Source organism: Ictalurus furcatus, chromosome 22 (assembly GCF_023375685.1).
Source record: "Ictalurus furcatus strain D&B chromosome 22, Billie_1.0, whole genome shotgun sequence".
NCBI classification, from domain to species: Eukaryota; Metazoa; Chordata; class Actinopteri; order Siluriformes; family Ictaluridae; genus Ictalurus; species Ictalurus furcatus.
The window spans coordinates 16616907-16732478 of NC_071276.1; the positions used below are offsets into that span (position 1 = coordinate 16616907).

The 115572-nt window shown below is 40.3% G+C and overlaps 4 protein-coding genes and 1 long non-coding RNA gene across 8 annotated transcripts in view; 4 read left to right on the forward strand and 1 right to left on the reverse strand.

The window, feature by feature from the left end:
- Positions 1 to 434: 434 nt before the first annotated feature.
- Positions 435 to 19082, forward strand: top3b (DNA topoisomerase III beta). The gene is made up of 17 exons (XM_053653658.1): positions 435 to 1158; positions 7083 to 7214; positions 7498 to 7604; positions 10058 to 10132; positions 10210 to 10406; positions 10866 to 11022; positions 11151 to 11264; positions 11348 to 11438; positions 12644 to 12798; positions 13009 to 13114; positions 13263 to 13409; positions 13861 to 14034; positions 14905 to 15033; positions 15379 to 15528; positions 16308 to 16408; positions 17597 to 17798; positions 18516 to 19082. The coding sequence occupies exons 1-17, from the start codon at positions 1089 to 1091 to the stop codon at positions 18992 to 18994; spliced, it is 2586 nt and encodes an 861-aa protein (XP_053509633.1). The 5' UTR covers positions 435 to 1088; the 3' UTR covers positions 18995 to 19082.
- A 1834-nt stretch (positions 19083 to 20916) lies between these two features.
- Positions 20917 to 40568, forward strand: ppm1f (protein phosphatase, Mg2+/Mn2+ dependent, 1F). The gene is made up of 8 exons (XM_053653666.1): positions 20917 to 21642; positions 24671 to 24934; positions 28027 to 28157; positions 28438 to 28640; positions 29817 to 30005; positions 32117 to 32260; positions 34411 to 34504; positions 34845 to 40568. Exons 2-8 carry the CDS (start codon positions 24765 to 24767, stop codon positions 35147 to 35149), a joined length of 1236 nt encoding a protein of 411 aa, XP_053509641.1. The 5' UTR covers positions 20917 to 21642; positions 24671 to 24764; the 3' UTR covers positions 35150 to 40568.
- A 1412-nt stretch (positions 40569 to 41980) lies between these two features.
- On the forward strand, positions 41981 to 66261 carry mapk1 (mitogen-activated protein kinase 1). Its single transcript, XM_053653667.1, has 8 exons — positions 41981 to 42410; positions 56629 to 56811; positions 58333 to 58522; positions 58617 to 58733; positions 59342 to 59456; positions 63090 to 63221; positions 63327 to 63436; positions 63526 to 66261. Exons 1-8 carry the CDS (start codon positions 42244 to 42246, stop codon positions 63640 to 63642), a joined length of 1131 nt encoding a protein of 376 aa, XP_053509642.1. The 5' UTR covers positions 41981 to 42243; the 3' UTR covers positions 63643 to 66261.
- Positions 66262 to 69127: 2866 nt separating this feature from the next.
- Positions 69128 to 91946, forward strand: ypel1 (yippee-like 1). 3 transcript variants are annotated; one of them, XM_053653673.1, is made up of 5 exons: positions 69128 to 69690; positions 74956 to 75243; positions 86837 to 86880; positions 87602 to 87710; positions 90833 to 91946. In XM_053653673.1, the coding sequence occupies exons 2-5, from the start codon at positions 75127 to 75129 to the stop codon at positions 90920 to 90922; spliced, it is 360 nt and encodes a 119-aa protein (XP_053509648.1). In that variant the 5' UTR covers positions 69128 to 69690; positions 74956 to 75126; the 3' UTR covers positions 90923 to 91946. The 3 variants fall into 3 exon arrangements, with proteins under 3 accessions (XP_053509648.1, XP_053509647.1, XP_053509646.1); XM_053653671.1 differs by lacking the exon at positions 69128 to 69690 and adding an exon at positions 69705 to 71607; XM_053653672.1 differs by lacking the exons at positions 69128 to 69690; positions 86837 to 86880; positions 87602 to 87710; positions 90833 to 91946 and adding exons at positions 69703 to 71607; positions 84444 to 85275.
- Positions 91947 to 94645: 2699 nt separating this feature from the next.
- LOC128625413 (uncharacterized) overlaps positions 94646 to 115572 on the reverse strand; it is a 28711-nt gene continuing 7784 nt past the window's right edge. Inside the window, exons 1-3 of one of the 2 annotated variants that reach the window (XR_008388937.1) lie at positions 101197 to 104036; positions 98999 to 99171; positions 94646 to 95796 (exon numbers count right to left, since the gene is read on the reverse strand). This is a non-coding gene — a long non-coding RNA (uncharacterized LOC128625413). Of the gene's footprint in view, positions 95797 to 98998; positions 99172 to 101196; positions 104037 to 115572 lie in introns of those variants that run through there. The other variant, XR_008388938.1, reaches the window with a different exon arrangement.

Sequence of the window (115572 nt, forward strand, 5' to 3'; positions counted from 1 at the left end):
GCATGATACCCTGCGTTGAATGGGCATCCCACCCAGGGTGAATTCCCCCACCTTGCACCCAGAGTTCCTGTGATAGATTCCAGGATGTTGAATGAATAAATGGAAAAATAGCCTAGTACTCTGTTCATATCAGCTTCATTCTGTCATCATTAAAGTAACAAGGAGCTAAGGTCAAGCTCCGATATGGAAAACGACATGGAACAAAACATGTAATCTATGCATCAGTCTGATGAACAGGAGTCATACCGATGGACGATCCTCAAGGTAACTTCAGAAGGCCACCAGCTTCCCCTGTTTTCTCTACATCCTCTTGAGATATCCGAAACCATATATTAAAGTGCACACACATATATATGTAAATATATTATACTTATAAATACTGTTATTTTTAAACACTTTTTTTAAGCACAAAGATTTTACTGAGTTGAACTTGTTGTGCAATGAATAGGATTAAAAATTATTGACACCTTCAAGACTGAATTTGAGGTTGATATTTTACAGTTCTTCTTCTTCTTCTTTCCACAAAGCTGTATGATGCATAGCACGAGAGCTTTGTTTACAGAGCAAAATATCTCTGTAGCCCTAAACTACACAGATATCTGTGAATTTGTAGGGGAGAAAAGAAGAAAAAAGAAACTAAGTGTAAAATCATGTTTAGATTACACCAGATCAGCTGTAGTTATACCAGGGACCAGTTATAGACAGATGTGCCTGAAAACTTCTCAATTAAACACCAATGTAATACAAACAACTATGATTATCGAATATTATGTGCTTCAAAGCAGAAATGTTTATGCGTGGATTTTGAAAGGTGGGGGAAAAGGTATCTGCATGTATAATGACTTTGAATACGTCACGTAGTTGAAAGAACTTTTATTTTGTCGAATTGTGACCCGGAAGTAAATAGTATGCTCACAGACGGTTAAAAAATGCTGCTCGATTTTTAATATAATTTACACTAAAAAGGTTCAAGATATATTTTCTGTGTCGTAAACTGAGGTTTGTTTATTTCTTTTCGAGGCAGAATTAATCGCGGTTGAATGTATTTGGGTGAGAAATTCAGCTCTTAGCTGTTAACTAGTGCAGAGATGAAGACAGTACTGATGGTGGCTGAAAAGCCCTCTCTGGCTCAGTCCATCGCCAAAATCCTCTCTAAAGGTGAGTGAGAACATCTAAAAAGAAATAAACAAACAACAACAACAAATGTTAAATGAACTATTTTACCGATTATTTAATTCTTTACATTTCCTGCTACCATGAAGTAAGTATTAATAGTTATATACAGGGCTGGCTGGTGTAAATGTTCTATCAGGGCTAAGCCCTACTTCTCTAGGAAAGAAAATAATACAAACCTTAAAATAAGGTTCATCTTTTGACATATATCAGATTATATGCTGTTAAAAATGTATTATTATTATTATTATTATTATTAATATTTTGTACTTTTGCAGAACCAAGAACAACAGCACCACAAGTGGTCATAATTAAAAATACACAGAATATCATGAAGTAAAAGCTGAGGCTGATTTCTTTCTAGCCCAGACTGTAGATTCATACGGATCAGTGTTGCTGACTCTTTTCAAGGGAAATTTACAGAAGCCCTAAGAGCCCATGCATTATTATTATTATTATTATATTTTTTTCCTGTTTTCTCATGATATCCACATAAGAAAAGTTGTTTTCTTGTGATCTTGACTTAATTACCTCGTGATCTCGACAAAAAGACGTCATTTGATCATGGGGAAAATCTTGTGCCTTGCGAATGGGACTGGTGTTAATGTCAATCACAGTAACACTAGCCAATCATACGCTCTATATCTGTGAGCTCATTTATGTGGAAGAGGGTAGATGGCGCTTTCCTCTGTGTGTTACTCTGCCTTGTGATGCAGCTTTTTTGAAAAAGATGAGGCTCACTGGTTTCTCAGAGGAGGCACATGTTGACACTGCCTGCCCTTGGAGCCTTCATCCTCCCTTGTAATTGTTGTAGAGATGGAAGGTGGGTGGGAATTAGTTAAGACCAAATTAGGAAGAAATGGGAAAAAGCATGAAATACTGGCTTTATAACATTGAACTTTATAACATACAGTTACAATCAAAATGATTAAACCCCCACTGCAAATCAGGTTTATTGACTTTCAGCTGTTTGCAATGGACAAATCAAACAAAAGCAATTGAAATAGTTCAACACAACAAATGCTTCAAGTGGTGTCCTCAAATTCATCTGAAAATGCAACTTATAATTTTAAAACTTCTTCAGTTTCAAAATTATTCAACCCCCTGAATTGAATCCCTTGCAACAGCACAAATGTGCAAAACAGGTGTTGTCTCAAACACACCTGATACAATTAATCAAGGGCTTCATTAGTTGCACCAGGTGTGTTTGAGCTGGAACACATGAAAAAGCTGAACAAGCTAGGGGGAGAAAATGTATGAAATACCTGGACGGGGCAGGAAAAGGAAGGTATCAATGGCTGCAGACAGATTTCTGAGAAGGGAGGTTGTGAAAATCCCTCAAGTGACTGCAAAAGACCTGCAGCAAGACCTGGTGGGAACAGGCACTGAGGTTTCAGTGAGCACGGTAAGGCGTGTACTAAACACAGAAGGTTTCTATGTTAGAACTCCAAGACATTCACCACTACTGACCCAAAAGCACAAGAAAAGTCGGCTCAAAATCATATAAATAAGCCACAGAAGTTTTGGGATTCTGTTCTGTGGAGCGATGAAGCAAAACTGGAACTTTTCAGCACAATAGATCAGCGGTATGTCTGGAGGAAGAGGAATGAAGAAAGAACACTCTGTCCACAGTCGAGCATGGCGGAGGCTCGGTGATGCTCTGGGGCTGCTTTGCATCCTCAGGCACTGGAAACCTGCAGCGTGTGGAAGGCAAGATGGATTAATTGAAGTATCAGGAAATCCTAGGAGAAAACATCAAGCCGTCTGTGAGAAAGGTGAAGCTTGGGCATCATTGGACCTTCCAACAGGACAATGATCCCAAGCATACCTCAAATTCCACCAAGGCTTGGTTGCAGAAGAAGTCCTGGAAGATTCTACAGGGCCATCACAGTCACCTGACTTGAACCCCATAGAAGATCTCTGGTGGGATTTGAAGAATGCGGTTGCAGCACGCAAACCCAAGAATATTACTGAACTAGAGGCCATTGCTCATGAGGAATGGGATAAGATTCCTCAGGAACGGTGCCAGAAGCAAGTAGTAAAGATGTTTGCCATGAAGGGGTTGAATAATTTTGAAACTGGAGAAGTCATAGTAAGTTGCATTTTCAGTTGAATTTGTGGAAACCACTTGAAGCATTCGTTGTGTTGAACTATTTCAATTGCTTTTGTTTGATTTGTTCATTGCAAACAGCTGAAAGTCTGTACATTTTGACAAAAAATTTTTGTAAATTTTGATTGCAACTGTATGTCTAATGACATATCGACTGTCTTCTTCTGCTTTTCTTTTTCTTTATTTTTTTTTAAGTTTATCATGAAATTCGCAGGAGTTACTCTAGCATCTTTGGCATAACATAAAAACCAATATCAAACCTTTCTTTAAAAAAAAAAAAAGTGCTTTTGAGGTAATTTGATTACACATAATGTAGAAGCTATAAAAGAAAATTAGACCAACAGTTCATTTGAATTTTTTATGCTTTATTATCCATTAACTTTGACAAGTTTTCAGGATATCACTGACACTACATGAGCATTATTGATGGTGCATTTAAAATAAATAAGACAACTTCTGTTTCTGCACACAAACAGAGTTTAACCAGTAATTTGCTTTATAATAATTACAGGCGATGTTTAGATCCGTCGCGCTGCTGCACATATACAGGCGATGTTAACAGACTCGAACTCCATGGAGTGGTGCATGCATCCCGGGTTTCTCCTGAGCACGGGTATTTTGATGGAGATTGGGATGCTCTCCACGCTGAGGTTGCTGTCCACGCCGTTACACGTGTGTTTCGAAAGGCACACGGCTTCGTGAATGACCTGCGGCACGCGCTCCAGATCGATTCTCTCGCTGCAGATAAGAGAACGGCAGAACGTCAAGCTGATTAGTTGGAAAAGTCAGTGGGTTACTTGAGGGTTGCATGGGCACGTGTGACAAAATTATATCATATCATATATTAATAGACACCTGCAGGACCTGCGCAAGGTGTGGGGTTCAGTACAGCAAAAAAATGGAGGTTTTTAAAATGAGGCTTGTGGCAAAATCATGAAAATTTGCAAGAAACTACAAAGACAATCTGACGAGAAGATTATGCCCTTCTTGCTCTTCTTTCAAATCCTGAATTTTAATTCCTTAAGCAACAGATTGCTGAACACAGATTGCAGGCACTTGTCTGTCATCATTAAAACAAGATTCAATACTAAACTCATAAACTAGCCTTAAATCAGAATCCTCTAACCTGCCAAATTTAAAATGTAGATCTCCTGCAAGTCCCTTAGCACTGCATTGACCATCAAAGGGGAATTAAAGGGGAAACGACTTGCATGATAATCTATAGTTAATATTAGGTCTTCCGTGGCGTTCAGGATTTCTTTTGTTATGAAATTCTGCATTCATTTCGTTAGTTTAAAGCTACTTTCTTTCATCTATTTACACTTTGGCAACCAACTTTTCTCTCACCATTGTGACTGCGCTTGCGATGTCCCTCCCCCTGTAACATCAGAGAGGGACACAACCACTAACTATTCACAAGAATAACTTAAATACCAGAATCACTAATCACATCAGGAATGTTTTAATCAGTATATAATGTGCTTCAGGGTGGAGTTTTCCTCTAACCAAACATGAACCGATCAGCAGAACTCACACGTATGTCCATGCTGCCAGGCTGCGTTCGTTGATGCGACTGGGCAGGTTGGTAACTTGAGTGTAGTAATCCGTCAGACTGGGTATGCAGGCGGGAGATATTGCCTCATCCACTACACAGCCCACGGTGGGGCTGCACAGACTCTGTGGCAACATCAGCAGAGTCAGAGTGAGGAGACTCAAGAGCTGCGAGAGAGAGAGAGAGGAATACTACTACTACTACTAATAATAATAATAATAACAAATTGCATAGCACATTTTAACCCTTTCATACATAAATTATTTATAAGCATATCCAGGTTTACATGTTTTGAATGAGTAAAATGGGTAAAAAAAAAAAAAAAGGGATAACATTACAACTGGAAAAAAAATACTTAAAAAAAACTTAACAATAATATATATATATATATATATATATATATATATATATATATATATATATATATATATATATATATATTTAAGTGTTTAATAAATGAAAGATTAAGAGGTCAAAATTCAATATTTATGATGAGGCATAATAAAGAACTAATATATAATAATAATAAAATTAAAAAAGTATTTTATCACAAAAACAACAACCCCAGATCCATTAATCTGGAGTTCAAAACACAGATTGAGCATTTTTAATGTTTGGTTTGCCTGTGAATGTGTCTGTCCCAGTGAGAGAAGGTGTGACATTCTCTTCTGTAATGTTGAAACATTTTACTGAATCGTATGAATTGTACTACGTCGTATTGTATCCTATCACCTCTTTCATACGTTGAATTATTGATTGTCTCGTACGTCGTTTATACCCCCGATTATGCATAAAATGGAATATGCCCTCCATGTTGTAGCTTTCCTGTTGTGCAGAAAGTAGAGAGGGTCCATCCCAAACTTTAAACGTCCATTCTAGAGGAAAGCAGAGTTCACTGAGACACTCACCTGTTGCATGATGTTCAGTAGTGGAGACGTGGGGAAGTTGCTGGCGAGCGCTGAGGTGCAGTCAGTCTTCAAAATGAGAAGCTGCGGGTTGAAGCTGATGCTGTTTCCTTCCTATTTATGTCGTCTGTCCTGAATAGGGCCCACCTGAGGACCTGAGGTAACCCATGGTTTAAGAAGAAGAAAAAAAAAAGGGAGCACATCTTATCCCTCATTATGGTCCCTAATATGCAAATGAGAAGCTCGGCCTTGAGTGAGAGACGACAGCAGAACATTTAACCAGCAGCCACTAGTCAGCGTCATCCACGTCTTTGAGTTTAGATTGATGGAGTGAGTGAGTGAATGAGTGATGGGGGAAGGGGATGGTGGCGGTTAAATATTGTATGAATGGCTAGAGAGGACGTACAATCTGTTTTTTTCTCCCCGTCCCTCTGCTCTTTTACTCTTTCACCCATTTGTTCACTAGTTCGCTACGACTCAGGATGGTGGGAAATGGAAGCATGTCCGGCTCTATGTGTGGTCTTTTCGCTGTGCTAAGTATATTATTTAAACAGAATTTGAGGCTGTTTCAGGGCAGGTGTCTTGAGATGACCCCAAGCCTCCTGCTTACCTTAAAATATACTGATATTTTCTCTATATAGCAATTGTCCACATGTAGGAATTAGTAAAATTTTAATAGTAATAGTGTAAGAAAGGATCAAACATTATAATTTAAAAAAAAATTTTTTTTTAATCTTCTACTGTTTTTTTTTTCTTTCTTTCTTTTTTTTTGGGTGGGGGTGAAATCCTAGAATATATATATATATTTTTAACCAAATATAGCAATATATAGTATTTAACAAAACATACACTGTTAAATTTTTTTAAAAAGCAGAAAAAAAATGAAGTTTTTAATACCAAGTTGTTTAATTGAGTCTGAACAAAAATATTTTTTTCTTTCAATTCCTTTTTTTTTTTAATGTAGAAAGTTAGTAAAGATATACTGGATGCATTTTGCATTGATAATGACAACGTAGACTAGATCGCAACAGTAATCAGAATAATGAATAGGTTAAAGTGATGTTCTGAAGTAATTTGGAGGTGCTTTACAGCTTGTATTTTTTTAATAAAATATATATATTTTTGACTGAAATTGAATTGGGGTCATCTCAGGTGTTTTGAGATGACCCTAAGCCTCCCGTTTTCCTTAAGATATACCGAAAAACGATTTATAATTTGAAAATTTTAAATTAAAATGTTGAAATATAAACACTGATTTGAGAGTGATTTGAAAATAATGTTCATTTTTTTCCTTTTTATTGTAGAATCGCTGTATATTTGTAACGCTCTCTGTGTTTAACAGGCGGCTGTTCTAGCCGTAAAGGTCTGAACGGAGCATGCTCGGTGCACGAGTACACGGGATTCTTCATGGGCCAGGGCGCGCGCTTTAAGATGACGTCAGTTTGCGGTCACGTCATGAGTCTGGATTTCACAGGCAAGCCATAATTTTATATCCTTAATTTTTTTAAAAAAAAAAAAACCTTTTTCAACCCAATTCTCCAAATAGTTTAGAGTATATCGTGGGTTCGCAACAATTTCTATAAATTTGTTTTGTCATTATAGATAAGTGTTTACACAGTGCAGTTTAGATAAAATAACTAGACTCGAGGTTCACTAGTACTGTTTATGGCTATTAAAAATGATATTTAATGTAGTTTTGTTCTACTTCTTTTGTCGTTATCTACTGAAATTCTTTATGTGTGCGTTCTTTATAATAGGGAAATACAATAACTGGGATAAAGTGGATCCTGCCGAGCTCTTCAGTAAAGCACCGACCGAGAAGAAAGAAGCCAACCCTAAACTCAACATGGTCAAATTTCTACAGGTACCTTTTCCTTTTCTTCCCGTATAAAAGCGTAATATGAAATCCAAATAAATAAATTTAATTACAAATGTAGTATTTAATCTTTAACATTATAAAAAAAAGGTTTTACAGATGATCACTTTTTTCCTGCTTTTCAGTGTGTATCTATACCGTGCCCTCCACTAATATTTTGTGTTGATTTTGATGTATGTTTTGGATCATTGTCCTGCTGGAAGATCCAACCACGGCCCATTTGAAGCTTTCTGGCAGAGGCAGTCAGGTTTTCATTTAATATCTGTTAATATTTGATAGAGTCCAGGATACCATGTATCATAACAAAATGTCCAGGTCCTCTGGCTGAAAAACAGTACTAAAACATTGAAGAGCCACCACCACATTTAACCGTGGACATGAGGTACTTTTCCATATGGCCACCTCTCTGTGTGCACCAAAACCACCTCTGGTGTTTATTGAAGACGCAAACTGAAGACGCTCGAGTTTGTTTTTGGATGAGAGTAGATGCTTTTTTCTTGAAACCCTTCCAAACAACTTGTGGTGATGTAGGTGACTTCGGATTGTAGTTTTGGAGACTTTCTGACCCCAAGACACAACTAACTTCTGCAATTCTCCAGCTGTGATCCTTGGAGATTTTTTGGCCACTCGAACCATCCTCTTCACAGTGCGTTGAGACGATATAGACACACGTCCTCTTCCAGGTTGATTCATAACATTTCCAGTTGACTGGAACTTCTTCATTATTGCCCTGATGGTGGAAATGGGCATTTTCAATGCTTGTGTATTTTCTTATAGCCACTCCCCATTTTTTGAAGCTCAACAACCTTTTGTCGCACATCCCAGCTATATTCCTTGGTCTAACCCATTGTTATGAATGACTAAGGCAATTTGGCCTATGTGTTACCTCATATTTATACCCCTGTGAAACAGGAAGTCATGGTTGAACAATTTCCTGTTCCTAGTCACCTAGGTGTACTACAAATATTTTTTTTAAATTTCACTGGGAATATACTTCCAATCTATTTTTCTCATATGAATTCATAGGGGTGCCAATAATTGTTGCACACCTATATTTAACAAAGATTTTTAAATATGAAATATGACTAAATATTATGATTTTTAAAAAGACAGTATATTAATTTAAAATAAATCCTTGATCGTTGTTTTTTATTTAAACGTTACTGTATTGCTGGCAGTTTGTGAGCAAACCAGTACATGGTGTCCCAAAAGTCTCCATGCATAGAGGGCTATGTGTGCCTGCACCACTTCAGTTATGCCTTCATCAGTGGATGTTTGTTAATAAATTCAGCAGCCATGTTTTTTGTTAAAGTCTATCACAACCTTATGGAGACTTTTGGGACACCCTGTAATATTTTGGTAAATATCATGTATCATCGTAAATACCTTTAAGAATCATGATGATATATTTTTGTCATATCGTCCACCCCTAGGCTTTAACCATCAGTCCAGTACCAGGTTCCAGTTGTAGAGTTTTTGGTACCTGGTCAGTATGGGTACTCGCAGGAATCAGCGTTACTTTAGGGGTGTGGCTAAAGGCACTGCTGAAAAATGTTCTTCAGTGACTGGTGTGATGTTTTGTGCCGTGAAAAGCAACGCTGCACGGTTTCATCTTTCCACCTGAGTAAATGTTCATTTCATTGTAACAGCACAAATAAACATGTATGTTTTTATATGATTCAAAAAAGTGTGAAACTTTACAGGGTTTTATGATGGTAGTTTCATTTTGCGATCATGTTTATTTAATCAGACAAAGGTATAGTAAATATGTGTAAGGTTTTCAATGAAGTCCGTTTAACGTTTCATAATCTTTGGTTACTGTAGTAGCATAATCATATGCTATGACCTTCACACTTACCTGATCAAAACACTTATGGAGAGACACTTGAAGAGACAGACTGTGCCTCAGATAGCGTCCGTGGAAATCGCTGGCTATATATCAGAATCACACACGGTGATGATAAAATGGTCACTTTCACTTTCAGCATTGCAATTGGTGGAAAATGAACTATGGCTTTTGGTTCAGGTTTGGACCAGTTCTTATTCTGGCCTGTTTTTAAAAAGATATATAAAATAATGTGGGGGCATGGCAGCTTAGTGGTTAGCACGTTTGCCTCGTACCTCCAGGGTTGGGAGTTCAAATCCTACCTCCGCCCTGTGTGCTCAGAGTTTGCATGTTCTCCCCGTACTTTGAGGGTTTCCACTTGGTACTCTGGTTTCCTCCCCCAGTCCAAAGACATGCTCTGTAATCTGATTGGCATTTCCGAATTGTCTGTAGTGTGTGATTGTGCCTTGCAATGGATTGGCACCCCGTCCAGGTTGTCCCCTACCTTGTGCCCTGAGTTCCCTTGGATAGGCTCGATTCTCCCAGCGACCCTGTGTAGGATAAGCGGTACAGAAAATGGATGGATGGATCATTTAATTCCTTTAATCTTTTATAGGTTGAAGCCAAAGGTTGTGACATTGTTGTCTTGTGGCTGGATTGTGATAAAGAAGGAGAGAACATCTGTTTTGAGGTAAGTCTCAGTCCAGTATAATTGATGAGAATCTCACTCTACACATTGTTAATTTTGTGTGTGTGTGTGTGATTTAGGTCTTGGATGCCATACAGCCGGTGATGAATACGCCCTACAGTAACGAGCGCACTGTGTACCGGGCCAAGTTCAGCTCCATCACAGATACAGACATCTGTAATGCCATGAACCAGCTGGGAGAACCCAATAAGAACGAGGCTCTGTCTGTGGACGCTCGGCAGGAACTGGACCTTCGGATCGGCTGTGCTTTCACACGGTAAACAGTCGTACGCCGCCGTGCTAAAAGGAGTAGAATCTGACTTTGGGTTTTAACGCTTAGTCAGTTATATATGATTTATATGTACACGCTGTATGCATATATTTTTGGGGATTAACAGCATAATGGTTGTTGGCATATAATCTATCTAAAATGTTACCTTGATATGTTGTATACTTTTAATGCCAGGATGTGTACAGAGTAGCCAACATATGCAGATTAAGGTCTTATGAGCCAATAGAAACCAAGTAAGTGGGCTCTTTGATCAGTAAAAAAAAAAAAAGAGGCGCTGGTTATTTCTTACTGTTGCTTGGCGTATATTTGAAAAAGGTAAAAAAAAAACCAGCCATCGATTCCACTGACATTCGTTATTGAAAAGTTTTCTGCTTTTTTTGATCGCAATATCACTTGTTGTTCATTCAGTCCTCGTTCTTAATCCAGTCTCATTCCTTCATTCAGATTCCAAACCAAGTACTTTCAGGGAAAATACGGGAATCTGGACTCCTCTCTGATCTCGTTCGGCCCATGCCAGACCCCAACGCTGGGCTTCTGTGTGGAGCGACATGACAAGATCCAGTCCTTCAAACCTGAGACATACTGGGTTATCCAGGCCAAGGTCAGCGTCCAGATCATAGTCACCAGTAACAAGGACACGCAGTGTTAATGTTGCAGAGACGGGTGATTCCGTTCAACCATGTGCTTTTCGCATTACTCATGAGTTGTTTTGTTTGTTTTTAAACGCAGGTGTTTAAAGGGAAGGAAAGTCCGATCACTCTGGATTGGGATCGCGTGCGGGTGTTTGACCGAGAAATTGGACAGATGTTTGTCAATATGGCAAAGTCGGCTAGAGAAACCCTGGTGTGTCCTCAGTCTCCTCACTCCCTCTGAATGTCAATGCAATAGAATGTCCTATACATTAAGACAACCCTCTCGTTTCTCAGGTTGAGTCGGTCACTAAGAAAGAGAAAGCCAAGCAGAGACCTCTGGCCTTGAACACAGTGGAGATGTTAAGAGTGGCTAGCTCTGCTTTGGGTAAGAAGCCTTTTACAATAAGACCACTTTCCATCGCAAAGTTATTTAGTTATTCTGCAGTGTGTAACTTTTTTTTCGTAAAACTGAAATGGGTAACAACGGTGGCTTAGTGGTTAGTACAGTTGCCTTGCACTTCCGGGGTTGGGAGTCCTGCCTCTGCTGTGTGTGCGTGGAGTTTGGATGGTCTCCCCGTGCTTCGAGGGTTTCCTCCAGGTACTCCAGTTTCCTCCCCAGTCCAAACACATGCACTGTAGCCTGATTTGGCATTTCCAAATTGTCCGTATTGTGTGAATGTGTGTGATTGTGCCTTGCGGTGGGTTGGCACCCCGTCCAGGGTGTCCCCCACTTTGTGCCCTGAGTTCCCTGGGATAGTTCCCTGAGTCTCCCCACGTCCCTGTGTAGGATAGGCAGTATGGAAAATGGTTGGATGGATGGATGGATGGATGTTGTTCTTGTGGTACCATGAGTTGTCATGGATACATCATACATCATCATGGCACAACCTTGGATGCACGTTAGTGGTTAGACATTTACGCAGTTTACATATACCTGCTTTGTGTTTGTACGTTTTATGAATTAATGTATATAGGAACGGGGGGAAAAACATCATTATGGTATCCATGTAAGCAAATATTGTGTTTATTTTTGTATATTATGGTTCAGTGAGGTTTGTTTGATGTCTGTTGTTGCTTACATTACCCAGCTATCTTTGAACGACTCGCATTCGTTAAAACGTAAATAACCAAAATACTGTACATGCAAGCACACAGAACACAAACCGCTGATCAACTGGTCAGCCAAAATTAGCTAGCTAATTTGCTACAACAACTGCAATCATTATAGGTTATTTATTAGTGAACAGCTTAAATGTGTTATTTGTTCAAAAATATTTTGCGTATACCAGGCGCTGTAGCTCTTTTTCTCTTTTGTGACCTAAAATTGTGGCTGAACATTATGTTTATGAGATGGCACATGATGCACGCCTTCAGAAACTCTCAACAAATCCACCCCCAAGCAGCTCTAACTGGGAAGTTTTAATTACAGTGTTTCTAGAGTGACATGGGAGCATCATGGACATTAAAGAGTTATATATTTGGGGCTTCAGCACCATTTCAAGCATGTTTCAAGTGTGTTTGTGTGTGTTTGTGTGTGTTTGTGTGTGTTTGTGTGTGTTTGTGTGTGTGTGTGTGTGTGTGTGTGTGTAGGGATGGGTCCTCAGCACACCATGCAGATTGCCGAGCGCTTGTACACACAGGGATACATCAGCTACCCTCGCACTGAGACCACCCACTACCCTGAGAACTTTGACCTCAAGGGGACGCTAAGGCAGCAGGCCAGCTGCTCTTACTGGGCCGAGACGGTGAGGCTTATCAGGGACGTCCTAAAATGTCCAGAAAGAAATTTCTCTCGTGCTTAACTTGCTGTCAGAAGTCAAAGATAAAAGAGTAATCAAAATGTCATAACTACTGTCTGCTATGAAAAGAATGGCTGCGTGACCTGGATATAAAGCAGAGTTTCACATTAAGCTGCAGCGTTGTTCACTTTGTCAACAACATGCATGTGAAAACAGGTGAGAGCGCTAATCACTGACGGCATTAACCGACCCAGGAAAGGTGTAGATGCAGGAGATCATCCTCCCATCACCCCGATGAGGGCTGCCACTGAGAGCGAGCTCGGTACCAATCCACACATACAATATACAAGCAACCACGTTCTAGCAGATAGAGCAGATTTATTTGTGTACATATTGTGTGTCATTCAGAAATGTTATTAGCCTGAATGAACTCTTGTACTAGTGTTGAATTTTCCATGCTCTCCACGCAGGAAGTGATGGGTGGCGTTTGTACGAGTACATCACACGTCACTTCATAGCCACGGTCAGTCACGACTGCAAGTACCTGCAGACCACTATCGCTTTCCAAATCGGCACTGAGGGATTCTCCTGCACCGGCAAAGCTCTTCTTTCTGCAGGTTCGTGTACCCATGAGTTAGTTAGTGATATTTGTGAACCATTTCTGGCATGGCTCGTTTGCTATAGTGTGATGTTTTGCATTGGATAGACAAAGGTGATTTAGCTAACAAGTGGAAATCTGTCATCCAAAATCTTTGCCTCAGACCAAGTCCAGTTCAGTAGTGATGTCACCTAGACATGCTGATGTGGTTTAGGACACTGTGTGGCTCTATAAACATGAATAAAATTTTACTCTGGTGCTCAACGTTGGAGCATTATAGGGGCGGCCATATTTAGCGCAGTTTGGTATCGTTCCACACCTAGGCCAAAAGGTTGAACAAAGAATTGTACCAGCAACTAATTTACTAATTATTTTATCTCTTATTCGACTCGATACTGATTATAATGACATTTTTAACAATAATAAAATCCTACACGCTGTAGGTTTAACATGCTATAGCTCTCCTCCAGGTTTTACAGAGGTGATGCCGTGGCAGGGTATCGCTCTTGAGGAGGCTTTACCATCATGCGAGAAAGGAGATGCATTTACAGTCGATGAGATTAAACTGCTGGAGAAGCAGACGAGCCCACCCGACTACCTCACCGAGGCTGAGCTCATCACACTCATGGAGAAACACGGCATCGGTGAGAGACCAAGGGAGAGATTCAATTGAGATTCAATTTCACTGTTTATTTATACCCAAGACCTGCTGCTGGAATTATAAAGACTGTCCTCTGATCATCCCAGAACTCTTACAGTCTTACTTTTGAAGTCTCACTGCCAAGTATTGAAATATATTGACCAGCTTCTTTAATAGGAACACCTGTACACCTGCGCATTCATTAAAAAGAAAAAAGAAAAAGTAGCAGTTCTGTGGGTGGATGTTTTTTTGGTTTTCGCACCATCCTGTGTAAACTCTAGAGAACGTTGTATGTGAAAATCCCGGGAGATCAGCAGTTTCTGAAATGCTCAAACCAGCTCCTACAACCATGCCAAATCACTGAGATCACATTATTTCATCTTTCTGATGTTTGATGTGAATATTAACTGAAGCTCTCGACTTGTATATGATTTTATGTACTGGGGGTGTGGTGGCTTAACGGTTAAGGCTCTGGGTTACTGATCGGAAGGTCAGGGGTTCAAGTCTCAGCACTGCCAAGCTGCCACTGTTGGGCCCTTGAGCAAGGCCCTTAACCCTCTCTGCTTCAGGGGCACTGTATCATGTCTGACCCTGCGTTCTGACCCCAACCTCCTAATATACTGGAGTATGCGAAGAAAAGAATTTCACTGTGCTGTAATGTAAATGTGACCAATAAAGACTCATTATAATTATCTTATTGTGCTGTTGCTACATGATCGACTGATAATTATGTGAATGAGTAGATGTACAGAAATGGATGTACAGGTTCCTGATAAAGTGGCGATGGTAGCTAGTCCTTTGTGCCAGACTACACCATTTGGATCAGCATATTGACTTATTGTTTTTCCTTGAATTATTATTGTTCCTTCTTCAGGTACTGATGCTAGTATCCCCGTTCACATCAATAACATCTGTCAGAGGAATTATGTAACCGTGGAGAACGGACGCAAACTCAAACCCACCAATCTGGGAATTGTCCTGGTGCATGGCTACTACAAGATAGGTGAGTGAGGAACGAGTTGATGGAATGACGATGCTTCCTGGTTCAATAGCTGTCATTTTGTGTCTACATGTGTTTATATTTCTGTGTTGGGGTGGGCTGGCTTAGTGGTTGGTATGCTTGCGTGTTGTTTGAAAAAACAAAATGCTTAAAAAATGTCTAGAAATATGTTTAATATCATAATAGGAAATACTAGATACATTTGAATACATTCAACTTTCACTTGCTAAGATGTATTTATTTGCAGTGTGATTAAGTAAACTTAAATTATAATTAATTCTGTGATATCTCAAGGCTTTTCTCTCTGATCGGGGTGTGTGTGCATGTGTGTGTGTGTGTGTGTGTTAGATGCGGAGTTGGTATTGCCCACTATCCGCAGTGCCTTGGAGAAGCAACTGAATCTTATTGCTCTGGGCAAAGCGAACTTCCACCAGGTACTGCAGCACACACTGGACATCTTTAAGAGGAAGTTCCACTACTTTGTCGATTTCATCGCTGGTAAGTGACTTAAACTGGCTTTCTGTCTCAAAATGGGTTTGGTATTACAGAATAGGTTGCTAGATAAAACAGTGCTGCTTTGGTTGTCAAACACGGTGGCAAGTTTGAGTTCATGTTAGTGTCATATTAGACTTTTTTGGGGGTTTTGGCATAGGGCCACTTAACATGGCTTCACGCTGCTGTTCCAAAAAACTACTATATAAGTAAGTTTAAAATTCAACAGGTTTTTTGCTCTATTGTTAACTATATCTTGAGGACCGACAACATCAGAGCCACACTCGTCCAGAAAGCTTGATTGATATCTGCAGTGCTATATTAATATAGCACCGCAGTGCTATTCATAGTTTTAGTAGGCAAGTAAGTGAATTTTATTTATAAAGCACATTTAAAACAATGTCCATTGTCCAAAGTGCTTTACAACATATATATATATATATATAGAAGGGGTTGTATTGAAATTTTATTTAGCTTTAAAGGACAGAGAAAGTGAGGAGGAATTCTTTCAGGAGGAATTGCTTTGGGATTTAATTGGGAGTGCGATTAAAAACTGGCCTTTACAATGCTAAGCTTTCTTTACCATTTCGTTGTTTTTTTCCACCACCCTGACTAGTCAACATGGCGACTAGTGAATGTATTACTCAACTTGTCTAATATTCACGTGCCATCTCTACTGCTGTTATACAGCCTGCATATGCCAGTAATAGCAGCAGCCATATGTAGTATCTGGACACGTCATGTCATCTCTACAATTAATTGTCGATCCTCTCGGTGTTGTGCAGGTATGGATGAGTTGATGGAGGTGTCCTTCTCGCCGATCGCTGCTACAGGGAAGCCGTTCTCACGCTGTGGGAAGTGCCATCGCTTCATGAAGTATATTCAGGTCTGTACAGAACCACTAATCACCTTTTTTTTTTTTTTTTTTTTTTTTTTTTTTTTTTTTTAATGAGGTCTGGATTCAGAACCGTTATACCGGACAGTTGACAATCCAGAGAGTTTGCTTGAATGACATGAAAATGCATTTGTCCTTAGCCATGACTCTATACAGGCGGAATTAGTGGCCTGTAGTTTATTAACTTCTTCACTAAAGTAAGTAAAGCGTTCAATCAGAATGATGTGATAACGTTACAGAAATTCATGCTTCCATTGACGATGCTCTGAACGACCTTCAGCAGTGGAAGTGAATGATGCATATGCATGTGCCCAACTGTTTGGACGTCTCTAACTGCAGTCCCTCTGGAATAAACACACACACACACGCACAATACAGCTCTATTTTTATTTCTGAACTCATGATTTAATCATAAATGCTACTCAGTCTAATGTTCTCTTTTAATGTATTAAAGAGATGTTTAGTGATTTAATTTGCCTGATAAGTGGTACACTGACTGAGTGACGTTGGACATAATCATTGAGCGTTGATGTCAGTGGCATGTTTTTCAAACTTTTTAAACTTGCTGACCTTATTAATTCAGCTATTTAGTTTTACTTCCAGTTGAATCCTGTTGAACATTGAGTTCTGAAGTATGAAGTTTTAAATAAAATACATTGAATGACCAACATGGAATGTTTTGGAACATGGAATTTTTAAAAAATCAACTGGGGGTAAGCGACCACGTACTAGCATGAACATGTACTAACGTACAGTAGGAAAGTACTTTTTTAAAATAGTGTTAGTGCAATATATAAATGCAATATAATAATGCAGCAGACCCTGGATATCAGTTTAGTACATTCACTCAATTTTATTTGTATAGCGCTTTTTTCAGTGGATATTGTCTCAAAGCAACTTTAAAGAACCGTATAAACACAAGATACAGATTGTAAGTGTGTGAATATATCCGAGTGTGGTTCGCTTGTCCGAGTCCGATTTGCTTATCCGAGCGTGGTCCGCTTATCTGAGTCTGGTTCGCTTATCCGAGTCTGGTTCGCTTATCCGAGTCTGGTTATTGACCTGAGCAGTTTGCTAATTAAGTAAAAAAAAAAGCATTAATTAGTTAATGGTTTTCAGTTTTCGAACCTGTATATCCTGAATTCTGGCTTCACCCCATGTGCTGTGTGTTTCTCTCAGGCCAAGCCGAGCCGTCTGCACTGTTCACACTGTGATGAGACGTACAGTCTGCCCCAGAATGGAGCCATCAAACTCTACAAGGAGCTCAGGTGTCCTCTGGATGAGTTTGAGCTGGTGCTGTGGACATCGGGCTCCCGCGGGAAAAGCTACCCGCTGTGTCCCTACTGCTTCAGCAACCCTCCTTTCAGAGACATGAAGAAAGGTAAGACGAGCATCTTGAAACATGATGCTAACTCCGGGACATACCTTTTAAAGTAGTCAGTGATTTCATATGTTTTGATGTAGAGCTGTTACAGCATAATACAAAGTGGGGTTCACTGTTGTGCAAACAGTTCACTTCTATCTGAAAAAAGTGGTGGCTTTAAAGAGTGGAAGGCCATGTCCTTTATGAGGACTGACAGGCACAGAGGCTGCTTTTTCTTTAATGAGACAGACAGGCAAATAAGACATGCCTCCTTTGCCGTGTCTGACAGTCACAGAGGCCACGCCTCCAATAACGATGACAGACACAGAGACCATACCTCCTTCACTGGGACTGACAGACACAGAGGCCACGCCTCCTTCAAAAGCGATGACAGACAGAAAGGCCTCACCTCCTTCACTGGGAGTGACCGACACAGAGATCACGCCTCCTTTACTGGGACTAACACACTGAGACCACGCCTCCTTCAATAATGATGACAGGCAGAATGGCCACACCTCCTTGACTTGGACTGACAGACTGAGAGGCCACACCTCCTTCAATAACAATGACAAGCAGAAAGGCTACACCTCCTTCACTGACAGACTGACAGACATATTTGGAAGAGGAGAATTTTGTCAGATATTATTTTATGTGTCATGTGATTTTAACAAGAAATGGCAACATACTCTGTCCCTTTTTCCGTTTTATCACCTTCTCTCTCTCCCTGCCCTGCAGGTATGGGCTGTAACGAGTGCACCCACCCTTCCTGTCCACACTCTCTCAACTCGCTCGGCATTGGTCAGTGTGTGGAGTGTGAGACAGGCGTGCTTGTCTTCGACCCCAACTCCGGCCCTAAGTGGCGCATGGCCTGCAACAAGTGCACTGTGGTGGTACATTTCTTCGAGCAGGCCCATAAGGTGCAGGTTTCTCAGGAGAGCTGCGAGTCATGCGAGGCTTCTCTGGTTATGGTAGACTTCCATAAAGCGCACTCGCCTCTAGCCGACGGAGAGACGCAACACGCCGGCTGTGTTTTCTGTGATCCCATTTTCCAGGATCTGGTGGAGCTCAAGCATGCAGCCATGCGACATCCTATGCACAGAGGAGGTGGAGCTCGGAGGGGGAGGGGGCGGGGCAGAGGGAGGAGGCCTGGAGGACGGGGCAATCCTAAAAAACCGAAAGACAAAATGGCTGCCCTGGCTGCATATTTTGTATAAAAATATACGTTTAGAGTATTACAGGATAGTGTGGAAGTTATTCTGAGGATTTTGACTATTACATCAATAAAATTTTAGTTATACTTGGTTTGTTTTGTCTCTTGTTTATTCCTCATGTAGCTTCTGCTGATAAAGTTTAGTAAAGACTCAATCACTGAAAGGTTTCTAAAATGTTACAGATTCAAGAATTTAAGGGAATACGCTATGGTTTTTCAGCCTAATGTCTATCCAGCGCTCCTGTAGCATATAAGTGATTACCACAGATACTGTCTATACGTTTCCCTGTACTGAGAAAAAAATACTCCAACAAACAGAAACTGGATCATCTTTTCTCAGCAAAGAGAAACATGTTGAAATTCTTGTTTGTGCTTCTCACACATCCTGGTCTATTGTTTAAAAGAGATTATCAGTATGATACCTGACATTGTGATTAAGCCACTTTTAGTTTGCTTTATTCCCTAAAGTGAACAGCTGGTGGCAGTAATGGGCTGTTAGTCTAATGTAACTGTTTATCTGTATAATTACACAAAAATATCATTCTGTTGATCTCAGAGGAAACCATCTTTATCTTCGGCTTGCTGATGATGCTTCCTAATGTCTCGAACATTCAAACAATAAGCAGTGCCCAGTCACAGTGTGCAGAAAAGTAATGACTCCAGGATGCAACAGAAGTAAACACCCTATTACAGTATATCTGTGGCTCAGATCAGAACCGAGTTCATTAGAAAAGCTACATTAGGATGGGATGGAATTTACTCTTTGCTAGTCATGGTTAAAAGATAACCTAAGATAACTGGACAGTTTCAGTTCTAAAATCTGATTGGCTGATGATTGTAGAAATCCTCAAAATACCCACACTTGTGACCACATCACAGCTGAGTTGTGCATTAATGCAGCAGGTTTTAAACCAATAAAACCGTTATACTGCCACTGAACTGTCCTTAGAATACCTTAATCAATCAAGAAACCATTACAGCAATTCTAATGGTTTCCACTACAAACCATCAGTTTACCATTAAAACCATTACCGTATAAATATCAATTTTTGGTCCTAAATGGTATCCACTAGACATAACATGGCACCAATAAAAGGCAACAAATTACCAGTAGAGACCAACAGGGACCATTACAGTTTTCATTCAAACCAGTACAATTCCCATTAAAACCATTACAAATTCTATTAGGGTTTCTATTATTATTATTATTATTTCTTTTTTTACAGCAGGATTGTCCATTATGTTGCTTAGCAACTAAATCTTACTGTTACCAGACTATAGAAGAACTGTTAGTGTGGAATATTAATAATAAATATATTTATTTATTCAACACTAGATTTCATCATAATTTCATCGCCATTTTTATAAAAGCCTTTATCAAGGGTTTGTGTTACAGTGATTTGTATCAGGGTAAGGCTTTGTGTCGTGCTTAAAAACGTCCTTGCTGATGATATACAGATTGAAATGTCTCAGCAGCACGATATGAAGTATATCATAAAGTGTGGGATGTGCTTGGTCTTTGTTTACTTTGTAATATAGTGATAACGTGGCCAAAAATGAAATGAACACAGTTACCCCTCTTACCTCAAATATGGTCAATCGAGACCTGTTGTTTGCTTTAGTCACTTTTTTATTGCACGGCTAATGTATGTAGCTAATAAGTAAGGGAAAATTATAGCTACCAGTTTACATGCTCACCTCAGATTGTAAAACTGATTGAGAAAGAAATAACCAAAAATGGAGTCATAAATGTACTTGTAAAGAGCTTGTACATCTTTCTCTGATGTTCTGCGTTGCATTCAATGCTGAAAAAAACCCAATAGAAACCCTCATAGAATTTGTAATTGGTTTAATGCTTATAATGGGAATTGTATTGGTTTTAATGGAAACTGTACTGGTCCCTGTGGGTCTCTACTAATAATAGTATAATAGTAATGTTGGTCTTTACTAACATTAGTCATTTGCTACCTTATCTTGGTGGCATATGTCTAGTGGATACCATTAAGGACCAATAATGGTAATGGTTTTAATGGTTAATAGCTGATGGTTTGTAATGGTATCTGAAGTGGAAACCATTCGAATTTCTTTGATGTTTCTGTTGTTTTTTTCTCAGCAGGGTTTGAAGCTGTTGTGAGGGAAAACTTCACTGTTATGATGCTCGGACACTGGAGACTTCTTCCATAAATGATAAATAAACGTCTCTTTCACCATATAAATGATTATACGTCTGTTAAATAACGTTTAATTTTTTAAATTTGTTTACATGTAAACATGGTAGACGAATACAAATCCCTGTACCTGTAGACGTTTTTTTTTTGTTTGCAGCTGCTGTTATAGAAAATTAAGCAACACCTTCTGATTAATCAGATTCAAGAATTCAACAATATAATCTTTATTTATTATAAGGGAGTAATGACGCAAAGCAACCACTAGGGGCAGATTTCCTGATGATGCCTCCACAACAAAAACAGATCTCACAACCAAATCAGACCTTCACACTCATGGATGGGCTGTTACTCGGTCAATGCGGATTGTATACGTTGTGTTTTCTGCTCATTTCCGGTCTCCGACTTCCTGCAGAGTCGCATTTGAGCTGAAATCTTTTATATTCGAGAGAAGGGAGTGTCGGAGAAGGACTGAGGGGTTTCTCAGGTATGTATCACGTTTGTGCACATGTACAACAAGCTGTGCTTTTCTGTGCATTCATCAGACACGCTGTGGAACCGGAAATGAAAGTTTGCAGGATGTTGATAAAAGGCCTGCTCGTGCACTGGTACACTGTTGCAGCTCTGAATATACAACTGTAACCAAACAGCTGAAAAACGCAGAGCATTTCCAATGCGTTAACACTTAAAATAAGAGGGAAAAGAGGTTAATCATCAGCTTGGTGTTTGTTCTGTAGAAACGACTTGCAAAATAGAGATAAGTGCAGAGATTTACAACAGAGACGCAGTGCAGAAGATGACACACAGCAGGGCGGTGCAATGTATCGTTTATCAATTAGCATCGCGATAATATTGATCTCTGTGACACCGATATTGCAGACGACTGTACACATTCAGTACGTTTCCATGGACAACAATATTTTGATATTAACCGAGTAAGACGATACTCTGATTAAGAAACTAGCATGTATACAGCGATTTCTGATTACTTTAATCCGACCAAAGTCATACTCGAAGTAAACACAAATCGAATTAAGACGTGTGGAGTATGCCTGTTTTAGTCCCATTATCGACGTGTATTATAGACACCTTAATCACACTCTTAACGTCGTGTAGGAGTTTACAGGACACGTACACACACGGCAGTGCTCCACCGTTTTACGGCAAACAAGAGAGCACGGCTGCGTCCCAAACCGCGTACTTACGGATGCAGCCCATGGCATCAAGCAGTCGTCTATTAACACGTATAGCACGACAAATAATTAACTCCACTTGAAATTTTCGTAAAATGAAAAATATAAACACGCAAAACTGTATACGGTTCCATAACGAAGACGAACTGTACGTCGATATGTGAAATTCTATAGGGAACGTCGGACAGCGTGGCGTGGGGACGTAACGACGTCTGCTGTTAATCGATCTATGATCTATAACACGTAAAACAGGAACATAAAAGGAATATCCTAAAAGTGACTCATGTAAACACCTTAATCAGAATACTGTCTTATTCAGAATAAGGTCAGTAATTAGATTACTGCTGTCCATGTAAACGTAGTCAATAATATGTATATTGACGCAAGTTGTTCCTTTTCTAAATCACATGTATATATTGTTTTGCGTTTATTTCGGCACTGCAGTCACGTGCAAAATCTTTAGCAAACTAGATCTGTATCTGACGTTATTAATTAGGCATCAAGCCACAGTGAGTTTGTGAACTGCATTTAGAAGATGCATGGTTTTTTTTTGTTTTGTTTTTTTGCGTTTACCAATTAGGAAATAGAACTGGGAGAATGAATAAATTATTTGTTGCTGGATTATTTTACTGCCAAAGTATTATATACGTAGATGTACGGTGCTAAATACTAAACACCAGTTTTGTCCTTTTGAAGACGTGTGTAGAATATGCAAGCATTAACTACCTCATGCAACAGGAAAGCTGTTCAATCATGGAGTCTGTGCTGCAAATTGAATTGATTTGATTTATTGATGTATTTATTTGGGTGGCTTAGCGGTTAGCACGTTTGACTCACACCTCTAAAGTTGGTGGTTCGAATCCCGCTTCCACCCTGTGTGTGCAGAGTTTGCATTCTTCGGGGGTTTCCTCAGGGTACTCCGGTTTCCTCCTCCAGTCCGAAGACATGCGGTGGCATTTCCAAATTGTCCGTACTTTGTGAATGTGTGCGCTTGTACCCTGCGATGGATCGGCACTCCATCCACGGTGCCCCCCCCTTCCCCCTGCCTCCTTCCCCGAAGTCCCTGCGATAAGTTCTCCAGGCTCCACTGTGACCCCGTGTAGGATAAGCGGTATGGAAGATGGATGGATGTATTTATTTATTTTTGGATGTCAGTCTACATTTGTAGCCTCCCTTGGTGTTGATTTGTTTCTATTGTTTACATTCATGTGTATGCGTGTATAATGTCCTTACCTTGTTGAGCTTTGCATTGTTAAAATAAATTTTAAAAAATACCTTCTTCTGATCATGTATAATTTTAAATGGTCTGCACTTATATAGCGCTTTTATCCAAAGCGCTTTAAACTGTTTCATTCACACACACACTCATGGTAGCAGAGCTGCTATGCAAGGCGCTAACTTGCCATCGGGAGCAACTTGGGGTTCGGTGTCTTGCCCAAGGACACTTCGGTACGTGGAGTCACGTGGGCTGGGAATCGAACCGCCAACACTACGATTAGTGGACAACCCGCTCTACCACCTGAACCACAGCCGCCCATTTTAAGTGATTTTAAGTGATAAAACCCAAGAGTTAACTGGGGGGTGTGGCTTATTTAACACAAGTGCTCACTAAACACATTTGCTTGTGTTCATGCAGTCAAAGAGAGAAAAACAAGCCCCTCTTTCTCTGTGAATTAAAATAGAGCGTTTGAAGAAGGACAGCATTGTATGCAATTTTGCAACCAGACTACGTCAGGGTCCAGTAACCTCTAGTCCGGCGATTATCAATGATTGACTCTACACTTGAACCAGCACATCTTGTTTAGCAGATCCTCTGTAGAAACTAGCTACGGGGCTAGAGACATTAATCGTAGATTTTTCATTTAATTTATTCTCTCAAACGTTCGTGACAAAAACAGAACGTTAAAAGATGACTGGACAGAGAGGTATGCATTTATCCTCCTCATGTCAAATCCGGAACAGATGTGTCTAATCTGTTCAGAGTTCAAGGCTTTGCCTATTGAAACACTAGCTGTTTGGATTTTGAGCTTTAAATGATGCATGTATAGGTTGCAAGGTATTGCAGAGCATTGGTGCAATCGCTGTAAGCGTGTGAGGCATTCATAATGGCATTGTCTCTGTATCACACAGCTCTGACTCACACGCTTCAGCTTTGCCTGCATTCCAGCGGTCGAGTGTGCTCATCAAAACACGGACTCGCAGGATTAAACCTGTTCAAACAAAACACTGTAGTGAGACGGCAGTGAGAGAATGTGGAAAATGTGGACTGTGTTTGTGTGTGGTTGATTTTTTTTTTTTTTTTTTTTTTTTTTCTTTTTTTAGGTGCGAACAGGAACAAGGCAGATTGCAGAAGTGTCCACTGTGAGAGAGACGGACCTGTCATCAGTTTGATCAGACTCACAAGATCGCGGTGGGGATGAACGAGCAGGACGGAGCTCAGAGTTTTCTGAAAAGTTTTGTGGAGGAGTTTGCGAACCCGCTGGGCCAAGATGACCCGCTTCCTCTCAATCCACTCAGCCGCACTGTGACCCTGGAGGAGGTGAAGGGTGAAAGCCTGGACCTGGGGCTCCGGCTGCTGTCTTCCAGGTGAGTTACATGGTGTGTGTGTGTGTGTGCGTGTGTGTGTGCGTGTGTGGCAACGTACAGCAAATGTTGATGTGAACTTTCAAATCCATTTGTAGCAGTTTGCCATTCTTGCACTTTTGTCTATGACAGAAATTTCACTTTCAGCTGGAGTGAAGTTTATATATAACTGTTTTCATTTCTGAAGCAGGTTGTGTTATGTTCTGTATTCATCACCATGTCATTAGGAAAAGCAATAGCATCAGCTGTCCATTTGTGTCCTGTGTGTGTTCGGCGTGGTACGTTATGTTTTTCTTTTTTCTAAGGCATGCGGTGTGGTGAACATGTTTCTTTTACTGTGTGTGTGTGTGTGTGTGTGGAGTCACACCTGCCCCTCTCAAACCAGAAGTGTTCACACATTCCTGTAATTCCTCTACACTTTCCTTAACTCTTGCTTTTTTTTTTTTTATTATTGATAGCAGCTGTACAAGTTAGCACACTTGGTGCTCTCTCTCTCTGTTCTTGCACATGTCTCTCGCCCATCTAAAGCAAAACTCGTACAAATGTAGTTTCCTATCTATTCTCTCTCTGTCAACCTCTCTCTTTCTCCCTGTTGTTCTCTCTGTCTCTCGATCTGTCACTCTCTCATTCTATCAGTCTCTCTCTCTCTCGATCTGTCGTTCTCTCTCTCTCGATCTGTCGTTCTCTCTCTCTCGATCTGTCGCTCTCTCTCTCTCGATCTGTCGCTCTCTCTCTCTCTCGATCTGTCGCGCTCGCTCTCTCGCGATCTGTCGCGCTCGCTCTCTCTCGATCTGTCTCGCTCGCTCTCTCTCGATCTGTCTCGCTCGCTCTCTCTCGATCTGTCTCGCTCGCTCTCTCGATCTGTCTCGCTCGCTCTCTCGATCTGTCTCGCTCGCTCTCTCGATCTGTCTCTCGATCTGTCTCGCTCGCTCTCTCGATCTGTCTCGCTCGCTCGCTCTCTCGATCTGTCTCGCTCTCTCTCTCTGTTGATCTGTCGTGCTCTCGCTCTCTGTCGATCTGTCGTGCTCTGTCTCTCTCGATCTGTCGTGCTCTCTTGATCTGTCACTCTCACTCTCTCTCTCTCTCTCTCTCTCTCTCTCTCTCTCTCTCTCTCTCTCTCTCTAGTCAATTCAAAGTACTTTATTGGCATGATTGTTTACATACAATATTGCCTAAGCATCAATATAGGTAAGAAAGGAGAAGTAAAAAACAATAATAATAGAATAATAATAAAATAAAGATGATAATAGGAATAAGAATAATAAAAATAAAAAATAGTAATCTGTCACTCTCTCTCGCTTTTGTCTCTGTCTCATTTATCTCATTTATTATTATTTTTTAACTATTTTGTCCTCTATCTCTGTCTCTCTTTCTGACTTTCTTTGTCTGTCTCTTGCTCTCCCCTGCACTCTCACGGTCTCTTCCCCTCTCTCTTTCTATCTATATCTCTTTCTCAGTCTGTTTGTGTGTGTGTGTGTGTGTGTGTGTGTGTGTGTGTGTGTGTGTTTGTGTGTGTGTGTGTGTGTGTGTGTTTCTTTCTTTCCCATTCTCTCTTTGTTTCTCTCTCTCTCTCTCTCTCTTTCTGTCTTTGTCTCTCTGTCTGTCTGTCTGTGTGTGTGTGTGTGTTTATTTCCCACTCTTTCTGTTTCTGGTACATTCCTCATGGCAGACTTCCTGTTCACGAAAGAACCATTGTTCTACCCACTTCCTTTCGATCAGAGATCATTTCCTGTTAGCATAGCACTGGGTCGTGTTCAGACTGTTGCACCGACCACACTTATCTGATTCAACTTCGAATGGACTGGATCAACTTGTTCATTATTCTGTGACAAAATAAAGTGAAACAGAATGCCGTGTTTTTAGGAAGCAGTGCTCTTGATGCTCCAGTGCGCTGATCAGCTTCTCAGTGAAGTACAAATATGGGCCTTATATGAAGCAAAAAGAGGATCTAGGCCAACTACAGGATTCTCTTTTTAGCTGGATAATGTGGATGGTAAAATTTTAAAGGTGCAGTTTGTAATTTCTTAAGTGTTTCTACATTGATGATGATGATGATAATAATTTCAGACAGTGATTTGCATAGTTGCAATGCAACGAATATGGTTTCTTAAGCTGTGTTCACACCAGTGTCTTAATTACGAGATTCCGACTTGTGAAAAGTGTTCACGTCCTCGTAGAACTCGTAATTACAACTTGTAATCTAGGAATTTTCGGAGCGCTCTGACTTGTACCACCTGACCGCTGCAACATCTGAAAAGAAACAAAAGACATACGCAGCGTATTTATTTTACAGTCGTCAACAACGACGCATAATTCCGAGTCCGAGGACATGAACAGCTCCGAGTAGAACCTCCGGGTTGTCATCTAGTAATTACGGTAATTCCGACATGACGTGAACGCAACATTCACACGCTTCAGGTATCTGTTTACATTTTTATGAACCACAAACTAGCTCCGCCCCCACCCACTTATAAGGTATAAGTAGTTTGAATAGGGGATGAGGAAAAGAAGGCGGGATCTCAATGGCATATATCACGTTTGAATGCTGGGATTCACTGGGAATTGCTTGGGGAAAAGGTGTGAAGGTGAACTCAAGTCAAAATCCTGGGATGACCTGTATAATTCCCAGGAGATTAGCAGGAGTGCTCGTTAATTGAGAGACCCCGATATGTTATGAGGAAAGACGATGATGCATTTTTGACATTGTTTGATTAAAACGTTTGCACTGTATAATGATAACAGCAGGAAAAGTCAAGGAAGGAGTGAAATCTGGAAAATTAGAGCGATTCAGAAATGAGAAAAGGACAAAATTGTTCATCAGATTCATAAACAAACCCGAGCGATTAAAATGTAAATACTCTAAATGAATTGTAGCTATGTTGGATTCTGTTGTAGGTCATATTCTATACAGTAAGATACCATCCAAACACCGCAAGTTTGAGTGACATAAAAGCTGAATATTAGCATTACTCTGATAATCTCCCGGGTTATGAAAGAAATCTCTGGATGTTTTCAGTAACATTGCAGTTCGCATTACGATTCCACGACGCACCTTTCAAATAGTCTGCTTTTCCTGTGCCTGTGTTTGCATGCAGGAAGGCCCCTGGCTGGCTGAGCGCGTCGATGTGCCATGCTGCGGTCACTGAGCTTCTGAAAGATGACCTTTCACCTTTCCATTGCCCTAAGGACCCTGAACAGCAGCAGGAGGCTGAAGCAGAAGTAGTTTGTGAGTGGCAATGCATTTTGGCTTTCAAACACGTTTTTACGTATCTATCTCAACCCTTTTTGCAGCTTTAGGGTTTTTTTTTAAGAACGTGTTGTCAGTGTAAAAGTGTACTGGAGTGGACAATGCAACATGGCTGCCCTCTAGTGTTCCTATAGAGTACTACAGCCTGGCAGTTTTATTCTTTAGATGTTCTCTATAGAGACTATTCGTTCTCTTGTTTCGTAAAATCTAATTCTAAAAAAAAAAGAACTCTAAAGTCAATCCAGTTTTCTCTCCACAGTGCTGCAGTCTGAGCCTGTTCAGCGTCTGTTTATCAACAAGCTGCAAGAAGTGGGTGTGGCCTGGCAGAAACAGCTGCCCAATCGGACGCCTCGGTCTTCACGGTCTCGCCTCTGTTCTGTCCACGCCATTCGGAACACGCGCAGAAAGATGGAGGATCGTCACGTGTTACTTCCTGAGTTTAACCAACTATTTGGGTTACAGGTCAGGGGTTAGGCTCAGACTTCTTATCACACTGTGCTAGGTCTTATCACCTCGGTCTGGTTTACTAGAGGCGAGTCCACTCCTGTGTGAAGTACTGATGTGCCACATCTGAAGGATTGCAGATGTTTTTGTGAGGCAGGAGCGAGACATCTGAATCTGACATCGGAATTTAATAGGATCATAAAAGATTTGATGAATATGGCAAGAACAAACTCCTTCGCTTTGAGGAAAACGTGTAGAAATGTGGGGGAAACGTTTGCATGGGTGGAGTCATTTTACTTTGTTACTGTACTGTACTTATTAAACGTTAGCTTACCAGCAAGCAAAACATTTTTAGGATTGTTTTGAGTTAGCAAAATATTTTCCTCATACCACTAATCGCATAGCGAACTAGCTAGTCATGCAGGGTCGGGATGATGAACGTGCAGTCAGATCTTTACATCAGTTAAAAATACTGACTTTTTACTCTTGAATACTTGATTTGGACACTGTTTGCTTTCACTCAAGTCGATTTATAGCTCCGTATGATTTTGACACAGTTCCCGTACGTTTACTGAAGTACAGTTTCTCTGTGCTTTTCCCTTCCCTGGCTGTTTGTTGTACAGAATGTGATACCTGTAAAGGTTTCTTTCTGAAAACGTTGTCTGGGACTGGTAGGATGGATGATGTCATCGAAAGCCGCAGGGATGGAACGCAGCTTCAGTTGTGAAACTTCTCCGTTTTAAGAACAGTGAAAGGTTAAGTAATGTGATAACTAAACTAGTCATGGAGCAGTCAAGCTAGGAATGAAACTATATTAGCCGTGGTAAGACTGATCACCTAGCAGTGGTGGTTTAGAGCAGTAGTGGGTTGGTGGTTAAGGCTCTGGGTTACTGATCAGAAGGTCAGGGGTTCAAGCCCCAGCAAGCCCCAACTGTTGGGCTCTCTGCTCCAGGAGCGCTGTATCATGGCTGACCCTGCACTCTGACCCCAACCTCCTAACATGCTGGGGTATGCGAAGAAAAGAATTTCACTGTGCTCTAATGTAAATGTGAACAATAAAGACCTATTAACTATATTACAAATTCGAAATATAGCGAGTAACACGGCATATAGCTGCCTGGTAGAAATGATACGACGTCTATCCTTGATCTACTCCGAGAATGCTGCTGATGAACGTTTTCTTCTTTCCTACAGGACGGTGTGGAGCGTGAGTACTATGCTGTGTTTGATGGTCACGGAGGAGTCGACGCAGCCACCTACAGTTCGACTCACCTGCACGTCATCCTCAGCCAACAAGAGGTGCTGAAGAGTGACCCCAGCACAGCCTTTAAGAAGTCCTTCATACAAACGGACGACATGTTCAGGATCAAGGCCAGGAGAGAGGTACGAGCGAGTGAAGGAGAGGAAACGGAACTGTATTTCATGATAACACCCTGTATTACGTTAGGGTGTAGCTCCTATATAGGTATAAAGACTATTTATGTGTCTTAAGTAAAGAGTAAACCACTGGGGGCGTGCTGTTATTGGAAAATAATCAATGATGTGGTATTGTGGTGTGGGCCAATGCAAAGTGGAGTCACTCTTACCACCCTGAAGAGATTTATTTTCCAATAACAACACGTCCCAAAGTGTTTTATACTTCTTATGACAGCATTTTGTCAACAGTGAGATTCCTTTATTTCTTAAGAAAATGCCAGGTTATACTTTTTATCCATTTCTAGTTACACTTAACGTTGCAGGACACCTGTGAAACAAGTGTTCCTGTCATCACTTACGTTTTAGCAGTTATTCAGTTTAATTCCAGTTTATTTATGTAGCACTTTTTACAGTGGACATTGTCATAAAGCGGTTTTACAGAAATCTGGATATAAATTTGGCGGCAGGGAAAGACTCGCTGAGCCGACAAGCGGGAGAAATCCTGAGACGAACCAGACTCTGATCCATCCATCGGACAGTGCGATTATAAATCAGTTCAGTCATAGTGAGTCGTTTTTCATCGCCTTCTCTTGAAGTAAAAACACAAAGCGCGACATCCTGAAGACTTTCCTGTAGCGGAACATGGGATGCGGTAGCTCAGCGGTAAAGACGTTGGACTTTTGATCGCAAGATCTTGAGTTCAAATCCCAGCACTGCCAACCTGCCGCTTTTGGGCCCCTGAGCAAGGCCCTTAACCCTTTTGTCTGAATTGTACGACACGCAATTGTATAAGTCGTTCTGGATAAGGGCGTCCGCCAAATACCATAAACGTAATTGAAAACGCTTTACTATTACAAAGCCCTGACACTGGAGACTCCTTCCATGAATGTTAAATAAACATCTTGACTTAAATAGAATTTTTTTCCATCCCTTGATAACTGAATGAGCAAGTTTTGAATATTTTGTTGTTGTGCTGTTACCTGGTTGGCTAAAATCATAATTACAACTATATTGCTCTATATTAAAGATTATTATTGTTATTTATCCGAGATATGTAGGCGATTTAGGAACAAAATAGTTTGAAAACAGCCTTTCACTTTCACTTTGCACCTGAGAAACCTGAATTCCTTTAAATGTACACATTTCTGAATCGTAGGAAGTGAGTTATTAGTCACATTTACTGTGTGGGTCTTTGAAAGGTTGAACACAAATAGGCTTAATAAAGTAATAAGTATACCACCTGAGTAGCCAATGAAACATGATTATAATTCCCCAGAGTTAATAAAAACCAAAACAGCAGCTTAGATACAACAACCCCGATCGTATTGAGTTAACAGAGCGATCATGATTAAAATACTGTTAGTAGTGTTATTAATATACTATATAATTAATGGGACATTGAGTTTAAATATTAGTTATGACAATATTGTATATGGTGGAAAAGATGGTGGTACAGCATGGGTTAAGATTCTGTTCCAGTGACCAGAAAGTTGTGAATTGAAATCCTGGGACTAAAATAGAGCTAGGTTTTATATTCTGCCAAAGGAATAAGTATAAATGCAACATAAAAAGTGCTCAGAGCAGAACCATCAAGCGTTATAGGAACCCGGCCAAGCCTTAAGAAGAGGTTTCGTCCTCAGGTGTTATTCCAGTGGAAAGTTTCGATAACATTTGTTTAATTTCTGAGAAAATCTCCTACACATATTCACACAGTATGGATAGATGTTTGGTAAGAAGCTTTTGGGTAGTTTGTGGTGTGTGTGTGCGTGTGTGTGTGCGTGTGTGCGTGCAGGTAGAGATATTAGTCAGCATGGTTGCACCGCTGTAATGTGGGCGCACTGAGAGGCAGAGAAAGTTGCATGAAAGGCTTCGAGTTTAGTCACTGGATGGAGAAAGCTGTGTTTTGGTTTTTTTTTTTGTTGTTTTTTCTGCTCAGTGTTGTTTCTGAGAACAGATCAAATGCTTGGTGCAGCGAGCTGGGTTGCATCATTTCTGATTTGATTGCAGTCTATGAATTTGCGATTGTGTAACGTGTGTGTGTGTGTGTGTGTGTGTGTGTGTGTGTGGTGCATGTGCAGCGCATGCGGAGTGGCAGTACGGGCGTGACCGTGTTGCTGGCTGCTGATTGGCTGACTGTGTCCTGGCTGGGCGACTCGCAGGCCATGCTGGTGAGGAAGGGCGAGCCCGTCATCCTCATGGACCCCCACAAACCTGAGAGAGAGGTACGACACACAAATCATGGACGGCCAGTCATACAGTGGATATAAAACGTTTACACGCCCCTGTTAAAATGGCAGGTTTTTGCGATGAAAAAATGAAACCAGGATAAATCGGGGTGGGGGGGGGCGAAGGATAAAAAATGTACAATAACCTGGTTGCATAAGTGTCCACAACCCTAAAATAATACTTAGTTGAAGCACTTTTCAATTTTATCACAGCATTCAGTCTTTTTGAGTAAGAGTCAATCATTCTTCCTTGTAAAAGCCTTCTAAATCTATCAGATTGGCTGGGCATCTCCTGTGCACGGCCCTCTTCAGGTCACCCCACAGATTTTTGATTGGATTTAAGTCTGGAGTCTAGCTGGGCCATTCCAAAACCATGAACTTGTTTTGGTGAAGCCATTCCCTTGTTGATCTGGAGGTTTGCTTCGGGTCGTTGTCGTGCTGAAAAGTGAAATTCCTCTTCACCTTAATTGACATCACACTTTTTTCTTCGTTCTGATATTTGATGTGAAAATGAACTGAAGCTCTCGACGTGTATCTGCATGATTTTATGCATTGTCCTGCTGCCACGTGATTGGCTGATTGGATAACTGCATAAATGAGCAAGTGTATAGGTGTTCCTATTAAAGTGGACAGTGAGGGTTTATCCACACTAAAACGCAAAAATGATTCGAAAACGCTCACATGAGCACGGCGATTAATATTCCATACGCTGCTATGTCAAACACCTCAAGATACTGAGCAGCAGAGAAGGGGAGAGGAGAAGAAACACCAGCATGACCAAAATGCAGAGGAAAAACCATACTTTTTTTTTTTAATGTTTAAAAAAATCCATCTACGTATGGACGGGTCCTTTGCTTCCATGTTCGATAAACTGCCACCTTACACAATACAATCTTTACAGGAAGATAGCCAAAGTGAAATTACAAAAGAAATCAAAACATTTACACACTTTTCTTTTCATTGATGTATATATAAGTTGAAGTGTCTTAAAGTATGTTGCATGAATGAACACGACCTATTTAGGAGATAATCGCCTATGGCATGAAAATTATTGCAAATTTTGGGGTAAATGATGACTTTACTTTCTTAATATAAAAAATGCTACATGAATTGAACCTAATCGTAGGCTAGAGGCTCTTACTGTGTGGCTCAAACTTTCTGTAATCAGGAAAACACACTTCCAAGTACATTAATCAGCTAATCAAACAGTTTATGTAATGCATTCTAACGGCACTAAACGTGTTTATACATCGGCTGTGTTACGTCTGACGTCCCTTTCGGTGGAAAAAGGGGCACGTAGTTATTGTAACCTTGCTAAAGAAATACAAAAGTGGACCAAAAACCTGTCTTCCATATGCAACGTCTGAAAATATGAATAAATGGGATTAAAAAAAATGTATAAAAAACTTAAAGGGCACAGCAATGAAAAGCTAACTGGATTGAAGTCAATTCCCACTATATTAGTGGTATATAAGACTGTAGTTAGTTGCATTCTGGACATTTGCCTTTTCCCTCTTCTATTTCTCATGAACAAAACGTCCCAAACGGATATTTTATCCCACCAAAGTAGACGAAAAAGAAAAAAATGTTTGTGTTTTTTTTTTTGTTTGTTTTCTTTAAGTGTACTTTTGCTCAATCTTGCTGAAGGGAATGTTCCAGAAATGGAGATTACTGCTCTTTTAATTTTGAAGTTAATCCTTAAGAGACCGTTAAGTGCACGAAATGGACGAAGATTTATTTTTCTTGGATTTGTTAAGAGGAGGCTAAAATGGGTGCTGAAAGGATCGGTTTTCTTCACCTTAAGTGATTTCATGTGTTTAGCCTTCTTTTAGCCGAATCTGTGGGAGAACAATCTTACCAAGTCATCCAATTCATGCACTTTTTACACGGCCTTTTAACTATGCTTTAACTTTTTTATCTTGGCTAAAATATTATTCCTTTTAATAGCACCTGTAATCGGCGTGTGAAAGCGGAGCGTTTTCACAGAAAAAGTGCGATCTTTTAGACGCTCCAGGTTTTCTCGTTATTATTTTGGATAAGCTTTAGTTAGTGTAGAATGTAAAGACGTTAGTATACATTTACTTCTCCTAGCTGGTTATGATTTCTGCATGCTCCTGGTGGTCTCTGATGCTCCCCTGTCTGTGCAGGACGAGAAGAAGAGAATAGAGGATCTGGGTGGCTGCATTGCTTTCATGGGCTGCTGGCGTGTTAACGGGACATATGCCGTTTCCCGGGCGATAGGTGAGTTACCACGATAACGACGTCAGTTTTTTTTGTTTTTTTTTAATGTCTGAGTGATCTGACTGGAATTGAGAGAATTACCTCATTTTTAGGTCACTCACTCGCTGTCACTGTAAGTTATTTGTAGATGTCAGTGCATTGTTACTGACATCTACTGATGTCATTTCTTTTGTATGTTATTTCCAACAAGCTTTGGAGTTAAAAAAAAAAATATATATATATATATATATATATATATATATATATATATATATATATATATATATATATATACTGTACCGTAGCAGTACGCACGGTCATGTTTTATTCCTCATTTGTTTTTTCCGTCTCTGACCTTCAGGTGATTTCGATCAGAAGCCGTACGTGTCCAACGCGGCAGACTGCTCCTCGGTTCAGCTGAATGGAGATGAGGACTACGTCCTGTTGGCCTGTGACGGTTTCTTCGATGTTTTGCGGCCAGCTGACGTTCCTGCTCTGGTGCTGGAGGCCCTGCGTGAGGCTGGTGGCTCGGGGGAGGACGTCGCTCAGAGCCTTGTGGCTCAGGCTAAAGCTGCGGGCTCCAGCGACAACATCACCGTGCTGCTGGTGTTCCTGCGCGAGCCTCGGGACCTTCTACTCTCAGAGATCACAGCAGGGCAAGTGTGAGAGAGACAGGAGTGTTAGCGCAGACCAATAGAGGGCTGATTATCTCTTTGCCATCTCACTGTATCTAACATCGAGGCATCATATTGCTCAGTGTCATACTTTTATGCTTAAGGTCGTCGAGGAGCGAAATGATGCCAGTGTAGTTCTTAATATCAGACAAACAGTGTTTTTTTTTTGTTTGTTTTTTAATGCTAAAAAGTGATGCCGTTTATTTGACATTTTTTACAGCCTTGTTTTCTATTATACCATTTTTACATGCATAAATCTGTAAGATTGTCACCATTTTTGAATCTCAGTCAAGAGGCATCATCCTTTTTTTTAATTTAATTTTTAATTTTTATTTTTTTCCAAACTTAGCTTTGCCTTGACATATTGACTGTTTATGATGTCCCAGGTGCTTATTGTTCCAAAAAGGAACCGTTCTTAGGGATCACTGTTCTCTGTTTAAAAACAGCGCAAAGTGTGAACGCATCGGTTGCGTATGGAATTAAATTTGTGCCAAAAGTATTGAACGTAACTTTTCAAGAAATGAGCAAAAATATACAATGAGAGAAAAGAGAAACACTCTGAAACTGAAAACGGTGAACTCGGTGGCACGCTCTTCGAATAAACAGCGTTCTTTAACAGTTTTCTAAGCTTCCTTTTCGCTAATCATGGTTTACGAATGCGTTTTCGTTTACGCTTTCCAACTTTCCATTTACGCTCCGCAAGGTTGCGTTCACCATTCTGGCACAAATCTTACGTGTGGGTGGGGCTTAACAGCGATTCATTCTCATTGGCTAGTGAGATTTGGAGCGACAGCTCCTTGACCTGGAAGTAGAGCCTTCAGTTCTCTGCATAGTTATAAGTGTTTGTACTTTGTAGTGGAAATTATTTACTTACTTAGTCAGTATATTAGTTGGTAATTTAATATTTGAGGTTTGGGTAGTCTCATATGACAATTTTTTCCAAGATGAGCTCTCAGGAGTCTTCATCATCATCATCATCCTCCTCCCATTCAGCTGGTTACTCGAGCTGTTGATCCAAATCTCACTAGCCAATCAGAGTAAATCGCTGTTAAGCCCCGCCCACACGTGAGAGATGTGCCTGAATGGCGACCGTAAACTTGCAGAGCGTAAATGAAAACTCTGGCAGCGCATTTGTAAACTGTGATTAGCGGAAATGAAGATTAGAAAACTGTTAACAAAGGGACGCTGTTTATTTGAAGAACAGGTTACGTTTTTGCCACGGAGTTCACAGTATTCAGTCTCAGAGAGTTTTTCTCCTTTCTCATCGTATTTTTTTTCTGTTCGTTTCTTGAAAAGTTGCGTTCAATACTTTTAGCACAAATTTAATTCTATAGTTGTGAAGTTATTTTCGTGACATTAGCAAAGTGTTGGGTTCAGTTTTCTGTTAAGATGTTATGATTTGCCAGCCTGTGTTTTTTATTTTAGCTTCTTTTATTTTTACCTTTATTTATAGCTGTTACAAAGCAGTATAACGTTGTAGGGCACACCAGCCTGTATTGGTCAAAACGTCATGCTTTTGAAGATAAAATGCACACTTTTTTTTTTTTTTTGTCTTCTTAAGAACGTCAGTCAGTGTTTTTGCATAATTTTTTAAAAATGTTTTAATATGCATTTGTTAATGACATGAACTGTTAGCTAGCCTTTTAGTGCCAAAAAAACCCAACATTTTTGCAGGAGTCTAACTTAGCCAGGAGTTCTTTGTGTATGTAATCTCCTTTAGTGTGTATGTATATAATTAATATAATTAATATAATTTAACTTAAAGGGGCTGTTTGTAATTTTTAGAGCTTTTTTTTTTGGCCTGTGAACTGAACTGCAGTTGCAACAAAAATATTCATAAACCCCACCTCCTCTGTTAAAACTACATATGATTTTTGAGTTTCCTTGTAAATGAAAGTGGAGGAGCTAATTTCAGGGCCAGAAAAATGTAACCAAGTCTTCAATTTTTTTAGGGCGGAAACCCTAGCAAAATCTATTATGTAACAATATTCAGTATTGCAAACTCCAGTTTTCTGAAAGTATTTTTTAAACTTTGATTATTACAGGCCTAGAAGCACTTCTAAACTTTACAGACAACAACTTTAATCCCTTTTCCTCATTGAAAACAGTGTTACGGTGATTAACGTGGTCAGTTTTCCAGACTTTAATTTATTCTAATTCCAGACTAAGACAGACTTTTTGAGTCCAAGCCTGGAAAAACTGTTCCTCCAAACATGTTGGTTCCTCCAAAGACTAGTTTGTTTGTGTTTGAGGAATATTAACTTGCAGCCAGGCCGGCTTGCTGTCGGGCCACAGGTCCTGCATGCGCTGGGCCGTCTCACGTTACCGTCTGTTCAGATGTCATGAATATTTGAAAGCCTTGTGACATGGAACTAATATGACTGGACCATGGCTTTAACGCAAGCAGGCTAAAAATAGAGCTAACTATATAGCGAGATGAGGAAGGAGAAAGTGTTGATTTAGTGATTTTGGTCTATAGAAAATGCTGAGGAGCGTGACGTGCAGTGATTTTCTTTCACATTTTCATTTTTAATCTGTTTTAACAATCTTGGGTGTGACTATGAATAACTGACTTACAATATCTTCTATCTGCCTCAGAAACGTGTCTTTACTGTTGTTCTGCTCAGCATTGCAGTTTGCAACAGCGATCGGACATTTTGGAGTGATGTATGTGTGCTTTTTATTTTTTAAAAACTGATAACGTGCATTTTGTATGTGAATAATTGAATAATTCAATGATCTTGTATCTGTCTCGGTAATGACAGTGGTTGCCATGGTTACTGGTATAAATGGACTAGCAGTGCTAACCTCTATTGTGTTTCAAGGATAAAACGACATGAATAGAGGTTTTTCGTTTTTGGCATCCATACCAGATTATTTCCTGGTTAACAAATGTCGTTAAGCGATATATTTCAGATTTTTGTAGAACCAGCAACAGCACCGATATTAGTTGTAAGAAAAATACACCGAAGGGTATGAAGAAATCCATTATGGGGCTGATTTCTTTCCAGCCCACTCTGGAGATTCATGCAGCCGATCAGCCTATATTTTCTTCGTTGAGTTATTGATGAGTAGATTTGAACCCTTAAAATTTTAGGATAGTAGAATGTTTTTTTTTTTTTAAACTTCCATTTCATTTTTTTCTCTCCAATTTGCTCACCTGCAAATTCCCACCCATCTCCCCTATCATACGACAGCTTAGCTACCAACAAGGAAGCGTGAAGACTAGCACGTTTCTGAGATATGTGAAAACCAGCCAACAGCATTGTTTCAAACTGCTGCTCATGCTGCATCACAGGGCAGCGTAACACACTCGGAGGAAAGCACTATCTGCCCTCTTCCGCATACTAGAGCTCGTGGACGCCCTTGATTGGTTAGTGTCACTGTGATCGACACTCGTGAGAAAGCATGCCATCCCTCCCACCCTGAGATCACGGCCATGGATGGTCGTAGCGTTGTCAGGGTTCGAATTTACAATCTCCTGACGAATGCTTTTCTGTTGCACCACTTTCACCTTAAGAGCATTCGATTTCTATGACGAGTTTCCCCGAGAACCTTTTCTAAATGTTCCTGCAATGTTTTTTAGTCAAGTAAAGTTCTGTCCAACTTTAAACGTTGTGTGAGAAAATCGTTATCCCCGCCAATGTTTTCAGAACATTTCAGAAACGTTATTTTTGTAACGTCACAGCCGAATTGTCGTAGAACCTGTTAAATATGTGACTGAACACGAGGTTTGGATGCTTTTCTCTTGGGTGCTTTCCTGCCATGTGTCGCGTCATGACGTTGAAAACCCTTAGATCAGGAGTGCATGTATTTGACTGTGACGTGCTTTGATTTGGCTATCAGTTATCTCTCTGCTGTTAGTCTTTACAGTCATTGTGTGCGCCTTGCATAATGTGGAAACTTAATCCGTCTGATCTCACATTTCCCATCAGACCAGTAATACTTCATGACTTCACTGGAGATGTAATCAGACATGTTTAGATCAAACTAATATCCTGCTTTACCGATGTATAATGTTATGTGTATCAACAAAACACACTTCTTTTTTTTCTTTTTTCTTTTTTCGCAGTTGGGTACAGTTTGTCTCATCTCACGCGAATTGTTTTTGAGCAGAGTTAACATTTATAATATTGAACATCATGTATTCTGAGTTTTTATTACCATTGAACAGCCTGTGGTGAATTACTTTCTGATGCTGAAACAAATCGGTTCATTATTGACTGGATGCAGCGTTCTAAGGGAAATTAGTAGCTTGTTGATGTTTGTATTATTAGAGGACGTGAATCCAGAACACTTAACCCATGTGTAACGCATATCTCACACTTTTGTGCCTTATTTTGTTGTAATACAAACACTGCCAATACACACAACTGGATTCTTTTTCACGTGTACTGAACTGAACCGACCGGCTTGTTCATTCCACTTGAACTTTTCTACGTGCTGTCGTGCCTGTTTTAAAGGGTTTATACACTTTTCTACTTTATATCGACGAATAACTTTGATTCCACACTGTTTTTGTATGTCGTTAATACGTAATTTAATGATAACATCGGTCATTTAGAATTGATTCAGGTTTCTGTAAGGAAAAGCCAGTGGATATATTTTGGAAACCTTTTCCTGGAAAGTATTACATCTGCATTTCATTTGCATTCAGTAACACGGAAGTTGAAATCTAATATTCAGTCGGAATATTAAATAAACGATAACCACATGTCTCATTTGCAGGTCTCATTTGTTGCAATTTATCGTAAATTCCATACATAACTGCTGCTGTAGTAGGCCATCGTTTTTCAAGGTGGTTCAATGTAATTGGTGGTTAAAATAATTAGTGCAAGTCAAACATGGCCAGTTCTTTTACATGTACTGTACCTTCTCACTTTCTACTCATAATAACTTCCAAACATATTTGAATAAACATGTTAATTTCTTTTCTTTCTCTCCTGTTAGAATTTCAGGTGAATGGTGGTATTTATAGCCTAGTGTCCTGATAATTATGTGAAATATAACCCTAAATTGTGGTTCTGTAAAGAGCCGGTGAAGAAACTAATATTAAAATCCGCATTGTCTCACAGCTCCAAGGTCCCCGTGTTCTCGCCTGTGTCTGTGTGGGGGTTTCCTCTGGATTCTCCGGTTTCCTCCCACGTCCTAAAAACATGCGGCTAGGTGAATTGGCTATGCTAAGTTAACCCTAGATGTGAATGAGTGTGTGCAAAAGGAACAGTGTCCTGTCCAGGGTGTGTCCCCGTTCCGTGCCATGTTCCCGGGATAGGCTCCAAACCCACTGGAGTTCTTACTGAAGATGAATTATTGGATATACTGAAAATATTTAAGAAACACCTAGTAGTGTAAATGTAAAAAATAAAAAAAAAGGAAATAAATACTCACAAGGAAGTACTTTTGCCAGTAAACTGTGTGTGTGTGATTGTTCCCTTTAATTACTGATGGATCTGGTCTCAGTCCACATAACCTAAGCAATTATTAACACTGTACAACTACAGAGTTCTGGCCCTGTGTTAATGATGTGATTGTTAGGCTCAGTAGGTGTCAGTTAAAAATTACACACATATACACTTTAAGAAAAAACCTTAAAATAAACACTCAGAAAATTTTTTTTTGCTCGAGCAGGATTTTCAAACTTTTTGCAGCCAGGGACCCCTTTAACTCTAAAATGAATTTCAATAATAACTTTGCTTTAAGGATAATTTGGATGAATAAAGGTTTGAGCAAAAGTGTTCTTCCTGAAACCTTTTCCGAAAGGAAAGCAGTGTCTTGTAAAGCTCTACCTTTATTTGTTATCCCAGAGGGACAAACTGAACTAGGTTTAGGGCTTTTATAATAATCCCTGCTGAAAAAAACCCCAATAGAAACCTTCATAGAATTTGCAATGGTTTTAATGGTTATAATGGGAATTGTATTGGTTTTAATGGAAACTGTAATGGTACCTGTGGGTCTCTACTGATAATTTGTTACCTTCTACTGGTGGCATGTTATGTCTGGTGGATACCATTAAGGACCTATGTCCTTAATACATCTTACTACATAATGGAAACCATTTGGTAATGGTTTTAATGGGTAACAGCTGATGGTTTGTAATGGTATTTGAACTGGAATTTGAATTTCTGTGATGGTTTCTATTGATTTTTCAGCAGGGATGATATGATATATTACATTACATTAATTTCTCCAAGCCGATGTGCAGGACTGATCAACAGTTACCCCAAACTTTTTGTTGCAGTTATTGCTGCACAAGGGCGTCACACCAGATACTGAAAGCAAAGGTTCACATACTTTTGCCACTCACAGATATGTAACATTGGATCATTTTCCTCAATAAATAAATGACCAAGCATAATATTTTTGTCTGATTTGTTTAACCGGGTTCTCTTTATCTACTTTTAGGACTCGTGTGGAAATCTGATGATGTTTTAGGTCATATTTATGCAGAAATATAGAAAATTCTAAAGGGTTCACAAACTTTCAAGCACCACGGTAAATTGGTTTCTTATACAGCTTCATAGCAAAATGTTGGATGAGAACCAGTTTAAGAAGTCAAATAACATGTACTATGTCACATCATGCATGGTCTTATGCACTGCGTTCCTGACACATGATTGGCTGATGGATAAACCTGACTGGAGATCACCACCTATAATGAGCAGATGTACAGAAAACACTCCTTATCCAACTCGACACTGGATCTCGTACGAGTTCTTGTGGAGTTCTTCACACTCCAAGCAGCGCTGATGAAGGATCACGTGACCTCCCCCGTTATTTCCTGCCGCAGCGGTTTAGCTCGCGCTCCGCTCAGAAGCTCCGTCTGCAGTCTCCGTCGCTTTCACTGCATGTCAGCTCTCTCACACACACACACACACGCGCGCATTATACACTTTTTTTCCCCCCTCCTTTACAGCAATTTTTCTTTTTTTCCCCCCCTTTTTTAAACTCTGCGGAAGAGTAGCGCGTTCAAACTCGGAATACATTCTGGGAAAAATTTTGGGACTCTGCTGTATTAACACCGGAGGTTTCAGTGTATGTGTGTGTGCGCGCGCCGTGTAGTTTATTTATTATTATTTACCCCCAGCGATGTCGACGGCAGCAGCAGCTGCGGTGTGTGGCCCTGCTATTGCCGGCGGCGGCGGCGGCCCGATTCCCGGAGCCGGAGCCGAGCTGGTCCGCGGGCAGGCCTTCGACGTCGGGCCACGGTACATCAACCTGTCTTATATCGGCGAAGGCGCTTACGGGATGGTTTGGTAAGTTTAACACATGTTTTACCCCCTAAAAAACATTTTCGCTTTCTTTCCTTCTTGATAGTAAGCGTTCATTCAATCAGTGCAGTGCCAGTTAGGCACTATTAGGAACAGTTAGAGTTCGGGGTCTGTACACTAGCATACTAAACGGTACGCTAGAATACAGCGTTAACGTTACATTACAGTGGCGTACTATCTCTCCTCCCCTGCATACTACTTAGTGCGCTAGTATGCGCTTTCGGACGCAGCCTTAGTTAGTTAGGTTAGCTCAAGTGGCTAACACATTCACCATAGAATTTGCATGACTTCTGGGTGAATGTTTTGGCTTGATTACGACCAGAATATTCACTTTCCGTCGAAAAGAAACGCATTTACTAAATTTGCAGCAAATTAAGTGTCGAAAATGTACGGGCTTGCAGCTTTAAAAAATATATATATATATATTATTATTATTTAATTTTTTTGTAAAAACTAGCTAGCTAACTTGAATCACTTGTTGATATGCTGTTTGGTCAAATCATGGGCTAAATACTAAATATTCAGCCCTACGTAGATTTAACATGCTAAAAAGATTAGTTTTTGTTTTGAATATATATGCTATTGAGTTGTTTGTCGAAACATAAAATGAAATATGGCGATTTAATGTCTAATTTAAATGAAAGCTTGCTTAAAATATTCAGACATTTTCCTGTACATATTCAGGATTTGAGCTCTTTCTTTCTTATTTTTGTTGTTCTTAGAGACAGATTATTCTTAATGGAGGGTGGTTGCAGGCAAGTGATTGCAGTAAGGATATTTTGCAATCTTGGGTAGTTTGTGCCAGGATCAGTGGTCTGGTGCAGTGCTGGAAGTCTCCATATGACGTCACAAACGTAATTTGCATATTCATAAGCTTGTCGTGATCATTTGCATATCAACACATGAAGAAGGAAGATTTTACGATTGAACGTATAATAATAATAATAATAATAATAAAGATCAGAATATAAAACACAGTTTCTTCTAGAAATAAATTGTCTTTGATCATGGCACCACAAGCTATTTATGTATTTACAAAATACTACAATTTCTATCAAGAATGCAGAAAACAGAAGCTGTGGTATTGAGTAGTCAGGAAATGGACGGAAAGGAAACATTATGGATGGAATAATGTGTTTTTATTACTTACTTAAATATTGCCAAGAAGACCCAAAACAACAAAGAGGTGGGACAAACAACAGTGATCAGTGATTGGTCGCTGGGAGCAACGGTGATCAGTGATTGAATGCTGGGACCAAAGGTGATCAGTGATTGGTCGCTGGGAACAACGGTGATCAGTGATTGGTCGCTGGGAACCCCGTCTTGTGCAAGAGCAACTCGGTCTTTACAGACAGGTGGTGAATTGAGTGAACCTACTCTCTCAACTTGTATAACCAGCAGCTGTGATTTGATCCAGTGCAGGACTTTCGCAAACGGCTGCAGCTCAATTTACTTCTCAAGAGGTCTCAAAATTGGCAACACTGGTGCGGTCTATTATCAACATAAAAACTAGGAATAGATCATTTCTGAAACACTGTTGTGATATAATTGACCTTATTGCAATATATTACAAAATCATTCAATATGCTAATAAACCTTCTCACAAATTCAGTTTGTTAATCTCAGTACAATTGTAGGCGCTTTGATACATGTCCCAGTATTTGCTTGATTGATGATAAAACTGGAAATGATTTTGGTCCAGATCATTTGGGGCTGATCAGTGATATTATTTATTCCTTGCCCATGAGTCGAGAGGTTTCTTTTAAGTGATTGATGAAGAATGCACAAAAATGGGTCAGTTTTGATTTCTGCTCGTCCTTAACCAAGTCGAAGCGCACATCCTGTCTGATCCCAGTCTGATGCCGTCCATCTGTTCCCAGTGAGAGGAGTGGTCAGGCATTGAGGGTGATCTCATTATTGGCCCTAGCCTACTTTGGGTTCTTAGACCGAGTGGAATGAATGAGCTGCGCCGCTGGTTTACACCCTGTACGCTACAGAGACGACAGCAAAAAACAGCCCTCGGTGTAAACTTCGCCTCCAAGCTGCAGTATGTCACTCTGTATGGATGTCTGAATCAGGAGGAAGTGAGCTGCTTTCTGAACTTGGCAAGTTGAGACCGACAGGGATGAAATGAATCCCAGTGCATATTTAACTAGCACAGGCATGGAACAAACTGTTGCGTTGGATTACACAGATGGGAAGGGTTTTCTGACGGCCCGAGGCTTTAGGGACGGGAATCAGGACGAGGCCGTCGAGCCGGAGAACACGTCAGAGCAGCATATTTCTCAGTTTAGATTCAAGTCAGAGGAGAGTTTTTCAACCTGATTTTTATCACATCTGTAGATGCGTTTCCCTGTACTGGGGCCAAAATCAGAAAACTGCTTGTTTTCGGCTGCTTGTCTTTGTAAAAATTTTAAAGCTATTATTTTATTCAAAATTCACTCAACCGGAAATTAGACTATTCTTTCACAGTGAAGAGTTTTCAGATCAGTAGAGATGCATGAAATCACGTTAACCCAGAAAAAAACAGTGCCATTAATAACGATTAAAATAAGCAAAATCAGTTTTTATCATCTTTCTTTACGTACTTTTTTTGAAGTCACGGTTGGTTGACCCTCCTGTAGATGTAAACACCTCCATATGGACGTGGATGTTATGGTTTCTATAGTAACGTCTCATTCTCATGGACTTGTATGTCGGACGCTCCACCTAATCCTAATCTAATATAAAAAATTTTGTTGTTTTTTTTTTAACAAATACATATAAACGTTGGTAATGTGAAGCTATCTGTGAGGAGACATTTATCTAACATACACTATATATGAAAGGAGTCTTCAGCGTCAGTAAGTTTTCCACCACAGGAAAGTGTTGAAGACCGAGAACAGGAATGAATCATTGAGTGCGCGGATGACAATCCTGCTCCGTGTCGGGTCACGCCATACATTTTCGACGAAACGCCCCGTATACCTCCTATTTTAGTGACTTTGGAGTTTCCGTACTCGCACAGATGCGATAGTTGGAGATCAGGTTAAAAAATGCTGGAGTGTCCTGGAAATCTCTTTCCACATACTTGCGCTCTGTGGGAGCCGTCAAGTCTTAATTATGGCATGTCACAGCTCGGGGAGATCTCCTCCTTCCCCTCGAGTCCTGCAGTCCCCCGTTTGGCAGATCTTGGCATTCGGATGGACTTTCCATCCCGCCTTCAGCGCTGAATATGAAACCCTCATTTCCTGTAGCCTCGCATCGGATCTCCCGCATCATCCGAAAGCAGAAAATCACAGAGACCGCGCCTGTCAGCAACTAGCCACATAGTATTCCAGCAACGGGGGCCAAGGTTTGCTCAAGTGTCAAGGATGACTGTTTTCGAAACCCTTTTTTAAATGAGTAGACTCTGTGAGAGTACACCCAGATCTGTTGGATTAGAGGATGAGACTTTTATAACTAATTATTATTTTTATTATTATTATTATTATACTGCAGTGCTGTGGAATTCTCAAATCTGATTGGTCAGGTGATGTTGATTTTCATTTGATATAAAAGGAGCTCTATGACGACAAATCGCAAGTTTATCGTTTCTATAGAAACAGCTCATTCACAGGGATATTTATTCAGCATTTTTTTTGGAAGGAGTCTCCAGTTTTCCAACATAGGAGAGTCCTCATGACAGCGGACTTTGTGGTTTCTCTGTAACAAGCTGCATTTTTTTTTTTTTCTGTATTGCTGCTCATGCCATGTCCCACTCGGAGGAAAGTACTATCCGTCGTCTTCCGCATACATGAGCTCACAGACACCCACGATTAGGTCATGTCACTGTGATTGACAGGGTAGAGAGAGTGCGCCATCCCTCCCACTCGGAGAGCACGGACAGTTTTGCTCTCGTTTGATTCGAAGCTGCGACCTCCAGACAATTGGGCGAATACCGTTCAGACGGTTGTGAGTTCAAACGCCAGCCATGCCAAACTCACCGTATTGGGTTCTTGAGTGAGATCTTTAACCCTCAACTGCTTGATTAAATCCTGTCTCTGTTGTAAATAGCTTTGGATAAAAAGTCAGGCAAATGATGAAATCAGTAAGTAAATGTTCATGAACGCTTTGGGAACGTTTCTAACCGGATCTGTTTAGAGTTCAGTTGGTTTCAGAAGCTGAAATGAAAGCAGGGAGTGTGTGATGAGGAAATGAGTGAGTGAGTGAGAGAGAGAGAGAGAGAGAGAGAGAGAGAGAGAGACAGGAAGAATGGAAACAGGAAAGAGAGAGAGAGAGAGGGATAGTCTGAGTAAAAGAGTTAAAAATGATGTGGTGGATTTGGCAGAGATAGAGAAAGTGAGTGCTCAGAGGGAGGGCATTTCAGTTTGTTGTTCACGATCACTGAAGCGGTGGTTCCTGTAAATGTGTGTGTGTGTGTGTGTGTGTCTGCTCCCAGCCATCCGCATGCCAGTACTCGTGTCCATTGTGTTGGATTTGAACTCGGGGCCTGCTGGCGGTGATGTCACGTCTTGTTCCCTGTGCAGATTTGACTGTTGGGCAGAAACATTATCTCCTGTAACGATCTCCACGCTTGTGCTAGATCTCCTGTTTGCTTTAGAGAGGTGTTACACTTTAGTCTTCACATCTGCCCTGCAGTGAAATCACTCCTTAATCATCTCTCATGGTTCCTGATGGCTTGCTGCAGTGTGTGTGTGTGTGAGTGATAAGCACCTATTTTGCTTCACACCCTCGCAGGATTTCCAGAGGAACGTGCTTGCTTTTTTTTTTTTTCTTTTATGGAGCGTGCTGAAAAACCCTGCTTGTTCTGACCAGCTACGAAAAAAACACACCGGCAAAGTTTTCTGCAACCTTAATCCGCGTTCCTTTTTTTTTTTTTTTTTTTTTTTTTTTTTTTTTTTTTTTTACTTTATCTCAAGAGATGTGTTTATAAGATTTGTAGATTTTTTTTTTCTTCTAAAGTAAACCAGAAAGGCCTGGGGATTCGCTTATAAAGACCCGCTTTGTTTACTTTGAATTAGACATCCTTTTAGACACGTCCGTTCTCACCTGCTTGTAAATCATTTCAAAATAATGCGCATGTAAACAAGTACACGGACTTCACTTGTACAAATTCCCACAAATGTGCTTCATTAGTTAACAGCTGCTTTTGTAATTCGTCAGGGAAGTTCACTGTTAAAATGGTTTACTGATACTGAGACTCGGCAGCTGATACTGACTCCTCATTGTGGGACAAAAAAAGAAGGTTTTACATTTCACATCTTGTCAGTTTTAATTGGATTTTTTTTTTTTTTAATTAAAAAAAAAACCTTGTTTATTTATTTATTTCATGCAGATCATAGCCAGTATTGCATATGAACATAACTGACCATTCAAACATGCTGAATGGGTTATATGAACATTAAAAATCCCAACAACTGTGCTAATCTTCGTCAGCTCTCAAAACACAAGCTACGGCATTAAAACCATGTCTTTAATACGTAAGGAATACAATGCTTTATTCCTTATTCATTCTGTTTTTGTGTGTATCTCATACTAAATTGTTTCAGAAATTAAACCAAAATCTAAGATGGAGCAAAGGCAACCAAAATACACTTTTTGGATGGTTATATCATGTTATGTTAATACCAACTGGGCCTGCGTGAAAATGTATTTGTCCCCGTAGTTATTAATTTCCCAAATCTATGAAACTGCATTCATAATGGGGTTCAGCTGGACTAGACACAGCCAGGCCTGATTACTACAAACCCTGTTCAATCAAATCAACACTTAAATAGAACTTTTACAACAGCATGAAGTTAGGTAAAAGGTTACAAAGCGATTTCAAAGGCTAAATAACCACAGTGAGAGCCATTATCTATGAATGGAAGAACTCAGGACAGTAGTGAACCTTCCCAGAAGTGGCCGACCTTCCAAAATTCGTCCAAGAGAACAACGACTCATCCAGGAAGTCACAAAAGATTCGTGGACAACATCAAAGGACGTACAGGCCTCTCTTGCATCAATAAAGGTCACCGTTCATGATTCCACTATCAGAAAGACACTGGGCAAAAAGGGCATCCATGGAAGAGTGGTGAGGTGAAAACCACTGCTAACCCAGAAGAACATTAAGGCTCGTTTGAATTTTGCCAAAACACACCTTAAGATCCTCAAACCTTTTGGGAGAATGTTCTGGATTGATGAGTCAAAAGTGGAACTGTTTGGAAGACAGGTGTCCTGTTGCATCTGGTGTAAACCAAACAAAGAATTCCACAAAAAGAACATCATATCTATAGTCAAGCGTGGTGGTGGAAGTGTGATGGTGTGGGGATGCTTTGCTGCTTCAGGGCCTGGGTAACTTGCAGTAATTTAGGGAAACATGAATTCTGCTCTCTACCAGAAAGTCCTAAAGGAGAATGTCCGCTTTTCAGTCCGTAAGTTGAAACTCAAGCGCAACTGGATTATGCAGTAAGACAATGATCCAAAGCATAAGAGTAAGTCCTAGTCCTAGAAGTAAGTGAAAGACTGATCTCCAGTTATTGGAAGCATTGGGTTGCAGTTATTGCTGATAAAGCTGGCACAACCAGATTTTAAGTTTAAGGGGGCAATTAGTTTTTCACATTGGTAATAGGTGTTGGATAACTTTTTTTTTTTTTTTTTTTTTTTTTTTTTTTTGCTTCAGTTAATAAAAAATAGAGTTTAATCAGGGTGCCTTTGTTTTGTTGTATTTCATTTGAAGATCTAAAACTATTTAGTATGAGATGTACACAAAAAGAAAAGAAATCAGGATTTATTCAGGACTTTTTCACAGCGCTGTAACATGTGACAGACCGTGCTGTTATACGAAAATAATGCACGCCATGCACTACCACCAATACGGGTCAGCAATTTCGATGATGTCGTTCTGCACTTCAGTTTCTCATCAGATTTTCTTTCCAATCAAATGCTCTATACAATCTGAAGTGTCGTGTCCCCCCCCCCCCAGTATTATAAAAATCACCTTGCCGAAGTTGCCGCTGTTGGGCCAAAGAAATCATGTCAGTAGTGGTAATATTGGTGGTGGTGGTGGTGGTAGTAGTAGTAATATTAGTAGTAGTAATATTGGTGGTAGTAGTAGTAATAATAGTAGTAGTATTGGTGATAGTAGTAGTATTGGTGGTGGTGGTATTAGTAGTATTGGTGTTGGTGGTAGTAGTAATATTGGTGGTGGTGGTAGTAGTAATAATAGTAGTAGTAGTAGTAGTAGTAGTAATATTGGTGGTGGTAGTAGTAATATTGGTAGTAGTAGTATTGGTGGTGGTAGTAGTAATATTGGTGGTAGTAGTAGTAATATTGGTAGTAGTAGTATTGGTGGTGGTAGTAGTAGTAATAATAGTAGTAGTAGTAGTAGTAGTAATATTGGTGGTGGTAGTAGTAATATTGGTAGTAGTAGTATTGGTGGTGGCAGTAGTAATATTGGTGGTAGTAGTAGTAATATTGGTAGTAGTAGTATTGGTGGTGGTGGTAGTAATATTGGTGGTGGTAGTAGTAATAATATTGGTAGTAGTATTGGTGGTGGTGGTAGTAGTAATATTGGTGGTAGTAGTAGTATTGGTGGTAGTAGTAGTAATATTAGTAGTATTGGTGGTAGTAGTAGTAATATTGGTGGTAGTAGTAGTAATATTAGTAGTATTGGTGGTAGTAGTGGTAGTATTAGTAATATTAGTAGTATTGGTGGTAGTAGTAGTAATATTGGTGGTAGTAGTAGTAATATTAGTAGTATTGGTGGTAGTAGTAGTATTGCTATTAGTAGTATTGCTATGAGTGTAAACACTTTGTGGAGATAAAAACAATGAAAGGTGGGGAAAAAAAAAGTCTGTGTATTTGGTTTGCATCGTATTAATTGTTCTCAAAAAAAAGATGAACGTGCACTAGGGTACTTTGCAGTTTGCATGTAATTTGTAACCCTTATATTAAATTTATTTATGATAGTTTAGGATATAATCTGAGTGTATGGTTTGTTTTGTGTTTTTATTTAATTAAATGATGTCCCCTTTAGCTTTAACATTACCGTCAGATTTATCTATATATAAAATTCCATTTTAAAACTGAGTGTCTGTTTGAACAAATAAAATCCCATGAAGGGGGAAAATGCAAACCTGGTTAGACTGGAACGGATTATAGTTCTCTAAATACAGCATCCTCTCAGCTTTAGTCTACTAAATATACCTCGCTGGTCAGACCTCTGTGTGTTAGTTTCTCACAATCTGGCTCTGTTTATGTCTGCGTTAGTGATTTGAGATGCTTATCAGCGGCCTGTAGTAAAATGAGCTCTGTGCAGCCCTATTGTGTTCGTCGGAAAGTGCTGAGACGCCGTCGAGTTTATTTAGAGGTAAGAGTTAGTTTTGGGGAAGCGAGCCTTGCTTCGAGCGTTCTTGATCGCTGCAACAGACGGGTGTTGACTGAAGAGATCGGTGCCCTTGATGATGTTGCTGTTTACTGATATGAGTTTCGGTTGTGTTTTAAGTATCATTTTAGTCTTGCAGTGCATTTCTCACACACACGCGCACACCTTCGGTTCTGAATGGTGCTCTCGACCTTTGCCTTCTCACCTCCGCAGCTTATCTTTCTTTGTACACACACGCGCGCAGAGACATGCAGAACACTCACTCCGACACACCCTTTATGTTTATGTACTAGACACATGGCTGCACTCACGAATGTACAAGCTCGCACCTCTACACACACGCGCGCACACACACACACACGTACATGCACACGCACTTTGCTTGTAGGGGGCTTACTCCGTGGCTACTGCCAGGACTGCAGTTCCATGCCAGGCACTGCTATGGTGCCAGTCGCCATGGTAACATTCCTGCCAATGACGTCAGCGTACCGCCATTCAATCTGGCTGGACGTAGTGTGTCAGGATGAGGAGAATGAGTGAGTGAGAGCGCGCTATATTATTCTGTGTGTATTATTATTTCATTCCCCCCAGCCCCCTTCCTCTTGAAACCATTTCTTTTATCAAGCACTGGTTTTGCTTAATTACACAGAGCCGCCATTCCACATCCAAACGCAGTGGCATAAAAAAAAAAAATTCTTCTCCTCCGATTTTCTGCCATTTAGTTGCGGCACAGTAAATTGTCCGTTTCAATTTGCAACAGTATATTTCTCATGCCTGCTTGAACTTAGTCCAGTTTATAGGTGCAATATAAGTGGGGGGGGGGGGGACCCTTTAAACTTCCGTGATTTACCCAGACCTCTAAAACACACGTACGCCAGTACGTTTATACAGTTTATTTTTGGTCATGGCGGGTAAAGTTCTACTTGGCGTTTTATTAAAGCGGTGAAAGAAGCCGGAATTAGCAGACGACCTGGAGTCTGACGATGTAATAGCGATCTCGCCTGATGTCTGTGCCTGGTGTTGTGAAAGGTCAGACCCTGGTTAATAAGCCCGTGGTCGCCAAGGTGCTGTCGCTGCGATGGCGGGCGGGAAATGTGAGGACCGGACGGCTCGTTTTAATCCTGAAGCGCTAACCGTGATGCTTCATGCTATGCAAATCCGTATAGATCTGGTTAGAAGTGTTCAGGTAGCTGTGAAGCTTACACAGACTGCACACTACTTGCCTTTAATAAAAGATATGTTAGATGAATTCCTGTCCGCTTTTCTAGCGTGAACACTTGCAACGAGAAATGCCAGACAGGCCACGCCCACTGGTGATTACCATAACTAATAATGTTAACGTTAATAAGTAAAAACTCCATACACATGAGCGACGTTTGTGCATGTGTACGGCGCTTGTTGCTGGTGTGAATGCACGGGTAATAAGGTCAATTTGAAAGCTTGACTCATCTTTTTATTTTTCCCTACACACACACTTTTGTGGTAGACTCTGGGCGTCAGAGCTGCAGATTGCTCATCTGGTTGTTTACAGACTGTAAAAATTGCACCGTCTTTCCGTCAAACCCTCGTCTGTCCCCGTACATGCAGAAATCATTCCTCTTTGAGCTTCTTTATTTATAGATAGAGTTATTATTGTCAGCATTTCCCCCCCCCCACCTCATTTCACAGTCTTCCTTTGTTTCTTAGACCAAAGCTGTAAAGAACAAAGTGAGCTCGGTGTAAAAACTCACTACGCTCTGTCGCCGCCCTCCTTTCGCATCGCCATGGCAACATCCTGTTGCATAACTCCTCTCTGCAAAGTCTTGCCTGTCCGTCTCCGTGGAAACCATATCTCTCTTTCTCTCCCTCTTTATCTTGCTCTCTTCCATCCTGCTGACTTTTTTTTTCTTTCTTTTTTTAAAAAAAAATCTTTTTCTCCCTCTTTTTATGCTTCTACAGTGTATCTCTCTCGCTTGCTGTTTCTTCACTCTTCATTCCTGTGTGTGTGTGTGTGTGTGTGTGTGTGTACATACGTACGTGTGCATGCATGCATGGGTGTTGACTGCGGTAGTTTTATATTCGCTAAACTAATTGCTAGCCCATCCCCGAGCTGTCCACTCCCTGCAGTAAGTCACTACATCAGCCTTCTGGCAGCTCACAATTACAGCCAGTTTTAAAGATGCAATAAGCGTTTCTTTTTTTAGCGCCTGCTCTGAATGGGGTTAGTCTGTGGAGTTAAGTATATTGTCGAACGCATAACAGCACATATTTCTTGTGGTTACGGGTAGTCCGAACTGAAACGTTGCATCTTTGTAAAGCCTGACACGTCTATCGCATATATCGTGTGTGCCGACATTGCACTATCCTGATCTGCTTTGTGTGTTTTAACCATGCAAGGCAGATTCACTAGCCAATCACGGAGAACGAATCCAAAAAATGGTTTCTTTATGGCTTTTGAGCGAGTGTTTCTCTGATTTAAACGAAACAATTTTCATAGAAATTGCCAGAAAATAGCATTAACAGTGTGGCTACTAAACTGCGAGGACATGCATGTGGGTTTATAGGAAAAGTTATGAAACCGTGAGATTAATAAGCAGGAAATGATTATACGTTTTTCTTATAGAAAATGGCCAAAAAAAATGTGGACACCCGATCAATCAGACCCATATGTGCTTTGTTAAACATCCCATTACAGATTTAGTCCTCCTTTGCTGTTATAATAACCTCCACTCTTCTGGGAAGGCTTTCCACTAGGTTTTGGAGAGTGGCTGTGGGAATTTGTGTTCATTCAGCCACAAGGGCACTAGTGGGGTCAGAGGTCGATGGACTAGTGGGTAGTCCACTTCAGTTCTTCTACAACAACCTCGGCAAGCCATGTCTTCATGTAGCTCACTTTGTGCACAGGGGCATTGTCGTGCTGGAACATGTTTGGGCCTCTCAGTTCCAGTGAAGAGAAATCTTAACGTCTTAACGTTCTACACATTTATTTGCTTCCAACGCTGTGGAAACAGTTTAGGGAAGAACCACATATGGGTGTGGTGAAGAGATATCCAGACAGTGTTGGTCACTCAGCAGAAACACTAATTCACTGAAGGGGAAAGGACACGGGACGTGAAAGGATGCATTTACTCTTGGTCGCAGTTATGATTGCTCCAAGCCCAGGTGAATTTCACCTGTGTATTCACATGCTTCGTTCTTGTGAGCTAGTAGAAAGGATTCAAGCGAGACTGTAGTCGGCATTATACTGGAGGAACCGATGATTATTAAGAAACAGTCGCAAGATTTTTGCCTCGTCTCGTCCACATACACATGACAAGGTTGTTAAAATAGTTTTTTCTACGCTTACTAGTATTTTCTTGTTGGCCATGTTGGCACCTCTGGTGATTATCTAAACCATAAAAGTATGAAGAGTTTGAAAACCGCCCAAAATTTCTTCCCAAATTTGCATCCTACAAGACAGCCGAAACCGACCGATGCATCTTTTCTAACTTTGTTTCAGTGCAACAGTGTGTGTTGTGGCGTTACACACTCCGAGGAAAGCGCTATCCGCCCTCTTCTACATGCATGAGCTCACAGACACTCGTGATTGGCTTGTGCCTCTGTGATTGACATGGGAAAGAGAGCGATGCTGTCCCTCCCACCCAGAGAGCACGGACGATTTTGCTCTCACGGCCACGGATGGCCCTGTCGTCGTCGGGATTCAAACTCTCTCCCGGTTACGAGGCGAGCGCTTTTGCCCCGCTCCGGAGCCCAGGGCGTGGTGTTAATGGAAGCATCAGCGCAAACACGGAGTCCTGAGTACACGAGTAGTCCCGGCTTCTCCATGCTGACTATATATCACTAGTTCTTTATCGTTTACATTTACATATTGATAGATTCATGTGGGAATAATCGAGTGATCGATTGTGGAATCGGAGATTGCAGAGTTAACACGATGGAAAGTACCGTTTATCGTTTCACACCTCTCGGTCACATCACGGAACTTGTGAAACACGTGTCCTACTAAGACGCATCGTGTGGTTTTTATTTATTTGCTTTTCTTTTTCTGGAGGTTGATCATACAAGCCTCAAACCATTCCTTGTACGATCCCGGATTACACAAACGGCTCGCCGTTGGGGTTTAAACTTCTGCGGTCGAAGAAGTTGAAACTAAATCGAGCTGAGATACGGCAGAGAAAGGGAGGACGGTTACCTCAGAGTGAGAGAAATGCAGCGAGTGTTTGAAAGAAGAGATGGATCTGAAGGTCAGCTATAATGGGAGTGTGCGAGTGCCTCTGTTCTACCGTACCGTCAATTTCAAAGAGTCACTATGGCAACACACTTCCGAGCCTTTTCACCGCGCCGAAGTCTGTTGTGTGTAACGGACCGTGAGCCGTACACGATCCTTTGAGGGATACGTAAACAAGGTAATATATATTTTTATTCAATTCGGTGTCCTTATGTTTGCAGTCCTCGTCGTTTCCTCCTGCGTATCGTATCGCACGTCGTCGTCTTCCTTGGCCTTGGAGTTCTGCTGCTGTTGCATGTTTGTGAGAGTAGATGTACACAACACTGCACAATATCACAAATGTCTCACCATGCACATAACACCAAGAGGTCTTCCAACAACTAGGGCTGTCGAATTCGATGGTGAGAAACCAATCCGACCCAACGGACCAACCACCTGTATAGCAGTGCACGATGGGAACTTTCACACAAATACCCGTCACGAATAATTTACATGACTGTAAACGTTTTAAAATGAAGATGACTTTGTGAAATCCTGAAAAGCTATAGCGGTTTTTAGAAAATACGTCGATGAGGGATCGATCTGCGGATAACCACGAGCATACCGGATAGATCTTGTGGTGATGAATTCTGTGGGCGAGCACATCATGGCAATTCAAAAACAAAGCATTCATTTTAAAATGACGTGTAATGGCTCTTCTCCGGGGTCTGAAAACGCACGGAGATGCTTTTCTGCTCTCCACAGCTGTAAAGAGCGGTTATACGAGTTACCTTTGCCTTTCCGCCTGGCCGTTCTCCTCTGACATCTCACGTCAACAAGGCGTTTCTGCCTGCAAAACTGGGATTTTATTTATTTATTAATTATCTGTGTAAACTCCCAGAAGATCTGCAGTTTCCGAAACCAGCACCATAACCATGTCATGGCCAAAGTCCCTTTTTGAGATCCCATTTTATTCTCCATTTCTTTTGATGTGGACATGAACTGTAATGGTTCATGAACTGAAGCTCTTGACATGCAGCTGCATGATTTTATGCTTCGCACAAACGATCGGTCGATCTCACCGGGACAACCTTAGGCCGAATTCCAGCTTCATCCTAAGCGTCACTGTGTGTAAATAAATAAATAAATAAATAAATAAATAAACTGTATATGAAACATTGATGGTTTTTTTTTGTCACTGATATTTAACTCCCTTAAATGTTAATAACGCAGGAATACTTTAAACAGTTAGGTGTCATCCTAAAGACTTTTATACTCGCTATAAAGACTCTGGCAAGAACTGCTTACTACGTGATTTTGTCAGTTTTTATATTTAATTAGGATGCAGAATTTCTTCACTTGCATGAAGTATGAGTGAAGAACCTGTTTGTTCAGAACATGCGTCACTGGAAAAACAGGCGTACTTTCACATGTGGATTTTATTTCTTCCCTTTTGAATATGTAAATATTATTCAAATTTGAACAATGAAACTTCTGTCTGCTCTCATGTTTCCTGAGAGGAATACATTAATAAATAAGTGTTCAGTAATATGTTTTTGTTCAGTCTGCTGGTGTACTTTGACGTGGTGTTGATGGGCATTGCTTATGAAAATAAGGCTTGTTTGGGGGGTTTGTTTTTTTTTTCACGCTGTTTTTGTTTTTCCCCTTAGTTCGGCGTATGATCGGGATAATAAAGTGCGCGTGGCCATAAAGAAGATCAGCCCGTTCGAGCACCAGACGTACTGCCAGCGCACTCTCCGCGAGATCAAGATCCTGCTGCGCTTCAAACATGAGAACATCATCGGCATCAACGACATCATCCGCGCGCCCTCCATCGACCAGATGAAAGACGTGTATCCTTTCCGTGCCACTCGGACTCGTCTGAGCGGACGAAGTAGACCAAACGCACTTGCGCATACACACACACACACACACACACACACACACACACACACACACACACACACAACCTCTGTATCGCACTACTCTCGGTATCAAGGACGTACACACCTGTAATGATCCACATCCTTGCTCTCTCAAAACTCAGCTCAAGGTCGACTTAATCATATAGACGGGTCGTATAGGCTGACCTTCTGAAAGTAGCCTGTCTCTGACTCCCTAATCAGATCCCTCTCCATCAATAAAACACCGTCCGGTCAGACAGTCCCAGCGGGTTCATTTCATGTCTGAAAGCTTAGGGTTCAACTGCCGAGTCGGACTTTTTCTCGCCGAAGCGCCGTTTTTCTTTCCTTTACGTAACGTAGTAGATGAGTAGGCAGCGGACCCCGTAGTAAACGGTTAATTTTGGCGCAGAAATCAATAGTCCGTAGGCGTTCGGTTGCTCACTGGCAGCGCAAGCGTTCCTGTAGAAAAGGACGAGCCTCTTCTGTTCTGTACACTCAGTCCCTCTCGTGCATCGTGCTCAGGAAGAAGCGGCTTCAAACAGCACTAAGAGATCCTCCTCCTCTTCAGCGGAGGGGTTTTTTGGCTGGATGCACACGTTCACACTGTGTGGGATGGCAGCTGAAATGGCATGGGTTGTTGGAAGCTCTGCCTTGAAATGTGCTTTGAGAGATATTTATTTATTTATTTATTTATTTATTCAGGGTTGTCATTTTCTGTCCTGAAAAGTAGATTATAGAAAGCTTTTTTTTTTATCCAGGTTACATCCTGATCGATGCTACTATGAACGAGAAAAGAAACGTTTCGGTTTGCGTTGGTGATGAGTTGGCGATCACCGTGTTTGGAAGGTTGTGAAAGTCTGTAGGAAGTACGGTTTGTTTTCTTTTCTTTTCTTTTCTTTTTTTTTTTTTTCTTTTCGGTTGTTGAACCGACTTGTCCATTGGGTTCCTACGAATTAAAAGAAGACACGCCGTCTGCTTATCCTGGGTGCCTGATTATTTTATTATATTTTTTTCACCACTGAATTGTCAGACTCTTTCATCCAAAGCAACTTGTAGTGGAGTCAAAACAGAATCTAAGCTTAGACCTGAGCAGTTCAGAGATTATAGTTTTGCTCAACAGTGGGATTTTCCAGATTCTCGGCTCAGAACCTTAACCACTAAGACACCGCTGCCAGCGTTTTGTACAACTTTGCTAAATAGGATATAATCCGTACATTACTTTATGCTTGAATATACGTTTAAACAGTGATAAACATGCAACCAACTTAAGAGGAAACATTAAAAACCAAACCCACTATTCAACACCCAGCAGTAGAAGCGGATAGTTTTTTTTTTTTCTGAACCAAACAGCTTTCACGTTTGTCCAAACATTACAACCTTCAGTATGTGTGTGTGGCGGGGCGGGGGGGAATCAGACTAGAAGTTTCTCTAAACTGTATACAACACATCCTTAACTTGCGCAATCCCCAGCTACATCGTGCAGGACCTGATGGAGACCGATCTGTACAAGCTGCTGAAGACACAGCATCTCAGCAACGATCACATCTGCTACTTCCTGTACCAGATCCTGCGTGGCCTGAAGTACATCCACTCAGCCAATGTACTCCACCGAGACCTGAAGCCCTCCAACCTGCTGCTCAACACCACCTGCGATCTCAAGGTGCACCTTAATAAGCTTAAGACAACTTGAGTAACTGATTCAATGGTTATGTTCACTGTCTACGAGTGCTTATTAATTCACCCTATGCTTCCAGATCTGTGATTTCGGGCTCGCGCGTGTAGCCGACCCGGACCACGATCACACCGGGTTCCTCACGGAGTACGTAGCCACACGCTGGTACCGTGCCCCGGAGATCATGCTCAACTCAAAGGCAAGATGCTTTAATAAATACGATCCCTGTTTCCTTCAGCAATAACCGACCAATAGCACGGATAATCAGGATTAATTTATTCAAAATTGTTTAAAGTATCAGAGTTTGCTCGGTTTGGCTCATTTCCTGGAGATTGAGACAGACCTGTGGACGAGGGATGTCAAAATAACCTGCAAGTTATTGAAGACGTGGCAGAAGTCCCCATGAGATCAAAATTTCGAATGTAGAAAATGACTTCAGTTTGCGAAATTGTTTTTCACGGTTTTTCCACAGTGATCTTTGCTGGTAAACGAGACCTTTTTAGCTGTATTCGTGTTCGAGGAGGGCTTTGGCTGAACGTGCGTCGTGATGTCACATGGCGCGTCTTGGCGCGAATCTGCAGAGTTTGATTGAGTTTGCGTTCGTTTCTGCGATCGCGAAATCCTGGAGGGACTGATCCACACGTGTTTTTTATCATACAAGTCCCTGTGAATTAGGTGTTACTATGGAAACGCTGACGTATTAGTGCAAGCACATTAATATCAACCTGTGCTTTGAATTACAGCCAGCAACTCCACCACCATTTAAGAATACTGAGCGTTTAGATGTTTATTCTGTTTGACTTGCAGGGTTATACCAAGTCCATCGATATCTGGTCAGTGGGATGTATTCTGGCTGAGATGCTCTCAAACCGACCCATATTTCCTGGCAAGCACTACCTGGACCAGCTCAATCATATTTTAGGTATGTATTCCTTTTCAAATGCTTAATAATTCAAATGGGTTGCACCATTAAGTAAACCAATAAATATTTAAGGTCTGAAGCGGAAGTCTTTTCTTAAACGCATACAAGAAAGGGTTCAATTTACACGCGCATTGCTTCATTTTGTGTTTGTGAGCTCTCGGGCCTCGATAAATTCGGGTCTCTATTTTGCCTCCACTGCAGTCACAATCATTGAGTGTGTGTGTGTGTGTGTGTGTATTGTTTTTAATTCTGATTCATACCAACATTAAATTGTTGTAAAATGTGAGAATTTTACATTGAGAACGTTTCACACCGAGAAAGAAGTGAATCAGGAGCTCAGAGATGTGCAGCCTGAAAGTTATGACTATGACTAGGCGTGGGCCGGTTACCGGTTTCAAAGTATGCCGCGGTTTGAAAAAGTCACGGTTTCAAAACCACTAAAATGTTCCGTTTATAATACCGTTCCTGCGGTATGAGCTGGTCTCTCGTCAAAGACGGAAAGTGCAGGAATCCCTCAGGTTGTGTGCAGCGTAGAGAGTAACACGACCCCTCCCCCTCCTGGTTGGTGCGAGCAGTCAGTCACCTGTGTGTAGGATGGCCAAAGGAGGTGAACCCCCGGAACTTTTCCCCCCTGTCGAAAAAGTCTGCCGTACGGTAATTTTTCAGGTACCGAAAAACATCCAGACGGCCGCGGCTTGGAGTAGGAAGGACATCCAACTTGTAAGACGTGTTTAAGAAGAGTGGCAGCTAGAGGAGGCAATACATCATATATGATCTCCCATCTACACGAGCACCACCCGTCACTCTTCGCTAAAATCACCGTAACGCTGTCTTGAAATGAACGTTTGCAACAAGTTAGCGTGAGAGTTAGCGTGTTTAACACTGGTGAAATAAATAATATTGGCTTGCTACCGAGGCGGATAACATGGCTAATTAACTAGCTAAGGGTTTGATTGTTGTCGTGACTGCGTTTACATTCATTTAATTAAGAAGAATCCAATTATGTAGTTTATTTATTTAATTATTTATCCTGACATCCATGTTTACGACTGTTCCAAATATTCTATAGTGTGGTTAAAAATAAAATCTAGTGTGTTCAATGGGGAGAAGCAGTTTTTATTATTTATTTATTTATTTAACCCGGACATTTAAAAAAATATCACACTTCAGAGCCGTAATCGTGAAACTACCGTGATTTATTTTTGCGTAAGGTTATCCATCCATCCATCCATCCATCTTGTACCGCTTACTCCTTCTTCAGGGTCACGGGGAACCTGGAGCCTATCCCAGGGAGCATGGGGCACAAGGCGGGGGACACCCTGGACAGGGTGCTAATCCATCGCAGGGCACACTCACATACACACTCACACACCCATTCATACACTACGGACACTTTATACACGCCAATCAGCCTACCATGCATGTCTTTGGACTGGGGGAGGAAACGGGAGTACCGGGAGGAAACCCCCGCAGCACGGGGAGAACATGCAAACTCCGCACACACATGGCCCTGGCGGGAATCGAACCCCTGGAGGTGTGAGGCAAACGTGCTAACCACTAAGCCACCGTGCACCCCTGCGTAAGGTTATCATACCTATAAGATAAATAAATAGGAGGAAAGGAAGAAAGCGAAGTGACACCTCTGCACATTTCTGAAATGTTTTGTGGTCAAATCTGCACACTAAGAGCCAGATCAGCACCCGATGGTTAATGGATGAAAAAGTCTGAATCGGCTGTTCCTGTAAAGATACTGGAGCCGTATCGGGTAGCTCTCTCTTGCCCTTCTCGCTGATGTACAATCTGATGTTTGATACATTCATCAGCTTCCTGTGTAGTTTACCGCGTGAGATTTCTATCTCTCTGTGCTCGGTGTTGAGAAACGCTTTAACCTTCCACTTATTGCACTGAAATCTTCTTTTTCATTCTCAAGTAGGCTTGGGTAATACTGGTGCAAGAAAGCTACTGTAGAAGTTTTTAGTTTTGATGAATTTCCTCTCTGTCGTTTGCTCTGAGAACACTTCCACCGTGCTAATCAGAAGGACGTTTTCCAGTTGATTTGTGTGCCAAGGCAAGCTCTGCCAGAAACAGCAGATGAGCTGATCATCATTCGGACCTGGAACGATCAACAGTCGAACTCGTCAATATTAACTAACGACCTGGAAGCCCCGCCCCCTTCTCCATCACACCTCGGTAACATTTTAGCCAGCGATCTCAAAGTGAAGCGTGTTTGCGCCGTAAGACCCTGTGTTGAAGCTCTTCGTGAGGTATTGAAGAAAACCTTGCATCATTATGACTATAAACATGATTAATCATGCACCCTGAGTGTGTTGTGTTGAAAAACTTGTTGCTTCAGATCAAGAGTCCAGCACCGATCGCGATTTCCCTCTGAGAGTTTGGGGACATGGCCTGCTCAGTTAGAAGCGGTCTTGCTAGATAAACGGGAACACGTGTAAGTGTTGTGTAAGTATTCATTTTGGCTCGAGCTGTCCGGAGAAGAAGGCGGCACATTGTTCGATGGAGATGGTATCTTTTTAGAGATAATGTTTGTCCTGTGTTTGGAGGAAGTGCTTTAGCAGTTACGCAACAAAATAGTGATTCTCAGGAAGTCGAATGCAGAAGCACTCGCTAATTTTACGTTTCCCAAGCTGTCAATCAGATGATGCAATAACGACACGGCTCAGGCCTGCGCTCGTCTTCTCACCCCTAATCCTCTTGCCCTTTTTTCTCCACCGGAGTCTGAGTCTTATACAGTTCAGTTCAGTTCAGCAGTGCTTTAATGGCATGGATGTTAGAAATTAGATTGTTGCCAAAGCAATTGGTGCAGGTAGATTAAATTACAATTTACACAAATAAGACATTTTATATCTGTATTTAAACATTACAAACAAACAAACAAACCACTTAACAACGGGGGGAACAAACAAACTGACGGGTAAGTATCTGAACATATAGTGCTTACTCAGGGTGTGTGCAGGACACTGGCACGGTTCCTCAGGCCGTCACGTTCACATGTGCGATACAGCGAATGCTGCAGTGTGTCCTTCTCCTAAGATGATTTTTAGTCTCTCATCTTCTGTTAGTTCATGGAAATTTGGTATTTTGTGAGCGATTTATACTGCGCGATTTATTTTCCTGCGCGTGCTCTCTCTCTCTCCATCTGTGAAATCATGGTTTCCTAATACTGCATCATGTATTTCTCACTTATTTATTCTTATTACATCCCACCTCTCTCTCTATCTATCTATCTATCTATCTATCGCTGTTGCGCTCTCTCTCTCTCTCTCTCTGTGTGTCTGTCTGTCTAATCTCTGTCGTTCTCTCTCTGTGTCTGTCTATCTGTCGTTCTCTCTCTCTCTCTGTCTGTCTAATCTCTTGTCGTTGTCGTTCTCTCTCTGTGTGTCTGTCTATCTATCTCTGTCGTTCTCTCTTTCTGTGTCTGTCATTCTCTCTCTCTCTCTCTGTCTATCCCTGTCTTTCTCTCTCTCCCTGTGTCTGTCTGTCTCTCTCTGTGTCTATCTCTGTTGTTCTCTCTCTCTGTCTGTCTGTCTATCTATCTATCTATCTATCTATCTATCTCTCTCTCTGTCGTTCTCTCTCTCTCTCTCTCTCTCTCTCTCTCTCTCTCTCTCTCAGGTATCCTTGGCTCTCCCTCACAAGAAGACCTGAACTGCATCATCAACATAAAGGCCAGAAACTACCTGCTCTCTCTGCCGCTGCGCTGCAAAGTGCCCTGGAACCGTCTCTTCCCTAACGCCGACCCTAAAGGTCAGAGTTCATCTCGCGGTTTTCAGTCCAGTACTAAACAACTGAACAATAGCGGGGCACGGTCATGATTCAGGGTTTTCACGGTCTTGCTGTTTTATTGTCTAGCGTTGGATCTGTTGGACAAGATGCTGACCTTTAACCCCCATAAGAGGATTGAGGTGGAGCAGGCCCTGGCGCACCCCTATCTGGAGCAGTACTACGACCCAACTGATGAGGTGAGGAAGCTCTCGAATCCAGGAAGCTCCTTTAATAAGAGATCAGTGAGTCCAAGTCTAATCCTTAACCTTAATTTGATTTTCACCAGCCTGTCGCCGAGGCTCCGTTCAAATTCGACATGGAGCTTGACGACTTGCCCAAAGAGACCCTCAAGGCGCTCATCTTCGAAGAAACGGCACGCTTCCAACCAGGCTACAGACCATAACATAACCGACTACATCTACTACATCTCCAAATTTCACTCTCCGCATACTATTCTTCTTCTTCTTCTTTTTCCCCATCATCATTATTACAGTTTTTTCTCTCTCTCTTATTCTCTCCTACTTTTTTTTTTTTCTAGATCAGAATCGCTCTGGATTTCTGTCTCCTCTCTTCTCTCCTGTCTTCATCCTCTTTCCTCTGTCTCCTCTGAGATTTGAGTTCAAACAAAGTGCGTGTGTGTGTGTGTGTGTGTGTGTGTGTGTGAGGTGAAACACGGAGTGCAGGCTGACCAGAATATCATCGAGGATTCGCTTCTTCGGACGAAACTCTTCTTATGCTTCAGTAAAAAGCCTGTGATCGTGTAACTGCTGTGCTTAATTATTATTTTCTTTTTAAGAGCTTCTTGTCAGTCTCACTCCCGCTTTCCCGTAAAGCATCCGTAAAGCCATTTTCAAGTCGACGCCAAATTTGGGGTTAAAAAAAAAAAAAAACCCCAAACAAACCCACAGTTCAGTTTGCCACGGTGCCACATGTATAAGGCTTTTAATTAAACTTCTTCAGCTAACATGCCACGTGCCCCTTAACTAATACGGTAATATAACAAGTTTGTTTGGTTTTGTTTTTTTTTTTTTAAATGGAATATTGTATTACTGATTTAGTATAGCGTAGACATTCCTTAAATGTTCCAGATTGGTTGCTGTTTGGAAAAATAAAATAACAAGAGCTCAAGCACCAAAGACAAACGGGTTATTTGGGCACTTGCAGGGGAGGAGTGGATAGAATTATTATTATTATTATTTTTATTATTATTTTGGTCCATATAGTTAATAGAGGTAGATATAGAGATGAGCTCCGAATCATGTCGAAGCACACACAGGGCTATCAGGGATGGAGGAATGGAGGGAGAAAGGGGGGGGGGGTGTCAAATATTCTCAAGGGGTAATTTGTGGCTACATGTTGCCACGATAAAAAATCAACAACAACAGATTATTACTGAAACATGAGCTAAAAAGTACAGTGCCTCGTCGTTTTTGTTTTCTTTTTCTCTCCTTTATCTTCGTGGCTCTTTTTGCTTTCCTTTTCCAGTGTGTTCCTGCCCTCTCTTTGTCTCTCTCGTCTTCTCTCAATAAGACTGTGTCCTTGCATGACTGTTAAAAAAATCAAATAAAAAAAAAAGAGGGGGAAAAAAAAAAGCTTTCTATACAAAGAACATGGAGGTGCCACACTGCTGGGGATTCCACTTCGGGACTCTCAGGTCTTTTTTTTTTTTGTTGTTGTTGGTGGTGGTGGTTCTTTATATTCCCGCAATCTTTTCTTCTTTCGTCGTTGCTATTGTTGGGGGTTTTTTGTTTTGTTTTGTTTTTTTTTTTTTTAAGTTCCCTCCTTCAACTTTTTCAAGCTTTCAGAACATTTCGGAGAGTAGATTTTTAAGAAACTCGGTCGGGTTAAGCGGGAGAGCAAGACGACAGAGTGACGTGGACGTAACGTGTCCAGCCATGGAGATTTTCACTACACAGCAAACCTCACCTTTTACTCGGCGCCAATCAAAGCCACGCTTTCTCACGTTAAATCAGTCAAAGTCGTGGACCTTATAGAGCAAACTAGCACTTATCGACTGAACAATACAAAGAAAATGAGTTTAGAGAACGAGAATCAGGCTGCTCTTGGGTTCACTGCTGTTTATATCCAGCATAGCGCCATCTAGTGTGAGGTGCTATAGAGGACATTGTTCAGTTATTAGAGCAGAGAAAACTGGCTGGGTTTTTTTCTTTTCTTTTCTTTTCTTTTCTTTTATTGTTCCTGAAAGGCACTGCAAAATCCTGTAAGATAGCTTCAGCCAAGTCCATGTGCAGCCTGTCTGTTCTGTGTGCCTTTACTCATTATAAATAACGGTTTATTATCGTGCAGTTTTGTTTCGTCGGGGATCAGTTGTGATTTTTTTTTTTTTTGTGGTATATTCTTATATACATATATTTAAAAAATAAAAATACATTTAAAAAAAAAAAAAAAAAAGGAAAATCAACAACAACAACAAAAAAAAATCTTAACTCTGATTTATGTCATTTTAAGTCCAGCGCTTTTGTGATTTTTGTGATTGAGTTTGGGAAAGTATTAATTAAGTAATTAATTAAAAACAAGGCTTTTATTTCAGCCTCGAGTTGCCCCGCTGCTCTTTTTTGGTGGGGCACTTCTTGAGCTTTTTGAAGAATTTTTTTTTTTTTTTTTTTTATTGTAAACTGAATGTCATGTTTCTAGTGGTTATTAATCTTGTTACAGAATTGTAGCCACATATTAAACTCTTCTGTAAGTAATGTTCTAAACCATGGAAGACTTGTTGTGGATTTCACTTGCAGGTTTAAAGTTTCCCCGCCTCTCCCTCGGCTCTCGCCTTCACTGGGGGTGTTGATGTAATCATTTGGGGAAACGTTATAATTGAATATTAATATCTAATTAAAATATGTTGCACCTTGAAGAAAAAAGTAATTACAGATTACAGTAATTACAGATTTTTTTTTTTTTTAATTACTACTACTACTACTACTACTACTACTATGGGGGTAATTTAGCATCTGCCAAGTCATGTAACCTGAACACACCAGAATAAACACTGTATCCTGTTTCACCTTGTTGTTGTTGTTGTTGTTGATTTATTATTATTCCACAGGACTGAAGTCTTCTCCTTAAAGCCGTCACCTGCTCGAGTGTGAAGGTGGATGACGTCATAAAGCAGCTTTAAGCTAATTTGCTCTTTAAGGCCATGGCTCCTGGAGGCTTTGTTGCCATGGGAGCCTGTTGTCCTGATGGCAACAACGTTGGCAGATTAGAAATGAGATTCAGGTACAACATCGAGCTGCTGTCTGGCTATTCGAGCACACAGCCGAGTCAGAGACTTGAAAAGTCGCATTCTGCTAGATTTAGGAGACTGGTATAGTGATGGTGTGGATTATATACACACAAAGATTTCACTGATTATGCAGAACAAATACAGTTATAAAGGAATAATGTATGTGATCATGGCTGATATTGATTATTAATGTGTTGGATTTAGTTTTTATAAACTTTACGTGACGAAATCAGTGGAAACCTTCATCACTGAAGGGGAAATTGAAATACTGAACCTGAAATACAGATCAGGTGAATAAAGAAATAATCTTTATGGTTTTTGGACCTTGGTTCCATCCATCCATCCATCTTCTTATCCTACAGGGTCGCGGGGAACCTGGAACCGATCCCAGGGAGCATGGGGCACAAGGCGGGGTACACCCTGGACAGGGTGCCAATCCATCACAAGGCACAATCACATACACATTCACACACTACGGACACTTCGAACATGCCAAACAGCCTACCATGCATGTCTTTGGACTGAGGGAGGAAACCGAAGTACCCGGAGGAATCCCCCGCAGCACGGAGAGAACATGCACACACAGAAGGGACAGTAATCGAACCCCCAACCCTGCAGGTGTGAGGCGAACGTACTAACCACTAAACCACCGTGCGCCCCTGAACCTTGGTTAAAACTATAATACGTACAGTGTAATTATGCGTAAGTCTTAATAATACACTCCACACAACACAGATTTACATTAGGGAATGAAGCACTTTTTAAAAAAAAAAAAAAACAACATAGTTTTTAAAACAAATTTAAGACACTGCCCTGTGTGTGTGGAGTTTGCATGTTCTCCCTGTGCTTTGGGGGTTTTCTCCAGGTACTCCAGTTTCCTCCCCAGTCCAAAGACCTGAGTTGTAGGCTGATTGGCATTTCCAAATTGTCCTTAGTGTGTTCATGGGTGTGTGAGTATGTGTGTGATGTGATGGGTTTGCACCCCATCCAGGGTATCCCCTGCCTTGTGACCCCTTTGATAGGCTCCAGGCTCTCTGCAACCATGCGAAGGATAAGCGATACAGAAAATGGATGGATGGTGTTCCAGCCCTAATCAGCTGATGATTATGATGAGCCGAATCAGCTCCGTTTGATTAGCACAGGAATTAAATTATTTAGGAAAGGTATAGGATCCCCAGGAACAGTGAACCGGGTTCTCATTTGGGTTCTGTGGGTGGAAGCCACAGCATTAAAAATATCTAACGGTTACAGTCAATAATAAATATGATTATACATCTTTGTCTAATGTTCTTAATATGCTCCTAAATCTGCACCGGAATCATAACGGGGTATCTCGAACATGTTTACGCTTCAAGGCTATAAATGTTTGTGAAGTCCTGCATTACTGCATAGTCTCGGCAGAGGGCGACAGAGGGACGCAGATAGTTTGATCAAATGGGCTTGTGGGTTTCATTTAATACTCTAAGAAAATGAATCAATGGGTCCCTGTTAACCAGACAGTAATGAACTGTAAATGCTGTATAGACATTTATACATATTTTATTCATGTTAAATAGATGATTTGTTATAATTTTTTAGATTCAGACTGATGCTGAAATAATGTATTATTATTATTATTATTATTATTATTATTATTGTTAGTAGTAGTGATAATAATCATCTGAGGTCTAAGCATTAAAAAAATAACAAAAATAATAATTGTCATATTACTTACATGTCTGTCTACTCTAATTATTATTATTATTATTTAATTACTACTACTACTACTACTAATAATAATAATAGCATTTTAAAATAAATATAATAATTACAAAAAAATTAAAATTGGATTTTTATATTAATTACTTTGGTTTATGAGACACGCCTGCATACTATATTAGTAGTAGTAGTAGTAATAATAATAATAATAATAATAATAATAATAATAATAATTCTTGTTTTAAGATTGATTTAAGATATACAGTTGCCTATTATATGGAGAAAAAGTGGATCTAGTTTTTAGGTTGCAGTCATTTTCTCATGTTACTCTGCTGACACTGCTGTTACTCCACTCACACCACCACTAAATCATTTTTTATTATGATAATTTATATATTTATTAATAATTTATATATTTATTTATATTAATAATTTATATATATATATATATATTTTTATATAATTTTTTTTTTTTACAAATTATTATAAGGAAACGTGAACTCGAGCTCATAAAACCGCTCAGCCGTGTGTATTTATTTCTCCACCATGTGTAAATTAAGCCTCTTGTCTGATTTTTTTTTTAATTGTTTACCTCTTCCACGTGTCTCGACGACGCGAACCCGCCGCGCGCTCCCGCTGCGACTCCAGCACGTGCCTGCGGCCGGGGAGCGCGCTTGGTAACACAAAACATGGCCGTGTGTGCGTTTTGTCCCGGAGTCACGTCACAGCGCGGCACTGATTGGCTCGTGGGAGGAGCGAGATGCGCGCACGACACAGAGACAGTTCGAGCAGGTGATTGGTTGAACGCTGGACGGTGAATTCTGATTGGTTGCCATGGCAGGGGACGGGCATGGCGTCAATGGCGTGTATTATTTATTTATATTATCCCCCCCACCCCCCTCCCCCCCGCTCAGCACGTTCGCTGCGGCTGGTATCAAAACAAACGCTCAGAAATAAACCCGAGTCAGTGTGGGAAGGCGTGCGGACACGGATGTGCATCGTGGTTAGGCGTTGGGAATATATAAATAAATAAATATATATAATAATAATTAAAATCCGCATTTAAAAACAACCCGACTAGGCATGTCCGGTTCTAATTTCTACACCGTTTGATGTCGCGCAGAATAAAATAAAGGAAATCCGGCTCCATTGTGGAGATAAAACAGTGATAAACAGGCTATGAACAAGTTATGCCTCCGTTTGCTTGCAGTGTTTCATGGACATCAGGCTCAGTGCTCAGTGGTGCATGTTTGCGCAGACTGAAAAACACTTCTGACTGTAATGCAAGTTCAACTGGAGCGCGTTATTGACAAACCTCGCCGCACAGCCAGGTCGCTTTTTATCTCTTGCATGAATGCTTCGCAAAAATCCGCAGAGTCGGTGTTGACAATAAGGGAAGAAATATGATTAAACACTGAACAATCAAAAAAAAATAAAAAACACAAATCCGTCAGTGGGACATCAGTGCTGCTGAATGAGTAAAACCCCTCCACTTCCTGCAACAGAAAGGTATTTGCATTAAACATTAAATATTGTTTGTTTTGATAAGACTAATAAGGCTAATAAACACATCAGTTCATGCATGATCTCTTATAATGTCTACAAGTGCACGAGTGAAGGTCACACACTTACATTTCTTACCATATATATATATACATATATATATATATATTTATAACTATGTATTACTGTATATCATTTTATATTATTTATATTGCATCTATAGATCTATAAACGTAATTATTCAGTAGGATAAAAGAGAAAGTGTGTTATTGAAGGGAGACGCAGAGTGAAAACAAATGACATCATACCTCTCAGCTTCCTTATATAGCTGATGATCATTTAACACTGAACAGCCTTGCTACTGTGTGAGTAATAAAAGGAGGCTGTTTTATTAATTATTTCCCCAGTCATAAATGAAATCCTAGTGAAATGATGATAGAATGTAAAGCTCTTGACATTTAGGCTGCCTTTTCATTTCCAGCTGGAATATTCTACAGGGATGCTTTTAGTGTCCGTCTTTTATTTTTAGTCCATCATCCCTTCACTTATTATTTATTAGGCCTAGCAGATGCTCTTTGACGCATAAGGACGAAGGGGGCCATCATGGATGGATGGATGGGTTTCTAAAACAACCGTGCTGTTTATTCAGCATCGGGACCACCCATTAGTAGCCTGTAGCAGTCAGAAATGACAGTCAGAGTTGTGTTTTTGGTGTTAAACATCAATATGTGTATATTTGTGAGGTTGTCTAGGACACTACAGGGCCGAAAAACTAAGTGCCCAAAGCCTACAGGTACATTTTGTTCTTCAAGCTACAAACAATGCATATGTAACCTCAGAAGTGGAACAGTCCAGGTGCTGTTATGTTTGAAATCAAATTCACTTTCATACTAAAAGGATATAAGTATGTACCGTTCAAAGCCAAGTGTTTATTCCTTGAATGTATGCTTTTTCTTTGAAAGTGTATGCAATGTTTACCCCTGTTGACTTTTGTACTATTTCTAGCATAGTAATTAGGTGAGCATTCATGTTTTTAGTTGGAGATCAATAAAATATCTATCTATCTACAGTATCTATCTGTCTATCAAAAATTAATGGTATTGTGCAGGAATATTGAGTTCCTCGAGATACAATCAATGTAATTGTACCCTCAGTGCTATAAATGGACTCCTTAAGGTCTGTCTATCTGTCTGTCTGCTTTCCAGCCATTTCAATACTTTTCCAGTTTTATTTTCCAAGCTTTCAACATTTTCTTTGCCGCGTTATTTTCTTTGTCTTTTTCATGAAAATGGAAGGTCATGAAAATGGAAACCAGACAACGTGGTATACATTAGGGAAGTCGATTGTGTGTAGAACAATAAGGGAATACCTTTAAAAAAAAAACATTTAAAACCTTTGTGTCTACATTACCTTGACGACAGATTACCCACATTTGTCCAAAATCATTTTAATCCCATTGTTTTTCCCAGATTTGGATATTAGCATGTTTAAATTCCATACTTTTCTTAAATACATACATTCCCACCCACGCCGTTCAGTGTCAATCCTATATCTATATTGCGATTTAATATAAACGCCACCTTGCACCTTGTTTTTATTTACACATCCGGGTTCTCGTTGCCTGCACGGCCCCGCCCCCTCGCTTGTTACTGCACGCCTTGAGTGTCGATCATTTAACGGTCCCGCCTCCCGGTGACGTCCTGGACACAGAGCAGCTAGTCTATCACAAACACAAAGGAGAGCAACAAAGCAGGGACATGAACACAGCAGTTGACACACAACACTGCTCAGGATTCAACAAAACTGAGACCAGACAATCACACAACAGCAAGCAGTGTGCTGTGGGGAAAAATACATCAACAAATCAACAGTTTAGTGTTTATGTCAGAGCTTTGCGCTGAGGAAGAAGATCCTGTTCAGGTGGTGAGTTGAGAGTTTCCATACATATATCATTGTAAAATTCTGCTATTATTATTTTTATTATTATTATTTAACAGCTGGATATATGCGTTAATATTCTTTGTATAGACTGAATGGTAATGTAATGACAACCCCCTTCCTTGATTTGCTTGGAGAGAAGAGGAAGCGTTAGCTATGTGGGTATTAGAAACACAAAACAAAAACAAACAACAACAACAACAAAAAAAAAACGTGGTAGGCATTTAGTCGATATTTAGATAAGGTACAGAAACACACATGGCTTCAGGTTGATCGACATGTCTGCATCATAGAGCTGAAATGTGCAGCCGTGTTGCATTGCTCTTCCTCCTGTTAATGATTAAAGTAGCTCTTTGTTTTGCATCCTCGTGCTCACTGGCGCTTTTCCTTTGTTTCTCCTAAAAGATTTTCGCTGACAACTATTTTCTGTCCTTGTTATCCCTGTGCACGCTGTGTTGCGTGTCCTTCTCTATTTGGTTGTCACGCAACACAGGTAACTATAATAGAAGCACACGCAAAAAAAAGGTAGACAAAGCTTAAGGTTAGAGACGAGGAAGTTTGAGCTGACAAAGTAACAACCATGAAACACTCAAGCAAAAGAGACTCGAATTGTTATTATTGCTGGGTTCGGTCCTGTTCCAGGCCTTTTTAGCAAGAATGTTATTGCTTTATATAGTTATACTTCAACACTTGTAATCCGACTGATTAGCTTTTATCCCTGAGCCTGAGCTCGCTTCCTTGCGCGGGTGATTCGGTTAGAGTCGATTCTCTGATCTGTAGGCGTTGAGAGTTCAGAGTCGACTCTGAAGCTTGGCATTCGATTCCACGCTGTGAAAAGGATTCGATTCAGGCTCACGCGCGCACGCACACGCACACACACACGATGCAAACTGAAAGCAGCGGATAGTAGTGTTAACGACACAAACAGCTGGTGTGGGTTAAACATTGGCGTAAAACACTACAATGTTGTAACTAGCGACAAAATAACGTGTCTACGTCGAGAGCGAAGAGCTACTGTTAACGTTAAAAACTAACTTGGGTTGCTAACTAAGTCATCATAAAGTATAGTATGTATGTGAGTAAACCTGTCAGGTTTTTGTTTGTTTTGTTGTTATTTTATGGTTTCAATAACACTATATTGTATATTTTACTGTATAAAGCACTCTTCGATATTGTGTTTTTAGTATTTGGAGTGAATCGAATGTCTGAATCGATTCCTACAACACCTGAAACCAGAATCGGAGTCGAATCCCAAGAAAAAGTCTGGAGTCGAATCCTTATGATTTGGAGGTTAGCACGCGCGCTCGGTGAACCTCCTTTGTTCTTAAAACGGACGGCAGTGACGTCTTTATCTCAACGAGTTAACGACATCGTTTTGTAAAAAAAAAAAAAAAAACAGACTGACACCGAATTAAACTGAACCTAACGTGATAGAATTACTCACAACTAGTGATGTCTCTAAAGATACTAATAAGTATCTTTCATATAAATTCATATTCCTTGTATTTGTACAGCCTTGTCAGTTTAGTTGTCTATCTATCCATGATCTGTTTATAAACAAGCGTTCTCGTGGCACGCTCGCGCCCATGTGTGCGCTCGCTCCAGGTCCTCGTGCGACAGAAGGCAGGCCTCGCGCGCGCGCACACATTTTTCTCGTCTGCATGGCAGTAGCCAGACTTCCTGTTCTGTAGCGGAAGCGTCTTTGTTTTTCTTTTGCATGGTGTTATTGGAGCAGTCCATTAGCTGAGAACTGTAACATTTTCCTGTGGGTTTTTTTTTCCTCCCCCATTGTATGCGCCAGGATGAGAGCTATGAACGGATTTATTCAACCCACATCGTCTAATATTTTGGGAATTTGGCTTACCAGGTCAGCCAGTTTATACCAACAATCAGAGCACGAGCGTCTTGCCAGGGCAAACAAGTTAAGAGGAAGCTGACGCACTGCTGTAAAAGGAAACAGGCAACAGGCTGTAACAGCTCTATGACAGCTCTTTTTTAATAAAGGGGAAAGTAGCTAATGCATGTTTTAAAAAGTCACCAGAAGTCGTCATTGAATCATATTCATTGAGTATTGACTCATTGTGATCAACGTGAAGTTTGTGAAAAGTCATAAAATATCGTTTTTATCAGCATAAAAAATAATGCATTCTAACTTATTGCTTATAGAAAGAATAAGTCTTCGGTCATGGCACCAAGCTATTTATGTATTTACAAAATACTACCAAGAACACAGACAAAAAGAATCAGTGGTAGTATATCATTGGGAAACAAACATGAAAGAAATGTTATGGGTGGAATAACTCGCTTTTATTACTTGTAAATATCTACAAGAAGATTGTTACATATGAAGAACATGGAAGTGCACAGGTGGGACAATGGTGATCAGTGATTGGTTGTCGGGAACAATGCAGACGAGTGATTGGTCATTGTATACGTACAACTCAGTCAGGCTTTACACACTGGTGGTGATGAGTCGACTGTATCCGCTCTTTTAACTCGAATGTCCAGCAGCTCTGGAGAGCCGTATTGCGTGCGTGACAGTCACTAATGTTTGCTCAAAAAGTAATCTGATTTGTCTCTAGGCTCTTTTTTTTTTTTAATAAAGTCACAAACGGGTATTTAAAACGTTGCCAACGCTGTACACCTGTATGCCAACTGGAAGCAAACCATGTCTCATTAGGTGATTTATAACATGAGACATGATAGTCGTTTGCAGGGTTCAGCATGTCTGATTAACATAAAGGTGTCTCGCTCTAACTCCTTTAACACATCGCGTTCATTCATTAGCTCATTATCAAAACAATGGATCTGGATCGGACACTTCTGGCTTTTAATGTGTCCACCGGTGAAGCTTTGGATGCAGGTGGTCACTGTTCAGGTTGTGTATTTATTAAAAATAATGCTGATTGTCCCTCAGCATTAATGGGAGGCCTGGCTTGATCTCCTCAGTGCATTAAACATGTTGCTGCCTCTGTAACATGCCTAAACAAGGATTCAAGTTATTTTCTAGAGGGCAAAAACTTATTCATTCACAATCTGTTCGATGAGAAGCAACTTTTTCCTTATTCATATTTCGGTTTGATTCAGACTATTTAGTTTCACAGCGAACAATCCAATCCATAAACACATAAAAGTGTTACCATTTTATTTTAAACACTTAATACGTTGTATATGCGCCTTGGGTAAAGATTAGCCTTTAACACTGTAGTCCTTTTGAGTGATCGATAATGGGGTTTTTTTTCTTCCCTGTTCTCTCTCTCTCTCTCTCTCTCTCTCTCTCTCTCTCTCTCTCTCTCCCCCTCCCCTCTCTCCCTGTCTTGTTACTCTTCCAAGGTTGTTTTTTCTCCCGTGGTGTTTGTGTGGAGCGTGCCACACACCCACTCCACAACAACGACGGCTTTTGCTTGCATCTTCCAGTGTTTCTTCTGTCAGCAAGTTCAGCAGAGCTGCAACTCATCCAGCGCCAGCGCAGACGAGCCCAGCGAGGAGAACCACGACTGTGAGATGGTGAAGATGACCAAGTCGAAAACCTTCCAGGCTTACCTGCCCAACTGCCACCGCACCTACAGCTGCATCCACTGCCGAGCACACCTGGCCAACCATGATGAGCTCATCTCAAAGGTGAGCAAACGGGTTTGGTGGGGACACGCGCACACACACGCACACAGATGCAGTGTTGATAAACATGTACACACACTCAACGCCATTATTTATAGGATCGGTAGAACGTCCCTGGCACATAAGCAAGCTCACGAATGCGCGTAATTTAACACTCGCCTGGTAATTAATGACAGGCATTTAAGTGCATTTTAAGGCATTTAAAAATGATTTAATAAACAGAAAAAGAACCTTTCACTTTTTGGTCAAGTTGGTAAAAACTAGACAGCAACGGCGGAATCAGTTTACTATCTAAATGCGTTTCAACGTTAATCATTCACTATATGTGTTAACGACATAGTGTCGAACATAATGGGTTTGTAGAACCTACATAGTGCATTACATGCTCAATAAGACATCCTTTTTGCACTCGACATTCTTTCCATCAGCATGAAGATTAAAGTATTGACACCCCCTTGCTTTGTTTTAATACAGACTGGCGGATTTGCTGCATTTTGAGCGTAGTCAAGAAAGAGTGCTATGCCAAAGACTCGTACTACAACATAAAAAAAAAACCTCGACCAGTGATTTCCATTCGTGTCGAGTCAGGGAAAGTCAATTTGCCAATTTCAAGCAGCCTTTGTGCTAATCGATTTGCTGGCTGTGTAGTAGTAGCAGGTTAATCAACTACTTGTGGGCAACACTGGGTGTAATACCGTGTAATGCCACTATACACTCTTGGCAATACACAGTGCTAATCCATCATACTGACTCCATACAATCTCTATAATAGGTTCTGAGGTTAATCCACCCTACCGGGTTTCGTTGTTTGTAATAAACACACATCAAAGCAACCGTTCTACATCATGTGTTTTTGCTGATTAGAACCTCGAGTTCATCGGTTCTGGAAACACCTAAGCTGATAATGCTGCAGGCGGATATGATCGCACTCCCAGCGTGTACCGTGCCAGACGCTTCTCTAAGTGTAGTTTGAATAGGATCTCTTTGATGGACTTTGTTTGCTTGCTTGTTTCCAGGTTGCATCGTTTCTCCGTGTTCGTCACCTCGGTCGATCTGAATTCGCCTTGCTTACGGTCATGAAGAAAAAGATCACATGTTAAGTCTTCTGTACTGCAAATGTCTTGCGATTTAGATGTGAACAAACTAAAAATGAAAGTACTACAGTTCATGGTTTGCAAAGCAGTTTCCTGTTTCTGCAGTCAGGCTAATGCACGTATGTTGACCTTGAGAACCTGAGGAAACGGTTTCTCAGCCACTATAAGTTGTGATTCTGAAACTGCTGAACACGCAGTAAACAGCTGTTCTGTCAGAATGTGAGCGAGCTTGTATTACTAGTCTACTATTAAAGAATGGAATGAAGTTAAGCGACTATCCTTTGGTAATTTGGTTCAAACTACCTTGGGGTTGAGATTATTTTTAAACCGAGTCACGTGACCTAGTTTCCCAAAGCACACTGTGGTCTGCTTGACTCAAACAATCCCAGCTCCACCCAAACAAAAACCCTGCAAGCAAATCCACTCTACATCTCTTATCGCCTTATCACAAGAACAGTAAGCCTCCATAAAGCTAAACAAACCATATGCATGAGGGAAAAATCCACCAAGGCCAACTTTTAGCACTGACCGTGATGTTTATGCTGCAGCTAATCGGCTGGTATTTAGGGGTAATAGTTACATGTTGACATTCTGGTTATGCAAAGTACACCCATTTCCAGTGCACTTAATAACCTTCCTTTTCACTACTTCTTCACTAGAAAGGATCATTTAACAAGTGAAATGCTTGACTGCGCTCGGTATAAAGGACGGAGCTGCTGAAAATTGGCGTTAGTCCATCTAACATGTCCTGAAAGCTTCATTTATGAGATATAGCAGAGAAGAAATGGACAGTGTTAAAGGAGGAATGAGATTGGCCTTTGATAGGGTTCATACTCGTGGCACTTGAAGTAAAAAAATTTTGACGTTGAAGTTCTATGAAAAACCTCTTTTGTTTGAGAAGTACTTGAAATGAAAATACATTTAGTATGCAGTGTGTTATAAAATGTTTTTTTTTTTTATTGATTTGTTAATTTATTTAATTTTGGAAAATCATTGTGCACCTCACACTTGACAACTTCTGCACTAGTTTGTTGATTGTGTGCATGACGTTTCCAGTGTTTAAGATTTAGCCATAGCATTTATGGTGGGTTTTCTTTTATATATATATATATATATATATATATATGTATATATATATATGTATATGTATATATGTATATATATATATGTATATGTATATATATATATATATGTATATGTATATGTATATACCTTTCAATATGTGAGACACCTGAAAACTTTGCAGACCAAATGGAAATAATGTTTTCACCAGAAAAGGCAGTTCACTGAAGGAGACAGGACTTTTGCTTCTGGTAGTGGTTAATTTCGCTTTGTGCTAACTTTTTCTAAACTATCTAGTTGAACCTTGACCTGTGAATTCAAATGGTTTGATCATGTGAGTCAATAGAAAGCAAGAAGGTGGGACTGTGGTCACTTTTATCAGTAAAAAAAAAAAACACAGGAGCTCCCCATCAAAATATCCCTATTATGCTTTTTCAGATATTACCTTTCATGTAGTGTATTATAGAGCTGTTTGCGGATGTAAAAAGTCTGCAAAGTTTAAAAAATCAAAGCGCATGACAAACACTTTTGGGAGTTATTGTATCCCAAAAGAAAGAACCGATTCTGAACAGCTGAAACGAGTCGTCAGTAATTCCAGACTTACTTCCTGTACTAACCTACATAGGTTTATAACAAAAAAACCCCCACCTCTGGTCTTCATTGACTGCTCGCGAACAATGTGTACTTAAACCCGCCTTCGTTGTTGCCGTAGTATCCGAAGCACGAGCTGTAAAGGGGCGGGGAGCAGCAGCTCATTTGCATTTAAAGAGACACACACGAAAACAGCATGTTTTTGCTTCCACCCAAAAAGGGGCATTTACAGCATGGTGTAATAAATGTTCCAGGGGGGATGAGGTACACTTCAGTACACAATCTTCAGACACATTCCGGGGACACCTGAGACTAATATTACATCTTGTAAAAAGGGACATAAAAGGTCCTCTTTAAGTCACACCAAACTCTCTGTTTTCTAACTGTGACTTGGTACACGCATGAAAAAAAGATTCATTTCACTAACATATGCTGGGGGTTTTTGTGGTAAAGTTCATGGTTTTTTTCTCTCTGTCTGCGAGGATTTATTTGTTGGCCATGTTGTCACCTCTTCTTGTGAAATCTCTTGTGTTGTCGCACTGCGTAAAAAAACTTTTGGAAAGTCTTTGAATTTCATTGATTGCATGAACCCTTGTCCAAGACCTTCATTAACTCATATTAGTAGGTGATGAGTAAGAGATAAAACCCCCCAAAAAAACCGTCCCGAAAGAAAATAACAGATCAGCATGACGTTAAGCACATTCTTTTTTTTGTTGTTTTTCTCCAGATATTGTGAAAGGTTGAACATCTTTATGGCACTAACACCGAAGCAGAGGTTCTGCATACGTTTTGAGTACTCATCGCAAATTACTTGATTTATGCATCATGTAGGATGATGGAAATAAAGACCTGTCTGTCATGTCCTAGACTCTGAGGTCAGTCTATAAACCAGAGCCAGTTCAGTCAAATGAGGTGTTGGGCCTTGACCTCAGTCAGCATTCGTGTCTAAACTAATGCAGTAACACTTTCAGCACTCGAGATGCTTTACAAACTCTACGTGCTTTATGTGGAAATGTAATTATAGCGCAGGGTTCCTTCTCCATCCCTCTCTCTCGCTCTCCTCTACACCATTAGCTGATTATGTCACTTTGGGAAGATGATATTCTGAGTCCTGCGCTTTATATCTGGCTCGTGCCAAAATCTCTGCATTAGCCTGTTCAGTGTAAGAGCCTCCATGTTTTTGTATATTCTGGGTTTTTTTTTTTCTTCCAAGCTTTAGAAGCAGTTTGTATAGCCAAAAATACTTTAGTTTAATTTTATAAAGGCAAAATGTAAGCAGACAACAAAATATTTAGTTAAGCAGTGGGATTATTGTCAATTCAAACGAACATTCATAGACATTTGAAAGCAATCATAAACACGAAGTAATTTAAATCTCAAGACTGTCAATTTGAATCCCGATGAGGTCACGGCTCTCCGCACCCAGGAATACTAAAGTATACACACAAAAAGCACTTTTTCTGACTATGATTACAGTATGTTCAGTAGCATCACACTCAAGAATTTTCCCATTGAACGTTTCAAGTACGTTTAAAGCAGCAGTTTGTAATGTTTAGAGCCCTCTACTGTCTGTGCAGTGAACTGCAGATTCTACGGAAACACTAAGCTCCTCCCACACTCACCCGATGGTAACTCGCCCGCAAAGTAGCTGTGTTTAGGCTATGGGGTGGAGTCTGAATTGATGGGGAAAAAGTTGGATCTAGAAACACTGCCGCTTTAACTGATTCTGCATATCCTTTGCCATCTACACATATCACTGCCGAAATGAGGCATGATTTTTTGGACTGTCAGGGGACCGCCGAGAATCGGTGCAGCATTCAAAAGAGGATTAGCCAAAGAAAATCTCGGATCTCATGCTGGATTTCTGGAGAGGCATCAAACGAGGTTGTCTGCTGGAATGCATGCTCCATTGTGAAAATGCTGCACTCCGGCGTCATCAGGCAGGAGCCCTCTATCCTCGCTGTCTCACACACAGAGCATCTAGGGATGGACGTGTCTCCTGGCTCGCTGCGTTACGAGCAGAAGTAATAAAGAACGAGGACGGAAATCTTTTGTAATACAGATGGAAATGAGTTCAGTTGTTGGTAGGTTTGCTTGGTGACGGATTACGGAAGCACGTGGTCCTCGGGTTGACAAAAGTTCCATTCGATCAATCGATTACAAGTGCGATTCTTACGTAAAGCACAATAGTTTACGTAATGTTAGCTAGCCCGATCGTGAACTTCACTCCTCATGTTAATTACATAATATCTAAATGTTAGTAAGCTTGTTGGTGCATGGTTTTAAATACATAATTGGTAACTTTGTGGACGCTCACTGATGGGTGTTTCCAGCCCTCTGATAGATTTGACAGTTTCTGTTCTCCCGGGTGGTTTTTGTTTATTGTTTGGATCATGTCAAGCCAGCTTCATGCAATGTTAACGTAGTGCTAGTATTGCATGCTAGACATTATGTCGAGCGAGTGACATGTTATGTAATGGCGCTTGGGACGAAAGCCCCGCCCCCTTTCACCCCGAGATCCTATAACGTGGGATGCAGATGAAATTACAACATGTACACCAAAGTGGCTTGTGCGGTCATATAAATCGGTTCATATTGATGCAAAAGCCAGTGTCGCTTCCTTTCAAGGTTGAAGTTTGACCTTTTATTATGCAGTTATTTGTTTAGAGCTACCTTGAGGAAATCCTGTCACTGGAAAGCTGCTCTCTTCTTTCTGCCCCATTTACTCTTAACAGATTATCCACCTCTATTTATGTGATTGAGGCTTGTACCTCTTAACTGCACCTGCAATCAGGCTCTGATTGTTTGGCCTGGGACAAACCCATCATTGACCGCAGGTCCTCTCAGGACCAGGTGCCTGTGATAGAAACAGTAAATGACCCACTTGTGCCTATTGGCAGATGGATCTCGGGTTACTTGGGCACCAGGAGCCAGGGGAGAGACTGGCTGGTTTGAGTTTTCTGTTCCCAAAGACGTGCAGGGGCTTGGAAAAGAATGAGCTGATTGTGCAGCGATGAGACGACCTCGACTGGGCGTAGACACCCATCATCGTCATGGTTTTGTTCGACGTCCTAAAATCCCAGACAGGATTTCGGCTTTTTGATCTTCCTTGACGGCTCAAGAAGGAGAAAAAACCTACTAGGGCTTGTTTGACTTTAGGGAAATATCCTGACGTGTGTATGCTTAAAAGCTTTTGAACCGCTCTTAGCAGGCATTACTTTCTAAATACATCACATAGGTGGCATACTTACTCCAAATTGCAATAATTTAAGACTGGAAGTTCTGTACTGGTTCAGCTCTCGTTGTGCATGGATCACAAGCTAATGATTACCTTTTAAACGCACTTCGGTTAACATTAACAGCATTACGCTGAAGAAAAAGGTTATCCTTTCACTAATCCCACCCCTCCCCACCCCAGAGGGACAAATTTGTCTTCAGGTGAACCACCCTGAGCCCTGATCACATCCGCACGTACCACATGTCCACCTGGACCACGAATTGATATCATCTTTCTTGCAGAACATGATATATTATAAAAAATCATGAGGGGGGGAAAAAAAAAGATAGTCAGATAGTCATGCTCTTGTTTTTTTTTTATTTTTTATAGAGATCTCCTGCTGTTCTAGCAACAGTTGGCACTCTTGTTAGAAACCTGGCAGCCAGAGAATGCCCTCAGATCACGTCTTCCAGTGCCAGCATGGTAGGGAGATGGAAAAAATATCGTATTGCAGTACTTGAGGACATTTTTACCATATGCGGTATGCAGCAAGATGTTCTGTTTTGCTGAGGTTTTAATAGCACAGAGAAAATTGGAGTCGTATTAATAATAATAGTCATAACATGGAGTTAGAAATTTGAAATGCTTCACAGACAAAAGATCAGAAGGTCAAATCACAGGGTTTTTATTTTTTTTATTTTATTAATGCGCTCATTCAAATACTTTATCGTTTCTATAGTAACGGTTTGTTCACAGGGACTTGTATGGCAGGCGCTCTGCATAAGCGGATTAAAAACTGTGTTTAACCAGTGACATGGTGAAGTTCATTTCACATTTATGGAAAGAGTCTCGAGTGTCATATAACAAATGTATTTATGATACGACATATTTATGAACCGGTATGTAAAGCATAAAACACTCAGCTTCATATTGGGCTTCATCACACTACCCTGAAGTTGATTCTTTTCCAGTAGCAGCATGTCCTGAAGTGTTTTATTCCCCTTGTACCACAGCAAAACTTTCATTAAAGAACATCATATTGTAGTAATGTTGTGGAATGCTTTAGAGCAGCTATAAACGTTCAGTCGTTCTCTCACCACGTCTCTCTTTTAAACTGGGAAATGTCTTCAGGACTTCCGCGCTTATTATTATTATTATTATTATTATTATTATTATTAATAATAAAAGTGTATGTGAAAAAAGTAATGCTATAAATAGATGGAGTTAAGGTGTGTTTGTACTCCTAAAGACATCTAATTAAAAATCTTCGTCCAAAGATTATTTGTACTAAACAATTCATAACAAAGCAATTATTTAATGAGAAAAAGAAAGTGGAATCGGATTGCAAAAATGGATTTAAATGTCCATTTGAGTTAGCAATAAGCAGTGATGTGATATTATCTGTAAGACTTATAAAAGTCAGTTCCTCCAGAGGAGCTTGCAGATTTTTCTAAATTTCCGCAGATTTGGGCCGAGACGCGTCATGTGACATCACGTCGCGCATTCAGTCAAAGCCCTCTTCGATTCGCGTGCATGGAACATGAGTACAGCTAAAAGGTCTCATTTACCAACAAACATCACCGCGAAAGACCGCGCAAAACAATTTAGTGTGATTTGAAGGTTCACCAATTCAAGTAGTTTTCTGAAAAAGAAAAAAAGAGCACAAAATCAAGCATTTTTGCCTGCAACGATCATTAAAAAAACCCCTTGAAATCCTGTACGGGCTGAAAAGTGTACCATGATGTTAAAAGATCATATGTGCGACGTCCATATAATATTGTCACGTCCTCCAGCCGTACAGCATGCACAAATAAATGTAGATGTCTACAAACACTTAAATTGAGACCAGTCTGCATTTGTGCAGGCTTTACAGCTCAAGTCGAACGCTGAAGCGGTCATACAGGATGGTACGGATGCTTCCAGAGCAGAAATACAACTTCTGTACAGTTCCTTGAAGATTAGATCAATTAGATTTTAAGGGAAGAATGTGAAAGCCTCTTTGATATGGTGTTTAATAGTAAAGGAGTGGTACATAATGCCTTCAGTTAAAGTTTCATCACACGGTGTTTATGTAACTCTTCTTTCTCACGTAAGTTCTGCTGCATGTCACATTACAGTGAAATATTCTGTTCTTCTGAGGAAGGTAGATGATGCAATCACACATTTCGTTAGGACACTTCTTACTGAAACAGCGTCTAATCGTGTGTGTGTGTGTGTGTGTGTGTGTGTGAGGCGTTCAGGGTGAAAGGAATGGCCGGCTTTATTAACCCGCGCTAAGTCTGCAGGACTTCCTCCGGGTCATCCACAGCGGAAAAAGTAAAGCCGATTCTCAGCCTGCGTCTCACCACAGACGTCAACTGTCTCGCAAAGGCGTGCTGGCTTACTGCCTCAGGAGCTGGCATCTAGTGCTGCAACAGTGAGGAGGAGGAGGCTCACATGCAACCTTCTTCATACTGAAATGCTTGCAACCTAGAAACTTCACGAGAAGAACTTGCAATCCTTCCTTTTGTCTTTGGCTTTTACTCAAGCCTGGATATTCCATGTAGTAGCATAGAAGCAGCAAATACAACTGTTTAACGTTCTCTTTCTTTGTCTAGAGAGAAAGTAGGGCTTAAAGTAACATCAGCTAAATAAATAGTGCAAGTTTGGTCTAGTCCATGTTAAATTTCCTGCTTTTGAAGAGTTCTGGGGAATTTTTATTTCTCACGGAAGAAACCATGCTTTAGCCTTTAGCACGTGTGCTTGAGATGCTTGCAATGCCACGTGATATTCTTTACTTTAAAGGAGCAGTTTGTCGTGTTTAGAGCCCTGTGTTGCCTGTGAGGTGAAGTACATTTTTGATAACCTAACAGCACTGCCCCTTTTCCAAACGGATCGCACGTCTTCTCTTGAAACTGTTCGTCGTGCGAGTTGCTTTCTACGGAAAAGAGGCCAAGCTTTTCGTTGTTGGAGGAGGAGCTAATTTCCGGGCCAGAAACGCTCGTAAACTTTGCGCACCTCTGTATAAAATGAGTCGTCGTTACTCCGTATCGATATCGGAAATGATGTGTCGGGAAATATTTTTTCTATATAAACGCAGCTGAGTGCTTTTAGATAAATGAAGTAAAATGTTTATTTTTATATATATATGTTAAAGAAAAAAAAAGTAAGTGTAAGATTTAAGCATAAATTTCCAGCGTGAAGGTGAGCGAGCAGCAACGCTAACTGTTCAGGGTTTCGACCCCATTTTCTCCCAACAGACTTCCCAAACACTAGTCAGCTCTTCTCTATCATACGACAGCTACCAACCGGAGAGGGTGAAGGCTAGCACATGCTTCTTTGGAGACAGGACATCACAGGGCAGCGCAACGCACTCAGAAGAAAGTGCTATCTGCCCTCTTCCACATACATGAGCTCACAGATTGGTTAGTGTCGCTGTGACTGACGAGAGAGAGAGTATGTTAATAATGTTAGAGTGTATATGGTGTATAGCTTTAGTGATGTCATTTTGCTGTTTAGCAGTGTGCATGTTAAGGTGTTTGCCCTTGAAACAGGGACTGCATTGATGGTGTATAACTGTTGATGTACGGAAACTCTTCCCGATCTGTGTTCTAATGCGCAGAGCGAAACTGAAGCAGGCTAATGCTTTTTAAACCACCAAGTCAGAGAGAGGAGTGAGGACATGAGCATGTGAGTGTCTCGGAGAATGATGAAGCTTAAAATGCACAGCCAGAGCGAGCGAGCGTGAGCATGAGAGAGAGAGAGAGAGAGAGAGAGAGAGAGAGAGAGAGAGAGAGCGAGATATGGCCAGTGGAAAACCAAGGTCGGCGTGCTCGCCAGGTCAGTGTAGGACTCGCTGATTTATGATTGTTTTAATGCTGGGGTTTAGAAAGACATGTCTGTAGACTTGCTCTCTCCACCCAGAGCATTGTGGGAAGCATAATGTACAGAGCAGTTTAGCAAGTCACACAGACACGGCGTCCAGACTGGTGTAATTGTACACTATTATAAAGTGAAGTTCGAGACAAATGGACTGTTTCATGGTAAAAACACACACACACACACACACACACACACACACACACACACACACACACACACACACACATTATGAATTGATGAAATGCACATGTTGGCTCAAGTCCAGAGCTTGGCAGTCACAGTTTAGTTAGACTTACCACAACCCCCTCCCCCCCTTCTCTCAGTCACATACACACGCTTTAACATAAACACAAGCATATATACAATGAACACAAGCTTTAAAGCAAAGGTAGTGTTTTTGTTACACACACACACCCCCAAAAGGAGCACACAAGCGCACTTATTTATTAATTGCATGCAGACCTTAGATCTTGGCCATGATACATTAGGAGTACTTTCCACTAATATCAACACACACACACACACACACACACACACACACACACACACACAATTGTTCTGCCTGCTTGTTATTCAGTCTTCCTAATATGGAACCCAAATTGTGTGTGTGTTTGTGTGTGTGTGGCACCCTGGGGCTGTCAAAGCAAATTTCACTGTTCAAAATGCGGGTTTCATATTTACATATTCAAGGACAAAAATCTCCACATTTTTGAAAATTCTTTATTAAGTATAAATGTACTTATTAAATATGCTGAATCGCTGTGGCTGAATTTCAAATGGAGTTCTATTAAACCTGTAGTGCACTATGTAGTGTGTACAGTGCTGTTACAGTACACCCTATGTCGTGAGCATTGATAGTTAATAGAAAGGAAATCTGCGTCGAAGGCGTTATATTCTGGTGCGAAGCCATCCTGAAGGCGCGGGATCTTAACGTGCATTTCCGATCAAATCTAGTCAAATGTTCGCCGTTATGGTGGGTGAATAAACCAACGTAAATCTGAATAACTAACTTCTTCTGATATTGCTTTATCAGAATCCTGTTTCAAACACTCACCGTCCACCTGTACACCTCCGCACGTATGTATAAGAGCATGCAGATCCAGGTCCAAAGCTTCAGTTAGTGTTCACATCAGACAAAAACATCAGACCAGGTGATATTTCTCACTTCGTCAGCGTTCCCGTTTGGTGAATCCGTGCCGACTGTAGTGTCAGATTCCAGTTCTTGGCCGACAGGAGTGGAACCCCATGCGCTCTTCTTCTTCTGCTGTTGTAGCCCATCTTCCTCAAGACTTGTTGTGTAATGTGAGATGCTTTTCTGCTCACCATGGTCGTAAAGAGTTGAGTTACCGTGACCTTCCCATGCCAGCCCAAACTAGCCTGTCCATTCTCCTCTGACCTCTCTCAACAAGCCGTCTATGCCTGCAGAACTGCAGCTCACCGGATGGTTTTTTTTTTGTTTTTCGCACCATTGCGTGTAGGCTCTAGAGAGAATGTCGTGTATGAAAAGATCTCAGGAGATCAGCAGGTTCTGAAATACTCGAACCAAACAAGCACGTCGAACCCAAGTCGAAGTCACTGTGTTCACGTTAACGTTTGAAGCTCTACGTTCACGTGCATTGTGCTGTACTTTCCTAATGAAGTAGTCAACTTGGAGAATAATTCATATTTGAATGTATTTACATTTTAAATCCAATTCAAATGCCATTTTGAAAATAATTGAAAATATTCTCTCTCTCTCTCTCTCTCTCCCTTCCTACCCCTCCCCCCACAGTCATTCCAAGGCAGCCAAGGACGAGCCTACCTCTTCAATTCAGTGTGAGTTTTTAACCCACTTTCTCTACATCAACATTTACACCTGCCCCTGAAATCTGATCTTTATCACCTCAGCACGTCTAGACCATGTTCTCCAGCTGTGTGACAATAAAAAATAAAAATAAAAAGTAGCAGGCCGAGGAAACGTGTTGGGGTAAATCTTCCAAGGCTGAACGGTTGTGCATCAAAACACTCCTCGCGTAGCTTAGGGCCGACAAAGCATGAGGGTCTGAGCGTGATATATGAGAGAGGAAATTTTCACAGAAACTATTGTGTGTGTGTGTGTGTGTGTGTGTGTGTGTGTGTGTGTGTGTGGTGTTGCTAAGCCCAAACCTCTGCAAAATTCTATTTTTGAAAAAGTATTTATGGCAATGCAGCTGCTAGTAACTGGTGCCTTGTTTCCCCCCCCCCCCCCCCCCCACACTGAACCTGAGAGTTTTTACTTTTTTCGAGGTACTGCTTTACATAATTCAAATATTTTTTTTTCCTAATGTAGGCTTGAATAAAAGAAGCCGAGAGAAATAACCTTTTGAGAATCACTCCCCACTCTGCGTTACTAACTAACTAGTAAACAGCGCGACCCATAATCTTCCAAATCACATCTGGTCCTGGTTTAGCATGGCTTTTTGTAAAGGATCAGTGAAACACGCTGAACACTGCGCTATTGACAGATGAATTAATCCCTCTCTCTCTCTCTCTCTCTTTCTCTCGCTCTTTCTCTCAGGGTGAACGTGGGCTGCGGTCCAGCAGAGGAGAGGGTTCTCCTGACAGGTTTACACGCCGTGGCAGATATCTACTGTGAAAATTGCAAAACCACTCTGGGCTGGAAATACGTACGTTTCTATTCTTGTTTTTCTTCATTCTGGCAACCTGGTTCCTAGAATTCTTCTTCTTCTTCTTCTTCTTCTTCTTCTTCTTCTTCTTCTTCTTCTTCTCTCCCTCTTTTCTTCTTCTTTTTCTTCTACTTTTTTCTTTTTCTTTTCCTCTACTCTTCTTCTTCTTCCATTTGTCTACTTCCTCTTTTCTTCTTCTTTCCTTCTGCTCTTCTTCTTTTTCTTCTACTCTTCTTTTTCTTCTCTTTTCTTCTCTTTCTTCTACTTTTTTTTTTCTTTTTTCTTCTACTCTTCTCTATTTCTCTACTTCCTCTTTTCTTCTTTCTTATTTCTTCTTTCCTTCTGCTGTTCTTCTTTTTCTTCTACTCTTCTTTTTCTTCTTCTCTTTTCTTCTCTTTCTTCTACTTTTTTCTTTTCTTCTACTCTTCTCTATTTCTCTACTTCCTCTTTTCTTCTTTCTTATTTCTTCTTTCCTTCTGCTGTTCTTCTTTTTCTTCTGCTCTTCTTTTTCTTCTTCTCTTTTCTTCTTTCTTCTACTTTTTTCTTTTCTTCTACTCTTCTTCTCTATTTCTCTACTTCCCCTTTTTACTTCTTTTTCTTCTTTCTTCTACTTTTCTACTTGTTCTTTGTATTATTAATCTTATTCTTATTCGACAGCCACATTAGCCTTGTAGCTTTGTTTATAAACCGAAAAAGCACATTTCAGACCAAACATGTCTTGGCAGATGGACTACAGTTTGGGGTGTGGGGGGAAATGATGTCATTAGGTTTTTCTCTGAATCGCTCTGAGAAAAAGCCTTTATAGCCCAGCCAGATTGCCATGGTCTTACCAAGTGGTTGTCCCGAGTGTGGTGAGGTGTGAGTAGGTTCACCGGATCCCTGTGTGTGTGTTCATTTATTTATATCCCTGATATCTTGTTTCTGAGCTGGACCATGTACTGAAGGCTGATGGATTAGTAAGACAGGCCGTTTCCAAATCCTCCCACTGCGTGATAATGGAGAACAGGCAATGACACCATCAAGTACACCATCTGTAACTGGATTGTGTAGTTTTTGTTTTCTTCCATACACAGCAAAACTGTTCAGATAGCACATAGATGGCGCATAGTGGAGATTTCAGGTGTGTCTCGGTACCTCCAGGCTGAAACGAGCTGTGTTAAATACAGATGAGCGAGTGTGCGAGTCTCGCATCCCGTAGGGAACTTGGCAGATAGCAGATCATGTGCTAATTCTCTGTGACTTTTTAGAAATAGAATGTCAGCCATCTGCATCAGTGTGGTTTTAGTGTATGATTTTATTGCAGATAAAATTAAAAATGTACACCCCCCCGCCTCGACTCCTGATCCAACTGAAGCTCAACTGGTGTCACAGGATACTGATTTATACTTCGAGTTTCTGCAAGCAATCAGTAACACGATCTGACATCAACATGAAACACTGTAGCCATGATCTTGACGCGGAATGTTGTTTATTTACTTCACGTCAGATAGATAGGTTTGTCGTATTAGTCATATTTCAATAAGGGACAAACCCAAATCGATATTGTATTTCTCATTATCATGACAGAATTTTAGTCCTTTGGTGCATTGTTGCAGGAAAATAATCAACTGTTATCACCTCAAAGTTTATTATTTGACTATAACAGCATGTCCTGAAGTGTTTGAATCATCTTCTACAACTACAATTTAGCCATGATTACATTGTGGGGTATTAAAGAACAACACGTACTTTTTATCAGTTTATAGTTACATTTAATGTTGTGGAACATCCGTGAAACAAGGTAGTTTCTCTTAATTTAATGAGGGGTAAAAATGCGGTTACTTACTAAGCGCTTACTAAGCGCTGACACTGGAGACTCCTTCCAAAATGCTAAATCAACATCTCCGTAAGGAAAACGTTTTCAAATCCTTTTAAGTGGATCAAACGTATAATCTGTTGTTACTATTGTAATGATACCGTATTAGACCGAGCGTGTTAATATAAACCCGTGATTTGTCTTGCAGCCGGAACTACTTTCCAGTCTGTACAGGAGGTGATGGTAGATTGTTCTGCGGCTTTTTTTAAAAATTTGCGACGCATTTTGTTTTTTGTGCTTTTTTTTTAACGTGGGAAACTACTTGAATTGGTGAAATCGCAGTCGCACGAAATAGTTTTGCACGGTTTTTCCGCAGTGATGTTTGTTGGTAAATGAGACCCTTTAGCTGTACTCGTGTTCTACGCACGTGAATCGAAGAGCGCTTTGGTTGAAGGTGTGTTGTGATGACATCATATGACGCGTCTTGGTCCAAGTCTGCGGAAAATCTGCAGTAATTCTGAAAATTGTCGGAGCTGCTGTTATATTAAAAAAAAAAAAAAATTATCACCACCTTCTGACCAATCAGATTTGAACTTTAACAGTGTTGCGGTATGACTGCATTCGAATGCAGTGACCTGAAACGTTACGATTTGTCATTAGTGCTTAATTTTTGACATTGTAGTGTATCCTAATTTGTCTTCCCAGATCTTTTACAGTGGGGGGGAATAAGTATTGAACACGTCAACATAGTACACCACTTTATTTATGGACTGTAATGTTGTGAATTCTTTATATGTGTGGATTTCTTGAGTTAATACTGATGTCTGGTGAGAATTTCATGTGAAAAGCCTCACTGGAAATATATTTACTGAAAATAAAATGTTCAGTGCGTTCACTGCTTATTTCCCCCCACTGTATACAACAGGATATGATTTATCTCATGGTGTGGAGACCAAAGCCGAGGTGAAAATGTTACTCGGTGCAGTAGTTAAACTTTTTCATTCGTAACCTTGTATGTTGGCTTGTTCCATTGATTTATACGTGTATGCAGTGTCTTATGCATGTAAATCAGGTGCTGTTTGTTTTTGCTCTGTTACTGGATTGTTAAAATGCGGATGCCGCACCTACTAGTGTCAATTTAAACTCCAGTAAGGTGCAGGGGGATATTTTTAGTAGTGGCAATTTTGTGCTCAAGGTTATGATTAAAAATTAAAATGATGCAAATGTCAAGTGTAAGAGTCAGATTAACATTTTTAATAAGTCATAATGAATTTGCTTATTGACTATTCCTGCTCTCTCTCTCTCTCTCTCTCTCTCTCTCTCACAGGAGCATGCTTTCGAGAGCAGTCAGAAATACAAAGAGGGAAAATTCATCATCGAGCTGGCGCACATGATTAAGGACAACGGCTGGGAGTGACTGCCTGGTCCATTTTCTTTCTGCTCAGTGACCTTTCCGGCCGCTCTGTAGCGGACTTCAGAGTGATACTACACACTCATACACACACAGATACACGCACACACCCAGATACACACTCTGTCATTCTACCACCACCATGCTTTACACCCCGACGCATTCAGACTCCCCCTACCGGTGTTCTGAAACTCAACACGATAGAGCGATGGGGAGAAGCAGAGGGGGGGGAACACCGAGCTCTCGCTCCTCCATCCGCACTCCTCCATCCGCACTCACTGTCCTCCGCGATGTAGACGCTCGACTTGAGGATTTGCTCCGCCTCTCTAACTGGTTTTTGTGTCGCCGCCCATCGTGAGCAGTTAACAGTATCTGGAAGAATTTTTCTCTTTCCTCTTTTCATTCTCACCCTGTTTCAAGAAGCGAATGATAAGGTGTGTGTGTGTGTGAGTGTGTGTTTTCATGTAGGAATCCTTTCTGATGGACTGATGTTACTGGTTAGCATTACTCTCAGAGACAGATTTTCACAGAGCACGCTCTTTTCTGTGTCAGGATGGGGTTGGGTGGGGTGTTTGGGGCGGGGCCAGATGCGATCGACATGAAATGTTTTACCTGGAGATTTATAGAAAGGGGTGTGGCTTATGTAGCAGTATGGCAGACCCTATTGGACCAGGGAGGGTTTGAGGGCAGGGTTTGAGCTTTGCAGTGACATTTTGTATTTATATATCCCTATACTTTATCTATTGTAAGTGAGATTAATCTCTTTTTGATTTCTCAACCCCTCCCCCCCCACCCCCCTTCCTCAGATGACTTCACTGTGCAATTATTTGTGCGCCCCTCTGGTACAGTTCGTCCCCTGTCTTTAGCTGTAATCGGTGCTTTAGGCAAGATCATAAAAAAAAGTGTTGCTTTTAGTGTTGAGGTGACATTTGTGGCAGGCTCCATGTTTGCATCAGTACTATAAGTGAACTTGTGTTTGTTTGTTTGTTTTTAAATGCTGTCTGAAACGCACTGGACAGCAGGGGAAAACTGAACCTAGTGTATGTGATCCACAGCACCGCTTCCTCACCTCACCTCACCTCTTCTCCATTCATATATCAAACTCATCATGTAGTTTTTCTGATCACGCGATCTCACACGCATACGCATATGTTCGGACACGCATGCATGCGTCAGTGTGTGTGTGTGTGTGTGTGTGTGTGTGTGTGTGTGTGTTTTACTTGAATGCAGTTATTTTGTTTGCACTTTGCAGAGGCCTTGTTCATGGGTTTAGAGGCAAAAAAAATCTTTCAGTCCAGGTTCTCGTGGATGATTGTAGCTTTGGATGAACTTCAGGGTCAGGTGATTGCTGGCATGATCATCTCCCTCTTTTTTTTTTTTTTTCCTCACTCTCTCTCTCTCTCTCTCTTTTTTCATTTTCTTTTCTAAAAGACATGTAGAAAATTCTAGACATTCTGCTGCTTACCTTTTGCTTCTGTTTCACAAGTTGGCGAATTAAACCATAACTGCAAAAACACTAGGAATCTGGCCAATTTGATCAAGAAAACAGATAAGAAGCAGAAATGATGATTAAAAAAAAAAAACAGCAACAACAAAATGAAAGAAAATTGAAGTGGTGCGACATATTGCAAAGAAAAAACTGCTGCTATTAAACGAATGCAATCCGGAGCTTTCACTTTATACCTCCTGCACTTTAGCTGTGCGTGCGCGTGTGTTTACGTGTACCTCGTCCTCCTCCACATCTTTGCCTCTAAGCAGCATGAACCTTGTGCCTCTCCAAAAGGACAAAAAAATAAAAAGAGTAATTTCTCCCTTTCCTGTTGTGCAGTGCATGACTCCACGATGATAGAGTTCCTTCTGTGGCTCTACATGGGTCAAAAAGAACCTCACAGAAATCTTTATCCACTTAAAACTATATTCAGAAGCGTAGCATGATCCGATATTTTTTTTTTTTTTTTTTTTGTAGTCGCAGCGGGTGAAATTAACACTTGTATTATTATTATTACGAGGTGGGGATCGTGAGTGGGCGGGTTACTCGTTGTAACGGGAAGGGGCGGGCTTTCTTCCAATACCAAGCAGGGCGTTTGATGTTTAACATAGATTTCTATCGAGTATAAATCCACAGATTATTGCGAAGTTTTTGGAGTTGAATCAGTGGCAAAACCTCCGTTTATCACGTTTATCGCCAATAAGGTCAGTCAGGTCACATGACCTTTTGTTTTAATCAGCCGAAGTCAATGCAAACGGGAATAGTCGTAGAGATCCTACTTGAAAACAGAGTTACAGACAAGATATTGTCCCTGTCTCAGATTTTGTACATAAAGTAACATATTTAAGGTTTTATATATATTATATATATATATATATATACATACATACATATTTCTACTGGGTTAGTTCCTCTACTTCCCTGACTTGAAGCACTTTTGTTGACTGTACCTCTAGCTTTCTGTATGTTTGTTTGTGTGTGTGTGTGAGACAGATTGAGTGAATGAATGTGACTTTTTTTTTTTGTTTGTTTGTTTTGTTTTTCCTCTCTCTCTCTCATTCAGAAGTAAGTTTTTATTCATTTTTATTCATCTAGCTTTCCCATGTCGTTGCTTCTGTACTTCCTTTCGTTTTGCTGTCTCGTAGCTTGTTGATGATAAACAAGGCTATTTATTTGGAATCTAAAGACTTGCTTTGCTGGTTGTCTCAGTAAGAGTGGGTCTGCTGGTCCTGGTTTAGCATTGTGCTCAGCGGTGAGCTGGATTCACCCGCCGAAACATTCACGATAAACATCGACCGAGACCCGATTCTCGGGGGAAAAAACACATGCAAAAAAAAAAAAAAAAAAAAACCCCAACCATCACGAACCTTTCTTAAGTTTCAGAACTCAAACAAGCTGAAGACAAGCGAGACCAGTGTCACTGCTGTCAGTACGCAACCGTGAATGTGGACTGCTGAAAACTCAAACCAAAAAAAAATAAATAAAAGTCAAAGTTGTGATATTTCAATTTTATTCAATGTTGCCATCATTTTATTTAAAAATTTGTTCAAATGCCTGAATCGGCTGCTTAGTATTGTTTGATCTTTATCGGTTGTTGAGACACAATTTAATTTTCCTCATTTCCTCCCCTCGCTTTGCCGTCTGCATTAGTGACACTGGTTTCTAACCTCTAGTTTTAAAGCATCACAGTTGTGCCGAGGAAACAGTTGGAAGTTTTGAAGAGTGATTTTTCTTAGGACTGTTATACGATAAGGTCTGAAGCATGTTGTATTTATAAAGGCTATATTAAGTCTTGCCTGTTTTATTTTTCTCTCTCAAAGCAAAAAAAAGAAAAAAAAAGCATATGCTTTTTTTTTTTTCTTTTCTTTTCTTCTTTTTACTTGATTACATCGCTTTTTCATTCTGTCCTAGTGAAATGTCACGTCTGTTTTTCACTGTATTGTAAACTATCAGATATCACAATAAAGCTTAAATGGAATTTGGGTGGTGTGATTTAATGAGGGTTTTTTTTTTGGTTGCCTTTTTGATGTTGAATTTGTAAAGAATAAAACACTTTGGGTGGGGCGGGGGGTTGCCATCAAAGGAAAATAATCACTGATGTAGTAATGTGACTGTTGCCCACTATTTTCCAATAACCGCACAGTGTTTTATTCCTCTTCTACCACAGAAATTAGCCCAGTTTAAACTTACTATTGAACAACGCAAACCTTTTAACGGTTTATAGCTCCATTTAATAATGTGGAACATCCATAAGACAAGTTTTTTTCAGCATTCTAGCATTTAACAACAGTCGTTCCCTCACTCTTGTTATTTTTGTCTGTTACAAAGAAACCGAAAGCGTAAATTCCTCTGTCCTGAAGACTTTCCCGTGGTGGGAATCTTGCTGACCGTTACAAAAGCACTGACACTGGAGACTCCTTCCACACACGTTAAATAAACATCCTCAGAGAAATCTTCACCATATCAATGACTGTGCGTTTTTCCTTGTTGGATTACAAAATGTTTTTTGAATCCGTTTAAAATTGGATTATCGTGGCGCGTCGGTCCCAGTCCCTGTGAATGAGCCGTTACTACAGAACCGATAACCTATTAGAACGAGAGCATTACTATTATTGACTTATAGCCAGCACTATTGTCCGGGCTTCCGTTATAGAAACTTAATCAACACCCTTTGACCAATCAGAATCTAGAATTCAGCACCATGTTGTGGTGTAATGTGAATTAAACTGTTTATAAAAACCCCAAAGGGAAATTTTTGAATATGGATGAAAGGGAAAACTTGAAATTGAGCGTTTGGGGAATGTTCCAGTGCCTTTTATATTCATCTCAATAATGCGTGTGCGAGTACAATGGAGTGCAATTCTTTCAGTTTCTTTGTACTAAAAGACAAAAAGAACGTTGTTGGCACACACGTGTACTCTTTACTCAAATATATTTTAATAAATGGGTTGGGGGTTTTTTTTACTCCCTTCTCAATACATGGAAATTCTTGTCTGTGATAATCACACGTACACCACAGATGTGGAGGATTAGTTTGGGGAAAAAATGCTGGCAGCATTCTTTACAATCTTTCAAAAATGTTCTCATGATGTTCAGTTGATTCCTGGTAGAAACACTCCTCTTCACTAACTACAGTCTGACCTTGTTCACCTTCGATGCCAGACAGGAGCTAAACAGCTGACGTCAATGTTGTATCCGGCTTGTTAATGTGATCAACTCGTGGGTCACTGGGCCAAGAAAGCTAACCCGGTGCAGTCGTGCAAAACAAAACAAAAGAGTATTTCATTCTTCTCTACAGACAGCCATGTGAGGTGCATCATCGTCGTTTAGACATACCTTAATCTGCCTGGTTGCTATTGAAGAAATCTGCTCTGAGCTGAATTGAGGGTCTCTAGATAAGAAAATGAAAAATACTGTCAATTTTAGTTGAAGTTCGCTGAAGCTAGCAGTTCTGAAATGCAAAAAAAAAAAAAATATGCAACCCACCCTTTAATTAGCAGGACATTTGATGCCACAAAATATATTGTATGGCCAAAAGTTTCTGATCACCTGACCATCACACACACATGTTGTTCTTCCCCATAAAGTTGAAGCACACAACTTTACAGAGTATGCTGTAGCATAACAATTTCCCTTCACTGGAACTAAGAGGCTCAAACCTGTTCCAGCATGACCCGTAATGCCCCTGTCCACAAATCAAGCTCCATGAAGACCTGACTTGCCAGGGTTGGAGTGGAAGAACTCGAGTGTCCTGCACAGAGCCCTTGATCTCAACCCCACTGAACACCTTTGGGATGAACTGGAACACCGACTGCACCCCAGACCTCCTCACACATCATCAGTACCTGATCTCACAAATGCTCTTGAGGCCGAATGAACACAAATCCCCACAGCTACGCTCCAAGATCTAGTAGAAAGCCTTCCATTTATGGCATTCGGCAGACGACCTTATCCAGAGTGAAGAGTGGAGCTTATTATAACAGCAAAGGGGGCGTAAATCTGATTTGGGATGTTGAACAAGCACATAGAGGTGTGATAATCAGGTGTGCATAAACTTTTAGCCATATAACGTATGTTTTGAAGAACTTCCGCACATCTAAAAATGGAAAATGCTTCCATTAAGCAGTGTTACAGTGTTACTAGCATGGCAGGATACCAAATATTTTATTGAACCTGCCAGAATTTGAGAACTTGGCCACATATGTTTTTAAAAAGGTGTCCTGACGTCTCACACAATCAGGTTTCGCTCAAATCAAAAGAGCAAGAGTTTCTTTTCTTGCTCACCGTTTTCCAGCAACGTTCAATATCATATTAACAAGAAATCAATTGGAGAAGTAGTGGAGGCATTGGTCAGACAAAAGCTGTCTCAGAACACAATGCAGCTATATGACAGAGTTACAGCTCGGCTAGTTTGCAATCGAACTAAAGTCGATGAGTGTGATAGCATTGATGCCAGTGTTAGCATGAAAGCTTTGGAAGCGGATCTGTTTGAGCAGACTGGACAGATAGATGAGGAGGTGAGAGAGATAACAGACTGAAGGACTAAAGCACTGTTGCATCGCTCTCTTTAGCTGGAGATGAAGTGAGGGTTAAATCCCACTGGCACCACTATGAGTCGGTAGAAAGGCATTGTGGGTAATGTTAACCAAGGTGAAAACAGACCAACATGTCGGTGAAAGAAGTTTAAACCAAAAACTCGTTACAAATGAAATGTTGGGCGCTGTTGCGGGCCGTGTTAATCGAAAGATGGATGTTATTAAGGGTGGAATCAACAGGTTTCCTGTGGAACATTGGCATAGCCACTGAAACTCTGAGTGGTATTAAAACTGAACAGTTATTACACACCACCATGAGTATAGACTGGCTCGAAGCCTCTACACTGCTGAAAAGAACTCTGTGTTACTGAGAGAGCGTGATGGAGACGCTGCATCTCAGTGTGTGTGTGTGTGTGTGTGTGTGTGTGTGTGTGCAGCTGGTGGGAGACGTGTATTTTGGCATTCCAGTTTATGTACAAAGAAAACTCTGGAACTGGACCACCATTCATACCATTTGGCCTTCAAGGTTCTGTTTGAACTTCAAGCAAACACACACACACACACACACACACACACACCTATTTGTGCACTTTGACCCCATTAAAAGTCTTTACATGGCTGGTCATAAACCACACTTAGCAACTTTCCCTTCCATTAAAACACAGCCTCCTGCCTTCTGCTTTAAAGTAACAACAGATGCTTTGTTTCAAATTCTCAGGGTTACAATAAGGTGTACTCATGTAGCAGGAGCAGAACTGGCACAGCCCTGAGTGAGAACATATGGAAGAGTTAAGTGTAAAAGTCTGTCAGCTCTCAGTGTGTGTGATTCTGCTTTACCAACATGGGATTTACTTTACTTTACTCCTGCATAGAAGATAAAATATAGAACTGAACTGATTTTCAATAAACATTGATAGGGTTAGACTTGCGCTAGTGTTGGGGTTTGATAGGGTTAGACTTGCGCTAGTGTTAGGGTTTGATATGGTTAGACTTGCGCTAGTGTTAAGGTTTGATAGGGTTAGACTTGCGCTTTTGATAGGGTTAGACTTGCGCTAGTGTTAGGGTTTGATAGGGTTAGTTCCGCTAGTGTTAGGGTTTGATAGGGTTAGACTTGTGCTAGTGTTAGGGTTTGATATGGTTAGACTTGCGCTAGTGTTAAGGTTTGATAGGGTTAGACTTGCGCTTTTGATAGGGTTAGACTTGCGCTAGTGTTAGGGTTTGATAGGGTTAGTTCCGCTAGTGTTAGGGTTTGATAGGGTTAGACTTACGCTAGTGTTAGGGTTTGATAGGGTTAGACTTGCGCTAGTGTTAGGGTTTGATAGGGTTAGACTTGCGCTAGTGTTAGGGTTTGATAGGGTTAGACTTGCGCTAGTGTTAGGGTTTGATAGGGTTAGACTTGCGCTAGTGTTAGGGTTTGATAGGGTTAGACTTGCGCTAGTGTTAGGGTTTGATAGGGTTAGACTTGCGCTAGTGTTAGGGTTTGATAGGGTTAGACTTGCGCTAGTGTTGGGGTTTGATAGGGTTAGTTCCGCAAGTGTTAGGGTTTGATAGGGTTAGACTTGCGCTAGTGTTAGGGTTTGATGGGGTTAGACTTGCGCTAGTGTTAGGGTTTGATGGGGTTAGACTTGTGCTAGTGTTAGGATTTGATAGGGATAGGTTTGCGCTAGTGTTAGGGTTTGATAGGGTTAGACTTGCGCTAGTGTTAGGGTTTGATAGGGTTAGACCTGCGCTAGTGTTCTCATTCTCATTCTCTCTCTCTCTCTCTCTCTCTCTCTCTCTCTCTCTCTCTCTTTCTCTCTCTCATTGTTCTAAGAATATTCCATGGTATCATGGCAACCTTAATGATGATTGCATTGGTTGGTTGTTGAGGCTAATGGACTGACCAGACCTTCAAACACACACATGTAAAGGAAGGGTGTGTGTTTGCTGGTGTCACAGAGGTTCCCTGTTTCCACTTTCAGTGATGAATGATTCATAATTAGGGCCTTAGAAACACTGAAACACACACAAGGGACCTTCTGAAGGATGTGGAACTAAACACAAAGAGAGCAGACACACCTGACAGTAAATGCAGCTGCGGGATCAGAGGGCACGATTTGATCAGTTCCAGTCTGGTGGCTGCTTCTGCATCAGTTCATCATCAACTGCTGGTTTTTGGGGGGTTGCTGATGCTTAGTCATGCTGGCTGTAACGGTGTTTCCATGGAGACTCGCCAAAAACCAAACTGATCCCTGAAAAACACCAAAACACCAGCATGCTCCAGGTGGATGCTTATATTTTTCAGGAAAGAAGCTCCATTTTATCTATTACAGGAACATTCCAGTGTCTTTTATACCTCATTTCTGTTTACAACATCTGTAGTGTATGATTAAAAACAAGAATTGACACATTAATGTTAAAAAATTACTGGGAAAAGAACAGAAAACCTGTTCGCTCAAAACTCACTCATAATGGTAGTCTAAGAGCAGTTGTGGGGAATCAATATAAAAATGTATATAAAACATATTTGTCTAGCATTTTTCTTCATTACCTGAGTCAGAGGTGTTTAAAAATTCAGCCTTAAATTTGTATTTAAATACCTGTTGGGATGTATTTAAATACTTATTGGGGCGTATTTAAATACCTGTTAGTGCGTATTTAAATACCTACTGGGATGTAGTTAAATACCTGTTGGGAAGAATTTAAATACCTACTGGGATGTAGTTAAATACCTGTTGGGATGTATTTAAATACTTATTGGGGCGTATTTAAATACCTGTTAGTGCGTATTTAAATACCTACTGGGATGTAGTTAAATACCTGTTGGGATGTATTTAAATACCTGTTGGGGCGTATTTAAATACCTGTTAGTGTGTATTTAAATACCTACTGGGATGTATTTAAATACCTGTTGGGGTGTATTTAAATACCTGTTGGGGCGTATTTAAATACCTGTTGGGGTGTATTTAAATACCTATTGGAATGTATTTAAATACCTGTTGGAATGTATTTAAATACCTATTGGGGTGTATTTAAATACTTTTTGGGTGTATTTAAATACCTATTGGGGTGTATTTAAATACCTGTTGGGGCATATTTAAATACCTGTTAGTGTGTATTTAAATACCTATTGGGATGTATTTAAATACCTGTTGGGGTGTATTTAAATACCTGTTGGGGTGTATTTAAATACCTATTGGAATGTATTTAAATACCTGTTGGGGTGTATTTAAATATCTATTGGGGTGTATTTAAATATCTATTGGGGTGTATTTAAATACTTTTTTGGGTGTATTTAAATACCTATTGGGGTGTATTTAAATACCTGTTGGGGTGTATTTAAATACCTGTTGGGGTGTATTTAAATATCTATTGGGGTGTATTTAAATACTTTTTTGGGTGTATTTAAATACCTATTGGGGTGTATTTAAATACCTGTTGGGGTGTATTTAAATACCTATTGGAATGTATTTAAATACCTGTTGGGGTGTATTTAAATATCTATTGGGGTGTATTTAAATACTTTTTTGGGTGTATTTAAATACCTGTTGGGGTGTATTTAAATACCTATTGGGGTGTATTTAAATACTTTTTTGGGTGTATTTAAATACCTATTGGGGTGTATTTAAATACCTGTTGGGGTGTATTTAAATACCTGTTGGGGTGTATTTAAATATCTATTGGGGTGTATTTAAATACTTTTTTGGGTGTATTTAAATACCTGTTGGGGTGTATTTAAATACCTGTTGGGGTGTATTTAAATACCTATTGGGGTGTATTTAAATACTTTTTTGGGTGTATTTAAATACCTATTGGGGTGTATTTAAATACCTGTTGGGGTGTATTTAAATACCTGTTGGGGTGTATTTAAATCTAAACCTATTTAACAATATGTGATCATATGCTGAAAAGAAACAATCATGTGAGCAAATCAACTACATGCACTACATGTGAAAAATAATAGAAACATAACATGTCTTAAGGCCACATGTGTAAATTTCCCAAAAGACATAATCCCAAAAGACATAATTATGCCCCAGTGAAGTTCACATGAAGCATGAAAATGGAGAAAAGAGACGAGGACGAGTTTGTCCATTTGAACAAAGCCTTATAATTAGTGAAACAATTATCTATAATTAGTGAAATGGGTTTGTGTGGATCATGCATGAAAAAAGACGTGGTTCAAGCTGTGTGGGTGTGTGCGTGCGTGTGTGTGTGTGTGTGTGTGTGTGTGTATTCTAATGACAGAGTCTGTCAGACTTCCTGCAATTACTCACCTGCATCACAGCTTTTATTGTCTTGACGCACAATAGTTCCCCCTCTCGCTCTCTCTGAAATGTCTCCTGGCCTGTCATTTAAAGTCATGGCCTTTAGATATAGACTCTTTCCCACATGTCTGCATCTCAACATCATATAGTCGCTGTTGGAAAGGAATCAATTATGCAGAAGATGCATGCAGAATCCTGAGGATTTTTCTGAAGAACAGTGGGGGGGGGGGTTTAACTTCTCAGGACAAACAAGAAACTCATGAACAAGTCTCACAGAACATAAACACAGTCGTGGATCATCCAGGTAACGACACACAGTATTAATAATCGAGCGTGTGTAAACTTTTGAACGGGTTCATGTGTGTAAATTCAGTTATTATTGTGTCTTGTGGACTACATGCAAACATCTGTAATGTGGAATAGCTTATTCAGGGCAGGACTCAATAATTAAAAAAAAAAAAAACATGCATTGTTATAATCTCTCATTTATTTGTTTAATGATTAACATTTTGCAGATTCTTCAAGGCGTACGTAAACTTATGACCTCAACTGTAACCTCAGAAGCCCATGAGGCATCTAGTACATTTTGTATCCTTAGCAGGCCACAAGTTTCGGGAACCTTAAACGTGTCATCTGACTGGCCGTGCGCATTTCCGTGTACACGTACCTTTTTAAAAGAGAAAGCCAATTTGAACACTGGCCTTTTCAGAGCACAGTGTGGTCAATAGACTGAAAACGTTCACAACATCCCGTCTTTGAAAGTTAGTCCAAATAAATTAGCGGTGAGGAAAGACGTTCCTTCACGAGTATGTAAACAAGCTACAGGAAAAGATTGGAGGTGGAGTGCCAGGCAGATGGTGTGTTCCAGTGAATGTAGGTGGTTCAGGGTGATGTTTAGTGATGAGAAGAAGCAGCCTCTCTAGTGAAAGCTAGAAATCTGGCGGATGGAATCAACTCCAAATCACGCTCAAGCATGAGCTATGACGTAAACGCAATCAGATTAGCAAAAGGAAAAAAAAAAAAAAAAAGACGCTAATCTGTTGTTAGAAAAAAATCGGAACAAAATGCTCTCGTTAGAAAAAACGGGCAGAAAACACTGCGAATTTTCAGTGTTAGTCTGAGAGGAAATACGCTTTTGAAAATACAGTAGAGTTTATTGTCTGTAGATCGTTTGACCGCTTCTTGAGACCAGCTAATCCCTGTCCTCAGGTTTACATTATACTCAACGCCAACATTTTATAACGACTCGCGTCAAACTGTATCGATTTGTTCAGTATCTCAGACTCGTGTATGTTTTGTTTCTGACACACTTACCTATAAAAATGAATAAACTGCTCAAACAGTACGTTAGAAGTCATTCGGGTGAACACAGTTTTAATGATCTGACTCAGATACGTATTTTCTAATTCAAACTCATTCATTTTTTAAAAATAAACTGTTTACGTACAAATGACATTACTGAGGCAACTGATATCTTCTCAGAGAAGTGTTTAGCTACAAGCTACCGTTCCGTGCTAGCTCCGTTAGCCTTGTAGCGCCCGTGCCGTGTACATTTTCTCTGAAGAAAGATTTCTTGAAAGATTTCAGCATTCAGTCACTGGGAACTATAGATTGAAAAGTTTTTCTGAGAATAGTCACTAAAAAAAAAAAAAAAAGAAACTAACAAAGCAAAGTGCTGGGGAGGGATTGTGAGTAAGAATGAAGCCGAATTTCACACACTTTCACACCATGGTGGCATTGTATAACACGACAAAAAAACACAATAACATCTGTACTGTTACTTGGACACAGAGCCAAGAAATACAAAGTTAAACAGGACATGAAGTACCAAAGCCAATAGCTGTGTGTTTGTGTGTGGGCATGTTTTTATAGCTTAGTGGGGACCAGCTATGTATTTTAGTAAAATAAATAAATAAAACATAATGAATACATAAAAAAAAAGTTTCCTTTTGGTTCCTGAGGTTAAAATTAGGGTCAGATTTAGGTCTAGTCATAGCATTAATTAACTGCATTAATAATTACAGTTGAGGTCAGAAGTTTATATACCCCTTGCAGAATCTGTAAAATGTTCATAATTTTTTAAAAATAAATAAAGATCATAAAAACGGCATTTTGTTGTTTACTGAGTCGTGCCCTGAATAAGCTATTTCACATAATGGATGTTTACATCTAGTTCACAAAACCTAATAATAACTGAATTTACACAAATGAATCCGTTCAAAAGTTTCCACACGCTCGATTCTTAATACCGTGTGTCGTTACCTGGATGATCCACGACTGTGTTTATGTTTTGTGATACAGTAGTTCTTCATGAGTCCCTTGTTTGTCCTGAGAAGTTAAACTGCCCACTGTTCTTCAGAAAAATCCTCCAGGTCCTGTACATTCTTTCCTTTTCCAGCATCTTCTGCATATTTGACCCCTTTCCAACAGTAGTTATATGATTTCGAGATCCGTCTTTTCACATTGAGGACGACCGAGGGACTCGTACACGACTATTACAAAAGGTGCAAACGTTCACTGATGCTCACGAAGCAAACGCGATGCATTAAGAGCCAGGGGGGTGTAATCTTTTGAACAGGATGATCGGTGTAAATTGTTTTTATTTTGTTTAAAGATCTTATATTTTTCATTTAGTACTGCCCTTCAGAAGCTACATAACATATTTACATGCTTCTGAGAAAACAAAATAATAACAATTTACACCGATGCAATTTCTATGATTTGTCTTTTTTGATGATTCTGATGATTTTTCATGATTTTATGATCCTGCTAGGCGTACATAAACATATTACCTCCACTGTATGTCAGTGAAAAGTTCTCACAAGGATAGTGAGATAAAGGTGTGTGTGTGTGTGTGTTTGTATGCGAAGGCTGATTCAACCTGAAGCGCTGAAGGTCAGAGAAAAACCATAACGCAATCAATACTGTACACACACCTCAGCTCATATCCTTTCTAAACCACACGTTTGTGAATAATGCAGTATTGATTCCAGTTATTTTGGGAAGCATGAATTAAAACCAGGTTTACAGGTTTGAGAGTAGAACCAGGCTCTGTTCGGACCCGAGTTTGTGTTTCTCAGGAGCATTTTACACAACGGGTTCTGGTATAACTCGAACACGTTTAACAGCTCTGTTTAACAGCTCTGTCCTGCGTCACTGAACGTCACCTTCGATGAGTCAGTCAGTCATGTATAAATGTGTTACTTCAAATCTAACATCTGCTTATATGGTGCTGTTTGGCATCGGAGGTTCTGGGAGGAAACGAGGTAAAGGCGATTTAACGACTGTAACAGGCCTGGGAGAAACACCGTTTCCATCCAGAGCCACTTTTAAAATAATGCATATATATTTTTTATAGTATTTTTTTTATTTTTTGGCAAATAAAACTGCAGTCGTATTGTGTAACGGCTATTTTTCTCGTAGTATTGTTATAAGAACTGATTTCTTTACATGAATGATTTGATTAAGAATACGACCATGGGCACAGGCTCACCGAATCTGGATCGTTGAAGACATTTTCAGCGGTCCAGTTTGGATAAGCTCTATCCGTTGTAGCCTGAGATTCTTGTTCTTGGCTGACAGGAGTGGAACCCGATGTGCTCTTCAGCTGTTGGAGCTCATCCGCCTCACGGTTTGACATGTTCTGCATTCTGAGATGCTTTTCTGCTCACCACGGTTGTAAAGAGTGATTATTTGAATTACCGCAGCCTTCCTGTCAGCTGAAACCAGTCTGGCCATGCTCCTCTGACCTATCTCATCAATAAAACTATGCAACAGTCAAAGTGACTGAGCTCAAAAACTTTCCTTAATTCTGATGTTTGAAGCTCTTGACCTGCATCTGCATGATTTAATGCATTGTGCTGCTTCCACATGATTAGTAGATTAGATAATGACTCCAGGAATGACCAGAAGTACGGGTGTTCCTATTAAAGTGGCTGGTTGAAGGGGTTTACTCTTTACCAAAAACAAAGCCCATCAGCTTTACATGCTATTGTATTAAGAGTTTAACAGCATCCTGACTCTCAGCCCCCTTCTGCATTAGCCTGTCAAACATCTCTAGCACACGGCCATCATCGTTATTGTGAGAAATTATGTTTATTTCCTCTGTTTAAAAGCTATTTTCTCTCTCCGCTTATCTCTGACTCTCTCCAGAGCCCTCATCAGTCACTGTTATATAACCTTGGGTGTGTGTGTGTGTGTGTGTGTGAGAGAGAGGAGTCTTCAGAGACCCAGGAGCCACGTCTCCACGATTAAGATCTTAATTAATACCCTGTATGCACGAATGAGTGAGTGTGTGTGTGTGTGTGTGTGTGTGTAATTGAAGAGGAGAACACAGATGCAAAATCAGAGATAATTACACCTCTGGTTCAGATTTTTAAAAAATGTTACAACATTTTTTTGTAACCATATCAGTCACTGTGTATCCTCTTACCATTTTCAGGTCTGATTTTGCAGATGGATCAGATATTCTTTTCAATTATTATCCATTAAGATAAATAGATATATCTGTTTTATACCCCGGCTCTGTCGAAGTCTCGATCCTGATTGGTCTGACAGTAATTCCGGCTGCAAGGGTTATATTATTGACACTCACTCTCTCTCTCGCTCTCTCGCTCTCTCTCTCTCTCTCTCACCCGTTATGGTTTCTATAGTAACAGCTCATTCAACAGCAGCGACTTGTACAGTAGATGCCTCACATAAGCAGATTTTATAAGGTGTGTAATTGTTCATTGATATGGTGATGTAGTTTTTTCTATAAGGAGAAAATGTAGCATTTTTGGAAGGAGTCTCCAGTGTCAGCAGGTAAAGAGGAAACTCTTCAGGGCCGGGGAGTTTACGCTTTGAGTTCTGAGTTTTCTCTGCAACGTGACAAGCTGCATTTTTGTCTTATTAACTTCAAGAATGGGAAAGAACGAGAGGGGACAATGAAAAAGTACATGTCGTTCTTTAATAAATAAATAAATGACATTTTTTAGTGGAGCATGACCGGATGAAACGAATCAGACTCTTCGGTTCGTTTTGACCACCCTGACGGACGGTATGAATTTTATGTGAATCGGAGTATGATGAATTTTCCATCCCAAAAAAATCACAAAGGTTAACTACTAACCCCTTATCGTTTTTCTATTTTGGGTGAAAAATTTGACGTTCTCGGATCTTCCCCAAATTCACAGTGTGCGTTAGGGAGATCAAGACTAACACATCAGTGCACATAGTGTTGCTCTATCATGCTCCAAAGCTGAGATATAGTATATTATATTCTAGTACAGTACAGTAGGTAAAATAGTAATACTATTGTGTAGTATAGTACGGTTTAGTAGATTAAATAGGTACAGTAGATAAAATGGTTAAAGTCTAGGATAGTAAAATATAGTACAGCATGGTATCATATAGTATAGCAGTTAAAATAGCTACGTTATAGTAGATAAAATTGTTATAGTATAGTATAATAGCTGAAATAGGTCAAACATACTACAGTACAGTTGATAAAATTGGTATAGTACAAAATAGCAGATAAATCCGGTATATTTCCATCAAAACTCATACACTTCATGTGTAGTTTAACTGAAATTGACCATTAAAATGTGTACATTTGTGTATAAACCTGTATATTTTATTGAGTCTAATATACTGGAAAAGAAAGGCTCAGATCTCGGCTGTGGAGCATGATAGAATGAAACGAATCAGTCTCTTCTGTTCGTTTTGACCTCCCTAACGCACGGTATGAATTTGGTGTAAATCTGGGAACGATGAATTTTTCACCCCAAAAAAATCACAAAGGTTAACCCCTTATCATTTTTCTATATTGGGTGAAAAATTTGACGTTCTCGGATCTTCCCCAAATTCACGGTGTGCGTTAGGGAGACCAAGACTAACACATCGGTGCACATAGTTTTGCTCTATCATGCTCCAAAGCTGAGATATAGTATATTATATTCTAGTACAGTACAGTAGGTAAAATAGTAATACTACTGAGTAGTATAGTACGGTTTAGTAGATTAAATAGGTACAGTAGATAAAATTGTTATAGTACAAAATAGCAGATAAAACAGGTATGTTTCCATCAAAACTCGTACACTGCATGTGTGGTTTAACTGAAATTGATCATGAAAATGTGTATATTTGTGCGTCTTAAACCTGTATATTTGTGTAATATATTAGAAATGAGATGTCGTAAAACGTAGAAGGCATAAAATAAAAATCATTATACAGTCGCTATTGGAAAGGGGTCAAATATGCAGAAGATGCTGGAAAAGGAAAGAATGTGCAGGACTTGGAGGATTTTTTTGAAGAACAGTGGGCAGGACAAACAAGGGACTCGTGAACATCGATCACAAAATGTGAACACGGTTTTTATGATCTCTCTTAATTGATTCTTTTTATTATTATTATTAACATTTTCGCAGATTCTGCAAAGGCGTATGGAAATTTATGGCCTCAACTGTGGATTAAAAGAGACGTGGATTAAAAGAGACATCCAGGGCCAAGTCTCAGAGCATATAAGAGAGAAGACGAACTAGAAGTGTCTTCATTTACAGAGTCGACGACTCTGTGGCCCAGTTTTGCCTCAGCTGAGAGTTAAAAACAACATGACACACTGAAAGATGGAGGGGAAAAAAACACACAGTACATTAAGGGCATGGGACACACACACACTCTCGCTCTCGTCTAGAGGAAATGTAGAGCGTCTGAACACGATGTGACTTAAGGCCATGTGCACACAAACACTACAAACGCACATGGCATTTTTCACATATTTCAACCACAAGAAGTAGTTCAAAGCATCAGCTCCAGCAGAGCAGACATACTAGCGCGCACACATACACATGCACACACACACCCACACACACACACATACACTCAGGTTTTCAGAGACAGGAAGATGAACCCATTTGCACCAGCTATGGTGCATGGTAGAATCACTGAGACTGATCTATTTATGGCTGAAATGTAATGTCACTGTACATCCAACACAGCACATATAAACTCAACCCTCCTTCTGTCTGTCTGCCTGTCTGTCTGCCTGCCTGCCTGTCTGTCTGCCTAAATGCCTGTCTGTCTTTCTGTTTGTCTGTTTGCCTGCCTGTCTGTATATCTGCCTGTCTGTCTCCCTGTCTGCCTGAATGCCTGTCTGTCTGTCTGCCTGCCTGCCTCTGTCTGCCTGTCTGTCTGCCTGCCTGTCTGCCTGAATGCCTGTCTGTCTGCCTGAATGCCTGTCTGTCTGTCTGTCTGTCTGTCTGTTTGCCTGCCTGTCTGTATATCTGCCTGTCTGTCTCCCTGCCTGCCTGCCTGCCTGTCTGTATGCCTGTCTGTCTGTCTCCCTGCCTGTCTGCCTGGTGCACTGGGACTCTTAGTCACTTCTCTGAGACCAGGCCGAGATGGGATTTCGAAAGGGCATCAAGAGGACACACATTTCCAGTTCCTTATTCACTATTTTATTTTTTCTTTCTCTTCCTGCTGCATGAATGTATGAGCATAGTGAGTCATTATCATCAGGAATCCATCAACAACATAAACGCACATCAGTACTGCTGTCAGTTTTTGGTCATACTTGATTTCTGATTTTATTTTGTTTGAAGTTGTAGTTGCTTCTTAAAAATGTAAAATTTTACATTTTTAAAAAAAAATTTGGTTTAAAAAAAAAAAGAAAAAAAGTATGTTAAGTAAGGAATAACACATCATGACCCATGCTGTTATACAAAAATAATACGTGCAGTTCTGAAGCGTCTTATTCTGCTTATACCTCAGAGATTTGCCAACAGTTACTATATTTAATTAATGAACGATCGACATGTGGCGCTTTTTAACGGTTTATAGTTACATTTACTGTTGTGGAACGTCCACGAGCGGCTGTAAACTGGCTGTTCCCTTCACCGGCATCTCCTTCTCTCTCTCAAGAACTTAATGAGACAGGGATTTTGCGCTGGTAGTAATGAATGCAAAATCAAGCAACCTCTTTTATTAAAATGACTGCAGATTTTCTGCAGATTTGGGCCGAGACGCCTCACGTGACATCATCACGACGAGCATTCGGCCAAAGCGCTCTTCGAATTCACGTGCATCGGACACGAGTACCGCTAAAAAGTTCTCAATTAGCAACAAACATCACTGTGAAAGACCGTGCAAGACAATTTTGTGCGATTGCAATTTCGCCAATTCAAAAAAAGCACAAAAATAAAACTCTGCAAGTTGCATTGCAAATTCTGGAAAAATCCGCAGCAAAATCAAGCATTTTTGGCCGCAACAATCACAAAAAAACTCCCTGAACTCCTGTATGAAGTGCTTATTTAAAATCTGTTCATTATTAGTCTTGGATTATGTGGCGCATCCGCCATACAAGTCCCTGTGCATGAGCTGTTAGGATTGAAACAATAACCGAATAGATAGCGTGCTCTCAGTATACAAAAGTAATGCACACCTTCTGACCACTCAGATTCAAGAATATAATCGCACTGTAGCGTAATCAGATATTATATTACATTCATAACAGTTGGCAAGAAATTTCCAAATACGTAGTGCATTAAATGAACTAATTAACTAGGAAACAAGTCCACAATGAGAAATGACGAATATATACTAAACTAATACCTTAAAGGGGCCATCAGTGACTCTTAAGTCTGACATATCCTGCATCAGCATTCAGGTCTTCTAGCCTAGGAAGGAGCATGCATGCTGAATTTTGAGTTACATAATACATCTACCACGCTGTTGTGTCTTTAAGATTCCCCTCTGACTTCTCAAACCGCGTAAAACCTACATAAGCCAAACAACAGGAGGAAGGAACAACTGGGAGAATTGAGTACACGAATGTATCAAATCGAAAGTTGTAAACTACTTGGGCTTTTACGGAACAGGAAGTGAGAAGCAGTGTTGAGTTTGAACATTGAATTCATTTCTGGGCCTGAAAACTTGAAATGAAGAAACTAGCCAGTTTAACAAGTCGCACCTTTAACATTATTATTGATGGTATATTCAAATACGTACGGTTTGTTACCGATAACTATTGCTGTAAATAATGGTAATGTTATTAATAGGAGCTTTAATGGGAAATAGGCAGGAAAAAGCTTAATTGAAGAACAAAAAAAAGAGAAAAATCATGGATGCGACGCTCTAATTGCAATAATTACAGTTTTCACCTCTTAATGTTTCCGCACGTAAACATCGCCGTGCACTTTTCTATTAAATCAGAAAAGTGCTAGATCTATGTGAGTGAGCAAGAAATGGAAGTGGGGAAAAGTGTGTGCGTGTGTGTGTGTGTGTGTGTGTGTGTCTGCAGTGTGCATATATACGTGTGCATGTCCTCGTCTCCCTGCAGTGAATCTGGCAGCTCCATTAGCCTTTAGTGCTGCAGCTATTCATGCCTGCTGATGACATCACTGTAACTAACCCATAACTGAATCATACACACACACACACACACACACAATCCAATTCTGATTACTCTAAAAACTCCACAGATTTGCTCAAGACGATCCGACACTCTCCTTTCAGCCAAAGTGCTGGTTTTGACCGTGTTTGTGGTCTGCAAGGCAATAATCTTTGAAATAATCTTTCCAGCAGGAAAACTGAGGTTGAGATGAGAGCACTAGCCAAAATATTAATAATGTGAGATGGGGGAAGGGGGCGGGGCTTCCTGGGGGGGGGGGGTTTCACAGAAACACCTATTTAATTGTCAATCACTCTAGATTAGTTTGTCGACTGGCTCTGAAATTTGAAAATCGAAACAAAAAGGAATAGGTGTAAGTAAATCCAGATTTTAAAAAAAAAATGTTTTAAATTTTTATTAATGCTTAGTGAATTTAGACACATTAGAAATCAATTTATTGTATTGAAACGTTCTAATAAAAAAAAAAAGAGCAAAATCTTTATTGTTTTAATTTGGGCCTCTATGCACACCATATATTTATGTTTTAATGCTAGTGCTGTCTATCAATCTTTTATCTATAGCTTAATGTCTTTACCCTCCAAGCGCATCTGTCTTTAATAACACACTCATTGAGAGTCTCATGAGGTTCTGAGAGTGAGCACTTAAGTCCCACACAGAACTAGCTTTCCTTATTTATCTTCTCATCTGTAGCAATTATTTGGTCTTTGGCACTAGTAGTGTTTAAACAATATAATAATAATAATAATAATAATAATAATAATAATAATAATAATTAGTATTAGTAGTAGTAGTAGGATTAGTGGTAGTATTAATATTAGTAGTAGTTTTAGTAGTAGTAGCATTAGTATTAGTAGTATTAGTATTAGTAGCATTAGTAGTAGTATTAGTAGTAGTAGTAGTAGTAGTAGTAGTATTAGTAGTAGTAGTGATAGTGGTAGTATTAGTATTAGTAGTAGTAGCATTAGTAGTAGTAGTAGTAGTAGTAGTAGTAGTAGCAGCATTAGTATTAGTAGTATTAGTAGTAGTATTAGTAGTAGTAGTGATAGTGGTAGTATTAGTATTAGTAGTAGTAGCATTAGTAGTAGTAGTAGCAGCATTAGTATTAGTAGTATTAGTAGTAGTATTAGTAGTAGTAGTAGTAGTAGTAGTAGCATTAGTATTAGTAGTATTTGTAGTAGTAGTAGTAGTAGCAGCATTAGTATTAGTAGTATTAGTAGTAGTATTAGTAGTAGTAGCATTAGTAGTAGTAGCATTAGTAGTAGCATTAGTAGTAGTAGTAGTAGTAGTAGTAGCATTAGTATTAGTAGTATTAGTAGTAGTAGTAGTAGTAGTAGTAGTATTAGTAGTAGTAGTAGTAGTAGTAGCATTAGTATTAGTAGTATTAGTAGTATTAGTAGTAGTAGTAGTAGCATTAGTATTAGTAGTAGTAGTAGTAGTAGCAGCATTAGTATTAGTAGTAGTAGTAGTAGTAGTAGTAGCATTAGTATTAGTAGTATTAGTAGTAGTATTAGTAGTAATAGTAGTAGTAGCAGCATTAGTATTAGTAGTATTAGTAGTAGTAGTAGTAGTAGCATTAGTATTGGTATTAGTAGTAGTATTAGTATTAGTAGTATTAGTGGTAGTATTAGTATTATTATTATTAGTAGTAGTAGTAGTAGTAGTATAGTAGTATTAGTACTAATATTTTATGTATACTAATTAGTACTAATTATTTATGTATTTTATGTATACTAATATTTTATTTTACTCAATATTTTATGATATTGTTTCTTGTACTTGTACAACTTGACTTGTACGGCAGATGCTGCACGTAAACGGATTTGAAAAGTGTTCTACAATGAGACTTTTATTTAGCATTATTTTATTTAGCATTATTGTAAGATTATTGTATTGTATGTATTGTACTGTAGTGTCAGAGTTTTGTAACGGTCAGAGGTAAAACTGTAAATTTAGGCTTTCCACCATGAAAAAGTCTTCTGGATGGAGGGCTTTGCGGTTTCTCAGTAAATGCATTTTTACTGCATTTAGATCCATTAAAAAAAAAAAGTCCTTCATTATTTCTTATTATAAAGTTTAAGCAAAAGAAGAGGGCTGGTGAGGGAATGACTGTTTATAGCAGGTATAACTCGCCCCGTCACGATAAATACTTTAGTCGGATGATATATAGTCTCAGAAATAATTGCGATAAATGATATTATACGATATTAAGACCATTTTCTTCCACTGATATAATGATAATATAATAGCTTAATAATGCAAACACGCCCTTTCAAAGGGCGATGCATTTTTCATTCTTAAAGAGTGTTCAGACTTTAGTATTAGAATGCCAGAAAATAGTTTTTTATAATCTGACGAAAAGATCCTTAAAATTTAGTCAGTATTTCCTCATGTCATATTTATTCATTTCAGTCAGTCTTTCTCAGACTAATACGGCATCGAATATCACTCGACCGCATTTCAGCTGATAAGAAAATGCAAAAATGATACCAAATATTCACACGTTGTATATATTAATGATAATGAGAATGAGACTTTATGGATCACATATATGCATGCACAGTGAGATTCTTTTCTTCGCATAGCCAGAGGGTCAGCCGTGTTTTATATACCGTATCTCACAAAAGTGAGTACACCCCTCACATTTTTGTAAATATTTGATTATATCTTTTCATGTGACAACACTGAAGAAATGACACTTTGCTACAATGTAAAGTAGTGAGTGTACAGCTTGTGTAACAGTGTAAATTTGCCGTCCACTCAAAATAACTCAACACACAGCCATTAATGTCTAAACCGCTGGCAACAAAAGTGAGTACACCCCGAAGTGAAAATGTCCAAATTGGGCCCAATTCCCCTCTCTCTCTCTCTCTCTCTCTCTCTCTCTCTCACACACACATGCTACATGTGTAATTACTATGCTTGTAATCCACTAACAAAGTGATGTGTTAAACGGTCATCAGAGATGTTAGAGATTTTCCTCCATAACTGTTAGCTGTTTCCCATCCTGTCCTTCATAATGATGATGTGGAGGGAAATAATTACATGTTCCAGCTATAATTATTATTATAAAGTGTGTGTGTGTGTGTGTGTGTTTGTTGAGCAGGACAGGAAACTGTTTTCCTGGCTGATGTCACAGCTGCTCAGCATCCCACGCGCCTCTCACAGAGCAGCTCTCAACATCGACTGTTACCACGGTGACAGTGCTGACGTGCACTCTGGCTCGTTCACTCTCCAACACTCACGCGCACACACGCACGCACACATACACCCTCTACCTGTGTGTGTTTCATCCTGGCTTTTAGCATAATCTTGACAGGAAGGAGCTCTGTCCAATCAGAGAGCAGAGAGATGAGGTCACTTGTAGATGGGATGGGCCACATCACTCAGTAACAAGTGATTTATAAACACCAGCTGGTTATCACATATTGTTCTCTCCATCTTCCTCTCTCTCTCTCTCACACACACACACACACACAGTTCCTTCTTAAAGCTGCCTTTAAAGGTGCATTCTGTTACTGTTTAAATCTAAAACGCTTCGGATCAAAGCGTCTGCTAAATGAATAAATGTAAATGTCAATAAAAGTAAATGCTAAACCTGTAATAGTGGAAGAATTTTCACTAGAAAAACAAAACTGACTTGCGATAAATCTCTCTCGTGTCTGTTCCAAATCAATTATCTGCACCCTGATCAAACTTTTCAAACTGATCGAAGTCATTAGAATCAATTCAGGTAAATCCATCCATCCATCCATCTTCTACCGCTTACTCCTTTTCAGGGTCACGGGGAACCTGGAGCCTATCCCAGGGAGCATCGGGCACAAGGCAGGGTACACCCTGGACAGGGTGCCAATACATCGCAGGGCACAATCACATACACACTCACACACCCATTCATACACTACGGACACTTTAGACACGCCAATCAGCCTACCATGCATGTCTTTGGACTGGGGGAGGAAACCGGAGTACCCAGAGGAAACCCCCGCAGCACGGGGAGAACATTCAAACTCCACACACACAGAGCCGCGGGAATCAAACCCACAACCCTGGCGATGTGAGGCGAACGTACTAACCACTAAGCCACCACTGTTCATACAGTTGCACGTCATTTGGGTTTGCCAAAATGAACATAACAACCAGCTTGACTGGAAAGATATATATATATTTATTTATTTATTTATTTATTTATTTATATAATGTTGGATCAAATGATTTTATGACATGACCTGTGTAATTCGCAATTACATGCTAGAGCCCAAAATCTACCCAATGCGCAGTTAAAGCAGCGCTGAAATGATGAGTCGGGACCATGCTCTTTAAATATTCATCAAAAAATAATCACTGAGGAGATCGGACAAGAGCCGAGTCGTAGCTTGGTGTGAGGACCATAACACACACAAACACACACATACACACACCGCCAACCTTCTCAATTCCAGGAGTTACAGAGCTACAGTCAGCATTCTGGAATTGTGCCAGCTACCTCAACACACACACACACACACACACACACAAAACGCCCATCAGAGTTGCCTCCAAGTGGGCAAGAGGAAGAGGGACAGGAAGAGAGAAGGTGGGGTAAATAACATGCTAGACGACCTGGTGAACGCGTGTGGTACATGGATAATTTGCGTTTTTGACTCTGAGTCACGAGTCATGTTCGATTGTAAAGGAACAGTTTAAACAAATAGCAAATTTACACAAGTTCCCACCGCTCAGATGTAGTCGATCAGCCGAGACACGCTTGTTTGATGTCTGATGTTTGCTCCTTTAGTATTTGGAGCTACAGTGCTAGTGTAGTTAACAAGTAATGGAGGTCTGTGTCATACAAAAACTGTTCTGTAAAAATTACTTCACTCTACATCCAATTACTGGGGTTGGGGGTTCGAATCTCGCCTTCGTCGTGTGTGCGTGGAGTTCGCATGGTCTCCCCGTGATTCGGTGGTTTCCTCCACCGGGTACTCGAGTCTCCCATCCCAGAACAAAGACATTCATTG

What these genes read in the sequence shown, in the direction of transcription:
- top3b (XM_053653658.1), top strand. Translation starts at nt 1,089, where the DNA reads ATGAAGACAGTACTGATGGTGGCTGAAAAGCCCTCTCTGGCTCAGTCC. An exon ending in CATGGAGAAACACGGCATCG is followed by an intron (nt 14,035 to 14,904) that starts GTGAGAGACCAA and finishes TTCCTTCTTCAG; the next exon opens with GTACTGATGCTAGTATCCCC. An exon ending in GCTTCATGAAGTATATTCAG is followed by an intron (nt 16,409 to 17,596) that starts GTCTGTACAGAA and finishes TGTTTCTCTCAG; the next exon opens with GCCAAGCCGAGCCGTCTGCA.
- ppm1f (XM_053653666.1), top strand. Translation starts at nt 24,765, where the DNA reads ATGAACGAGCAGGACGGAGCTCAGAGTTTTCTGAAAAGTTTTGTGGAG. An exon ending in GGATCAAGGCCAGGAGAGAG is followed by an intron (nt 30,006 to 32,116) that starts GTACGAGCGAGT and finishes GTGCATGTGCAG; the next exon opens with CGCATGCGGAGTGGCAGTAC. An exon ending in CCCACAAACCTGAGAGAGAG is followed by an intron (nt 32,261 to 34,410) that starts GTACGACACACA and finishes CTGTCTGTGCAG; the next exon opens with GACGAGAAGAAGAGAATAGA.
- mapk1 (XM_053653667.1), top strand. Translation starts at nt 42,244, where the DNA reads ATGTCGACGGCAGCAGCAGCTGCGGTGTGTGGCCCTGCTATTGCCGGC. An exon ending in ATCGACCAGATGAAAGACGT is followed by an intron (nt 56,812 to 58,332) that starts GTATCCTTTCCG and finishes CGCAATCCCCAG; the next exon opens with CTACATCGTGCAGGACCTGA. An exon ending in ACTACGACCCAACTGATGAG is followed by an intron (nt 63,437 to 63,525) that starts GTGAGGAAGCTC and finishes GATTTTCACCAG; the next exon opens with CCTGTCGCCGAGGCTCCGTT.
- ypel1 (XM_053653671.1), top strand. Translation starts at nt 71,566, where the DNA reads ATGTCAGAGCTTTGCGCTGAGGAAGAAGATCCTGTTCAGGTG. An exon ending in AAGAAGATCCTGTTCAGGTG is followed by an intron (nt 71,608 to 74,955) that starts GTGAGTTGAGAG and finishes TACTCTTCCAAG; the next exon opens with GTTGTTTTTTCTCCCGTGGT. An exon ending in ATGATGAGCTCATCTCAAAG is followed by an intron (nt 75,244 to 86,836) that starts GTGAGCAAACGG and finishes CTCCCCCCACAG; the next exon opens with TCATTCCAAGGCAGCCAAGG.